The following is a 131,758-nucleotide window of genomic DNA, read 5'->3' on the forward strand; positions in this document are numbered from 1 at the left end:
AATCATGGACAAGTTGCACAGTCCCAGAAGAAGGGAATGGTAAGCCCCTTCTGAGTATTCTTTACCTGGAAAACCCTAGAAAGGGTTACCATAAGTCAGAATTGATGACACATTATTATTATTATTATTATTATTATTATTATTATTATTATTATTATTATTATTATTATTATTATTATTATTATTATTATTATTATTATTATTGTTGTTGTTGTTGTTGTTGTTGTTGTTGTTGTTGTTGATGATGATGATGATGATGATGATGATGATGATGATGATGATGATGATGATGATCCCCTACCCATGCTGTCTTTACAAAGACAGTGGGGGTGGGTGATTGCTTGGGTCTCCCTTCCTTCCTTTGGCCCTTGAAAATGTGTAAAATATATGATGTGGCCCTCACACTGAAAAGTTTGGAGACCCCTGTACTAAACAAATACCTGGAGAGCTCTCACTTTAAAATCCATTTTCCATCTCTCTTTCCTCCCTGAATTCCTACATGACTTGAATGTCAAGCTGAAATGGAAATTGTCATTATGTTGTAAAAGTGCACATTACATTTTACTGCAATAACTCAGTACTCAAAAGAAACACTGCATGACTGTGTTTCAGTTTCTTAGACCTCTTGAAAATGAGCAAAAGTTAAAGGGGGCTTAGATTCGGTTCCTCGATCCAAGGAATATAGATTCAGGACATGGAGTTGAATGAAAAAAGTTGTGAAAAAGTCCACAATGAATCCCTTGAGAATATGGCAGTAGAGAAGGTTCACACAGATTCAGATCTCCTCCTATCACAGCAGAGCCTTGTTGAGCACTTAATGCTTATTCCCTGCTCCAGAGAATTACAAAATAAATGGGCTTCCTGGATTTTAAAGCTCTTGGGCAACAATGGATGTGTAAAGCAGCAGGCTGTTTTCTATCCAATCTCTACAGGTCTAGAACCGGGGGCACATCTTGCCTCACATCTGGAGACTCTAACAGAAGCATTTCCATGATACTCTCTAAAAACTGCAGAAGCATCTAAGTATCTTAATATCTGAAACAAATTCATGTGGTCCAATGCTGTGGTTGTAAATGTATTACTGTGTAGGTAAACTTACTACCAACTGAGTCAAGGTGGGCAAAGTGCAGTCTTCCATATGTTGCTGGACTGCATCTCCCAGCATTTTTCACCATTAGCTCTGCCAGCTAGGGCTGAAGAGAGCTGCAGTCTAATAACATCATCATCATCTTAGAACTGCAGAACTAGAATGACCTCTATGGATCATCGAGTCCAGCCTGGAAAGATTGCACTTTGCCCACCTCTGCATTAAATCTGTTCATACAGTATTATTATGTTAAGAATGTGTGATGGCTCATTTTCTTTGTCACTTACTCTAAAGAAGTTAGAAATATCAAGTAAGAAGATATAATCTGCAACTTAAAGCCACCTGAGCATATGCCTCTCATTAAAGTTATTTTGCATAGGAGTTAACATTTTGCATGTACAGTTGGACCACTATATTTGTGGGATTGGTATCCACAGTTTCACTTATTTGCAGTCTGAAAATATTAACAGAAAACAAACACAGAAATACATATTTCCATGATGTAGCTGGCAGAATTTGTCACTAGAAGGAGCCAAAGACCATGTACAGTATAGGGTTCACTATTACCCAGTTTTCAGCATCCACAGGGAGGCTTGGAACTAATCACCCGTTGATATGGGGGGTGTTTTCCTACTGTATGTAGACAGTGAATAGTGAAGTGCAAAATTTCAATAAATAGTTGTTGCCATGAAATGTGTATTTTGATAGCATGTTGATTATTACAATAGTATTTGGATTGAGCTCATAAGTCAGCATTCAGCAGTTCTACCTTCATCATCATACAGATCCCCTTCTGAGTATTTTATCAATGTTCCACTTATATGAGTTGGTGTCTCTTTATAATGGCACTATTGTACAACTGTACTTTAAACCATTTCGCATTAGACAAGAGGCCTTACATGACTTCAGGGCTTCCTCACTCTCCATCCCTCCTCGAAGAGCATGGGAATCCTGTGCCCAACCTCCAACACCCATAAACTGAGCATAGATGTCTTACAGGGGGTGACATCTGTAGATACAGACCTCCGAACATGTGAGCTTCTGTGCAAGGAGAAAACCCATGAAGCCTCCTTCAAGTAATTAATACATGCAGGAAGGTTTTGAGTGATCACTTGCTTTTTACTTGTTCACAACATTGGTTCACAGATCAGTTTGCACACTTGCTGAACTGGGGCTTTGTTTTGTGTAGCAATAGTCTGTAATAAATTGCTGGTGTCAAAAGTGCTTTTCAGAATATTTTTCATCATCATGCATTTTTACCAATTATCTCTTTTCACTTCAGCTGTGTCTGTTAATCTTTCTGGCACTTTATGATCTAAATACAATTTTAGTGGAGATAGTGAGTTATCTCTTAGTTTTACTTTGCAAGGAAATCCAGACTGGAGTCCTGACTACTGTCAACAATCCAGAACTCAAGTGTCTAGGCATTACATCTTATTTGTCCAAATGACGCCTTTTTTTCCCCTGTGAAGACAGAACAAATGGAGAACAAAAACAGTTTCAGTGCACATAGTAACTCATTAGAAGGAAGCCTGGCACTAGTAGAAGACCTTCATAGTTTTCCCAACATTTTAATGAATTCTAACTTTAAGTGTATTTTAATCTTTGAAACTGTATTCTTATTTTTACTGTCTTGTTTACTGTTACTGAATTTTAAACATACTCCTTGTGTGAACTTAAAGCAGCCAATAAATGCTGCAAATTAGTATCACCTTCATATTATATCTGTTTTATTATTCAGTTTCTAATTTCTGTCTGTCTTCCAGTTTCAGACTCATCTCATGCTATATAAACCCAAATGAAATTTTTGCTTTCAGTTTTATAAAAAAGAAGTCAACAGTCTGGAAAGGCAGTATGGACCTGAAAGTACTAATAGTTAATAAGTTCACTGCTTCAAAGTGATGATGCTCACGTACAAAGCCCTAAACGGTTTAGGGCTTCGATACTTGGCGGAACGCCTACTCCCACCAAGATCTACCCATGTCATTCGTGCGAGCCAGGAGGTGAGGCTGAGGAGCCTAACGCCGAGGGAGGCCTGGAAGGAAAAGACAAGAAATCGGGCCTTCTCGGCGGTGGCTCCTCGCCTCTGGAACAACTTACCTCCTGAGATTCGCGTGGCCCCCTCGCTGGGTATCTTTAAGAATCAATTAAAAACATGGCTGTTTCGGCAGGCCTTCCCATCAGAAAATCCCTGATGCCCCCTGACACCCTTTTCCCTCTTATCGTTCCTCCCACCTTGTGTAATGTTTTATCATTTAATAATTGTTTATATATCAATTTTATTGTAGTATTTATGTTGTTAGCCGCCTAGAGTGGTCCTGACCCGACCAGATAGGCGGGATATAAATAAAACAAAATAAAATAAAACAAAATAAAACAAAACAAAACAAAATAAAACAAAATAAATAAATAAATAAATAAATAAATAAATAAATAAATAAATAATAATAATAATAATAATAATAATAATAATAATAATAATAATAATAATAATAATAATAATAATAATAATAATAATAATAATAATAATAATAGCATGGTAGTATCAGGACTTTAAGTTGTAGAAACCTGCCTCTTTACTCTCTGAGCATTACTGATGCACCTCCACCTTTTTAAAATTGCACCTCAGCCTTTTCCTTAGTCTGATAAATGTCTGTTGGCCTGCATCCAATTATAGGAGGAAGAAAAAAAAATCTCAACAGTTTGAACATTTTAAACCACTTTCTTTCCTGCACTTTTGGCATAAAAGGGAATTGCAAGAAGTTTCAACATTTCTGATGCCATTTCTGGCTGTTTCTATGGAAATGAATGTCAGGATAGCCAAAACAAAGCAAGTAGTTTAAAATAATTGCTATATGGTCCTTATTTAAAGCTAGGCCCCCCATGTTTGTAGACTCGGCTTCCGTTTCTATGGAAATGGGAATAAATAAAGCAATCCAACTATAGACGTTTTCGTGTATATTCCAAGCCTATTAACAAAGCCCTACAAACACTATTTTTCAGTCCATTGTAAGAATAAAAATGTCACAAGATGATGTTGTGCTACATGTTTTGAGCCAGATACTGAATGTTTTAATAAGCAGGAACTAATTTCCCTTTGGTCAGAACTTAGAATTAATATAGTGAAAAGGCAGGAGCTTGTTCCTTTTTAAATTATCCAGTGGGAAAAAGGGGCAAATAAAGATCTAAACGTGAAATTTTAATTAAATTAAATGCAATAACTGTGTTTTTAGTGATTTTCATAAGAGTGTCAGAATTTTAAAAATTAACTCTTTCCAAATTGCCATAGTTTCCAGATACTTTCCCAATTTTATTTTACTGTAGTAGCAAGAGGAAGCAGTTCACATTTGGTCAGATTTCATTTGACACAACTTTTTACATCAACTCTCTAGTGATCCAATTAAAACTACTTTCTTATAATGTTTACCGTATAAAGTATCTTGACTTGTTTGTTTTATGAATAAAAATATAGCTGAACATCTATTTCTGAATTTATTAGTCTCTTCATTTTTAAATATTTGTCATGTATGTATGAAATCTAGCATAGGTCATAGACTACCAAACCAGTGGCATAGCATGGGTTGCCAGCACCTGTGCCGGGGTGCATCTGCATGTGTCACCCCCACCCCCATTTAGCCATCAATGGGAAGGGCCAGGCAGGGGCTCAGGCCACGGCAGCCCCATCCACACCAGCATTCGGTGACCAATGGTCGTCAGCTGACTGCCCACCCAGATGAAGTCAGCTGGCCCATCATGCCTCTAGGGAGCAGGGGAGATGCTTGGCAGTATGCTCTCTCCATGTGATGGATGGAAGTGAGGTGGCTGCCTCAGGTGGCAGATGCTGGGCAGCAGCCGCTTGGTGACTGCAGCCAGGGCCATGTCTGTGTTGCCTTCAAGTGGGGTGGGGTTGGGGTGGGTGGAGGGTCAGCCCCAAGCCCCCCCTTCCACTGCCTGAGGTGGGGGAGTCTGTGTGCTTTTTTTTAATAACTTGGGATAGGGTATGGGATACAGAAGGTAAAAGGGAATGTAAGAATCTGTGTGCTGATGGGGACATGAGGCAGAGAGGGAAAAATTGTGCACCAGGTGGTGTGGAAGCCAGACATCAATATGGCCTTGGCAGGGGCACTGCTGGCTCCTCCCCTGGCTCGCTCTCATACCCTCATCCAGTGACCAAGCCCGGTGGCAACACCCCTAATGTTTTTTGTGCACAAGGTAACCACCTCTGTGCCCCGCCTCCACTACTCCATTGTGCCAAACTAAGAAACAAATCTCATTGATTTCAGCATTGATTGAAGCATGAACCTAAACTCTCCCATAAAAATCTATGGGACATATAAAAAGGGCTTGTCATTAGTTGGGTTATGCTACCTTAGCATTCAGTGAAGACTGTTGGTTTTTATTCTGATATTTAAGCTACTTTAATAAACATTATTACAGAAAACTGTGTTTTATACTTAGCATGACATTTGTGCAGATTTTAACCAAGTCCAGTAAAATAAAATAATATGTACAAAATACATGGGCTGAAATATTGCCTGCTTCCCAGACAGATGCTTCCAGCATTATCAAAAAAAATTATGCGGTTTTTGTGACAGGGTTATAAACGGAAGATTTCGATACCTGGACCCCGCATGAAATTCCATGAATGATGTGTTCGGCGCAATTGCACAATAAAAGTCCCATCCAGAAGCATTCTCACTTGCTACTACTAATAAAGTGGGGAAACAACTGATATTAAGAAGATTCACTACAAGTAATCAAATATATATTTTAATTGGTTTAGGATTTACCTCTGTCTTGTAGATTGCGATAAGGACAAACTGATTTAAGTGTTATGGATACAAAGACTCTGAGATATAATATGAAATTTGACTGAAGAATCACATTTACACATTAACCTGGACCCTAATGACAAAGAAGTATGCTTCTTAAATAAATAAATAAATATAAAATAAACTAATATAAATATAAATCCCTGTAGATTCATAGAAACAGTTCAGAAGGAAAGTGTTTTTAAAAAAGTATTTCAAAGTTTTTATGAGTTTGTTAGTGTCAAAATCACCGCCTCGTCGTCTCGTCGTTTAGTCGTGTCTGACTCTTCATGACCCCATGGACCAGAGCACGCCAGGCCCTCCTGTCGTCCACTGCCTCCCGTAGTTGTGTCAATTTCATGTTGGTTGCTTCACAGACACTGTCCAGCCATCTCATCCTCTGTTGTCCTCTTCTCCTCTTGCCGTCACACTTTCCTAGCATCAAGGTCTTTTCCAAGGAGTCTTCTCTTCTCATGAGACGGCCAAAGTACTGGAGCCTCAGCTTCAGGATCTGTCCTTCCAGTGAGCACTCAGGGTTGATTTCCTTTAGAATTGATCAGTTTGTTCTTCTTGCAGTCCAGGGAACTCTCAAGAGCCTCCTCCAGCACCACAATTCAAAGGCATCAATTCTTCGGCGGTCTGCTTTCTTTATTGTCCCGCTCTCACTTCCATACATCACGACAGGAAAAGCCATAGCTTTGACTATTTGGACTTTTGTTGTCAAGGTGATGTCTCTGCTTTTTAAGATGCTGTCAAGATTTGTCATCGCTTTCCTCCCAAGAAGCAGGTGTCTTTTAATTTCGGGGCTGCTGTCTCCATCTGCAGTGATCATGGAACCCAAGAAAGTAAAATCTGTCACTGCCTCCATATCTTCCCCTTCTATTTCCCAGGAGGTGATGGGACCAGTGGCCATGATCTTAGTTTTTTTGATGTTGAGTTTCAGACCGTTTTTTGCACTCTCGTCTTTCACCCTCATTACAAGGTTCTTTAGTTCCTCCTCACTTTCCGCCATCAGAGTGGTATCATCTGCATATCGGAGGTTGTTGATATTTCTTCTGGCAATCTTAATTCCAGTTTGGGATTCCTCCAGTCCAGCCTTCCGCATGATGTATTCTGTATATAAGTTATTTAAGTTAAAATCACCACAGTACAATTAATATATCATATTTTTCCAGCCAATAACAGACATCAAGAGCATTTTGGGCATCAGCTCTTCCATAATTTTTGTTGATGTGAAGTTCCCTGTCCTTCGCACTTGCAAAGGACTGTGTTGTATATGAAAATCCTGTTTTCTTAAATTTACTTTGGTTCTGTTAGCTCCGGTCCATAGCTTATTACTATAAATTGTTCATTGGGTTGCAATATTTTCCTTCTCCAACCTGGTCCCCTCCAGATACTGTATGTTATACTACACGTCCAGCCTAACTACTGGTGCATGTCACGAACGGGTAAATGATTGTTAGTCATTTATTTTGTTATGATTGTGTTTTTATTATCACAGAGATGGAGAGGCGGAGGTAGGATCTTCTCTTTCCGACGTCAGAATTCTGGGCGCTCTTTAGAAGGAAACATGACCAGGAATTGGGGAGGGCATATTTTGCAGTTCTGCTTCAGGCGTACAGTGTTTGTACTGGGCCAGCTCCACGGATATGCTGGCACTTGCCTGTGAGGGAGGTCTGGGGGAGGAAAATTACCTTGTGGGTTTGGCTGCCCTGGCTGTATATACGGTGGGAACTATAACTAAAGAAACCTGAATCTAATCTTCCGGCTTCGCTTGCGAATCCGAAGAAGTGTGTGAGGAAAAGGAAAAGAGCTGAGTAGCATCGGTTTGCCGAGGTGTTCAAAAAGAAAAGTCAGACCTTGCAGTCTTTTCTTCGTTTCCGGGCAGGATCGCGTTTCGGGTCTTTCCCAAGACGACCCCTTGCTCGGCTAGGAACCCTTCTCGGCTTGCAGTTTCCTGAGGAGGGAATAGGCAGCCGGACCACTTCCGGCTGCGACTGCACCAAGCGGGCGGGCGGGCGGGGAAGAGGACCGGCTTTTCTGTCTTCCGCTGCACGCGGCGGCCGGCTGTGATTGTCGGGGATCATGGGTGCCAAGCGCCCGAGCCCGGCTTCGGCCAAGCGGCAAGACCAACCGCCGCCTAAGCGGGCCTGCAATGCCGAGGCGGAGGAGTTCACAGGCGCCCGGTTCAAGGCTATGCTGCGGGACCCCAGCACGGCTATGAAGGGTGAGGCAGAAAGAGCAGGCGAGCGTTCCCACGTGCTCACCAGACTGCATTCCTCCCTTCCTTCTTTTTCCCCTTGCCGCTTCACTTTTCGATCCAGTTGTAGTCCCTTCTCTCACTCGTGGCCGAAATCGGCCCTGCTGCCCTCGTCGCAGGCACTGGGAACCTTCTTAAGCGGGCTGACCAGGGTCCCTCCCAAAGGGTCGTTTGCTCTTGCACGTTATGCTCGCCGTTGCCTCTTTTCCTCCTTCAGAGCACGATTGTGAAAAGAGGAAGACTCCAGGCTGGATGAGGGGTTTGTCGGGCACTGCTCTCTTGCCCTTGCCATCTTCCCTTGTCATTGGCAATGTTGAACTTGAGCCGTGGGAGTTACAGCCCAGTAACTTCTGGAGGGACCACATGTTCCTCCTCTGCCAGTGTGGTGGTTGTGAACTCTTGGAAGGGAGGGAGTTATTATGGGTTCATATTATTGTAACTTCACCCAATAATTGGTGTAGGTAGTCTGTGACATGGCAGAGAGAGGTGCCCTCCTGCCTGCTGCAGGCCTAGACCTGCCTGTGTAATGGCAGTACAGTAATGGTGATTCCGTTTTTGTAAATTGTCACCAAAGTGGTTCCAGATTAGTTTGTCCACGTGTGTGGCTAGCAAGGGCAAATTAGGTGCTGTATCTTCCAGTGTTCCTTGAAGTGGATGCAAAAGTGGCACCTCCGTGGGTAGTGAGCCTCTCAGGGTTCAACGACCCAGCAAAGGAAAGGCAAATTCCCTTGCTGTGAAGTGATACCAAGGAATTAGGGTCTGTGCAATTCAAGTGGCCACACTTAAATCAAATTGCTTGCAGTTCTTATAACTCTGCAGGTGTTGTTGTTCAAAGAACTTTATTAACAGGCAAAGAGACAGGCATTTTCCTGTCTCATCTGCCAGCTTCCTAATTAGAACTTTGGTAGTTAAGCTGTTAAAAATTAAATATTATGTAAATAAACAGGAGAGTTTCCAAGGAGGAGAAGCTGGGAAAAGAAAAGAAGAAACTTGGAGAGAAGCTTTGCTGGGGAAATGTATGCTGGTACTGCCCTGTGTATGTGTGCGTGCACACGCTCTTGAAGTAAAAGGGAAGATGCTTTGTGTATATGTGTTTGTGTGCACGCCTCATCCACCCTTTCTGTATCAGTTCAAAGCAATCAAATGCTTTTAACCAAATCAAAAGGATTCAACTTTTTTAAAGTACAGTAGAAGATTCTGTCATGGGGAGGGAAAGCTATGGATTGGGGACTCCAAGTTGATTTACTTTTCCTGTTGCATCATGTGATCAACAGCGAAAAATGTGAATCAGCCTGTTCCAAACCAGTAGCATTTCCCACATTTTTGGTTAATGTGGTCGCCCCTCACTTGTTCTTCCTGGTAGAAAAGCAGAGACTAATCAATCTGACTGAACCTCCAGTCCAAGGACCACTTCTTGAAGATAGCAGTTCAATCTGGATTCTCTCTCCCACCCTCTTCTCTGAGGGGTGTGGAAGCTTCAGGATGAGGCCTCTGTAGAAACCATGGCAAACTTGATGCAGAATTTAGCTTTCAGGATGGAATTTCTAACTTAGGTATTTTATTTAACCAGGCACCAATGCAAGGTTAAAGGTATTTATGATATTTAATTGTTCCAGGTCTACCTGCATGAATGTAAATGTACTCATTGATTTACTGTACAGGTAGTTATTTTTCAATTCAACTTCTATACTGGCCATCTGACCAATGGTCACTTTGGACAATTCACAACAGTGATAACGTTAAATAACATAAAATAATATAAACATAATTAAAACCAAATTGACATTACATTTAAAAACAGCTGGTAATTAAAATTAATGTGCTGAAACACTCAGTGGCCATTCAGATGGAGTGTTTTAAAAAGCCTGCTGAAATAAAATGGTTTTCAGAAATTTCTTAAAAGTCACCAGAGAGGGGGCCAGGCAAATTTCAGATGGTAGCTCATTATCACTGGAATAGCAAAATTCTACTGAGTGTATTTTGCTGCTCAACTGTTGCAGTGCACTGTTCTACATCCACTTTCTTCTTTGCATTACTGTAACCTTTGTTTGCCAACCTGTGCTTGTGTTCACATCATGTTTCTGAAAAATTGTATTGGTAACATTAATGTCAGGCAGGTACACTCTGCTGGATAGAATCTGGATATAGGTTCACATAACTGGATGACTTTTAATATATGAGTTATATAAAAATCAGCACATAAACCCTGGTGATGGTTTGAAAACCATAATTTGTTAACACAAAGATTAGAATTACCAGTATGTTTTAAATAAAAAAAATGCATTTTTATTTTGTTCTAGGTTTGAAAAAATTCATATCCCTAGCTAAATCTTTACCATCAACAGAGCAGTTTGATATTGTAGAAGGATACACAAAAGTTTCTGTAGAATGTGCAGAAATTTTAAAACTTCTGGATGGAGAAAAGCGACCTGAAAGTGAGGTCAGTATTTCTTCAGTTTAGCATTTGATAGTCAAGTATGTATTGGGAAGTGTATTAAGATAAGCACATATTTGCAGTATAAAGGAAAAAAGAAATCACAAAAAAATGCCTAGAACCTTGTACGTTTCTTAAAATTTATTGTACTTCTATGTATGAAACATAATTTTCACATGATAAGCATGTGAAGTAGTGTGTATTCCAATTTTACAGGGTACATGACTTGTTTAGTTATTACCTACCTGCTTTTGCAATCATGTACTGGTTGTGAGAATTTTGCATTTTCTTTCTGGTGGATAAGCTATGTTTCCTACCTGGAAAAATGCAGTTCTTTTCCTTGCATGATTACTGTTAAGGATGTGACTGATAAAACACTAGATCTAAACTGTAGCAATGCCAGTAGTTTGAGGCCAACAGAGGCTTATGTTCTGTCCTGTCCCCATGCCATATAAGGTATGTATGTGCTAAGTTAGTTAGTTTATTATTATATGGTCATAGACCCAAAAATACAAAAATAAACACATTATATAATATATACAGAATAAGTAAGTTGTTAGAACATATCAGCAGCATAAAACTTGAGTCATGTAATTGTCTTAATATAACATTTTACGAATTCTTAAAAATGTGAATAAAAACTTGGCCACCAACTGTGTTATTAATTGGTTCTCTCTGGACAGCAAAAACTTCAGGTAGTCTGTGGGAGGTATACTAGTGCATTTATAAATTTTGGTTAGAGGTAATGATTACGTTCAGACCTATATAAGCTAAATTCTGAAATGGTGTGTGCCAAGGACTCAACTGTTTGTTCCCTGTATGTGCTAAGACTCTGGTGATAGAAAACAAACAGTAACATAAAATGATGTTGGGAGGCACCTGCACACTTTGCGGGTCTGCCTGTCATCAAAATTTCATCCTTTTATTTGTACATAATCACAAAATTTTGCTTGTCAGCTCAGGGATATGGTTCTCCTTTATCTCTAGACCAGAAATAAGGACAGTTTTTTTCTATTTATGAGTAGAGATGGGGGTATTTGTATTTGTATACAACTACGAATATCCCCACACAACTGGAGTTAATGAGGGTCTGGCCCCTGGAGCTGGACCATCCACTCACATGTCCTCCGGCGGCCTCACTCATCCTTCCAATCACTTACGGAGCCCTGCTCTCTTCCTGATTGGCTAGCCAGTCCAGGCAAGGGGAGGGAGGATGAGTCTTCCTGCACAGCTGCCGAGTTGCTAGCCGAGCAGGAAGAGAGCGGAGCTCCGGGAGTGATTGGAAGGATGAGCAAGGCTGCCGGCTGATGCATGAGTGGGTAGTCTGGCCCCAGGAGCCAGACCCTCATTCACCCCAGTTGCACAGGGATATTAGTATTTGAATACGAATACCCCATCTCTATTTATGAGCCATTGACTTTTAGGAAATACAATCAAATGGAGGCCATACACATCAAAACAGGATTGCCTTTGTATGGATTGAGCAACTTACTGATTTAAAATTAGATTTCAGAGGTGAAGATGCAGAGTAAATTGTCTGGAAGGTAGTTCAATCCTCATCTTTAGATCTTTCTTTGGGTGGGAGACAATCTAGCACTGAGCAGCCTCTTATACGAAAAGGGTTACACTTCAAAAGGCACATCAAGACAATAAAAAACTGTCTTTAGGGAGAAAGCTGTCCAGTACTAAAGGTAGCTTTCAAAAGTCAGATGAAATCATGGAGAGAAGGATAGATTTGGCCCTCAAATTGTACACTGCCCAGTTCTATTTTTCTTTCTTGAGGCCAATACACAACGATATTGAAAGCTCTGGTTGTCTGGACTTCATAAAGCTACAGCCAACGGCTTTATCTCCAAAACAGCTAACTATAAGACTGGAGCTTTAAGTTCCACTTATTGGGCTAATATTTTATATACTGATTTAGAGCTGTTCTATGGCGATATCTTTGTACTTAATGTAGTATTGCAATTTTAAAAGGATTTTTTAAAGTAAGGTACTAAGTTTGATGACACTCACATTCTTTAAGAAACTTTGCTGCTTATTCCATTTTTATCTTAAAACTAAAAATTATCTAACATTTTAATCTTGCAGATGCTGTTAATCTTTCAAGCACTAGAAAGCATTTTGCTGCGAACAGCAAGTGATCTGTCTCATTTTCGTATAGTGGGGATGAACATAGTAAAGAAACTGATTAATAGCTACATGAGGTTAATATATGCTGCTCTATATTCTGAAGGTCACAGGTAAGCTTTCTGCAAGCGAAAACTCCATTCTGTGGTTATAACCTCACCTGGATTACTGAGAATCTTCATAGATACATTCTGTGGTTGCTAAATCTGAAACAGGTTTTGCCTATAAATTCGATAAAACAAAGTTTCTGTTATCCAGGATCATGGTTTTTTTTACTCCTAGGAAGACCTTGGCACTGTGCTCAAGACCTTTTTATATTTGCTTTAGCATCACTTACTCTTAAATATGCTGTACTTGTATCTTATCTAACAGATCACACAGTAATTCATGGAGAAACAGTTTACCTTGTGAAACTCATTTATTTATTATGTTTTATTTATCCATGCCTTTCTTCTTTCATCCTCACAGGCATATTGAGGCACGAGATAGGGCCTTCTCCATGCTATGAAACTTCCTCTGATAGAGATTCATTCCTGCTGGATTTTTTAAAAAACAACACTTTGCAAACTCTAATGGTTAGGGCAACCTTGAGACCAACATTCAATGGGGATTTAGCATGGGAGAATTGTTTGATAAAATATGTTGTTTGCCATTTTCAGTCATGCATCTTAAAAGGATAATACCAAAAATGTAAAACACTTTTCTTATATACTTGCTGTTTTAGTTGACATAGCTGAAAGCAGCGTGTTTTTAATTCATACATATCAGTTCTCACTTCTTTTTGTTCATTTGTTTGCTTATGCCTTGTTTAAACAATATCCTCTTTTGCTTTATGTGTACAGAATGTCTCGTATGTGTCTCACCTTGTTGTCAGCAATGGTGACACAGGGACCAGATGCTGCAAGGGATGTCTACAGCCATTTTGATTTCAATAATAAATTTCTACCTAGTTTAGTAAAGAAGAGAGATCATAAGGTAAGACAGAATCTCCAGTTAATAAAGGCATCAGCTAATTATGCTTCTTCTGTCTGATGTTCAGATAAAAGCTGGAATTAACAATAAAACTCATATATTTTAATCCATGAGATTATTATTTGTACCACTTAATATGCAATTTTTTGTGTACATGGCAATTTAAATAGCCTTCATGTAAAAAGTCAGATGTTTCTACACAAATATATAACATGTATTTTCATGTGGAGACTAGTTCACACACATGCCTTCATGGATAAATACAATGTATTAGTCTTACCATGTGAAAATTTTACACCCGTTGGCTGAAATCCAGTAAGTTGCAACTAGAGTAGAACCATTGAATTGGGGATTTGGTGAGTCATCTCCTCTGTAATTTCCATTGATTCAGTGGGCCTATTTTAGTTGTGACTTACTATTTGATTCCAGCCAAATATATATATGTGCACTCTTAACACTTACATATTGAGCCTATGCATTTATTCAAAAGAAGAAAACACAAGGTACAGCTGTACTGAATTTATGTCACTACACATTGCATTTGGATTCTTAGAGATGCTGCCAACTTGCAAGTCGCCCAGACCAGAAGGTGCTGGTTAAAAGATGTCACATCCAGGAGACTATCTTGCCATTTCCCCAGTATATTTGACATATATTTTGACGTATATTTGAGGGTGGTTTTCTTTACTGTATTTAAATATTTAAATTGATTCTTTGTTTCTTTACATGCCTTCGCTCACATAGTCTTTTTTCCATATTAATGAATTGCATAAGTGATGTCTAATCCTTTGGAGCTGTGTTGTTGCTATTTTATGCAAAGTGGCAAGCCACATCAGCTTTATGAACATTGAGAATATAACTGGCCTAATAAAAATCTAAGTTTCTGATAGATGATAAAACAGAAATGCCAGTGCACATAAATCTACACATAAATCATGTTGGCTAATAGACTGCTGGTGAATTGCAAACGTATTTAAAGCTGCATTTTAAAGCTTTTAGCATTTGTATTTATCATATATATTCATTGTCCTTAATATTTGTTTAGGGCAAACCTGATGTTCGTATGGCATATATCCAATTTGCCCTTTCCTTTTTAATTGCTGGTGACAACACAATCCTTTTACATGTTCTGGAGTTAAAAGGTATTTTTCATGTTTCTTAGAGGCCTAAATTACTCCCTTTTAGTGAACTGTGTGCCCATTTTTAAACATCTTGGGTAACTAAAATCATTAATAGAAGCTTTGGGAGGGAGCTGCCTGACTCATTAGCTTGTGTCTTGTTTTTGCAAGGTAGTTAGCTCTTGTGACATGTAGAAAATGCAAAGCCTCTATCACCATCTAAGTGGGCATCATTGGGCAAAAATCAGATGTCAAAAGAACACATACGGTACTTGTATTTTGGGTAATGTTTCCAAGTTGTTTAATGGTGGAAGGACTCTTGTGTGTGTATGAGAGAGGAGAGCCCTCTGTCTGTATCCCAGTTCAGTTAGAGCAGTGGTTCCCAACCTCGAGTCCCCTGATGTTCTTGGAGCACAACTGGTCAGCACAGCTAGTGGTAAAGGCTTCCGGGAGTTTTAGTTCAAGAACATCTGGGAACCCAAGGCTAGGAACCACTGAGTGAGAAGAAACTGATAGAGTCCATATGATCTTTGGAACAGAGCAGCCTTATCCAAAGAGGCGCTCTCTGTGTATTTCAGACTATAACTCCCATAGTTCCTGACCATGCTGTCTGGGAATGAGTATTTTTGTCTAGAACATCTGGTGAAGGGTAGAATAGGGGTTATGCTATGAGTGGATACCCACCCCAGCACTTGTGCAACTTTCTATATGTAATTCGTTATAAAATTAATTGATAATAACAACCAGTCTTTACCTTGGCATCTGTTCATAATTTATTTTGTGTTTATACATTTTTGGCTCACTGCAGGCTAAAATACACTCTTTTGCATCAGTGCCAATACTTTGTGCAATTGATACCATTTAAAAATGCTTGCTATCTTCCAATCATGGTTTTAACATTCTCAAATGGCTTATAGATTTCATTCCAGATATTTTTAGAACTGGACTAAAGGAAGATAGAATTTCTACAATTAGTCTTCTGCTTTCCACATTGGCAACTAAGGTACATCTTTGAAGCTGCTTTGTCCTTGATATTTTCTTTGACTTCTGAAAGTAGCTTTGCTCTGTTTCTTCAGAGAATTTCCAGTTCCCAATTGCTTGATGTTTTACTGCAGTTTTAGTTTCAACAGCATTTCTATTACAGTAAAATTTTGATAATAAAATGGACACTGAGGTAGAGATGGTCATTTGATTGGGCTGAGTTTTTAAGCAACAGAGAAATTGATGTTGAAAATCAGGTGTGGAGTATGTTTATACAGCAGGTATAAACATCCTTCACACAGGGAGGATAGTGTAGCAATGATGGCATTAGAATTGATAGTTTATAATGTCTTCTGAGTCTATTCTCATAGGACATTTGAATTATTCATATTCTAGAGAAGTAGCTTTGTTAGCCTCTTGTAATAGAAACACCAAAGGCTTGTGATGTCTTGAAAACTAACAACATCAGTTAATTTATCTTCCAGTATTGTACCTGCTGTCAGGGGGTCCTGCTATATTTACAGTCATGGCCAAAAATATTGGCACCCTTGCAATTCTGTCAGAAAATATAACCCTTCTCTCAGAAAATTGTTGCAGTTGCAGATGTTTTGATACTCACGTGTTCATTTCTTTGGTTGGAACAACACAAAAAAGCAAAGAGAAAAAGTCAAATCTGATGCAATCCCACACAGAAACCCCAAAATGCACTGGCCAAAATTATTGGCACCCTTAACTTAATGTTTAATAGCACCCCCTTTGGAAAAAAATAACTGAAATCAATCACTTCCTGTAACCATGATGCCTCGCTACTGGAATTTTGCACCACTCTTCTTTTGCAAACTGCTCCGGGGCCATCAGATTTGAAGGATGCCTTCTCCCAACTGCTGTTTGAGATCTCTCCACAGGAGTTCTATGAGATTCAGATCTGGACTCATTGCTGGCCATTCCAGAACTCTCCAGCACTTTGTTTGGAACTATTTCTGAGTGCTTTTTGAAGTGTGTTTCGGGTCATTGTCCTGCTGGAAGACCCATGACCTCTGGTGGAGACGCAGCTTTCTGACACTGGCCACTACATTGCCCTCCCCAAAATTCTTTGGTAATCATCAGATGTCATGATACTGTTCACACAGTCAAGGCATCTAGTGCCAGAACTAGCAAAGCAACCCCAAAACATCTTTGAATGTTTGACTGTATGGACAGTGATCTTTGAATGCCTAATTTCTTTTTCTGTAAACAGTGCCATGATGTCCTTTACCAAAAAGCTCTACTTCTGTTGTATCTGTCCACAGTACATTCTCCCAGAAGGATTGTTGTTTTGTCACATAAGTTTTGGCATACTCCAGTCTTGCTTTTTTATGCCTTTGTATCAGCAGTGGTGTCCTCCTGGGTCTCCTTCCATTGAGTCCCTTTTCATTCAGATGAATACCCGTTTGTTGTAATTTTTCAGTAATTTTGCTGTTCAGTCCACATCCATGGAGGTTAGCTACAATGCCATGGACTGTAAACCTCTTGATGACATTGCACACAGTGGACACAGGAACATTAAGATCTCTGGAGACCGACTTGTAGCCTTGAGATTGTCGATGTTTTTCCACAATTTTTTCTCTCAAATCCACAGACAACTCTTTACACTTCATTTTTTTCTCCATGCTCAGTGTCACACATAATACAAAGGTTGAGCCAACTTTTCTTCATCTTAACTGGTTGCAAGTGTGACTACTATATGGCCCACACCTCTTCCTTCCGACAGGTGTGTCTAAATACAAATTAAAGGAGCATCACATGCTTGAAAAGCAATTATTTCTTACAATTTAGACAGGGTGTCAGTAATTTTGGTCAGTGCATTTTAGGATTCTGGTGTGGGATTGTATCAGATTTTACTTCTCTGTTTTTGTGTTGTTCTAACACAAAGCAAAGAAATGAACATGTGAGTACCAAAACATTTGCAACTGCAACAGTTTTCTGAGAGAAGGGTTGCATTTTTCTGACAGAATTGCAAGGGTGCCAATATTTTTGGCCATGGCTGTATATACCTACTTTTATAGGATAACAGTCCATGGATTTGATGAAAACTGTGAAAGCTAATGCCATAATAAACATGTTAGTCTTTAATATGTTATGATATTTCTGTGATTTTTAAAGCATTGAACCATTTTAATGTTGGGGCAGCTGAATGCCTTTTGAGATTGCAAGCTACAACATTAGTAGAATTTTTTGCCGGGATTGAGGAAATATTCAAGACTGTAGTGCTGATATCACTGCAGTAATTAAAGGGACTATATTTATTGATATTTACAGAAGTTATACTTATTTATGGAACTGATAAGCTACTCTGATTTATGCTAATTTTAGGAGGACAGTGTAACTAAAAATGTACAAATATTTATTAATCTGAACTGTTTATGGCAAGAGCCCGCAATACATTTTAGATAGTCAAAATATGAATAAAATCAAGGGCTGAATGCCTTCTGGGATTATTTGAAATAAATAATAAATTCTTCACTTTGAGTAGAGAAATAGCTGATGAAAAGCTTGCAAAGCAAAGGAAAGTATGTTGCCTATATACCTCGCCATAGTGCTTAAAACACTCTCTGGGCAGTCTACAGTTTAATTACAAAGGCTACACATTGCCCCGCACCCCAACAAGCTGGGTGCTCATTTTACTGACCTCAGACGGCTGAGTCCACCTTGACCAGGCTACCCAAGCCTGTTGGGATCAAGCTTGTAATGAGCAGAGCTTGACTGTAGTTTAATCACCACGCAGTGAAGCTCCTTGTGATCACACAAAGTGAGCTTTATATTGACTTACAGACAAGGATGTGCATTCTTTGTGTCTGGCTACATTTTCTTTTGCACTTGTGTGGTGTGCTCTTAGACATTGGCATGCCTTAATTTATCCATCAGAGGCCAACCTACGTAGCTGCTCAGCTGACCAGTATATTTGAGGGTACCACGCTCTAAAATGGTTGTAAAAACATAAATCTTCCACATCTACACTAGAGGGACCAATAAGTAGTTTGAGCACAGTGACTGCAATGGTTCTACCTTTGTTTGTTTGTTTGTTTTAGTCACAATATTTATGACCTTAATGATTGCCTATTTTCTCTTCTGATATATATTTTTAAAAAACAGAGTTTTTAAAAAATATATATCAGAAGAGAATATAAAAGATGGATTTGTCATATTTTTCTTCATGGTTTTCAGAGTAGAAATGTTGTGACAAGTATAAACCTCACTTCTCAAGTAATGGTTTGTTTATTTTTGCTACTGCAGCCAAACCAGAGTATACTGATCTTAAGAAATATCTGTTTGGCTTTCTTAGCAGAGGCAGATTATCAAAAAGGAAAAAAGAAATATTGCTTTTTTCTCCTCTACTCTTGAAATATGACAATGTGTTTCTTGCTATTTGTAGGTGGTTCAAAATAAAAATATCAGTAAGACCCAGAAAGTGCATTTTTTTACTGCAGAAGTATTAACCCATATTGCTTCACTTTACCGCTGGAATGGAATCACGGATGTCAGCACTGAAGATGTCAAGGTACAGCAATTCCTTTTCACCTTCTCCTGCTGTGTTCGTGTTCTTTTTAGACGGGAGAAAAAGTTATCACTCATAATAGTCATCATATATGCCATCAAGTCAATTCTGATTTATGGCAAACCTTTTCAGGATTTTCCAATTAGACAATACTCAGAAGTGGTTTACTATTCTCTTCTTATGGGGGCGCTCTGGGGCTATGCAGCTTGCTCAAGGCTACACAGGCTGGCTCTACTTGCAGGAAGCACAGTGGGGAATTGAACTCCCAGCCTCTGGCTGTGGAGCCATCTCTCTCTCTCTGTCCCACCATACTTCTAAGCTATACAGCCAGCTATTGAAGTAGTTATTTGAATGTATAAGAAGTAGTTATAATCAGTTGAAGGAAAATGATGCCCAGTTTAGTCCAATGTAAACATTTAGTATTCATCTTTTTCCATTCTCTCTTCTAAAACCGGCATGCTTGCATTTTAGAAAGAACTTCTCCAATCTTACAGTGTTAACGTCACTCCTTTTTTCTTTCTCTTACTGGTATGGAATCAGGTGTGCATTTTCCATGTCTCTTAAAAGTTGTCCAGATGTGGGATGGTCTTAGAGCTCTATTGGTGTTGACACTAATGATATATGTGGAGGCTTCTCACTGCATCCCTTCCACCCAATTTCATATCTAGAGAGATCAAGTCTGGTCTGAAGTCCTCCATTAGGAACACAGGGGATATCTGTATGCCAGGTCAGACTATTTTTCCATCCAGCCTAGATTTGTCTGTGCTTCACAGGACCTGAGAGAGAGGTTTTTTTTGTATAAGGTGCTACTAGTTCTTTTTAAATGGAAAGACCAGAAATAGAACTGAGGCCTTCTCCATTTAAGGCATATGCTGTGCTGCTGTTTTATGGTCCATTTCATTTGAGTGTACTAACTAGTGAACACTAATATTTTATTCAATTTTTCTCTTCTGTGCAGGCTTCCCAGGATCAAGAAGAGGCAGGAAAAGTCCTAGTGAGAGAGCTGGTTCATAATTTTTTAATTGATCTCTGCTGTTCTCGCAAGCATGGCATTAATTTTTATGATCCAAGTCTTGGCACATCTGGCAGGTAAAATATTTCAGTTAATCAGATACTTGCAATCCGTTTATTATTGCATTCAGCTCTTTTTAGTCTCCAAGTGAAATTATTTGAAGTATTATTTTCAGCCTTGCTTTTTTCTTCAGTTAACCATGGACTGTTGTGCACTCTGTGGCTGCTAGATTGTGTGTGTGTGGGGGGGGGGGGGGAGATGAGGTAGGATTCCATGACTTGGACTCAGTAAGAAGCGCAGCTCCAGGGGTTGGCTACAGTCACACACTCCATATCTAATACCTTGATGCAGTCAGTGTATGTGACAGCTTCCTGGCTATCCAGATTCCATCTTTCTTCATTCCTTAAACTCTCTAGCAAGTTCTTACTCCACATCAGGAGATGGCCAACATCCATAGGGTTGTTCCACTGAATTTTGTCCGTGGAACTGAGAACAGGTGATACCCTTTTTTCTCTTCAGCCTTCCACCATGCATCCTGTTATACAAGAGATTGGGGACTGATGGGTCTAGGCCAGCATCTGTAATTTGTACATTCAGATAAAAATACATTTGTGTTTTATTTTTTTTGTTACAACTATGAGAATCTCTGCTTTGATATAAAAATAGGATAGATTAATTGGATTCTGTTTCACCTGTAATATCTGCAACTAGCCTGCTTAGTTTAAGGCTTTTCAGGATGCTGACTTCTACTTGTGGTAGATTTGTGTGTGTGTGTGTGTGTGTGCATTAGTTGCTCTTTGTGGCAGAGTCGTTACCAGCCATCAGCTCCTTGTTACTGAATGGTTGTGTGCAGAGCACTGGGTCCTAATAAGATTTTTTTTTAAAAAAGAACAACCTTAAACCTCTTATCTCTGGATTGTAAAAACACTGGCACTTGAGGAGCTACCTTGTATATGCATAATCATTTCTCAGAATTCAGTTTTTGAGCTGTAACTCCTCTGGTTTAAAATTCTTCTTGTGAATAATATTCTGATAGTGTTTCTTGAAAATGAAATGGATATGAACATGCCATATGCCTAAATTAGAATGAAAATCTATGATTTCAGTGGCTTTTGAGGTATACGTTCTCTCTTTGTCAAAAGGGAACGGAGACAAATGTAGTCCCTTGTTCTGCTTCCAAAGAGCTGTCTCACTTCCACATCACTGGTACATTGCAACCAAAAACATGTTTCTCAGACTGCAGTTTGCCTTGGTTTGTAACAAGGTTCAAAACGTTGAAACTGGAGTTAAGTTTGAAAAGCAGTATGTGAAACTGATGGGAACCTGATCTTCAAAGGAAAAGTCAAAAATCCCAGCAGGAATGCTGAAGCTCTATGTATTTTTTTCTGTAGCTGTAGCTCTTTGGATCGCAACCACTTTTAAGAATGTGCATTATGAGAGTAACCTAACAAATACTGCCATAGTGATTTGTTCATTTGAATTCTGACTTAATTAGAGGAGGAAACTTGATACTTCTGCGCTTTCTCCTGAGTCTGAAGACTGCAGTAGAAGATGAGATGGTTGCTGATCTTATGGTGAACATTTTTAAAGTGTGCCCAGATTTGCTGAACAGATACTTTAAGGAATCCCAATATTCTTTTGTTCCAAGACTAAAATCTACTTGGTTGGACAATATGAAATTGCTCAGGAAGGTAAGAACACTGCTTATTATACAATTGAACGTGAAAATGACCCTTACCAACATTTGTATTCTTAATAAGATCCCAGAAATTGCTTCCACATGAACACTTACATTTTCCCTGATGGCAGGCATGAAAAACAAAAAAATCTTTGAAATATTGTTAGACTGCATTTCCCATCAGTGATAGTCTGCATAGGCAATAATGGGGGATGATGGGAATTGAAGTTCTGACAACAGCTCTAGGAAACACAATAAAGAATGCTAAAGAGGCTGACATCAATCCAAATATACTTAATTGTGGAGAAGTCTTTGCCCAGGGATACCTTTGGACTTTTGTTCTTCCTCTGTATCTTCTGTGCTGCAGTTCATCTGAACATGGTGCATGTCTCTTATTCTCTCTCTGCCTTTGAATCTGTTCTTGAAATTGCAAGCATATGGTTATTGTCATAGCATCTGGAAGACAGCTGCAGACAGGCCAGAAGTTGGGAAAAGAATGCTTTGGGGACTGTAACTCCCAGTGGCTATGCTGCCTGGAATATTCTGGGGAATGTGATTACAAAAGAGAAAAATTTGGAAGCTATGAGTCAGATAAGGGCAATACGGACTTTAAGAGTCATTACTGTGTAGACAGTAGACTGTATGAGGGAGTGTGAGATTCCTGCTAAATTGAGATGATAATATTTGAACAAGCGCCAAGCTTGAATGCTTTTTGTGGAGAAATTAATCATTGTCCCATCTACTAGTTGTCATTTTATGCTGTGTATATGGAATACTGCAAAAGTGCTTGTATGTCATGGAATTATATGTTTGTTATATACCCTGTTTCCGTGAAAATAAGACCTAACCTGAAAATAAGATCTAGTATGATTTTTCAGGATGCTCGTAATATAAGCCCTACTCCCAAAATAAGCCCCAGTTAAGTGAAACCCCACCCTTCACCATTGTGCAGCAGCCAGAAGAAGATGACATAACAGTACAGTATTCGAATAAATGTAAATTGCTGTAAATGAAAAAATAAAACATCCCCTGAAAATAAGCCCTACTGCATTTTTTGGAGCAAAAATTAATGTAAGACCCTGTCTTATTTTGGGGGAAATACAGTAAGTTCATATTTGATTCTTTTATTTAAATTAATATTATGCATATGTAAAAATGCACATATTTCCTAATGCTTTGGAATTATTTATACTGCAGTCTTGTGTAAGTCTACTCCGAAGTCTTACTGATGTCAATGTCACTATTGATGCCACGTAGTCCAGTAGCTTAGCCCTGTCCAGCAGCAAGACACCCACATTTTGCACAAGTTGAAAATTCTGAACTTCCTTTGCAGCCAGTCTCAAATAAAATATGTTAGGGTAGTCAAGATGTCAATACAGCCTGGATAACTGAGGCCACGTCCGTTCTCTCCAGAACAGCTTGCAGTCAATATATGCACCACCCTAGGTGGGTACTTATGTAGAAGGTAAACAGGACGCAAAGTGATATTGTGGGCAGCTAAGTTTGGCTTGTTTGTTTGTTTTTCCCCTTTTTGGATTTAATTGCTGTTCTGTACTCTTGAGTCTTTCAGAAAGAATACAGTATTAACTCAAAACAGGTACTTAAATAGCAGGCAATACATCTTTATGTTCCTGTCTTTCTGGAATTCCTGCATCATAGTCTGTTCAGTGTTATTCTGTGTAGGTTGCTGAAGAAACAGTTATGTGACTGGTAGGCCCTAGACTGAAGAAATTTTGCTTATAAGCTGATTAAGCACTAGATATTAACTAGTGTGGAAAAGCAATGATGTTTCATTTTGTTCTAAGTTAAGCCAAAATGCACTTACTTCACATCGATACATACCGTATCTTTTGTTCTTGATTTGCCATCTCAAGTGCTTGTAAGAAAGCAGGTTGTAATTGTACAGACAGAACTTTTTTTTAACAGAAGTGTTTAAATGGAGTTTCATTATGATGTTTAAAAGTAGGATTATTTTTGTTAGATACCCGGATTGACTTACTTAATTATCATAAACAAGAGGTACTGTTAATATTGTAATAGTGACAAAAACAATATGCTGTGAAAAGAAGACTAAAGGGTAAATTGGTCCCAACTGTCTCTTTCATTTGAGAATCTGGCATAAATATTTATCTAGATTTGGAAAAAAAGCAGGGGTTGATTTCTGATAGTGAGGAACAAAAAAAAGCCTTCAGGGAATCTTTTGTCTTTCTGTATGCTTCTTCTTTGCTTAAAATAATTGAGCAAGATACTGAGTGTATTCAGCGTGGAAGTTGCAACAAAATGTTGGTCCAACTTCTTTCTTTATCATATTGACTAATTCTCTGCTATTTTGACCAGAATAGGTCTTCAATGTGGCTTGTGATAAAATGTATGGAAATGTAATTTAAAAGGTCAGCAGTCAAGTGAGAAGCATGAAATCCCAACATAAATCAAGTGGAAGAAAGAAAGAAAAACTAGTATCAGCCATGTTTCTCATCTGTGTTTATCTAGTACTGTATCTCCAACACTAAAGCAGCAGCACAACTATCATTCATGTTCAGTAGCTTGTTGGAGATTTCACATTCAAGCAAAATGTGCCATTTTGTGAAGTATTCTGCTTGTCTCATCAGCTTAGTCCAGTTTTCTCTAACTGGCAATTGCCTTTATAAGCAGGCAGAAATATCAGCCTCAGCAACTGCATTATGTCTTCCAAAATGAGGCACAAATTTTAGTTTGTGTGTGTATGTGTGTGCATGTGTTTGTGCTTGCTTTGGAAACACAATGTGATTATTCCTTTCTCTTCCAACCATGTTTTACCATTCTACCACAGACAGCCTTTTTTTTCCTAGGGCAGTCAACTAATGACTGAAGTTGGTCTAAGGGTCTAGGTGGGCTTCTAGTGCCAATTCAAGGCAAACAAAGTTCCCTTGCAATTTAGCATCTGAATACTATTTGCTATCAAGAAGAGTGATTTTTTTAAATGCTGTATAATGACTGGTTTTAGAGCCAACTGATGCTTTCCTAATTATAATAAAACAAGCATCTTTTCTTTTTAAGACATCAACAATGTATATTGTTATTTCTGAATTCTCTTCTTTGCATGTGGAATTGGGCATTTAGAATTGTTCTGTCATCATGGGTCCATATGAATATATCATAAGTACCATGGTCTCATTAGTACCATCTGATAATATATATGGCTTTCTTTAAAATTTTAGATCTATGCAGCTCAGCCAGAAGTTTCCAATGCTTTTAAAATCCCAGAGTTCATTCCACTTCCAAGACTTCTTTCAGTAGTGATGGTGACAACCATTCCAGCAGTGTGTAATAAAGCCATGTTCACCCAAGGATTGAATGTAAGAATTTTTTCATTATAAGATGGGGGTGTTTCGTTAAGTTTTCCATCTGCAGTAGCTTCAGCAGCTTCATTAGCTCCATTTGTGTGGTACAATGTTAAAAAAACAAGTATGTACAAGCCTTTCACTCAATGTATTCTTCCTTTCTCTGGTGCAACCAACACAAAGCACTTTGGAAACTTTCATTTCTGACTAACCACAGCTTAGTGTTACATCTGAACCAAGATAAACTGTGGTTAGTCTTAACTTACTAAAAACAAGGGAACTTAAGCCTATGGTTTCACAAGTTTGTTTTAGTTAACCATAGTTAAAAGCAACCACTGCTTAGGATTTGGACTTAAAGCAGTGCTATGATAAATCAAAAGCAAAAGGGAAACCTACCTATCTCCATCTTGCAGCCATGTCAGTGGCAGAGAGGGAAGTGGGAAGGCATGTAAGCCTGAGTATTGACATGGAAGAGCCAACAAGTTATCCTCCAAACATATGAGAAGGAAGACAGTGGTAGTTTCTAATATGAATGAGAGCCCTGCTTTCCTGTAAGGCCAGTTCAAAAGCAAAATGAGAATAAGGACTTTTTCATAAGATACTGCTGGCTGATAAAGCGACTCACAGATGGTAAAAATAAAATGATTTATTGGCGACATCACTCTTCTGTAGAATATCCTCTCAGCCAGTAAGTAAGACATCATCTAGCGTCCTTGGGAAAGGCAGTTTGTGGGAATACTTTGGATCTATTTTATCTTAATATCTTTTTATATCTTTTATGGCACTGAATCCTATAGCTTGCAATCAGTTTGATGCCTTCCCCCCACCTCATATTTTTTTCTTGTCTGTCTGCAAATACTGCTAATCCCCTTCAGAAATTTGTTATAATTCTTTTCTTCTTTTATTTTAGATAGCCAGCAAAACAGTGAAACATACAATCCTTTCACTTATATCAACTATTCTGAAAAGAGCACTGAAGAACATTGAGTATTGTCTGAATGAGAAAATATGGGAGAAATCAGAAATCTATACACCATCGTTCATGCAGGACTTTGTACAGCAATACAGGGAAGCACTTAGCAAGGTATGAAGTCACAAAAAGGAATTGTGTAAAATTGCAATTGGTGGAGCAAAAGAAAAAATTAACTCTCTTTTTTGTATCTTGGCTGTTTCTTTACTAGCTTGAAAAAATCTTTTAAATATATTGATTCACCTGTTATTAGATTTTGAATTAGGAGATTGAAAAATTTTATAACTGAAAGGTGAGATGTAGACAATGGTTTACACATTCCTTGGAGCCTCCAGAAGCAATGGTTGTGCCATAAAATGCAGTAGAGAGCCTCTCAAGTCCCCCCAAAAAACTTAAAAAGCAAACTGGAAGGAAGTTGTCATGGGGTTTTGGGCATTGGCGTCACCAGTACATCAACAGCTGGATTACTGTAATGTACTGTAATGTGTAATGTGGGGCTGCCTCTGGAAAATGTCAGGAAACTTCAATGGCTACGAAACGCAACAGCCAGATTGCTAACTGGGGCTGGTCATAGAGATTACATAACTCCCCTCCCTTGGCTGCTGATCCAGTTTCGGGCACAATAAAGTGCTGGTTCTAACCTGTAAAGCCCTAAATGGCTTGGGTCCAAGCTATCTTCAAGGACCGCATCTCTCTTTATGAACCCGCTCAGATGTTAAGATCATCCAGAGAAGCCTTTCTTTCTCTCTGTCCCATCATCTTCTCTCAGTTACTGGCTACATGGGTGGCTACATGAGTGATTTTTCAGATGGGTTGTTATGCATTACCGCTCTGACTGGGTCTTTAGTGCTACTTATGTTTACTATCTCTCAGACTGGTATTTCTTTGTTCCTTTTAAACATTTACATACTTATTTTATTTAGCTTTTATACTGTCTTTTAATGGTGTAAACTGCCTCTTTATACACCGTTGTATACTCATTGTTTTCAGCTTTAAATATCTTTCATGATGTAAGCCACCTTGGGTCCTTTTTAAAGAAAGAGAAAGGTGGGATAAATATATTTTAAATAAATAAATGTGGTGGGTACATGGGAGAGGGCCTTCCCTGATGGACCTCTGTGCGTGAGCACCTTAGAAGGGACATTGCTTGTGTCCTTTTCAGGGAGAAAAGCAGGGTAACATATTTTAAATAAAACAAACCAATAAAGTAGAAGTACAGTTTTCAAGCTCTCCCAGGATTAAGAAAATTAGAGCTACTCTACAAAAGTATAATTTATAATTTGGGGGGGCTGCCCTAATTTTAGAATTTCCTTGTAGAATTTTGATTTGCTCTGCTGCATAATAACATAATTGCAGCATTCTGCAGCTATAATAGCTCATATGTGTGCTAGGTGTATGTGTTTGCATGATATATTCAAGTCAGCCACTGCTGTGTAACAAATACAAAGATAAACAGAAAAACCGTCAGCATCATTTAACCTTACTGAGGTGACTTATAAGAGAAATCAATTAAAATAGCCTTTCAGCAACAAACATTCATTTATATTATTGAAAATAATTATTACTTCATAAATCAGACTTTCACAAAAGCTGGTGATTAGTAACTTATATGAATTTGTAGCTGTTCTGTTTTTTCTCATATGATTCTGGATTGTGAGTAATTCTTATAAACATATTTCAATGTCAGAATAATGTTATAACAGTATTTGTTAGCTTATACCCCTATCTTTTCAAAACCTAGCTTTTACCAGATATGACTAATGTAATAGCAGTCTGGCAGTCCCTTCTAAAACAAGAGAAGGTGCAAGATGGACAGAAGGAAACAGAGGAAGATGCTGCTTCTATTGTAGAAGAAATGTCTGAGGTTAAAGAAACAAAGGGAGAGCACGGTAGGAAAATTTTAGTCATCTTATCCAATGTTCATCAGAACAGCAGCTATTAATGATTCATGTCTGATGATTCATAGTGGCTCTGTTTGGTTCTTTGAGACAAACACTGTTAATGACCTCTTGTAGGAGTGATGCTTTTAACAGTGTCTAATAAAATTCTAAAATTGGAAGTCTTGTTTCAGGAAAGCTCTTGTGCATATTTGACTGGTTCCAAATTCATGTTGCATATAAAGTTCAGCATTCACATTGCTACTGAAGAAGTTTTTCAAGCTAAGCTACAGCTCCATTTGGTGATTGGCTTCACCTCTTGCTGTACAAACAAAAGCATGGAGCAAAGCACCTAAAGGCATTTCCTGAGAGAGGCAAGTGTTTTCCCCCCAGTTAAGTTGGTTTCCTAAGGGAAGCAAGTAGAGTTGTTGACTTGCTCCCAACACATGTACTTCGTACAGCCGTCCATTCTGAGATTTTTACCGGGCATCCAGCTGAGAGAGCCAGTGTGTTATGCTAGTTTGATTGTCAGGCTGGAATTGTCAGGCTGAAAGAGCCTCGTGGCGCAGTGGTTAAAAAGCTGTACTGCAGCTAAAACTGTGCTCACGACCTGGGGTTCAAATCCCAGGTAGCCGGCTCAAGGTTGACTCAGCCTTCCATCCTTCCGAGGTCGGTAAAATGAGTACCCAGCTTGCTGGGTGGGGGGCAATGTGTAGCCTGTATAATTAAAAAAATTGTAAACCGCCCGGAGAGTGCTTGTAGCGCTATGGGGCGGTATATAAGTCTAATAAATAATAATAATAATAATAATAATAATAATAATAATAATAATAATAATAATAATAATAATAATAATAATAATAATAATAATAATAATAATAATAATAATTATTGTAGGACAAATGTAATAGATAATGTGAGTGCTCTTACAGTTGGATGTGGGATATAAATATAACAAATTATGTGTATGTTCGTATAAATAATCCTGTCATCTTCCTTTCCCTTTTCAACTACAGTATGTACCCTACTCTTTATGTTTCAGTACTTCACTGTGTAAGGTTTTCTACCCAGTACACACCATATTACTGATTTAATTGTTTTAATGAATGATTGTGATGTTTTATTATATTTTATGATTTTTTACATTTGTAAGCCGCCCCGAGTAGACGCTGTTTAGGGGGGTGGGGTAAAAATCTAATAAATAAATAAATAAAAATAAACAATGCAAATTGTGGTTGTTGTCCCAGAACAGAGGGGACAGAGCATATGGGCAGGATTAGACTGCACTGATAGTTTATCTTTAGAATAAACTACAGTTAAAAACATGTATTCATATTTTTAGGGAGACATTGCATTCTTTGGACTTCATCATTTTAAATCGTGTTAATATTTTGTATGTTTTTTCTAGGCTCAGACGATGCAGAAACTACTCTTTTGAAAGCTGTCTTACTTCAGGTTACATGCCTTTATCAGCAAGCTGTTCCCCACTTAGTAGCACAGAGCAACTTCGACTTTAGCAAATTAATAAAAGGTAATCTATGTGTGCTTGAAATGGTGAGCTGGGAGATGCATCGGAAATCATATGTATGGAAGAGAGTTTACTTTTGCATACAAAAGGTCCCAGAATTGTGAGCTAGATTGAAGAACAGGAGGCTACCTGGTATAGAGTAGCTGCCTGTGCTTTATAATGAAAAGAAAAGGGTGTTCTTGTGATAACATCTTATGGATTTTTGATCATGTCATCTTAGGAGTATCATTTTACAGAATCCCAACGTAAGCTTATAGTTGCAAAGCTTTGATTAGAATAAATGCAGTATCTTACCCTTATATTAAAATGTAATTTTAATCTGCTATGGAAATGCCTTTGAAATCCTTCAGTTTTGTGACATTGATAAAATAGGATTTTTAAGAACCCATACATTTTATCTTGCAATGTTGAAGAGGAATGTCTAGTACAGCTATTCTCAGTGGGCACCATATAGGGCCCCATGCGGGGCCCTGGCACATTTGAAGGGGGCCAAAGACTGGAAGCAGATCATCACGCACTACCTTCTAAGGTTCATTATATGACATACAATCCTGATTTGGCCTACCTTTCTTTCATATTGTGTTTATAGCCGTGGAGAGAGAGAGAGAGATGTCTAGAACATATCTTGCTGAGGTCTAAAAATATCTAAGGACACCCAGATCATTTCTAAGATGATACTTGCTTTTGAAGCCTAGATGGCTTGAGACCTGGTTACTTGAAGGAAAGGTTGGCCCCATACACTTCCCTATGGGCATAATATCATATCACTTACATATGACACATGTGGAAGCTCTCCTTCAGGTACCCACTGTGACACCAGGATTGGCCAGCTAGGAAAAGGATATAGTACTCTACATTTGGAAGGCTCTCCCCTGGAAGCTTTCTTTCATCTCTTTTTGGTGTTGGTAAAGAACAGTTTATATTCCTAGGTTTAAAAATCCTTGTTACATGTCACGGAGCTTAAAAAACAAAACAAAAAAGCTCTATGATGTTCTGTGCTCTGGGATTTTTGCTGCACTGGTTAATTCTGTTCTCTGTCTTTTATTGTGCTTGTTAAAGCCATACATTGTGCTTATTATATTTTTTACCCTGAAAATACAATGAAAAGAAGAAAATAAATAACTGAAATTAAAACCAAGGTTATTTTTAAAATCTTAGGTATTGTTACTGAAAAAGGTTTGCGACAGGAGATCCCACCCATTCTGCAACATCACATACTCAACGTAGCTCTGGAATTGCCTGCAAACAAGTTTTCCTGGTTTAAAATGCAGGTAGGAAGGAATGTGGGGCTTGTTTTTGTCTCATCTTGTCAAACAAGTGGTGTGTGTGTATTGTTTTCTTCACTTGCTAGACCTACTGTGACTTTGCATTATGTTATGTGACTGGAAATAACAACAAAAATTTCCTGTATACCACTTTCCCCATGAATTGGGAGGGAGAATACAGCAGAAAACTGGCTGATCTCAGCTAGTGTTTTCACTAGCTGAGAGTACTTCACTCCTGCTTTTCCTCTGCTGTATGACCTGAGGAAGATTCTTCTTACTCTTTGGCTGCGGATCCATATATATTTTTAAAAGCATTGAGTTCATGTGTTGCCACCTCCTGTTATGAGGCATGTGTGCAGAGATGTTTTGAAATGTTCACTTCCAGTTTTAGATAACCACAGCTTACTATGTTGTCTGGACCTGGAATTGCAGCTACTGTTAACCATGGTTTGATAATGAGTTCTTGTAAAGTAACCATAACTATTGTTAACCGTAATGCAACAAATTATTGTTAATAAAAAGCAAATACTTGTACACTCTTCCTCCAGGTGCAGGGGCTACTATTTCCCAAGGCTCACTGTCTTGCTTATGCACCTGGTGGGAAACGGCTCTCTGCGTGTTTTAGAGCAGAGGTCCCCAACCCCCGGTCCGCAGCCCGGTGCCAGTCTGTGGCCTGAGCCCGACTGGGCCATAGAGAGAGACCTCCCCCGCACGCACTCCCCGTTTGCACAGCCTGTTTGCGCCTGTGTGCAAGCGCCTGCACAAGCACCACACTGCCCTTTGCGCATGCACACAAGTGCATGCCGGCACAAGCACTCTGCTGCCATTCGCGCATGCGCAAAAGCGCGCACACCTTTGTGCATGCACACAAGCGCATGGGGGTGCCCCGCATTCCCCAGCCAGTCTGCGGGGCAAAAAAGGTTGGGAACTGTTATTTTAGAGTATAGCTGCCAGGAATTTCTTATATTTGGCCTTGGTAGAAGGCGTTGCAAGTTGAAGTCTGACGTCTGGCCTTCCTCAACTTTGGTATGCTCTCTCTCTCTCTCTCTCTCTCTCTCTCTCTCTCTCTCTCTCTCTCTGTGTGTGTGTGTGTGTGTGTGTGTGTGTGTGTACACACACACACACACACACACAGAGAGAGAGAGAGCTGTATAATGATTTTTACCTAACTAGGGATTTGGGGATGATTTTTTAGGTATTTGCTGCTGCTAAGGCATAATTAGTACAGTTTTCTTTGCTCTTTTGTAAGAGTAATATTATATGAATAGACCTTATGCTTTCATACCCTGTTTCCCTGAAAATAAGACCTAACCTGAAAATAAGCCCTAGTATGATTTTTCAAGATGCTCGTAATATAAGCCTTACCCCCAAAATAAGACCCAGTTAAGTGAAACCCCACCCTCCACCATTGTGCAGCAACCAGAAGAATATATGACTGTATTTGAATAAATGTAGATTGTTGCACATGAAAAAAACATTAAAGCCCTAATGCATTTTTGGAGCAAAAATTAATATAAGACCCTGTCTTATTTTCAGGGAAACATGGTAATTTTTTCCCATTGTTCCTCATTCTGTTACATCTCTCTGAATGCAATGTATTGCTCCACTAAATTATAAATTAATATAGAGAGATCCTAAACCATTTTTATCTGTGATAACCAATAAAAATATGCTCTTTTAGGATGAAACTGAGCGGAATTGTGGTGAGAGATCAGTATTTTATTTACTGATGAAAATGTTTGTAACAAGCAATCATTCACAGCTCAAAGCATCAACAAAGAAACTAATTATTAAGGTAATTTCCCCCTTCCTTCTTTTTATTAAAATATTTTTGTGTCCAAGAAAAGATGCTTACCTTGAATATGCCTTAGCGGGTTGGATTTAGGGTAAGCAATATAAATGAACACCCTTTTCTGTGTTTAATATGCCATTTGTAGCCTGCTTGCCCTATAAATGCATTAAAGCTCTCCTATGTTATTATGTTGGATATGATTGTAGATTGTGAAGTCGAATACACTGCTGTTAGAGTTAAGGAATATAAAGCACATTATTTCTGAAAATCAAGCTTTGATTAAAATGTTTGTTTTGTGGACTAATTCTGTGGGAGTCATATATATTTGACCAGATAGGCGGGGTAAAAATAGAATAAATAAATGGTCCGGTGGGCCAGATAGGCGGGGTATAAATTAAATAAATAAATAAATAAATAAATAAATTCCTTGTGGTAAAACTAGTGCCATTGGGTAAAACTCCAGCTGTTGCCTGAGGTCTTACTGTTGACAGTGAATTCTGCTACTGGGGAAATTTTTAGGCTCCGGTATATGGTTGCTAAGTAATCTCCAGTTTACTTCATTACTATATTTCAGTTCCCCAGCACCAGTTGGACAAAAGTGCACAATAATTACATTATTCCCTCTATGTTTCCATGGTTCTGTTTCCCGTCAGTGCAACAAGATTGTTGTTTCTGAAGTTCAGTTTAGCTGAAAATAAAAAAATTAGAATGGTAACATATTGTTGCTGGATTCCTCTTCCTGTTATCCTGAACAAAAAGAAGAAAAAAAACATGTTACCTCTTGCCTGTACTGGATGTTCAAACCTGGCAAAATTCAAATACCCTATTTTTAAGCTGTACAGACCGTCTTCGAAATTGTCAGACTAACGTGGGGGTCAATTATATTATTCAAATGCAAATTCCTGAAAAGTAATTAAGTAACAGTTCACTTTTTTTAAAAACAACAAAAAGTTTCTTTCTGCAAGGACCTGTGGCGTGCCCATTTACAGTGGTGCCTCGCACAACGATTGCTTCATACAATGATGAATTCACACAGCGATGGGTTTCTTTGAGGAATTTCCCCCATCGTTTAACGATGTTCTCTATGGGGGAATTTCACTTAACGATGTCCCTTTTTTGCTCCTGTAAAAGTGTCTTAAACTGTTAGAAACCTGTTTTAAATGCTTGCAATCATTATCCCACCTCCTGAACCCTATGCAAACTTAATTTGGTGTTGTTCTGAGTCGTTGGTAATTTTTGGTGATTTTTTAAATTCTCCATTGAAAGCCTTTGAATGGTCCGTTCAAAGGCTTTCAATGGAGAATTAAAAAAATCACCAAAAATTAACGACGACTCAGAACAACACCAAATTAAGGTTGCATAGGGTTCAGGAGGTGGGCTAACAATTGCAAGCATTTAAAACAGGTTCCAAACATTGTAAGACACTTAAAAATGAGCAAAAACGGACATCGGAAAGGACTTCAAAAGCACTGAAGCCGGCTTGGATGAGTAGTGAAATGTTTCAACCTAACAAGAAAGAAGTCCATTTGCCACAACTCAACTTTCCAGATTTCTTCCTGATGATCAGTGAGACCATAAGTAACTTCTGCTTTGATAAACCACAACTAACTTTAGTATCTAGCAGCACAAGCAGGGATATTTTGTCTGTATTTATATTTCACTATCAAAGAGTACTGCAGAGATAGTGGGGGCTATCAACTTTTGTGTCCAGAATAAGGACAAGCAGATCTTCTCTTGGGTATTACACACAAAGAGAGCAAATCAAAAAGAAAAGAGAGAAGACTTCCTCTTCATTGGCTGTGCTAATGTTGAATCATGTTTCATTATACAGTATTTATTAGTAGTCATTGCTTACATTGCTGGAAGTGGTTATGAATGGCTTCCTTATTTTACAAAGGGTAAGGTCAAGTGGCTAGTGGTAGCAGGATTGTCTGACAAACCTAAATGTAAGATTTACAAAGCTGTCATCAGGTTAAGCTTCAGTATCTTGAAGAAAACAGCATCACTAAGGCGGAATTTGGAGGAAGGATTATAGGAACTTTTTTTGGCCTTGCTTCCTGGTAGGTCTTTACTTCTCATAGATGAGTGCTGCAGAAGAAAGTTACTTTCTTGGTATAATTGCATTCACAGGTGGATCATGCCCTGCTATACCTAGCATTGAAGTGTGTTAGTTGCCCTTTAACATAAGCTGCAGTCCTGTTTGATTAGTTGTTCCAAATGAGTTGGTTCATTTCCAGTCCTTTGCTACCCTTCCTGATGCAACAGCTGCTTATACAAGGCTATGCATACAGAGCCTGGTCTGTGGGATTGGGATGGGGAAAGTGCATGCACAACAGTTCTGCTCATGCATAGGGATGTGTACGAATGCATGGAAGGTTTGTGCTTGTGTAAATGTGTTCTCTGGCTAGATTGGGATGAATAACAGCTATTGAAGCAGTTGCAACAATTTATTTTTATTATAGTATTGATAGATGGAATCAGTATGAAAGTATATTGTCTTGGATGATGGTTCTTCTGAACTGATATATGTCAAGTGCAGGGAAATGTGTGGCCCTTGAGATGTTGTTGGATTGCATCTCCTGTCAGCCTTAGGCACACCAATGGTGCAGAGGGCTGAAAGTTGAAGTCCAGCAATATTTAGAGAGCCATGTTTTCCCCAGTCCTGGTATAGTGAGGAGAAAACAATGAGGCCGCAAGAGAAATGGAAAAGGCTTCTGCACTTTGAATAGCTGTTTACATAATTTGTATTTGTAACCTGTTTTTAAACAGAAGGGTTTTAGTGAACAAGTAAACTCTATCTTCCCTCTACTGTTGTTGTTTCCTTAAAATAAGCAGCCATAATGAGAATTATACAGAAATAGCAGCTGAAAGCTTTATATGATTGTTATTGTGGTTTTTTAAAACAGGTTCTACATGACAGTGGAGTATTTGAGTACACCTGGAAGGAACTTGAACTGTGGCTTGAACATTTAGACAACACAGTAGAATTCAAAAAGGAACCAGTGATTCAGTTTTTGGAAAGGGTAATGAAAGTGCAAATTAGTCATAATGACTATGCCAGGAATAGCATTCTTGGAAGCCTATTACCATGTTGTTGTTGTAGAGCAAGATGTTTTCAAAAACTCATGAATGAATTCTGAGAATTTGCATCTGCTAGGCATGGGAAGGAGAACAAAAGGAAATGAGACGAGATAGGAAAAAGCTTTTGTTAGAGATTTCCACTTCAGAGGGTGGTGTTGACAAAAAGATGAGGCTGTCGTTCACCACTTTTATATAACTGTGTTATAATACAAAAATTAACAAGAACATAGAAAGGAAAAGTATCTTATGCACACCTTACTTACCAAGTGACATTTTTGGTGTGTATGCTGCTTCCTTTCTCTTATAAAAACAGTACTTAAGCTTTGCCTTCAAGAAAAACACATTGTGCTCTAGAAAGATGAATTTGGAACCTGACTGATTTAAAGTGGAGAAGGGTCTTATTGTTAATAATACTAATCCTTGTTTTTCAGAATTCTTGTTCATTCCTGTCAGAATCAGAATAAATGAAAACAGTCAGACAAATCAGATGTTATCTTCATTCACAATACAAGATATTCTAGAATATATTGTTGTGGAAGGAGATGTGAGAATTGCTTTTCATTCTGTTGTGTATACATTTTAATAAAATTTAGAACCAATAGGACAAAGGGCAATGATTATTTTGCCTGTCTAATGATTAGAATTGATGGAGTTTTGGCCAGATAGGTGGGAGAAAATCAAGACCTTATCAAATACTATATGGGCAATTAGAATGTTGAGATGCTAAAGTATTTTTTGTTGTCACTTGTACTAATTTTTATAGAAATGTATCCTGCTGTTAACTGCAAAATCACTCAAAGCATTTATTGGTCTATTGTTGTCAGAACTACCAATTGTACTAGCTCAGAAGAGTCCAAAAAAATGTGGAAATTTCCAGAAGGATAGCTGTCTCAAGTGATTTTAAAATATGTGCTGTGTGGTGAATGAGAGGTAGAATGTGCGATGTAATGGAAACAGGAAAAAAACAGCAACATAGCAGCCTGGTGTTAATCTTAAGAGTGGTTTTGGGAATCATTTAATAATCCTTAGGGAGATGACAAGTACAGGTCTTAACAGTTGCAGTTTTCATAACGAAATGGTTTTCCAGAAAGCTGATACACTTTTTGATACTTCCATTAAAGGATTATATATGGGCCGTGCATGCATACAGCGTTCTAGAGGATTTGATCCCATAGCTGTAATGTTGAGAAAGTATATGTAGAAGCTGGGGAAAATACTGCATGCACTTCTTGAGCTTTAGTATGCCATCACAGCCAGCCGTTCTCCTTAGCAGCAAAATTTTCTGTAGTAAGTGCAGATCAGATTCAACACTGCATTCAGCATTGCACTCTTGCATGGCCTTGTTGTCCAGTTTTGACACTTACTGCTACTTCTCTCTTCATTACATTTGCTCACTTGTGATGAATGTTATTTTCTTTTCCAGGTCTTGGTAAAACTGGTGACCAACCCCTATCCGTTCACAGACAAGGCAGCAGATCTTGTTCAGGAAGCTAGCATTCTCCAGGTCAACTTGTCTAAACAAGATCTTGATAATATCAGCATTCCAGTCTCTCACATTGATGGTATGCTCTGTGGTTTAGAAGCTGTTGTGCAGATATTTCACTGGAGTATTTGAACTCCCTTGAACCAGGAAAACTGGCCACTAGCATGTTCTAAAAACATGTGGTGGTTATTAATTAGTTCACTTCCTGATAGCAAATCAGAGTTTTGCTGTAGTCATTGAAATAAAGGGTAGCGGTCCAAACAAAATAAAATAGTTTTGCATTTGCTGTAGTCAGTTAACATACCATATGACCAGGGTCCGTGATCTTTGTTGTGACATCTGCATGGAGCCAGTGAGTCTGCCTATCAGTTGCCAACGCTGTTATTTAGAAATTGTAGACCACCATCAAATAATTACTACAGGAAACATTACCATTTTATAGATCCCAGGTATAGTACTTTTTTTAATGAAAAAGAGATACCTCAAAATATACCTTTCATGTTTTCACCTTGCTGTAATGCTGCTTGATGTTTTTAAATGACAGCTTAAATGACCTGGTTTTTCAGGATAAGCCATAAAGCACAAATAACAGAGTAAGCAACGTTTTATTGCAAAATGTTGCAAGGAAAAATTATTCACTTGTTTTTAAGAGCTTTGCATTATTGACTGGCAAACAGTCCATCATCGTTTGGAAAAAGTTTTCTTTATACTACAATTCCCAGTAACTTTTTTAAAGCTTTATGTCTGGTGGCCATGTTTGCTATAGAAGTGTATGAATGGACACTGCAAACTATTTTAGTATTTTCTCTTACATAAACTTAAAGTTTGAAAACTTTATCTTATATATGTCTTGGTGGTTCTTTTTTTGAGAAGAGGGTCTCTAGAAACAATCATCTTCCTAGGCTGAGCCTTCCTCTCTTTAAACTAGATGTTCTGGATATGATTGATGTCCTTGTGGAAGGTAATGAAAGCTTAAATGAAGAAATTGGACCTGCCTTGAATGAAGACATGATTGGGAGCATTTTTCCATTCAGTCCTGTCATCCCAGCTTCTTTAGAAGCCAGGAATAAGCTGCTGCTTGAGGATAATGACAACGTGGATGGTATTTTCTTCCTATAGTTATTGTTTAATGTTTTAATTCTTAATAATATTGGTAAAGCTTCTCTGTGTGTCTTAGTGGGGAAAACAAGTTGTACTCAATTATGGAAAAAGATTTTTATGCATCAGGTTGAAATGTTCTTATGCTGATTTTTTGCCTATTCACTTTTCAAAAATTACTTGCACTTTTGAAAACTCTCTCTCTCTCTCTTTGTATGTACAGTATATAAATAGATATGCAATATATATTCACCAAAATTCTGATGCTTAACATAGTAAATCACACTAGAGTACAATCAATAGAGATTTGGTGAGTCACCTCCTCTGTAAATTCCATTGATTCAAATGGGTCCACTCTAACTGCAACTTACTTTAGCATAATAAGTCACAGTTAGAGTAGGCCCATTTGAATTAATGGAACTTACAGAGTTGACTCACTAAATCCCATTGGCTGTAAGTCAGCCAGTGAGTTTTATGGCCCACAATTTTGTTATAAAAATCATACATCAATGATAGGTCAATATGTTTATTATGCAGTAAGACAGTGGAACTAGTTATCTCAAGAGATGGTGAGTGCTCCAACACTGGAGGCATTAAAGAGAAACTTAGATAATTACCTGCCATATATCCTTTGATTTATATTCCTGCATCGAGCAGGGGGTTGGACTTGATGGCTTCATAAACCCCTTCCAAGTTTACTGTTCTATGACCCTCCAAAATATTACAAAATAGTGAGCTAGGTTCTCAGTTTTCCAAAAAAGTTAAGCAAAACCAGGGGAGGGGAGGTAACTAGCATGACGTTAAAACAATAACATCTCTTGTCCATTATTTTATATATTTACTTGAATTGGTGGCATAACAGTTGCCCGGGGAAAATAGGAAGCTGCCTTATGATGCATCAGACCTAGAGTCTATAAAACTCAGGCAATCCAAGGTTTCAGACAGAGGTCTTTCCCAGGGTTATGTGGAAATTCTAGGGATTGAACCTGGGACCATATAAATGCAAAGCATTCCATTATCTTATTGAGCTGCCTCGGCTTTCTCCATTTTCCTTGCTCTGTCTGTAATATCTGCTTATAAAGTGATACTTGACAGTTTGGTTCTGTTCTTACAGTTCTTACACCGACAAGATAGCTTTAAATTTTTGCCTGAAGTGGTACAGTGCAACTTTCACCATTGCTTGGTTTGATTACACCAACTTTTCAAGAGCTGCTGCTGCAGTCAATCTAGTTGAAAGCAATGCTGTGCAAGTACCTTTCTAGCTGGGTCAGTTATGTAGGAAAAAACGAAGTAGGATTAAAAATTGGACTTTAAGATTTTAGCTATGTGGATTCTGTACATGATCCTGTTATCAAGGGCCTCCATGTCTTGACGTGAAGATGTGCATAACTCCCTCACACTCTTCACCTAAATTGAACACTGTATTTTTTCCTGTAAGAACATGAATGATAAAAAATAATATGCTATGGATAAAGGGACAGCTGAAGTATTAGAGAATATACCTCTTAGCAGCATGGGTACTAGATGGCTTCCATGTGCCATCTTATCATTTGGCAGCAACGCTGGGAGAGATTTCTGAAGTGCTGATGAGTTGGGGGGGCCCCTCAGAATTAAAGAGTACTTACATTTGTCAAAATGTTTGTGCCCAGTTTAACGTTCCTCCCTTGCTGTTCCTGCTCATTTCCAGTTACAGTACATATAGCACACTAGATTTATTTCAATAGGAAATTGTTATCCTCCAAGAAAGGAGATAATCTGTTCTATACCTGAGTAGGGGTTTAATACTTTGCTTTGAAGACTTCTTTGAATAAGAAGTTACAAGGGCTGGCCTTTTTAAGAGTGTCTTTTTATTTTTACAGGAGAAACCATAGTGGAATATCTCATCGCTGTTTTCACAGACATCTTGCATTCCCAAAGAGACCCATTAGCCCTCTGTTTGATGTTTCAGCTCTATGATAAAGAACTCCATTTGGTCTGTCCACAGCTTTGTGAGTTCAATCAGTATTACTGTCTTTGGATACCAAAGCAAGCTAAGGAAGTATTGGTAAGTGAGACAACAAGGACACCACACTGCAAAATGAAGCATGAGTTAATGTTAATTCACATTTTAATATAACATACCAGGGAACAGCACAAAGTCAACTATATTGCCTACTTGCTTGGATATATTATTATTCAGGAGAAGTCAGGTACCCAAGTACTCCAGGTCTGTTGTAATTTCTCTGATTACCAAATTGTCTAATGTTAGGACTGTGTCTCCCTCAGTGGACCAGTTACTGGTCAGTGTACTCAGTGGAATGCTGCTATATGCAAAGCCCATACATGTTATGTCTTTTCAGGAATCCTAATAGGCTTTTTGAGGTATGTGATGTGTTTGTGGAGTGGTTTGCCATTCCTGGCCCCCTGTGGGTTTCCATGACTAAGTGGGAATTTGAACCCATCTCTCCAGAGTCCTAGTCGGACACTGTACCAGCTACCATGAAGTACTTACATATTATAGCACAAAAAGCTGGCTAGATTGAATCAACTTTTCTTTTAAAAACTTCCTGCAACTGGACTCTCTGATTGTGGAATCTTCAGCTTATTTTAGTATTTATACCCTCATTTAAAATAATACTCAAAAGTTACTTTAAAAACATGAAATACAATATAAACCAGAAAACTTATATTTATAATTCTTCTCAAAAAGAAAAAAATAATTTCCATCTAAAGGTAAAAGTTATGGTTAAAGTCAAATTGCACAAGGCACAGAAAGTAGGAGCAGAGACAATTTCCCCTACTCAAAACATGACCATCCTTAACTTCCACATCAAGTAAACACAACAACCTAATCTCTCTAGCCACCTATTGCTTGTACATCTTTTATTATTTATTTTATTTATTTAAAATATTTAAAATATTCATTAAAAGACAATGTTTAAAGCTACGAACAATAAATACAGAATTTTCTTTTAAATGCCACTCTGAGAAATGGAAAACACAAAAATGGAAAACACTAGTAGTACTAAAAATCCAGTCAAAGCAGTAATGGGTAACAATCCATCTAAAAATCACACACAGGTAGCTAGTTACTGAGGGAAGGCTTGCTTGAAGAGAAAGGTCTTTACCTGCTTGTACGAAGACAGCAAAGATGGAGCAGTCTGGCCTCCTGTGGTAGGGAGTTCCAAAGTCTTGGAGCAGCAACAAAGAAAGTCCTCTCCTGTGTCCCCATCAGAGTACCTATGAAAGTAGCAGGACTGAGAGAAAGGCCTCTCCTGACGATCTTAACACCTGAGCCAGCTCATAATGGGAGATACAGTCTTTGAGGTAGCTTGGACCCAGGTCATTGTATTTATTTATTTATTATTTGATTTGATTTGATTTGATTTGATTTATACCCCACCCATCTAGACCGAAGTCTACTCTGGGCAGCTAACAATAAAAAATGGAATAAAAACAATATAATAAAGCAAAAAACAACAATAGTAATGTGGCACAAGATGGGGAAAATAAAAAAAATTCAAGTGATGACAGGAGGGAAAGCCATGTAGGGCTTTTGTGATGTGGAAGAGCTGGAATGAAACATGGATTTTGATAATATCTTTAATTTATAAACAGCATATTTGCAGCACCTTTTAGTTACATAACCTTTATTAGTCCTGTTATTTTATATTTGAAGATAGGGTTTGGGTTTAATGGGCTTTGTCCATAGTAAGTAAAAGGTTCTACCTCCCCTTTAGGATATGAAAAACTGGAGTACATGCCTTGTGTTTATTTGGAATGGAAATTAAGTTACAAGGAGGATGGATTCTTATTCCCACCTTATGAATGAAGGTGTTGTGGGGGGGTTGGTTAGTCTGTGGTCTGGATTTCCTCATTTTTGGGAGTAGGTTTCATCTATAGTTTTACTCTTTAAAATAAAATATTTTGCTTTTCTCTTTGGAGCATTTTCCTGCTTTTTAAAATATACTGATATGTTGGGAATATCAATTCTGTCCTACTCTTTTAAGTAAGAGTTTTTTAAAAGGCACTTTATAAATAAAAAAGCAAAGTAGCAACATAGCATTTTATATTCGTTATACATTCGTTTTACAAAGCAAAGCTGTCCCCAACCAGTTCTAGCTGGATTGTTAAGGAAACTGCACCCACTCACAAAGGAGAGGGAATTACCATGTGAACCTGTCCTTTAAAAAAATAGTTCCTGCATACTGAGAGATATTACTCATAAATCGGCACCTGTAGAATGCTGGTGTGCTGCTCAAAGTGCCCCCTGTCCTGAATACACATTTAGGATCCAGAAGTGTTCCATCAAAAGCTGATCCTGTGGAGTGTAGAAAAGCATATTTTTCATACCATTGCATGCATTCTTAATTATCTATTTCGTTGAAGGACACAAATAGAGCTTTCAAGCTTTCAGGTGGTAGAAGGACTGAAAAGTATAACTACACCATTTGCGACTAAAAGCCATAATACAAACGTTGCCAAAAACACACAAAAATACTGTGTTCTTCCCCATTAGTTTCTCTATGGAAATCTGTCATCAGCCATAACTATGCAGTGGCTACTAGAACCATTATATAAATTCCTTATGATTACAATAATGATTAAACAGCAAGAAGTGAAAGGAACAGAAGTCTCAAGAAAAGAACAGAGAATTCTTTAAGGGCAACCTTTAGAATAAATGTTTTTACTTCATGGCAAATTGTGGCAGAGAGATTTTGAATGTCCTCAGGGGAGGGTGTTCCATAATTTTGGAACCACCACTGAGGTGAATTCACTAGGAGCCAGCATTGGAAGGCTAGTACCTTGACTTCATGCCTTGTTGCCTTTCTGGTCTTAATTAGTTCTCTCATTAATTCATAGGTGCATCATGATTCTTCCTTAATTATTTATAATGGCGTGTTGTTTCTTAAACAGTTCCCTCCGGGCAGAAGAAAGTGTGTAGAGGAATTCCCATCTTTGGATTCCTCGTTTTCCTGCCTGCTGAAGAATGCTTATCAGAAAGGTGTTGCTGTTCTGTTGGAAAAGAGTGTTAAAGAGAAGCTAGACGAAGCCATTTATCAGCTCCAGCCTCAGCCACTCTTGTTAGCTGCAAAGCAAGTTCTGCTATACTTAAAAACCACAGTGGAAAATTTCAGCAGTGTAAGACATTTTTCCCTCTCTTTCCATCTTTTTCTAGCTAATCTGTATTTATTCCTAGCAAAACTAGCCAGATTCATAGAGGCTGGAATGTCATTGAGTTCAACACATAGAAGCCTTCAAGCATAGTTATATACCTATCAGAGTTGTATTGTGTGTCCCTGTTCTGAGCACAGGAACAGGCATCAGGTCCATGAGGCATGCCATGGCCATTAGGCACTGTTTCAGCACCTCTGATGTCTTCCCATTCCATGTAGGCAATGCAGGCTCGCTCATGTAAGGGAAGGATAATTCTATAAATTTGTCCCTCTGCCCTGGTATCTTATTGCATTGATAAAGGATGTTCTCTTTTGGCTTTTTTTGGGGGGGGGGAGTCCAATTCCCTGAATTCTCTAAAATACCCTAGACAGAGATCCAGCCCACAAGCACATATCTACAGATACCTCCATTTTACTCATCTAGAGCAGGTCCTACCTTGAGACTGCATGAGCTTCTGAGGCTTTGACTTCCTGTTAATAGGGAAGGAAAGAAGGAAGGAAAGGAATTGCCATGCTTGCTTATATGGGAAACTACTAGAGAATTGTAGGAGTGGGAATGCTAATCTGGTATTGATTGGAAAGCTGTGTACTGATATTAATTGTAAAGTTATGTACTGGGTAGAGAAGCCTGCTACCTGTTGGTTGAAAATGGTATTGTAGGTTTCAAACAAGTTCATGTTAAAATTAATTAACATATTTTGAAGGAACAAATGATCCTCAAATCCATAGTTTTACAGTCTTCTTAATATTCAACTCAAGTATCAATTTTTACAGGTTCATGGTCTTGGATCTATGGCTTAAATTCTCATTCTTTTTTGATGTGGGAGACAGAATTCATAGGGAAATAAATCTTACAGGTGCCACAGCTCTTTTGCTGTTGTGCAACTCCATGAATGGTGATTATATCACCATTAATCTTTATTTTATTTAAATTTTAAATTTTCTAAACTCCCCTTCAGGTTCTGAGATTCCCTAGGGATCCCTTTTGCCCTGGGGAAAGCTTTAGGAACCTCAGGACAGAATGTGCCTTTAATATCAGATAAGGGGAAGCCTTTAATACTGGAAAATCATGATAGATTGCTGCTGGCAGTCATGATCCAATGACAGAACTGCTGCTGTCAGTTGTCTGATATTAAATGTCCACCTCACCCCATCCTAGGGCTCCAAGAGCCTTCTCTAGGGCAAAAGGCTTCCTAGGAAGTGTCAGAAGTTGAAGCGAGGGATAGGATGTTTTCAATTAAATAACATTTCATTGCATTAAAGATTAACATTGTGAGATGATAGTGTTATCCGATATACATAGCAGAGTTGCACCTATGGAATTGAGCCTTTTGTTTTCAGTTTTGTTATAAGTTCTCTTTTATTGTTTTATTGGTACATGCACCTGAAAATTGTGCCTAGTCCTCCATCAACAGCATGATAAACAGTATTGGAATCACACATTTATTCTATTTATATATATTGCCATTTTAAGTATATGAACAAAATATCAAGTGGGTACTTGTAAAACAATGGCTAGTATTCATGAGCACATATCTCCAGTTATAGTATTTCTTGCAGTGATCTAACAAGGTGCTGGTCATCTGCCTGGTGGCATGCAAGTAGCATCTCGTCTGATTGCTACTGCAGCTTCTAGCATTTGAATTCCACACCTGTATAGATCCTGAGCTGCTGTATACTGGCCAGTATAGTGGAAAGATATTGTTTCCCTGCTCATTTTTTTCCTTAGTATTTTTCTTCTCCTAAAATGTGCGTCCTTTTTCAACAGTTTGCTCAAAACACTGGTCTTTCCCTTGTCGCCCTCTTTGTCGATTTGTTGAAGAGCCTGTTGCGCAAAGGTGATGATACAGAATCATGTGAGCAGCAGGAACAGAAACATGCCCAAAGTGAATCTGATCTTTTTGTGGATGCAGTAGCTGTGAGCACAGCAGGAGCTGGAAATGACAAGGTATTTTAATACTTCTGTCTGGTTAATTGGCCCCTGGGGAGAGCAACATATTTCAGCGACTTCGCATAAGTGTTTTCATATACAAATACAGTATTTGGGTCCATTTTTAAAGAGAAAGGAAAGGTAAAAATATTTTCAATAAATGTCTATGATGCAACTGGTTGCACAACTGATTGTGCAGTCATGTGCTGCGGGTTTCTCTCCTTTTCCTCCAAAATGCAGAATAACACCATCGGACACTGGCCGTTGCTTCCATGCTCTGCAGAGTCTCCAAGGTTCCTGATTAGACACTGTGTGAAAGTGTATTCTCAGCTACATGTGGATCTCTTGTCTGATCCAGCAGGGCTCCTCTTAAATTATAGAATGGTGTCTTACTATAATCATCTCCATTTTCTAGGTAGCACAAGAGTTACTGTCTTTGGTTTTCAAACACCCTGTGCTGGAGAACTGGTTCCTAGCCATAGAACAACATTCTCTTCCCCCTCATAATTTAAGCCCACTTAAAGTCAAACTGCTCTCGGCTCACCTAAATCGTGGCATTCTTGAATTGCTGAAGATGAGCTGCCCATTGCTGCAAGTCAAGAACCAACTGGAGATGCTCTCCCGATATTTCAGAGCAATCACTAACACTGTCCTACAAGAACTACAAGCTGATACTGAAGAAGGAAACAAGAAGATACCTTTTGAAAGGTCACAGCCGATGGAGGCCCTGCAAGAACTGCACATTTACATGGATGCCCTACAGCTAAAAGAAGTCACGTTGGCTATGCTGCAACATCCCAAGGCCAACCTGGCTGCCAAGAAATCGGAAGCACTTTCTGGGAAAGAAACTTGCCTCAGTGTTTATGGGGAGACTTTGATGCAACTTCTCACAGAAAGCTACCAAAGAGGATCCTTGAAGGGAGACCTCTTCCTTTCAAGAGAGCACATTCAAGGGATGGGTATTCTTTTGTGCACAGCAGACACAGAGGAACTGGAAAAGGTTTTCATGCACATAATACAGAAGGACCCTGTCTTTGCCCAGGCAGTGGGAGTGGACGTGCAGGTCTTCTGCCTTAATCGCTCCACAGCAGCTTCCCTCTCCATAGTCACTTGGTTGATTCAGAATTCACAGACTCACTTGCTCCAGTTTGAGCTCTGGTGTTTGAAGCACAGAGCTGGGAAGTTCCTGACAAAGACGGCTGGCCTTTTTCTGCCACTTGTCAATACATACTTGGACTGTCGAGAGCAGCACAGTTTCACACGCCTTTCAAAAGGTAAAAATAGCCAACTTATTCAGTACATGTCATGTTACGCTCTTGCTCTTCGCCCCCCCAACCTGGAAATTTTGACTATTTTTGTCTAGCAACTAAGAATATGCATTTCTAATTTTGCAAAGTAAAGTTATGAATGCTAGTAAATTAATGTGTGGAACAGTTAATGCTAACATTTCGTGTGGTGTTAAACAAGCATAGCAGTTGATATCTCAGGTGTCTTTCGCCCCAGCAAGCCATTTTTACTTTTTTATAAAAAAAATTCTCTAAATCATCTTTATGAGATATCCTGCCATTTTAGGCTGGTGTGCAAGGCATTTTTAACCACAATCGCTTTTCAGAGTTACTTAGTGTGAATGCTTATTTGATCACCCTTTCCTGGCAGCTTCTATAAATATCTCATGTGAGTCCCATATGTGCGTTTTGGCTGGTAGTTTGACTCTTGTGTGGAGTATGAATTCGGTGTGTTATTATAAATTCTTTAGATTCCTGGTATGTGTTTCCTCATACTGGAGTATAGACCTATGAAATGATGACATGACAAAACTATCTCTTTGTCTGATTTACATTATTATTTACTGCAGTTTCTTTAGATGTGACAACTATCCTAAGAAAAGCACTATGTCCAGAACTTTTGGAATGTCTTCTGAATACAAGTTCATTGCAGCCTTTGACTATGGAGTGCCAAATTCTCTCCAAGTTACTGCCACCTTTAGAAACAGAGATGTTCATGAATCTCATAGAAAAATTACCTGTACTTCTTGAGAGAGAAGGAGGTCATGAATGGTAAGCCTACTTATTTTCTGAGTGCAAAGGAATGGAACTATTGTTGTTCCCCCCACCACCCCTTTAGAAGCAGCAGTAGAATACCTTTTCTGAATTTCAAAATATAAAAAAAAGTATCTGTTGGTTTCATCACCCCAATCACTCTCCTATTCTCCCTATGTTAATGAACTGGGTGGAATAATGAAAAAAAAATCCATAAAATACTGCAGAATTGCAAAGGATAAAAGGACAGAAAAGATATTCCTTGTTTTTCTTGGAGAAAGGGAAGTCATGGAAAAGAGATATATTGTCTCTAGACCAAAACAAGCCAGAACTCTCATTAGAAGCAGAAATGATTAAACCAAGGCTATCATACTTTAGACATGTTATGACAAGACAAGACTTACTGGAAAAGACAATAAGACTAGGAAAAGTGGATGAGGATAGGAAAGTAGAAGGCAGTAGGAAAAGAAGAAAATCAAACATAATGTGGATTGACTCAGTAAAGCAAGCCACAGCCTTTAGTTTGCAAACCCTAAGCAAGGCTGTTAATAGCAGGACCTTATGGTGGACTCATTGATTCATAGGATTGTCATGTCAGGTAAATAATTACAAAATCAGTAAAAATGAAATGTTGTTTGTGGCAAAGGTGGGGACAACAGGGAGGGCTAAGTTAATCAGTTTGCTCACTTCTCTTCCTGCTTGTGGCATAATTTGCAGGCTGTGCCATGACAGTCAGCTTACACTTTTACCAATGAACCTTATTCTCTGAACACTCTTGCCACTAGCAAACACAAAGAATATGATATCCATTAACAAGTGTATGCTGTCAGCTTTGAAGTATTTTTAATATATCTGATCTCTAGAATTTTACCAGTGTACTATCTCTCTCCAAGTAGCATCACAGAAGTAGTGCTACTTTAAATTAGAACACTGTTTGGTAACTGAGTATGCAAAATTTAGTAAAAGTGAGTTAAGCTTCAGAATTAACAGTTGCAGTCTGCTTTCTTGAGCACTGTTCTCTGTTATTGGTAAGAGTGTCAGCTCAAACAAAGTGAATGAACTCATATCAGTGAATTCTTGCTTGCCACTTACCAACTCCCTATCTTGTTTAACAGCAAGCTATTGTAGATACCTTGTGTGGTATACTGGATAGAGATCTGAGTTTGAATGCCCACTTAACCATGGAAACTCACAAGAGTGGGGCTGGAACTAATAAAATCACTCTTCAAATGTCTCACTTCAAAAGCACTATTAGGGTTGCTATAAATCAGTTCTGACTTGACAGCACATGATATACACATATGTCATGTGCTACCATTTCTGATCTGCATATATCTTACTTTGCTAGCAAAACATAGTTGGTCTTCAAACTAGGATTGCAGACCATGATTTGAACTTGGGTTTCTACTGTATTCTAATTTGTGGACAAACAATATTTTGTGCTAATCATCATTTCCTTGATTTGGATATACAGTAGTTGTCAAACCGCTTTTAGCTGAAATCCAGAGTGTGTCAGAGAAGCAGGGAGAAGTTTTTTGGAGGTATTAAAACAATGCAACAAAAACTGTACCAAACGTGAGACTTAGACCTTATCAAAAGATACTCTGACAGAATGGAGGGCTTTTTCTTTAAAGAAAAAAATGTAAAAGAAATTAAGAGAATAACTAATCCCTTTCTGATGAATATGACAGAGTGATGGAATAATTACAGATATATATTCAGTCCACCTATTTCACCATTGCTATAAGTAGTGGAGGTCCAGAGTTTCCCCAAAACTCTTAAAAGTAAATTTAAAGAAGTATTAATGGAGAAAGAGATAAACACAATAAAGAGTTGGATGAAAAAGATAAAATATAAAAATACTATAAAGGAAACTTGTGGAAGAAGAGGGAATATCCTGGTTAAGCATACTCCAAATGGAAAGTTGGACTAGAGACTGGACCAGAAAAGGAGAGATTAGAAAATTGACACAATTTGAGGAGATTATTGAACGAAGACAAGATCAAGAAGAAGGAAGCAAAAGAAAGGGAACAGCGTACTTTATAAAGTTTTAGTACGTGCAGGATTGGAACACATGGCAAACCAGTGGCAGGAGGGCTTTGATGAAAAGATTAAAGGAGAGGATTGGAACAAGATATGGTCACAAAAAATAATGAAGAATATGTCTATAAGGGTAAAAGAAAATTGTTAATAAGGTAGCATGGAGATGGTATTTAACTCCAGCAAGATTGAACATAATAAAAGCATACAATCTCAATGCTGGAGTTGCACAAAGGCAAAAAGGATCTGTATGCATATGTGGTGGACATGTGAAATAAGAAAGAAAGAATTGGCAGTGTTTTTTAAAGAAATTAGAAAAATTATTGGATGCAATATTCAGATATCGCTAATTATTACCCTCCTGAACATAATTAATAATGCCCTTTTGAAAGGAGATCAGAAAGAATTAGTTGTTATAATGGTTACAGTAGCAAGATTAATAGTTGCAAAGAATTGGAAAAGCGACAAATCAATCTTGACATTTGGTATAAAGAAATGTGGAGTTTAGCAATTAACAACGAGTTAATATCTGAAATGAAAATAAGAGGAGGAATGGTAAAGTCTAATGATTTCAAAGATGTATGGAATTTATACTTGGGAGTATGTATTTTCAAAGGGGAAAGGCTATATGCCAGCAAAAGAATCAGTGTATTTTTGAAGAGAAATGGTGTGAAAACGGCTCCAAACTGATATTATTGGTCACAGTCCCAAGGGTGAAGATGGTATGGGTGGGAAAAGTTTAATGTGTATTGTGTGTCAGCACCACTGAGTTTGTATTTTAGTTTTAATTTTGTTATTCATAATTTCCTTTTATTAATTAAAAAAAACTTACCAAAAGAGTGATGAACCGGAGGAATCATCTGTGGTGGTCATGACTCCTGTGCCATTTGGCCTTCTTAGCTGGAAATTATATACAGTGTCCACAGCACCCTCTGTGGTGCAAAGCATATGAGACTGATACTATATCATTGTACACTAGATGAATTATTTTGGAGGTAAAATGAGTAGTTAAGTATTTTCAGAGGTGAAATATGGCTCTCAGAGCTTGAAGATAACCTACATTGTCCCCTGATTTGGCTGATCTTCCAACTCCTTAAATTAAACCAGAAATGTTTCCTTTTCCTTTGGTTCAAGCTTAATTGTGGGTGCTGGCATTGATTCAACAGAACACACCAGTTCATCTTCATTGCTCTTTTCAAACAGCTGGGTGATTGCTGATGCTATATCGAAAGCTCTGGAGAGCTCAAAAGAGATGTTGCATTCATGGAAGAAATGCCTGCTAGCTGCCTGCATGAAATGGCTGATCCTTGCTTATAGCAGTAGCAGAGAACCGGAAACACACTCTGAAATTGAGAGCGCCATGCTGTCAAGACTAGAAAAATTACTAGTAAGGATTGCAGTATCTTAACCCCGCTACAGTTTGTTGCGTGTCAGTCTGTATTAGAGAGTGATGTGTCAAGTACAGCAGATGCTGATGGCTACCAGTAATTTTTCCACAAAGGGAGGTGTATCTGCACAAGCTCTTCCTCCAAAAGAAAATCTTGTCGCAACTTAAAACGGGAAATTCTGTTTGGAGTATATTTTTATGCATTGTAGCCCACTTCTTCAGATTCATTTAGTAGCTCAGGATATTTGCCAAATAAAATTTTTCAATGTTAATGGTGCCACAAAGCTATTGTTTTTGCCACAATGGACTGCAGACTAAAATTACCCTCTTCTCTATATGTATTCTATTCTACAGTGTTCTTACAATTGAATTTTCATAGAATCATGTGGAGTCTCAGTGGTATCAGTGGTATTTGAGATCATTTTTGAAAATGTTTTTCCCCCATTGCCCACTCACAACTGCTTGTTCCTGCCGCCATTGCACACCACTGTCCTCAGAAGCAAGCAGAAGGTTCAGCTTCCCTTTCAGGAGCAAGGCCTGCTACTTCTGGGTATGCCCAAAAGCAGGAGCCAAGTCTGCCACTTTTGGGAACACTTGGAAGTCTGGGCATGCCCAGAAGCAGGAGCCAGGCCTGCCGCTTCTGGGCATATTTATAATTCTGAGCATGCCCCAAAGCAGCAGACCTGGCTCCTGGAAAGGAAACCAAGCCTGAAGCTTGCTTCTGAGGACAGAGGCATGAGGCAGTGGCAGCAGGACCAGGTAAGCACCAGGAGAAAGTGGAGAGACTTGACAAGGAAAAATAGTTCCAAGTCACAATTCAAGTGCAAGTCATTGTGCGTGGGGGGGGGGGAGTTGAATCCAAGTCAAGTTGCTGGTGCAACTTAAGTGAGACTCAACAATGAGTTTCAAGTCACAAGTCCCCATCCCTGCTTGTAAGAAAGTCCTTTGGATTTAATAGAATTTTGTTCTAAGAAAAAAAAGTGCTTTGCATGTATTGGAAGATGCATTCAGTGCTACAGTTGGCATAGCACACATTTTGGGGAAATGCCAAACCATTTATGAAATTCAGTTTTCTTTATCCATGTTGGGGAGTTTTTAAGTTGTTGTCTTTTATCAAATAGAAAAGGTGCAGAAGTTCTCAAAGCTTTATTTACCCCACCTCATCCTTACTCTGTGCTTGGTAGGGCTAGCGAGGGTTGCAGTCCAACGCCATCTGAACGGCCACACTTTCCTTGCCTCGGCTGCCATGTAATGGGGTGTTGTGTTGCTGTTTCCTATCTAGAACTCAGGAACTGAAGTAGCTCCAGAAGACTGGCAGGCTTTTGTGAAGGCAGGACTCAAGTAAGCACATTTATGTACACCTGTGATGCCTCAGATAATTTTCTCTTATAAACAGGGATGTATTAGGGCACAATTCTGCCACTTTCTAAATGCTCCCTCTTCGTACCGAAATCAGAATATTTGTTACAATGCAAGATATCTTCCTAAAGTACCTGGTATGTATTTAAGGTTCTTTCCTGCTTGGTATTACATGTGCAACAAGAGTGAGTTGTTGCATGGGTGAGGACACTGGAGTGCTGGTAAACTGTCACAGACAAAAATGGTCCATTTTCAGCCATCGAAACAAACAGCTTGTACTGTATTTCTTCCCCAAGAGTGGACCTTGCCAGGCTTTGGGATGTTTCAAGGAATCTCTTTAACTAAAGCTTTGTGGTATTAGCTTAAATGACATGTTGTTTGAATGTGAAATTGTTGCACAACCAAAGTTCTTCTAACCTAATGGAGAATCTTAAGTTCAATATTTGTATTTTATGTAATCTTTATGGTGCCAGTCTCTTCGAGAGGCCTCATGTTACCTACCTTTCACCTCGGAAAGGGAATTCCTATTGCCTCTGTTTAACAATTTAAAAAAAAGAGGTTTCCCTTACCTATTCTCAGCCAGTACCTCTGGTGCTAGCTTCTGGAAGCACCCTCTGAGAGCACTTCAATCTTCAACCCCTTTCCCTGCACAAGGAAGAGGAGAGAGCAGTGAAGCTTGATTTTGAGAAAAGTTCTACCTGCTGCTTTGGGCAGGAATCAGTGATTTCAGGGAGTACAGCCTTTGCTCCAACACTGTCTGGTCTACAAAGGACCAGAATCCCATTGTAGTTCCCTGTTCTCTTCCCTTATATCTTGGCTGCCGGGAAAAGTTTAAAAGTGACTGGGAAACACCCAATAACATCTTCGATCTGGGAGTTTCACAAGTGAGCACTGTGCTGCTATTTGTCTCTTCCTCTGGTTTATCCTTCCTTTCTAGCTGAGGAACCAGCCTTGTTTATGTTTGATTCTTGGCAGTATACTCCATAGGGCAATGTGCAAATTTACATTTAATGTGGTCACATACAGTAGTTTGATTTTGTTGTCCTTATCCAGTGTTAAACATGTTGGAAATAATGTGGAATAGTCATATCTTTTACTTATTGTCAATTGGCAGGGAAAAGGGTGTCATGCATATATATGTGTGTGTGTCTATGTGTGTGTATACAGTGGTGCCTCGCTTAGCGATGTTAATCGGTGCAGCAAAAATCACTGATAAGCAATTTCATCGCTAAGCGATTTTAAAAAGCCCATAGAAACGCATTAAAACGTGTTTAATGCATTCCTATGGGCTTACAAACTAGCCTTATGCGAAAATCCTCCATCGTGGCGGCCATTTTCAGTGCCTCTAAAGCGAGGCAAAACAGCGGGCGGCCATTTTGGAACCGCCGATCAGCTGGCCGAAAATGGGGGCTTTGCAATGATCGCTTCCCTGTGATCATTGCAAAGCGAAATTTACCCATTGGGGCCATCGCAAAGCGATCGCTCTTACGATGGAAAAAAGTCCATCGCAAAGCGATTTCATCGCTATACGGAGCAATCGCTATGCGAGGCACCACTGTATATATGTATGTATATATGTGTGTGTGTATGTGTGTGTGTGCGTGCACACACACACACACACACACACACATTCAGTTGTGTTGGACTACATCTCCCATCAGTAGAAGCAAGCAAGAAGTTTGACTCTGCTGGATGGAGATTGTGGAGGGTATAGTCTAGTATATCTGGAAGGCCTCTGGTTGAGGAAAGCTGACCTAAACTGCTTTTTGAACAATATGCTTAGCTACCACACAGGCCAAACCAACAGCTGAGGTATATATTTCCTTTTTTTATTACTAGTTTTACTTGCATGGTGCATAATTTGTATATGTCTTTTTAAATCTCTGTCATGCAGGTATCGTTACGGACACCAGGATTTCCTGAAAACTCTGAATGCAGCCATAAATCTGTTGTACCACAAAGAATCCTCTCTTAGTCAGAGATTAGTCAAACTTTCAGTTCTTTACATGATGATCACGCAGCACTCTTTATTTCTTTCAACAATGCTGAGGTCGCATGAAGACTGCGACACGAATATTCAAGCAAAAGGTTTTGCTTCCTTTCTCTTTTTCTCGTTTCCTTTAATGTCTATGTATAACTCAGATGCCTTTCAAATATTGTTTATCATGGTTCCAGTTAACAAACCCACCTACACTTTTTCTGAGCTGCAGTATCTGGAAGACTATTATTTTACACTATATTTTCAAAATGTACATTATGCTTTTCTCTGAATGTTCTTTTTTTCTAGCTCAGAAGCTATCTTTTAGTATAGATGTGAATGCCGGCTAAAATGCAGTACTTTGTCACAGCTAGAGGATGCCCATAGAATCTGTGGTGATTTGATGAGTCAAGACTTATGTCAAGAGTTGTCTTCCTGGTTGAGTTGGAGTGGCTAAATTAGGTCACTAGGAGGTCCACTACACCATTTGGTGTGATCCTCATATCTAGATTATATGTAGATGTCAAGGAACCATATTTGGTCTGCACCAGCCGCCTGTCAATTTGCCAGTATTGTGAAGTGGTTTAAGAAGAGAGCCACTTGAGGATATTGGCAAATTAAACACTTCCTTTGATCTATAGGGCTGAGGAAGTGAAAAAAATTAAGTGTATTAGATATGTGTATTACAAGTTAGGTACATGTATTAGGTAGGTGTATATCTAATAGACACATCTAATACACTTCACTTAAAGGTTTGATTGGGAGCCTGCCCACAACCTAGTACACATACTTAATATACACTTTTCTCTTAAAAGTATGGTTGACACCCTACCTACAACCAAACTGGGCATCAGATTCAGCTGCAGGCAGTTTCTTGATTAGCCCTTTAAGACAAGGGAAAGAAAAGATTTAAAATATTTTATAAGTGATGCAGCACATTTTTGCTGCCCTAATGGAGTCTTAAAAGTTCACTTATTCTGCTCTTCTGCAAAAGAAGTGTTTAATTAGCCAGTGTCCTGAAGCGGATCTCTTATTAAGCTACTTCACTATATTGGCAAATTAAAAGAGAAAGGATTTTGGTTCATTCCCTCCAATTGCATGCACTGGAAATAAACCAAAAGAGAGCAATCCTACTTGCACCAAAAAAAGTAGAAGCCCCTGACAAGGACCAGAAAGGTATGGGTAGGCCTGCCCTGTGGGTGGGCTGTTGGCTCCAGCAAAGACATTGTCTGATTGCCATCTTTACAAGTGAACCAGTCCATCTTTGCAGTGGACCATACAGCAGGCTAAATGCACATGTAGTCACCCTTAAGTTCCATTGATTCTAGTGGCAACTTGCTACTGGATTTCAGCCACTGTGTTTCTTTATTTATATAAACAATTTGTATATATCCATTTCTGCTTTGTATTTTAACAGACCTAAAATAATCCACACATTTTGAATGACTTGAAGTGATAATGCAGTGACAGTAATGCTTGACAATCTCAGCTTTTGCCCTTCTTTTAAGTGAATAGCTAGTATTGGCTATAACAGAACTTCACTCTTATCCCAGCTAGAGCATGAGGCCAGCTGGTGCACATTGTTAGAAAGAGGTGACGTGGCAGAATTTAAGAAATATCAGAGTTGCCTAATTGGCCTCTAGAAGCATTAGCACAAGAACAAACACCCGTAGCTTACAGCTTTAACTGACTAGAAAGAGGAAGATCAACCCGGTTAACTTCTTCACAAAAGCTGAACAAGTGAAGTGTCATAAAATGTCTCAGTGCACTAATAATGTCCCTTTTCATTTTCTTATCAAAGTTCTATATGAACTAGAGGAAGTTTTGTGAATTGAAAGTATCTGCTACTGTTGCTCCTTAAAATATCTCAGTGAAAATTATGGGTTATGGAATGTTAGTTGTAGTGTATTTTCTATTTTATTTTCAAAGATCTCTGTCCACTGAGTAGTTCCCCTGCATGGTTCGGCTGAAATTAATGGGACTTGTGCAGGAGAGCACAGCTGTGCTCCGGTGGTGCTTCGTTAGCCTCAGAAGGCCTCCTGCTGAAGAACTTTGTCATAGTTTGCGTCCAGCATGGCAGTTGTAAGGATGTTCTGAAACAGCCTTAGTATTTTCAAATTACCACAGAGCAGAGAATATGTTTCTTTCTTTCTGCTTCAGAAGCGCTAGTGGATGTCCTGTTGACTCTGGTGAAATGCTGCCCTGCCATTTGTGAAAGCAGCCATTTTGCTGTATTGCTTGGAGCTTATGGTGCAACACTGAGTATTTCTGGTAAATGTATTTGCAAATGAATGTCTATAAATCATTTTTTAAAAAATCTTAGATACAGGAAGGTTAAGCACATTTGCCATATATAGTTCATGAAAATTTAGCTGCAGTTCCTGAAAATATCTAGAAACTGAAGTGAAAGAAGTGTGCATTGGTGTTGCATGCACACTTGGGGATTTAAGTGCACCCTAAGTGCTTTTTGTTTTCATTCTCAGAACTAGAATTCTCAGAGGGAAAAGAAACACTCTCTTAGGAGAAAGGTGTAATTTGAAGCAAAGCATAGCAGTAATAGTAACCAAAGGGCTCCACATTGAGTGCCCTAGAGGGCGGGGGGGGGGGGGTATGAGGATTGTAACTGAATCAGGGAAAGGAGGAGCAAGAAAAGTATCCTGCCATTCATAATTGGCAGGATCCTGTTGCTATTCAGTGTTCAAAAGCGTTCTGCCTGTTTCTTAAGTAATGATTGCAGCTGCACAGAAGCCACTTGCTGTGTTCTTAGGCAGTGGCTTTCTTCAAAATGGGTGAATTTCCACTGAAGGTGTTCCAGGTGATAAAAGAAGCTGTGTTGAGTTTAAATTACAATAACTCTTTCAAAGATAAAAGTCCCCGTGCTTAATGTTGCAGTGATCAAGTGAAGGCATATGCTTATGTGAACTCCTCCTGAAGCTTAGAAATGTTGCCATGTTTATCTTTCTCTTTTCTTTCTTTTTTTTTTTTTTAAGATCAGAAGATATTGCTGCTGCTTAAATTGTATGAGAAGAATGGGCTAAGCCTTGTAAACTTCAGGTTAGTTGTTCATTAACAAGGCCAATGTCTCAGGCAGTTCACGTGTTTAATTTATCAATCTTCCCTTTACTGGATTATTGGCCTCGAGTCTTTTCACTTCACATTTGCTTACCTTTTACACAAAGGGAAGTTGCATAGGAATTGATATTCCTTAAGGAAGCTAGTGGTGCTAAGCAAAGGACGGTCATTTGACCTTTCTTCATATCCTCTTATGTATCCTTGTCATGCAGCAGTAGGAGATAGTTCCTGGGTTTGTTCATGTATCTGATACCTCATTCCAGGCTGCATTATACTGAAGGCACAGCAGTAGTTTACTGCATTAGTACCTTTCTTAATTCTACTGCTGCCACACAGGATGCTTAGTCCTTCCAAAATCCTCTGCTGCTGTCACTTCTGGTCAGGTCCACCAGCTGAAGATGCAGGGTACAAAGTGCACTAGGCTGCTGTCTCCCAACAACTTGGCAGTGATGGTAAATAATAGGCTTCCCCTGGCCTCCAAAACCGGCGCAAGAACAAACTAAGTAATATTGCTCCTTGGCTGCCAGGAGGTGTGCTTGCCTTCTACTAGCCATGAAAGCAATCACTATTGGTTCCAGCATTTGTTTCCTTCTGGGAGCAGTCATGTTCTGTAGCTGATCCATGGCCTGATGTCACCCCATCTGTTTCACTGCTTAAGAGGCAGAATCCCTGAATACAACTGCCCTGCTGGGAGGAAGGGCTGGATTCAATGCTTTTCATGTTTTCAAGTCACAAGGCAGCCAAGAAAGTTGCACTGCTTGAATATTTTGGTTGCTTTACAGCTAGAGCAAGTGTGATGACAAAAGCTCAAAGACACTTGAGGGACATATCCTTAGACTTGGATATTTGCCCCAGTTGGTGGAATAAGGAACCAGAATCTTTGTTGTTATTGTTGTTTAGTTGTTTAGTCGTGTCCGACTCTTCGTGACCCCATGGACCAGAGCACGCCAGGCCCTCCTGTCTTTCACTGCCTCTCAGAGTTTGGTCCAACTCTGTTGGTCGCATCAGTGACGCTGTCCAGCCATCTCATTCTCTGTTGTCCCCTTCTCTTCTTGCCCTCACACTTTCCCAACATCAGGGTCTTTTCCAGGGAGTCTTCTCTTCTCATGAGATGGCCAAAGTATTGGAGCCTCAGCTTCAGGATCTGTCCTTCCAGTGAGCACTCAGGGTTGATTTCCTTCAGAATGGATAGTTTTGGTCTCCTTGCAGTCCAGGGGACTCTCAAGAGTCTCCTCCACCACCACAATTCAAAAGCATCAATTATTTGGCAGTCGGCCTTCTTTATAGTCCAGCTCTCACTTCCATACATCGCGACACGAAAAACCATAGCTTTGACTATGCAGACCTTTGTCGGCAAGATGATGTCGCTGCTTTTTAAGATGCTGTCTAGCTTTGTCATCGCTTTCCTGCAAAGAAGCAGGCGTCTTTTAATTTCGTGGCTGCTGTCACCATCTGCAGGGATCATGGAGCCCAAGAAAGTAAAATCTGTCACTGCCTCCTTATCTTCCCCTTCTGTTTGCCAGGAGGTGATGGGACCAGTGGCCATGATCTTAGTTTTTTTGATGTTGAGCTTCAGACTATTGTTTGTGCTCTCCTCTTTCGCCCTCATTAAGAGGTTCTTTAATTCCTCCTCACTTTCTGCCATCAGAGTGGTATCATCTGCATATCTGAGGTTGCTGATATTTCTTCCGGCAATCTTAATTCTGGCTTGGGATTCATCCAGTCCTGCCTTTTGCATGATGCATTCTGCATATAAGTTAAATAAGCATGGAGACAATATACAGCCTTGTCATACTCCTTTCCCAATTTTGAACCAATCAGTTGTTCCATATCCAGTTCTAACTGTTACTTCCTGTCCCACATACCGTATAGATTTCTCAGGAGATAGATAAGTTGATCAGGTACTCCCATTTCTTTAAGGACTTGTCATAGTTTATTGTGGTCCACACAGTCAAAGGCTTTTGCATAGTCAATGAAGCAGAAATAGATGTTTTTCTGGAACTCTCTGGCTTTCTCCATAATCCAGCGCATGTTAGCAATATGGTCTCTGGTTCCTCTGCCCCTTCAACATCCAGCTTGTACTTCTGGGAGTTCTTGATCCACATACTGCTGAAGCCTACCTTGGAGGATTTTGAGCATAACCTTGCAAGCGTGTGAAATGAGTGCAATTGTAAGGTAGTTGGAGCATTCTTTGGCACTGCCCTTCTTTGGGATTGGGATGTAGACTGATCTTTTCCAGTCCTCTGGCCACTGTTGAGTTTTCCAAACTTGCTGGCATATTGAGTGTAGCACCTTAACAGCGTCATATTTTAAGATTTTAAATAGTTCAACTGGAATGCCATCACCTCCACTGGCCTTGTTGTTAGCCATGCTTTTTAAGGCCCACTTGACTTCACTCTCCAGGATGTCTGGCTCAAGGTCAGCAACCACATTATCTGGGTTGTCCGGGAAATCCAGATCTTTCTGGTATAATTCCTCTGTGTATTCTTCCCTCCTCTTCTTGATATCTTCTGCTTCTGTGAGGTCCCTCCCATTTTTGTTCTTTATCATGTCCATCTTTGCACAAAATGTTTTAAGAGTTCAAATTTTCTTGAACAGATCTTTTGTTTTTCCCTTTCTATTATTTTCCTCTATACCTTTGCACTGTTCATTTAAGAAGGCCTTCTTGTCTCTCCTTGCTATTCCTTGGAAATCCACATTCAATTTTCTGTAGCTTTCCCACTCTCCCTTACATTTTGTTTCCTTTCTCTACTCTGTTGTAACGCCTTGTTGGACAGCCACTTTGCTTTTTTGCATTTATTTTTCATTGGGATGGTTTTTGTTGCTGCCTCCTGTACAATGTTACGAGCCTCTATCCAAAGTTCTTCAGGCACTCTGTGCACCAAATCTAGTTCCTTATATTGTTCTTCACTTCCACTGTGTATTCATAAAGGATTTGGTTTAGATTATACCTGAGTAGCCCAGTGGTTTTTCTACTTTATTCAGTTTAACCTTTAAATTTTGCTATAAGAAGCTGATGGTCAGATCCACCATCAGCTCCAGGTCTTGTTTTTGCTGATTGTATAGAACTTCTCCATCTCTGGCTGCAGAAAACAATAATTTGATCTTGGTATTGCCCATCTGGTGATGTCCATGTGTAGAGTCGCCTCTTGTGTTGTTGGAAAAGAGTGTTTGTGATGACCAGCTTCTTGCCAAACAGATATTTCATTTTGTTTTTCCATCTTTCAGATCAGCCCAATCCATATATATGGGTTTTAAGAAACATTTTCTTTTTTAAAATGCCTTCTTTTGTTTTAATAACCAAGCTTTGTGATAGTTACAAAAAACAACTGCATGTTGCCATTTATTTCACTAATATGTTATGCAAGTAATCAAAATTCTGCATAGAAGGCAATGTTGCAGTCTTTCTCTTAAAGTAAGACTACAAAAGAAAACCCATCAACAGTGAATATAGCTTTCTCCTTTCTGTTTCAAAATGCTTTGGAAGGAAAATGAGGGTTGTCAAGGAAACACAGTCCAACTTTTGGTTCTCAGGTAACAAAGAATGGAAGGAAAAAAACCAACATTGTTCTGCTATTTAGAAGTCAAGTTCGTTTCTATAATTGTAATTCTTCTCATCTGTTTGTTTGGGAAACGTGACATTTGTCTTGATATAATTGCAGAATCCTGCTTTGGGGTCCAGCTGCTGTGGAACATCACAAGACATGCAAGAGTTTGGGGAAGTCATTGTGGCAGCTGCCAAGCATGGAAGAAATTCTGTGTCTGCTAGACCGAGAAATGATGATGAGGACCATTCTCCATTTCCCCCAGCGTCGGCACCTTTTGTTCATAGAGGTGCCCTGGCTTGATTGCAGACTTTTTCTCTGCAGTAGAACTGTTTACTGTTAATAATGCAGTTGCATGTCTTTCAAGAGGCATCTTAAGGCTTGACACTGATAGTAGTGAAATGTGATGAACGTTATTTGAGGACTTCTTTCATGCAGGTTTTCTTTTTTAATGTGATGTCCAGATAGAGTTGTGAAAGCGCAAACCCTCTGACCTCATTGAGACAAATAACCTGATTTGATATCTAGGGATTGACCTGGCTACTGAGGAAGCATTTTAAACAAATTCCTCTGCAAAAGAAAGAGATCTCAATAAAGACAACAAATACCCACCCGCTCCTTACGTTTCTCAATGGTATTTACATAGCAGATGTTCCAAAGAAGCTATCACAGCAACTAAAACCAGCGTGTTCAAAATCCAGTAAAGCATCACTTTATCTTCTCTGTTCCAGGAAGAACCACATCTCCTAAGCAAAGGCAGGATGGAAGTGGCTCTGAAGGATCTCTATGACCCTTGTTTCCTCCTTCAGCTCTTCAGTGAATTGTTGAGACCAGGTATAGGAAATCTTGCAAACAATTCATAGACTCTGTAGAAACCCAAGTAATAATGTTTTTGGATTCTAAACTGATAAATCATGCTGAAACTGTGCTAAAGTTTTATATCTTACACTTACCACTTGCTTGCCAACAGGGCCTCTGTTCTTAGCTTCTAGTCTGATAATATGGCTAACTATACAAGTGATTTAAGTCTAGACCACATATCAGGGTCACCCCTCAATCATTATAACACTGTTGTGGTTTCATGTGCTATCTTTCCTGGCTTAAAAAAAAACTAAATTAGGGCAGAATTGCAGTCATGGGCATTATCCAAGGAGTGAGAGAGAAAAGGCACCCCTCTCTGAAATGAGGTGACCTAGATGGCCTTAGTTCTTGAAGAAAAGCTAGCCAGTCATCATAGGTCTTTACAGCCTATGGGAGAACACCGAGGGAAAAGAAATCTGTGCCCACCAACAGTCAAAGAGCAGGAGCATTCTGTTCTTCTCTGAGTTAGTTGCCATTTTCCAAATACTTGTGACTAGTAGCCCCTTCACCTAAATCTATATTTTAGTCCTGCATCTCTGGATTGCTGCTGGTCTTTTTAAGAGAAGCTTATGTGGTCATTCTCGGTCATCATTCTTATAGTGCTCCTGGATTTTTCAGAGCAGGGTCACATACATGTTTGTGTCTGGAATCTCAGGGAGTTATCATAGTTAGAATGGGGTGCTCCCAGGACTAAGGGTGTGGGAGAGAGATAAAATGCTGTGTCGTTTTTTTAAAGACTATTAGATGTATTTAGCACCAGCTTTCACAGATCCAGGTCCACTTCTTCAGAAACAAGGAATGCAAATATATGCCCTTGTATTTATACATATTTCCATGAAGGTGAGAATCAAGACCAGGTGAAAGTATGCATAATAAAATACAAAGAACCCGACTACTTTGGAGCAATGTTGTCCCCCTGAACAGCTCACAACAGGGGAAGACATAATCTGGAGTTCTGCTTTTTGAGCAATGGATACAAGTTTTCGTATAAGAAATTCAATACTTTGTGTATTTTTTAAAATTATTGTTTTCTTGTGTTCACGGCTTGTGGAAGGTACCTAGTTGTGGATTCTTTATACTCATCCGCCGAACTGCACAGGGCACCTGATATCTGCCCGTGGCTGTTCGTGAAGTGCTTGAAAACAAGTGCCCTGTTTTATCATGAACAAGGTTTCCAGCTGCCCTCTTATATTGCTCTCTGGACAAACTCTGCATTGTGGCATCTGATTTGTATTTGCCCAGTAGTGACAGGCATCTTTTGAAAGAGATGGATAGTTGGATAAGGCAATTGCTTTGAAAGAAAGAGTAAATAGTCTTAATGAGCAAAGATCAACTATAACATTGACCCAGGTAAACACCCTTTGTACTGTAATTGAAACATAAATGTCTGAACAGAGCAGTCTGAACAATTTTTCAACCATCCAAACTGCCAAAGGGGTCTAAGCTCCTTATGAGCAGGGGTAGCAGGCTTTCTGAGCGGAGTGAACAACCATCTGAGGCCCAGTCCCAACCCTCTGAAACTCTACCTGGATGTGAAAACACATCATGGAGCACAGTTGTTTTAACTCCCAGTTGTGGGTAGGGTGGAAAGGTGGGCTTGGCAGCAGGGTCTGAGAAAGCCCTTCCTGTCCGCTGCCATCTGATTGTTTAACTGGAGATGCTAGGGAATGAAGACAGGCATAGAGGGAAATGGATGTGGCTGTGACGTGAAGATACATCAGACAAGCAGCGTTTTGAAAAAGATGGGCAAGTAGGAAGGCCTGGCCAACTGGAATGAGAAGAATTGAGAAATTCTCTAAACAATGCTGATGTTGTAGGGGGCGTGATTGTAGAATTAAGTAGGTTGGTAAGTAGGTCCATGGGGAAGAGACACATTTCCATCTTTGGAATTTTGGTATCCTCTCACCCATAGAAGAACTGTTTTGAAGAGAATGATTTCTTTTGACTCTCTGTTTTCATGTATGAGTAACTATCTCTCCTGTTCATTGATTCTATTCTCTTTTCCTTCTCAAGATGGTGGAGACATTTTCATTGCTGTATAACTTCTCTTAGCATATAAGATATCTGTATCCCACCTGCCCCATTTCCCCTGGTCAGTAGCAGTAGGGCATTTTTTAGATGTAAAAACAGACTTTTTTTCCTTGCTTGAGATACAGGAGAAATTGTTGCAAGATTGTTCATCCCATTAATAGCCCAAGTAAGATATTCACCATATGAACTTTCTTGCATGTTTGTCTTTTTCAGTAATGCTGTTCAAGGTACAGATCCTGCTTTAATTCTTCTTTGCCTCGGTCATTTTCCTCACTTTGAACTTGTCAAGTTGTGAGGGCTCACTCCCACTAACTACATGGCACAATGTTTCCTTTTATCCCACAAAGAATTTTAAAGCAACCCACTGCCTCTGTGGAATCTTTTGATTGCAGTACAACTGCCCTCCTCTGAACATACCCTGTAGAACAATCCTGCACATGCTGAGCTGTTTCAGCAGGTGGCACAAATGGCTTTTGTTATGTTCTCATTTCCTGTATGTATTATATCAACACACTATGGGCAAATGTTCCATAACTACTTCTCACTGGGTGTAAAAAGCCCCAAATTATATAAAAAGGCAGGGGGGAGGCACCTCTGACAGTGTCTAGAATGGATCATTATCCCAGCAGCCATTTTGCTTGGAACTTTCCAAGGTTCTGTAAACAAACTGCGTGTCCAACATAGATCAAATGTATTATTTTGCACATCAGCTGTCAAGTTCATATTCCAAGGTCGGGTCCTGTTGTAAATGTTTCCTTCCATGACCTATGTTCAGATTTCGGGATTAATGTTCAGACAGTAGATTTAAGTCTTATCTATAAATAAATAAATAAACTTGAATCTTTGTTCCTTGACAGAATGTCTCACTTGGTAAGGCAGAGGAGAAACAGGACAGCAGGGAATTAATTTGGTATCACTCTGCCTTCTGGCTCTATACTCACAACCACTAACTTGGATTACAACCATTGCTTCACAGATACACATGAATTGGTGCAAAAGAACATTTTCAGTGATTTTGACAGTACACCCTGGTATACTAAGACAGAGTGAGAAGGAAAAGAAAGATGTACAAAATATGGTGTTGGTGGAACCAGAATCTGAGTGCAAGAAGGATCATGGCCTTTTTTAAAGAGACAGTGCTCTTTTCAGCAGGAGCAATTCAGTGGGATTTTGCTTTCAATTCAGCTTTGTTACAGAACAGTACAACTACGAGGACCATTGCAGCAGTCAGTGAAACTGACAAGAGCGGGACTATAGTTTTAGTTTGCATGTCCATAACTTGCTCTTTCTAAACATAACCCTTTGAGATTCCTTTAGCAAACACTGTTAAATTATTCTTTCCTATAGAATATGTTGTAGCGTGCCATAAGTTTGTGGATGTCCATGGTTTGGGTCTGGCAGTAGCTGCCCTTAGCAGCTATGATCACAACATGCGAGCAGCAGCGTATCATATCTTAAGCTCCTTTCGCTCTCATTTGGAAGGGGCTCGATTTCGAGAACAGAAGCAGGTAAGAATGAGTTGATTTTTTAGCAGTTCAAACCCTAATGAGATAAAGACGAATCCTGCAAATGTCTCATCCATACTGACCACATATTACAAAATATGTACTGAAAGCTCTCAGGATATTTTCTTGCTCATTTACCTCCAGCTGGTATATAACACCAAAACATTTCACAGGACTAAACACATGAATGAATTAATGTATGAAGTTTATTTTATAGCGTATAACCTTTAATATTTGCACTAGTGATAGATTCTTTGTCTTTCCAAAGTATTTTGAAGTACTAGGTTATGCTTCCGTTTTAGTTGTGTTGGAGTTACAATTTTGTTTTAGTTCTTCAAAGCATTTGAAAGGCATCAGCTTGTGGAAGGCTGTTCTAGACCAGTGGTTGTTAACCTTTGTTACTCGGATGCTTTTGAACTGCAACTCCCAGAAATCCCAGTCAGGACAGCTGGTGGTGAAGGCTTCTGGGAGTTGCAGTCCAAAACTCCTGAGTAACCCAAGGTTAAGAACCAGTGTTCTAGACTATGGTTTCTGCCTGCTTGCCTGCAGTCCCTCTTTAAAAAATAGTCTTATAGGCATTAATCTTATGGGGGCAATTTAGCCCTTCCCAATGCAAGCATGTAAACTGTTTTCCTGTTGTTTCTCTTCTTTTCTCTTGTGTTGCAGTTGCTTTACCTTATGGATGTTGTGCAGAATGGAATCAGACAACTGAATCTCAGGGTTGCTTTCCCTTTGACACTGTATATATCTAGAGTAGCCCAGCAAATGCTCAAGCCAGGTACTGTAGAAAATGTTAGATTTTCTCTCTAAAATTTATTTCTCCAAGGAAGAACAGGTCATTTATTTACCTAAGAGTGACTGGTGGTTTAAAGAGGAACTAACTGAACTGGTATAGCCAACAAATTTGACTTTGTATTCACGAAGGCCTTCACGGCCAGGATCTAATGGTTGTTGTGGGTTTTTCGGGCTCTTTGGCCGTGTTCTGAAGGTTATTCTTCCTAAAATATCTCACAGCCATAAATACTGCACTCCAAAGCCAACTACACCAGAAAACAGAGTGCTGTCCTCTGAAGATGCCGGCCACAGAGACTGGTGAAACGTTAGGAAGAACAACCTTCAGAACATGGTCAAAGAGCCCGAAAAACCCACAACAACCAAATTTGATTTTATTTCAATTTAAAATTACCCAGTGTGTTTTGGGCTGAATTTATGGCGCCTTCGAAGCTGTACAAATTAAAAAAAAAAAAAAAAGGTTGGGAGACAACACATTACAATTTTTTCATTTTTTAACATTGCTCTCCCTCTCTCTATATATAACAGTCTAAAACTTTATATATTGTTCACAATGAGAATATTCATCCCCCATGTTATTACATTTAACTGACACACATAACTATTATATTGTATACCTACCATTGATTTTTGGTATGTATAAAATAAATATTTTTCCAAATAAAATAAGCAAATCTAATATAGACTGTATTTTTTACAGACACACACACACACACACACACACACACACACACACACACACACACACACACACACACACACACACACAGAGCCCCTTTTTGTATGAATTTTAGATCTGTATCAGTGAACTGCTCTACTGATTGTATTGTTATGAGAGGTTCTGTGAGTTTCTATGTTTTAATCTGTAAGCTGCCCAGAGTAGTGTTCCAGTAAAGAGGCAATATATAAATCAAATAAATAAGTAAATAAATAAATGAAAACAAAAAAGGTTGTTTCTTCACTGTGTTTAATTATGGACACGATTAACATGCACACTTCATTTTTTCTCCATATGATAATAACCATTCTTTGTTTTTACAGAGGAACACATGTACACAAAGTTAAACAGGTTCCTTCTGTCTCATCAATACTTGGATTTGAAGAAAGTGCCAGGATTTTTTCACCTCTTCTATAGTTTTGATACAGAGGTAATGGGGAAACTAAGTTGTGTGAATAGACATTTCTAAATAGAGATGTTTTGCCTTTGACTCACTGCAGACAACATTTAATGCAAAACCTTGTACCTGCCAAATTCTCTCCAAAGTTCAGCTTTTATACTTTGTTTCTTTTCATGCAACCATGACTCTGATTGGGTCATCTGTATGATTGAATGCAGTGTGCAGGATCTTAATTCCAGGACACTGAGGAGTGCAAACGTTTTTAAATTAATTGTTCAAACATACAGATTTTATACTGCCTTGTTTGGACATTACCATTAAGCTTACCTTGCCAGTGTACAGCTTATTTCAAAACAGTTCTATATTGTTGTTGTGGGGTTTTCGGCCGTGAAAGCCTTCACGAGTATATTTCTATATTGTACTGCTTATTTCAAAACATTCTGCAAATGATCCACATGGAGAAATCCTACAAATAGAGTCTTCTTATGTAATATAAGAAATGTGCACTAATATGAAATCAGACATTTCTGGGTACAGAATATGTAAAGTCCTCCCATATGCTGAGTGCAGATGCATTGGAGATAGATGGAGTTTTGTAAATGAGTTGAGTGGTTGCTAAGTTGGGTTATTCTAGATGAATCTTCTGTGTCATTCAATTCTGACCAGACTACAAAGGTCTAACAAACACAGAATTCAAGTTTTTGAGACTCAAGGTGTTCTCGAAGGCTTTCACAGCCAGGATCTGATGGTTGTTGTGGGCTGTTCAGGCTCTTTGGCCGTGTTCTGAAGGTTGTTCTTCCTAACGTTTCACCAGTCTCTGTGGCCGGCATCTTCAGAGGACAGGAGTCAGAACTTTGTCTGACTCCTGTCCTACTTTTTAAGACTCAGTTTGCAGGGTATGTTTTTCCCGTTTGTTCTGCATCTGTAGTTTGAGACATCTCAACCCTATGAAGAGGAAATACAATGGAAAAGACCTATGATGTACTTAGTTTCCCTTTTGCTTCTTTACTTAATACTACCTTATGTTTCCTTTGGTTTTCCAGAACAAAATAGAACGTGAATGGGCCTTAGCCTTAATTGGGGAAGGACTCAGAGACAAGCACTGCTATGAACTGTATGATTATCAGAGAATTTTTCAGATCATTCTATCTTTCTTCCACAGTCCACTCTGTGATGAGGCCACCCAGGTAATGTAGACTTTTTTTGTTATTAAAATTATTCCCATCCAGTCATTTATTATGCAGAAACAATCCAGATCATTCTGATGGGGCAGCTATGTTTTCTCTTATTTACCATGCTTTATCATTAATTTAAAATCTGATGCCATGATAAATTGGAAATATATCTGGTCATATTCATGCTGGTAATACTAGGAGTCTGTAAGCCCTACGTTTAAGCTCTTTTGAATATAGCTGGGCTTATTTCAGAGTAGATATAGAATCTCTGTGTAACTTAAGATGACACATATACCAGCTAAAACCCCTCATATTTGCTAGTTAGATTGTAGCTATTATAGTGATTATGCATTAATAAAAAACAGAAAAGCTGAAAATAATATTCTATCTCCCACTACTTTAAAAAAAAAGCCTTGTTAAAATAAAGGCTTTGTGAACATTGAAAATAATAGACATTGGTACTTTTACATAAACAAATCAAATTAAACATACAGTGGTGCCTCGCATAGCGAGTTTAATCCGTTCCGGATTAACCCTCGCTATGTGAAAACATCGCTAAACGGAACATAAAAACCTATTGGGCCCTAAACTTGCCATTCAGCGAAGTTTCCTCCATAGCGGCAGCCATTTCCGCGCTCTCGGTAAGCCCATTTCGGGCGTCCGGCGGCCATTTTAGAACCGCTGAACAGCTGATCCGCGGGCATCGCAAAGCGAAGATCGGTAAGCGAAACGCTTACCGATCGTCACTATGCGAGTTTTGCCCATTGCAACGATCGGTATGCCTCCGCATTAGCGATCCCAAAAAGGGGATCGCTATGCGGATTCGTCGTTGTACGGTGCGCTCGTTAAGCGAGGCACCACTGTATAGGTACTATCTCAAGGGTCCCTAAAACTCTTGTCTGTTATGACACAGAGGTGCCGTATTACTGCTTGAGTTGCATACATTTGAAGGAAAGCTTTTGAAGATAATGTTATTAAAAACAGTGAAACAATTCTAGAGGAACTGTAGTTTAAGCAACACTCTTCATATCTATTGGTCTATTTATCCAAGATGCGGTATTTTATCCTAATAATTCACATGATTAGATCAGGTTCATTTCTCCAGGACATGATCCAAGCAAGAATTTGAATAGCATTTAGTTCTGAAGTCAGTAATAGCAATCTCAGTCGTGGTGATGCAACACCTAAAAGTCCTGTGTATTGGATCAAAAATTGCTCTACAAAATCAGAATTATTCACGTACAGCAAAAGCCTTTATTATATAGCTTTAAGAAGTCAATACATGAAAATAATTTACTTTATCATGAATTGAATAGTTATTAGCTCCTGCTTCAGAATGGCTATAGCTCTAATTATGATATGAACCAGACTGACTGAAATCTTATTGCTTAACATAGTAAGTTGCTCTAGAGTTGGCCTATTGAATCAGTGGGAAATTTGGTAAGGTACATCAGTTTCCCTGTAAGTTCCATTGATACAAAATGGCTTATTCTAGTTGCAACTCGCTAGGCTAGGGTTAGTTGCAATGAGAACAGTCCCACTTGAATTAATGGAACTTACAAAGGAGATGACTCACTACTCCCCCATTGAGTCAGTGGGCCTGATCCAGTGTGACTTACTACACTAAGCAACAGGATTTTAGTTACTGTAATTAAAAATAGGAAATGTATGCAATATAAAATATAACTGATAACACTTAAAGCAAAAATCTATTTTGCCAAGTATTGTGGGTTTGCACAATGTTATGGGTTGTATTTGAGTTTCTTAGATCCCTCTTCCTTCTGTGCCTCCCCATCTGCTGGGATGGGTTGATTGATTATTCAGAACAATGTGAGAGATAATATAGGAGATACAGGCAAAAGAGGGAATTTGCAAAAATTGTGTCCTTCTGCCTGCTGTTCTTGGAGCAAGGAGCATTCTATGAGAGCTACAGTTAGGTACAGTCTTCCCACTTCAGAAGCTTAAGTAAAAATGTGAAGACATTGCACTGACATTTAACTTGTATTTTTCTGATGGTGGAGAAAAGTTTTATGAATCACTTATTTTATATATAATGTGCGGCAAACATGGAATGGCCTCTCAATCACAGTAAGAACGGGCTGAACAACATCTGTACCCAGTGCATGCTCAGTGATGCCAACCTATCTCCGTCTGGAATGCAAATAAAAACACACACAGCATGCCTTCCATCTGGGCACTCAGCAATACTGTCCCCTTGTGAATAGGTTGGCCTTACCTGTGCTCAGCCTGGGAAATTAAAAAAAAACACACAGTTAAGACTGGCACATTGTAGACCTATTGTATTTCTGACATAGACTGTGATGGTACAGAATCAAGCACATGGCCAACTGATTATACCCATTTGATGATTAATTCCATAGTGGTTACTATTTTCATCTTTTGCAGGAAAAAAATTTCATCAGCCTTTTAATTGTCAGCAAATTGTTTTATTGTATCTTAAACAGCAATATGTTTTATTTTGTCTTTCAGTATCAGATTCTGGAAATACTTCAAAATGCTTCATATATCACTAAAGCTGCCTATGAGTTAATAAGAGACCACAGCCTATTAACTTGGATATTATCAGTTCTGGAGAAAAGGTACAAAAATCACATTTCACAGCTTAGTGCTAAATACATGATTCCTTTCTTGTACATTTAAAAGCAAATAATTTTGTGAATTGTTAGGTGTTTACAGAAGAACATTGTAGGACATTAAAACAGTCTAAACATTTCTTTAACATCTCCACAATGTTAGGAAACCAGTATTTCAAATCAGATTTCAAACCTTGTATCAGATCGTTATGGGTTTTTTCGGGCTCTTTGGCCGTGTTCTGAAGGTTGTTCTTCCTGACGTTTTGCCAGTCTCTGTAGCCGGCATCTTCAGAGGACGGGAGTAGGAACTCAGTCCATGCTCTGTTGCTGTTTGTTGGATAGTTGAGTATTTATAGCTGTGGGAACAGGTTTTGTCCTTTTCAAGAGATAGGGTGATCAGCATGTTTTTGTTGTGGATGTATTGTTGTGATAAGTGGGAGAGATTATCTGTCACTGTGGTTGATGGGTGTCTTTAGCTGGTCTTTTTTGTCCAATGATCCCTGGTCCTTGTGGCTGGGTAGAGTTCGTTGACCTTCTGCAGGCTGTATTTTCCGATGCTGGAAGCCAGGCCTTGTTCAGTTTCCTCTTTTTTGTTGAAGCTATGCTGATGTTTATGAATTTCAATGGCTTCCCTGTGCAGTCTAACATAATGATTGCTGGTGTTGTCCAGTAATTCCGTATTTTGAAATAGATTTTCATGTCCAGCTTGTTTTAGGGCATGTTCAGCTACTGCTCATTTTTCTGGTTGTTTTAGTCTGCAGTGTCTCTCATGTTCTTTGATTTTGGTGTGAATGCTGCGTTATGTGGTTCCAAAATAAACCTGTCCACAACTGCAAGGTATCCGGTATACTTCTGCAGTGGTGAGGGGGTCCCTTTTGTCCTTGGTAACATTTGTTGTATTTTTGTGGTGGGTCTGAATACTGTTTGTAGGTTGTGTTTTCTCAAAAGTTTTCCCATGCGGTCCGTGACCCCTTTGATGTATGGCAGAAATACTTTATTTGTGGGTGGCTATTTTTCCTCTTCAGTTTGGTGTTGTTTTCTTGGTTTGATAGCTCTTTTGATTTCATACTTGGAATAGCCATTCGACTATAGGGCCCAATTCAGATGGTTGAGTTCAGTGCTGAGAAACTGAGCTTCACATTTCCGATTTGCACGGTCTACCAGTGTTTTGATTATGCCTCTTTTTTGTCATGGGTGGTGGTTGGAGTTTTTGTGTTCTGTGATCCTGATACAGTAGTTCTCTACTTTGTGCCCCTTGTATGTTTTGGAAAGCACTTTTTATTACATGTGTGCCCTACCTATTGTTTTATGTTTAAGAGGATAGAGTGACATTTGATAAGTTTATGAAATGCAGCGATAATCAGGATTAAAGTTAGTATGGATTCATTAAAAGCCTAATCAGTTACTGAGAAAAGTGAAAGTCCAAGCTTGTCTTCTCTTTGAGAAAAAAATGCAAATTCTTCAAAAGGCTAATTTCCTTATATAAAGGTTGCACACAATGAAGATACTTTATGGAATATTTTATACTTCTATGAAAAGAAATGTAAATAACCATGTGTCTACTATTTTATTGTGAAACACTGCCGCTGAAGAGTGTTTTATTGCTTAGTTACACCAACAATCTTTATAGCACATATTATCCCTGTACAAAATAAAGAAAAAAGTTTCATTTTTCCCTTGAAGTTTTAATTCCTAAAATCTAGTTGAAGAAAGATGCTTTTTCCACACCATTTTTTCAAATGACCAGAAAAAAAGGGGGGGTAGCCTCTTGTTTCTTTCTCCGCATGAGGGTTACCATGGGTGGGTGGGGGGCATAGCTGGCCGCACAGAAGGGTAGCAGATCTCCTGCTGGAGGGGAGAGCTTATTGAGCCCTGCTTTCATAGCAGTGAAAGACAGGTTTAGGATTTTGTGAAGTTAGCTTCTTGAGATTGGCAGTACTGCAAGAAAATGAGAGGAAGTTTAAAAGATTTCCTTCGCTGTGCAGGAAACCAAGATTTCCCCCCCTCCTTTTGTTTACTGTACTTATATACTGATGTATAAATGAAATGAAATGCTTTTTGCAAGCAAAATAATGTTTAAATAAAAATTTGTTTCCCTTTTTGTTTATACTTCCTAGGTTTCTAGAAAACAAGATATTAAACCATGTGATTTCCTTAGTCCACACTCTTTGGGTAACCAATTTAGGAGATAAGCAAAAGTCACTTGGAATGATTAGCAAGGAGTTACAGAAGGACCAGAAATTCCTTCCTCTCCAGCTTATCAGTGAATTTCTCCACATTTTGATCATGCTTCTTAAACACATTCGGTGAGTATCTTCTCCTTTTTTCATGTAGATGTAATACCATTTTACATAGTGTTTTCATAGTGCTCTGAGTTTTTGTAACCCTTGAAAATGAACCCTTTGCTTTTAATTGCAGCTAACTACTTCTTTTACTCTCCCCCAATTAGTTGTTTCATCTGAGCAAGAATTGCATTGGTTATCACTTGCTTCCTGAAAAATATTCTTTAAAACAGTGTCTAGAATCCCGTTGGTACAACGTATGTTATGGAAGGCTAATGATGTCACCAGCAACTACAGTTTTTTTGAAATTAAACTTTTCTAACTTCTGTCCCAAAGCTCTTGTGTAATCCCTTTCATCCTTGAGAAACTATGGGGGAAGATGCAAGCTAAAAGGGCAGTCTTTTAATTCTAAAAACTGCTACTGCTGCTAAAGCCACCCTGGCAGTGGCTGTTTTTTTTATAATTAAAGACTTCCCTCTCCTTTCCCATGGACCCCAAGGCTTCCCAAGGATGAAAGGAATAACATGGGAGCCTCAAGAGTTTTGGGGCAGAAATCAGAAATGTGTAATTTCTGAAAATTATCACTGCTGCTGATGCCATCAGTAGCATAAGTTAAACTAAAAGGATTTCAGCAATTAATTTTAGCCATTATTTGTATTAAATAAATAATCTTAGCTAACACTGTTTTTTTTAAATCTTTGAATCTACAAAACAGGGCCAGCTTGGATACTGCTAAATTGATTCAGTTTTTCAGCACATTACGTTCTGTGTTAGACTACCGCCTTGTAGTTATTGAAGCCTTCAAAGACATGGGCAGATTCACCGTGAATGAGCATGTCCTTTCAAACAGAGATGTTCTGCTTATCTTACACAAGTGGAGCATAATTGGGAAAGATGTGGAACTCCAAGATGATCTGCAAGCAATTGCAAAACAGTATCAAATCAAAGAATTGCTTAGTAAGTTTTAAGCTCACTGTTGGTTTAAGGTAGATCATTTGCTTTCTCTTTGAATTCTATCAAGGCAAATATTCTTGAGAAACTCTAGGAGCCAGAATCAAAAGTAAAATTAATATATTTTAAATGGTGTTTTTATTTTTTGTGTTCTTTATTTCATCAGTCATGTCCCAGCCAATAGAATTTTAGGTCTCAGTGGCTGAAGCCCAGTAGTATGTTGCTATTAGAGTAGGCCCAATTAATCTGTAGGGATTTGGTGAGTCAAGACTTAAATAAATTCAGTTGATTCAATGGGCTTACTCTAATTGTGACTTACTGTTGGATTTCAGCCATTATTTTAGGTACAATCATTTGCATAATTGTAAGGCTTTTCTGTTGAAAATAAGTTGAAGTGTTTAATTGTGCTAACCTACATACTAATTCTGTCCATGGGTACAGTATTACCACATTTGTGAATTCTGATGTAGCTTGTTCCTAAACCTTTTAAGTATTTAGATTTCACTGCTACTGGAAAAAAAAGTCAAAGCTCAAAAAAGACACTTGCACTTAGAAATAAGTGTCCCAAATCAATATTCCATTCACTTGTTGAGAAACAATATAACAGAATAATTAGAATTACTCTGTATTTTATTTCTAGTACCTATCTGACTCCTTTTAGATATACTCATATTGTATAAAATGGTAATCCCTAATAATTATTATTCACATGTCCTTTTTAAAAAATGAAAACAAGTGGTAATTGCAACTTTGGGTTACTGCTGATCTCATATGCCAGTGTGGCATAGAAAATAGAGCCTCTATAGATTAATCTTCTTCCTGCCAAAATCTTCATGGGGAAGGGATAACTAAAGAAGGCATGCGTGTGGCATCAGATTCTATATTAAAGTTTGGGAACATGGAAAGCTGTCATATACTGAGTTTTACCATTAGACCATTTAGCCTGGTATTGCGAATTGCCAGAGTCTCCCTAGGATTTGAGGCATGCTTCTTTCCCTTCCTGTCAGGAGACTCCTGGTAGCTTCCCATCCACATACATCAGTGAAGACCTTTCTCTTCAGCCAAGCTTTCCCTCAATGACTGGCTGCCTGAGTGTGATTTTTTTTTAGATGCATCACTGCTTTGACTGTGTTTTTAGTATTGTGTTTCCTAGTCCTAGGAGGGGTATTTTGTTTGTTCCTTTTAAATATTTCTATACTTAGCATGTTTAACTTTAAATACTGACTTTTAATTGTGTACACCACCTTGTATACTCATAGTTTTTTCCTTAAATATTGTCCTTTTCTAAAGAGAAAGGTGGGGTATTAATTAATTAATTAATTAATTAATTAATTAATTAATTAATTAATTAATTAATTAATAAAGACTCTCCAGTCCCAACCATACTTAATTTTACAAGATCAGATAAACTCAGGGTTGGTATAGCATTTCTTGTCCCTCTCCTTTTTTAAAAAAGAAGCGCTTGAAGAATATCAAATAAATTGCTTCTATTAACACTGATTTTAAAAGCAAGATAGTATAATAATGTTTCATTTGAATTATATTATTAGCTATAATTGATGTAAAATTTGTGGAATTCAAGTTTTCACAAGGTAACTGTTAGTATACGTTTGGACTTTTCAGTGACAGGATATTTATCTTGTTGCAATTTATTTGAATGTTTAACATTAAGTTATAAATACAGTCTAAGAGTAGCTGATTCTGTCCAGCGGCATCACTAAAATCTATTCTTCTCTAAATCTATGCCTCATTAATAGTTTTTTAATTATTAATCTTTTTCCCATCCCCCTAGAAACTACTATTTTGTTTCGTTATTATATTATTGTAAATGTTGTTTGTTTGCTTGCTTCTATCACAGAAAATATTAAAGAAAAAAACAAATCAGAGATACTGTTTCAAACATCAGCCCAACACTTTCAGAAGACAAAGGAAACTGAAAGAGAGAAAGAAACCGCTGCTGATTGGAAACAGTTTCATTTAGAAGAATGCAAATCTACTCTAAGATTTGTTCTTATCCACTGGGAACCTGTATTTCTGGATAAGGCTTTAAAACATCAAAAAGAGCAGAATGGATATGACAATCCTAGTCTTACATATAAGACTGCTTATATAGTATTGAAATGGCTTGTTAAGTCCCACATTGGCAGCACATTCAACATACAGCATGCACTTTTTATATTTAGATGGTTTAAAAATAATGTTTTACAAAACAGCACAGTGGTAGAGGAGATTCTTAGAGATGGAGCATTGAAAAGTGGCATGTTTAAGATTTATAGCAGCATCTGGAATGCGTATGAAGAGAAGGCTGTGGAACTAAGTGATCTCATTCTGCTTAATGGGATTATGTTTGACCTGCTAAATTCTCAGGATGTCACAAAAAATGACTTTCATGAAACTATGAAAATTTTTTGGTGTTCTGCCATGACAGAGGAAGACACAATGAGGAAAGGTAACTTCTTTTATTTTCATAAAGCAGCAACAATATCTGTATCAATCTACAGTGGTGCCCCGCATAGCGAGGTTAATCCGTTCCGGATTAACCTTCGCTATGTGAAAACTTCGCTAAACGGAACGGGGAAGCCCATTGGAACGTTCCAAATGGGCACAAAACACACCGTTTAGCGAAGTTTCCAGGGTCCGGCAGCCATTTTCGCGCCCTCGGTAAGCGAGGGGAGGGTGGGAAAATGCTGCGTGCGGCCATTTTGGGCATCTGGCGGCCATTTTGAAACCACCGAACAGCTGATCTGCGGGTGTTGCAAAGCGAAGATCAGTAAGCGAAACGCTTTCTGATCTTCGCTATGCGAGTTTTGCCCAATGGGGCTGACGCTATGCCTCGTCGTTATACGGTGTGCTCGTTAAGCGAGGCACCACTGTATTTATCTGCTACTCCACAATACTACTTGACCTCTAGAATAAATCAACGGATAACCAGTAGTGTAGAACACGGTCTTCAAAATTAATTGAAAAATTAAATAAGCTCAATATGCTTAAGTATAAATTAACAACAGAAACAAAGGTTTCAGCCTCTGCTATAGCATTCTTTCTCCTATTTTAAGTGGGTACTTCTTGGTCATCTATTAATGAAATATGGATCGGTATTGGGAGTAAAGGGGGTTATCATAGTGAATGATCAAATGCTTCAGAAGAGGCATAGTGGAAACTTGTTTAAAATATGTAGAATACACAGAGGGTGGAAATTAACTTTTTAGAATTTGACTTTAATTATCTTTTTTTCTTCTTTTAATTTACAAGCTGCAAGTACGTTCCTCACCTCTATTTATATTGGAGACATCTGGCTGGGAGCAAAGCAACCACATTTGTTTTTAACTCATGTTAAACTGATATGTGAAGCAACAGATATGAAGCCAAAGTATGACTGGAAAATGTGGGACTGTGAAAAAGCTATGGTTCTTCTGTGCAAAGAGATTTACTCATTGTTAGTTCTTCACCCTACTTTTAAATCCTAACTGTCAAGTATATGCCATGCTTTTCTAATCTCTAGTTTTAAAAACATATTATGTAAAGTGTCTATAGGAAATTATTTTGATACCTGTATTTTCTATTTCTGTATAAGAAACATTAAAGTGCTGTAATTTTGAAGCTATTTTTTAAAATATACATATATATTCTATTCTTCCAGAATTTGTCATAGCTTGGTTTTACTATGTTCCTAAATAGGTATCTACGTCAAAGGAAAGACAAAAAGGACTTGACATTAGACTGGTTGGTTGTAAGTTAAATTATTTTACACTAAAAAACAAGCATAGGATAGAATAGTGCTAACATATTGTGCTGCAGTACCCCATTCCATTTATTCATAAATTACTATCAGAGAATGACAGGTTGATAAACAATAACTATAACAAAAACGGCAATGCAACCACAAAACAGTATTAAAAGGCAATAAACAATATAACGCAAGTGAACTGACTGAACAGAAATGTCTAAGCAAACACAGAAGTGTTGATGTGATACCAATTGATAGTAAAATTAGCAGTGACCTGAGTTCTGTGGGGAGGGTATTCTATTAACAGCTTTTCCAAATTGTCACTTATCAAGAAGAAGATGTTTGTAAAAACAGTCTCCTTGGTTGATCTTAAGACCAAGCAAGTTGCTATAGAGGGAAGCATTCTTTCAGCTATGGGATGCTGCTGGATCTCTCAGGGTTTTGTTGTTCAGCAGCAGCACTTTGAATTGGGATCAGAAGCAAACAGGCAACCAGTGCAGCTCTCTTTAAATCTACAGAATTTGATTTTTTAATTTCATTTATTTTTATTCTTATATATTTTTTATTTTTTTATTTTAATTTTTTTTCTCTGAATGAAATTTGGTAGTAGATTACAGCTAGAGAAAGCCCATGGAATCAGTGGGGATTTCTTAATTCAGCATCTTTACAATTTCCAGTAATTCAGTGGGCCTACTTCTAACTTGTTACTGGATTTCATTCTCCTTTTTCATATATTGTAACGATCACATTCTACTCCACTTGAAGATATTAAAGGATGAATGTCATGAATAGACTGTCCCTAGCCAGAAATGATCACGGCTGATAAAAGATCCTCTGAGGCTGGAAACTGATGGGCTGGAAACTCACCGTCCAGCGAAGATCCTCCATAGGACGGCCATTTTCGCTGCCTGTGCAGCGAGGAATCTGTCCCAGAAAACAGTGGGGGCCATTTTGTTTACCCGGCAGCCATTTCGAAACTGCTGATCAGCTGTCCCAAAATTCATCGTTTTGCGAAGAATCGGTTCCCGAAGCAGGGAACCAATCATCGCAAAGCGAAATTCCCCAATAGGCAACATTGTAAAGCGATCGCAAAAGCGACTGCATAAAGTTCGTCATAATGTGGTTTCGTCGTTAAACGGAGCGATCGTAAAGCAAGGCACCACTGTATTTCTTTTTAGTATAGGTATAAGTACACTGTAATAATAATAATAATAATAATATACCGTATTTTTCGCACCATAAGACACACTTTTTCCCCACAAAACAGGGGGGTGAAAAGTCTGTGCGTCTTATGGAGCGAAGAAAACAGATTATATTTTCCTGTTTTCTTCTCCTAAAAAATTGGTGCGTCTTGTGGAAAGGTGTGTCTTATGGAGCGAAAAATACGGTAATTTATTGTCATTGTAAGTATATACACAGTATACCATACAACGAAATTCACAGACACCCAGAGACCAGACACATGCACACACATAACATTCCCCAAACACTCCCCACCCACTAGAAATCCCCCACTAAAAATACAAACATCTACACCTCAGGCCAAGTAACACAGTCCAACTAATTATTCACTACTGGTGGTCTTTAAGCTCATTATTAATTGCAATTATAGCTCTAGGATAAAAACTATTTAGAAAACGTGTGGTCCGAGTCTTAATTGTTCTATATCTTCTGCCAGACGGTAACAGTTCAAAAAAGTTATAAGCAGGATGGGAAGAGTCTCTCAGGATGCTGTGTGACTTCCTCAGACAGCGGGATGTGAAGATGTCATCCAGGGTTGGTAGCTGGAGCCCGATGATATTCTGGGCAATTTTAATGGTTCTCTGTAGAGCTTTTTTGTCCGCTACAGAGCTACTCCCAAACCATGCCAGAATGCCATAAGTTAGGACACTCTCAATGGTGCTACGGTAGTAGGACAGAAGTAAATGCTGTGATAAATTTAACTTCCCAAGCATTCTCAGGAAATACAGCCTCTTCTGTGCCTTCTTTATTAGCATGTTGGCATTTATAGTCCATGAGAGGTCCTCTGAGATGTAAGTACCCAGAAATTTAAAACTACCAACTCTCTCCACTTCCTCACCGTTTATGTACAGTGGTAAATGTACATTTCTCTTCCTCCTAAAATCAATTATGAGTTCTTTAGTTTTTTTGATGTTAAGTGTGAGATGATTTTCTTTACACCATAGTATCAATCTTTGTACTTCCTTTCTATAAGCAGACTCATTGTTCTTATTTATGAGTCCCACCACTGTTGTATCATCCGCAAATTTTATAATTGCATTGGTGTTATATAGTGGGGTGCAATCATGTGTGTACAGGGAATAGAAGAAGGGACTTAGCACGCAGCCCTGGGGAGCTCCTGTACTTAGTACCAGGGTAGAAGAATGGTGGGATCCCATCCTTACTGACTGTGGCCTATCTGTCAGAAAATCCTTTATCCACATGCAGATCTCCTGAGGTAATCCCACTGTATTACTGAATATTGAATTCCCAGAGTGCTAAAATGCTTCAAAGGGCTTCATTCTAAATCCTACATTGCTGGAAGAAATACCAAAATAGTATACATGGGAAAAATTGTTTTTATGGAGTTTTTAATATCAGCTTCAGCAAATCAGCACACCCAATTTGCCTTAGCAGATTGCAAAGATAATTCTTCCTTTAAAACTAGGAATTCAATTATTTAAAAAATGTCAGACATACAACCCAATGAAATATTTCCAGGTTAGTTTGCAGTTTCTACTTACATTACAGAAAACACTATAGAAAATAATCTACAGTTACATTACTAAAGGATTAGTGAAGACCACATTTTGGCCATGCCCATATTTGTTTTAAGATTTAAATTCAACTCTGAAATGCTCATTTTCTATATTACACCTGAAGTAACTACTACTTGATTTTATTTATTTAATAACTTCTATCTGTAAGCAAGTGCTCTGAACTGATTATGTACTTTCAAGAAGATGCTTCCAATCCTGTATCCTTCTGTGATCATGTTAAAGTACAATCCACATTTCAACTTTTAAACTTAAATAAAACAAAAGTACAGTGCACATTTCAACTGTGATGATTCAAACCGTATTTCTCAAATTATGATACTGTACAATGACCTACTATTTGAACAGATCCCCTCTATTTTTTCCACTTGATCATCTACAGAAGTTGATCTGGCATGATTAAAGTATTTTGACAAATTCTGAATCCTTTTCTATGCTCTTCCATTCCTGTGAATAAATTAAATTAAATTACAGAATACTACATTGCCATAAATATAACTATGCAAGTGACACAGACTTTCAGTAACAGCATATACCCAACACAGAAGGCAGTTTATTTCTTTATTTTGATTTATGCATTACACTTGGACCCCAACTTTGCTTCCAAGAGTTCAAAACAGCATAATGGACCACTCTTCTTTTTTTTCACAACTACCATGTGAAGTTGGTATGTCTGAAAATTATTTGAAGGCAGTGAAGGGAGCTTCATGCCTGAGTAGTGACTTGAATAGTCACTAATTTGCAACTTCATCACTCTTAACTCCAGAAAGTTGAAGTCCAATGATGCTGGAGAACCACAACCAAGCTGCCCCTTTCTGTTCTACACCCTCCCTGCCAACGTGCACCTGAAAAGGAACATTGTTCATCTATATAGTTTATTGAAGTGGAATGGCAAATCAGACCAAAGCCCTCTGAAAACAATGGCTTTTCACACCTGTCTCATGTACAGGAATTCCACAGTTCTACTCTGTGCACGTGTGTCATGTCCCAATAGCTATAACCACTTTACGGTAATTCTAAGAGCCTTCAAGGTAACTGAGGTATTTAAGAAATGGTTTTACCAGTTCCACTCCCCCTTCCCAAATTTTCATGGCCAAGCATCAATTCAAATCCAAGTCTCCCGAGTCCCAGTCCATCACTCTATCCACTACACCACACTGGGTATCCTATTTAAATAGAACTAATTCTACATTTAACTAATAACATTTCTTAGCCATATTTTCATGTTACAGAGAATATGCATCTTTATACATTTCCTTGAAAGATCCAAGTAAAGGCTTTATAATATGCAGAAATCGGGGGGGGGGGAGTTATGCCAATTACCACCTGAAATCTCTCAGAGAAAGTGTGAGTGAAAGGTGTTACAGAAGGCAAAAGGCTAACTCAGACAATGGTTTCAGGCATCATAAAGCACCACAGAACAGAAAAGCACCTTACTTCTTTGGTGTATGATCCAGCCGAGATATGTAGAACAAAATGAAGAAAAGAAATGCCACAAAAGAAATTAGTCCAATCCAAAAAGCAATGACAATTGAATCTGTTGAAAGAAACGTTATAATAACAAATCTGACAGAACTTATGAACATTTAATATATGTTTTTCTTACTAAATAGTTTTACATTCAATGCTGCTTTTTCTGTGGGGAATTGAGACATGGTGATTGGAATTATACAGCTTTTATTCATTTGTAAAAATGCAAACTATATATATATATTTCTAAATTGGTGTATTACAGCCTTCTCTATTAGTTTTCTAACGTCACTGAGCCAGTTGTTGTTCTCTATCTACAAAAATTAAATCTTATCCTGGCTGTTCTAATCTATTTTAATCCATGCTATATTCCTTCCAATTAAATAAATAGTTTAATTCTACATTGAAAAAGTAAAATGTAGGACTATTCAGATTAATAACAAACCACTGCCTAATCAGCATACTATTTAGATGTGTATTTGAAAGAGGGGGGCTGTTTAAATGTGTAACATTGCACAAGTCTGTCACTTAATACAAAGAATAAAATCTGTTCAAGTATTTGAATAGATACTCTAACAAAACCTGAAATATTCAGTTGGGTCTAAACGTGCCATGCTAAAAACAGACCAGATGAAATCAATGGGATTTACCGTATATTAGTCTGGAAGAAATTAAAACTCACTGATTTCAAAAGTTTTACTGTTAAAAGCCTAGACTGTTAATTTTTTACCTACTCAACCTGGAAGCAATTCTCATTTAATTCTGAGTAAATGTGCAAACTTTTGCACTACAGTTCTAGATCCAAGCTAATTAAAATTTAAAAGAAACAGTTTAATAATGTTTAGAGTCCATTCATGTGCATACATATTTGGGAATAAAGTTTACTGAATTCACCAGAGCCCCTAAGCAGATATGCATAGGACTAAATACTTAATTTGGTACTGACTCTCAGCAAATTATTAGGTAAGAAAAAAATAAAACCCTAAAATCTAAAGGAACTATTTTCAGGCAGAAAACAGGTCTCCACGTAGATGAACAGATGGTACAGCCATAAAAATCTACTGTGGAAGAAGGGATGTCTGCAATTTCCTGCACTGGGCCCACCTTAGTGTGTGAATACCATGTTCTGTAATAAAAACATTTTACATCTGAAAGGTTTACACTTTTATTTTAGTTTCCCCTTTTGTATAAAGGTAAAATAGCAGTACTTACATCTGTTTGCCTCCAGCTTATTGGCATCAACAGGAAGAATGTCCAAATAATCCATGTAATATTCAAAAGACCAAATATAATCAGATATATTTGTCTGGTTAGCCATAGTGGTAGTACCTCACAGGCAGCTCAGAATTCTAACCCTGACGCACAATTATGTTAAATGGTCCTTAGCTGTTCACTACAAAAGGTTGTATAACTGAGTAAATTGCATTTATTTGACTGGTTCTCACAGAATGCCTAGATACGGGACTGACCTTCATTTCTGCTTTGAGGATTGCTGCCTCATGTCAAAATGACACACGATCATTCCTTGTGAGGCTGTAGTTCAGTCTTGTTATCTGCAATGTATACAAAGGAGAGAGCATAGCAGTCAAATTAATTAGTTCATCATCATTCTCTGTGTACTTTCTGCATTTCAGTTTCCTTTTATTCATTTAAAGCTAACCTTCCCCAACTGTATGCACATTCATTAGCTGCTAGGGAAAGCACTTGATAGATTTGAAGAAATGCATTGTAGTCTGTGAATGCTTATGCATAGTACAATTGTCTGTCTTTATGGCGCATGGGACTATTCTGCTGCAGTGCTGCAACTGCGTAATGTGGTTTGGCATTACTGTGGGAGAAAATAATGCCAGTGAAGGATTCTTAAGACACATTGTTGCCCCAGTTAAAGAAAAGACCAAGACAGCACCCACCACCTTAAATTGCAATACGTAAACAGAAGTAAACTGGACTGGATTGAATTTTACTTCAGTACTAGTGATAGAAAGAAAGTGAGGAGGAACTAAAGAACCTCTTAATGAGGGTGAAAGAGGAGAGTGCAAAAAATGGTCTGAAGCTCAACATCAAGAAAACTAAGATCATGGCCAAAGGTTCCCTTAACCTCCTTGCAAATAGAATTGGAAGATATGGAGGCAGTGACAGATTTTACCTTCTTGGGTGAGGTAACCACTGCAGATGGTGACAGCAGCCACAAAATTAAAAGATGCCTGCTTCTTGGGAGGAAAGCGATGAAAAACCTAGACAGCATCTTTAAAAGCAGAGACATCACCTTGCCAACAAAGATCTGCATAGTCAAACCTATCTATGGTTTTTCCAGTAGTGATGTATGGAAGTGAGAGCTGGACCATAAAGATGGCCGACCACTGAAGAATTGATGCTTTTGAATTGTGGTGCTGGAGGAGGCTCTTGAGAGTCCCCTGGACTGCAAAGAGAACAAACCTATCAATTCTGAAGGAAATCAACCCCGAGTGCTCACTGGAAGGACAGATCCTGAAGTTGAGGTTCCATTACTTTGCCCATCTCATGAGAAGACTTCCTGGAAAAGACCCTGATGTTGGGAAAGTGTGAAGGCAGGAGGAGAAGGGAACGACAGAGGACGAGATGGTTGGACACTGTCATTGAAGCCACCAACATGACTTTGACCCAACTCCGGGAGGCAGTGGAAGACAGGAGGGCCTGGCGTGCTGTGGTCCATGGGGTCACGAAGAGTCTGACATGACTAAACTCAACTAGTGACAGGACACAATACCTGAGAAATAACAAGTCATTTTAGGACTCCACAGAAGGGAATAGCTGGGAAGCTCAGAAGCTGTCACTTATGATGGAAATCTCTATGCCAACCCTGCTGCTAACAGGTGGCTGGGCAACAGTAAATAACACTGCTGTGACAGTGCTTTTAAGGATTACTAAACTATAGTAACAACATTCTTGCTTTTTGTCATCTACATACTGCTGCCATCTCGGTTCATAAAATCCTTCAGAATACTGTACTCCCTTTGTTAGAGAAGGCTGGATACATAATTCAGCAACAAACACAAAAGCCAAAAAATGTTTTCTTTTGTTTCTTGCTGACTTGCTTACACAGACTAACATCGCTACAGCTTGGATACATAATAGAAATCAAGCAACCCTGCCCTAGATTTACCGACTCTTTTAGAGACAACCAAATTTTTAGAAAAAGTACTGTGGCATCGTTGAGACAAGTACACCAATTCCTGAGCGAGCTTGGATGGAGTGCAACCCGCTTTTTCAGGTCTTTAAGGAAATGGAGCTCAATTCAAGAAAAGAACAAAACACTGAACTAGTTCCCCGCAGTTGATTAAATATGTGGAGTAGGAAGAAGGGCTTTTTTTACATCCAGTCTTTTTTTATTCCCCCCCCCCCGCCGCCCGTTCTTTGTATTTTACAATGTGCTTTTATTATTTTTGCTTTACTTTCTGTACACCACCCAGAGCAGCAATTTGCTGGATGGGCGGTATAAAAACTAAATACATAAATAAACAAACTATATGAACCAAGTCTCAAAACTGTCACCTTATTGAAAGCAAAAAAAAAATGGTTACTTTTCTATCAGATTCTATTCAGCTTTGCTCGGAAGGAAATTCCACTGAATTCTCGTCCCTCGAGACAGAAAACAGTCACAAGGCGGCGAGGACAACCTCATTAATAGACTCGGCGGTCTTTTCCCCAAGCGCCCCTGCGAGGAATCGCCCCCCCGCCTCAGAAGAAGAGCAGGCGCAGGCGCAGAAAAGTTAGGAACAATCGGGACTCCTTTCTCTTTTCAGAAAGGGAAACGAGAAGGAGCAATTTTTTTGTGCTAGAGCGTCACCGTATAGACGGGCTATTTCCGGGATTGGTGCAAAAAAGAGGGGAGGCGAGTGGCGCGGGCGGCTTGAACGAGAATGGCGGCCGTTCCAATGGAAGAGAGCTCGTTGTCCTTCGCGGTGTCCCCCGCGAGTCCCCCTGGGGTCGGGAAGAAGGAAGGGCCGGGCGCGGAAGAGCTGCCCATGGTGTTCCTGTGTGCCGGGTGCAAACGCCCCGTCGGAGATACGCTCAGCTGGGAGACCAACGACGACGACACCGACTGCATCTTGCTGAACAGTGGGTGTCGACGCGCGCGCCCGGGTCTGTGGCGCTCGCGCGCTTCTCCCGCTGTTTTTGGGGCGCGGGGGGAAGGGAGGGGGTTCCCTTCCTCTCTGCCCCCAAGCGGGAGGCGCTCGCGGCTTGTCTTCCTTCAGGCAGGACGTTAATGGTCAGGGCTGACCCAAGACTTTTTGCCGCTTGAGGCGGAAAAGCCTTAGACTGGAAGTGTGGAGTCCGCGAATTTTTTTAAAAAAAGTAAAAAAAAAACTCATTTCATCTCCTTGGTAAATAAAAAGAAAGGAGGCTGAAATAGACGCAGCACCTGAAACATTAACATATGCAGGAGCTTTTGTGGCTTCTTCAGATGTAAATATGTAACAGGAGAGAAATGCTTTAATTGAGAAATAGAAAAATTTAGATATGTTAAAGTGAGATCAGTTTTCATTCTACATGTCTCTGATCGACGGTGTAGACTCTTGCCAGGTATTGTTCATCTTGTAAAACTAGAGCTGAAATATTTAGATCTCACCAAGTGATGTTGTGTCACTAGAAGAGTAGCTCATATATTTTAATAAATTTGTACCATGTCCTTCCCCCCCCCTCCCAGCAGAACTATATCAACCTATTTTTGCCTTACCTGTGGATGGTGTAAAGGAGCTGGGAGTATTGTGTTCTGCATTCTCCACTGAGTTTTCTATTCTGCTCACTCTACTTACTATTAAGTAAGGAGATAAGAGGGAGGGCTTGTAGAGAAAGGGCCTTTTCGGCAGCTGCCCCGAGACTATGGAATGCCCTCCCGACTGAGATTCGTCTGGCGCCAACACTGATTACATTTCGGCGCCAGGTCAAAACCTTCCTGTTCCAAATGGCTTTAACTGAAATAATATCAGCTGTAGGTCTGATGGCAATTTTTAGAATATATATTTTAATTGCATTTTAATTATTTTGCCCTTTTATTTTGCCTTTTTATTGTATTTTAAATGCTGTAAGCCACCCAGAGACCTTTGGGTAGTGTGGGCGGCATATAAATTAAATAATTAAATAAATAAATAAATATTAATATCTTTCAATTTTCAGGTGTGACTCTCAATGTATCAGTGGACAAGGAGCAAAAACTTTCAACCCAAGCAGGTGAATATGGCTGGTAAGTAAACCCTGAAAGTCTCCCAAATGAACCTTGAAATTATCTTGTAGTAGAATTTTATGTTGGAGTGGTGAACACGCCATTTTGAGGAAGCTAACTTGCACTGTTAACTTACAATGCCTGTGAAGGCTAATATGCAACATGCTTGCCCTCTTTAATAAACAGAGTAGGGAGTATTCCTGATTGTATTTAATACAGTGGTGCCTCGCTTAACGAGCGCTTCGGTTAACGTCGAGTTAATGAATGTCTTATCCCAATATTTATAGCTCTTACTACTTGTTTTCCTTTCCTCTTACCTATAAAGAAATCTTATCTGCAGTCTTGGAAGTCCAGATACTTAAAAATCCAAGAATACTTTTTTCCCCAGTGGGAAGTTGGGTTGTTGTTGCATATATATTGTAACTCTGTAATCTACAAGCTACTGAGCTGCCATTATACTGATAACGATTTTTGTTTTGACAAACCATTTTTGCAGAATTTATATGAACATAGATAGTCCTGTGGATTAAAAAACCTAGAATCTTGGAAAAGCTGAATGTTCTAATACAGTGCATTAGAATACAAAAAATGCAAACCATAAGACATGCATACATCATATCTGTGTTGAAACAAAACCATCATTCAGTTGCTAGGATTGTTTATGATTTATTGACCTTGCTTAGATGGAGCTAACTAATTGTTGTGGTACATTAATTTGAAAAACAATAGTAAACTATTTCCAAGCCTCACTTTTAAATATCATTTTATTTTCAGGGCACCTTTTTTCTGCATTCTCTTAACTGTATTTTAACAGCTTATACATACAAATTTCAAATATTGACAAGCTTAACTTACTTCATATGTTTAATGGAAATATATCCTCTCTTTAAAATGTGTAACGAGGCATTAGTTTTTTCGGTCTGAAAATGTTTGGCACAATTTGCTTCACTGGTACAGGAAATTCTAAATAAGATAATTATGTCTAAAATGGTAAACTGAACGTTTTGCTCTACAGCCTGCTTGAAACCTTGTTTTGTTCTGGGTGCAACAAAATACTTGGAAGCATTTACAGATGTACCCCAAGACATCTTGACTATAAACGAGATTTGTTTTGCTTAAATGTTGACTCTCTAGAAAGGTAAGAAGGAAAAGATCTTGTTTGCCAATATATTATCTTCGTTATCCTTTATATAATGAGCTCTTAAGAATGCTCTTAAAGCTTGGCAGCTTTTTCAATAATTCTCATATTAGACAAATTTGCTGGTAATTACTTGATCCACTTTTCTGTTCTGTAAACTAATGGAACATTGTTTGGCAGCTCTTCCTCCCCCAAAGAGCATCCTCCCCCCCCCCCCAATTTCTCTGGCCAGTCTGATGTCAGAATTGGCCTTGCTTGCATTCAAGGAGGTATCTGAAGGAAAATTCTGTTCATTCTTCTTCACTTCTCCCCTCTTTCCCATCTTCTTGGTGTAAAACAGCCATCTCTGCTAAGATAAGATTTTAAAGGTCTATCTATTGCAGCTAGCAAAAAATTAAGAGAGAAATTAGTATGCATTGCTGAAATCTAGTAGAAAGTATGGTAACTAGATTTGGTCCATTGAATTGTGACTCAACTCCTACTTAGGTTCCATTGATTCAGCAGGTTACTCTAGTTGTGGCTTATTACGCTGTATAGTTGTGTGTGAGGCAATTATAGTTACCATGCATTTTTTTTTTACCAGCCATTGAAATTAACACTTAATCCTTTAATTTTATGAGGATATAAGAAGTTTGCAGCTGTTTACATTTAAAAAAACAGATTAAATATTTTCATTAACCCTGGCTTTAATTTTCCTAATATCCATTGCTCCAAATTCAAGTGTTTCTTCACATTATACAGAGTAATACAACCATGATGAGACAAAAGGTGCTGCATGCCATTTTTTATGATATATGCTATTGCACTCCATTTGTTATTTCTGTTGGTGTTCATAGTCCAAGAACTATGATGGGTTTGTATACAAATGCATACCTAATCATAGGTATAATGTTTGCAAATTTCTAATCATCATCCCTTCTAGTTCTAATACTGGACTTTGTGGTCCAAGGTTTTTCAATTCAGCAGAAAAACAAGGCTGCCTACAGGTGAAAAACATGGTTTCTGTATACATGGGTATTGATGGGGATGGGGAGAACTCTGAAAATTTGTTGGTGGTTGAGCTGGAAGCCATATTTTAACCTTAACCATTCAGTACTATATTAAACAAGAGGAGATCTTTTTCCTCCTGCAACCAAGCAGTATGTGTATTTAAATTCCTGGAAACTTTGTTATAGTACATTTGGGGGACCCGTAGCCCTCCAAAAGGTTATACTACAGTTTCCCATAATCCTGGACAATTGATTATATTGGCTAGTATTGATGGGAGTTAAAATCCAGCCAACTATAGGGTCATGTCTCTGTGCTGTAAATGTAACTGCTCTGACTGGTAAATGGCTCTTCAGCTGAGACACTTTCAAGGTTTTATTGATGCTACTTATTACTGTCCAATGTCCAAGTTATACTCTAGGGTCTTCTGAACAGAAAGCTGAAACTGATGAAGAACCTCTTACACTTGAAAGTCGGGCTAGCTTAGAAGAATCACTAGAAAGGGTAAGATGATGGTTCTATTTTCAAATTCTGCTTCCCTCTCCCACCCAGCAAAGGGAAAGATTATTATGTAGAGACCATTATTTCCAAAAATCCCACTTATTTATTCAGAACTAAGGTAATCAGGTCAGAAACCCTAGCAAAAATTAGCTATGACTAGAAAATACTGTCATATTCAGGTTGTGCATGAAATTACTAATCTCTTCACATGGCATTAGTTGGTGGTATTTATATTAGTTCCTGACCAGTTACTCATTACAAAATGCTAAAGAGGTTCTTTAGATTCTACTGATGGCGTCTTGATGTGGCAGGAGCAACAATAGGTATATTGTCATGGTGCAGTGGTTAAACTGCTATATCGCAGCCAAAACTGTGCTCACGACCTGGGGTTCAATCCCAGGTAACCGGCTCAAGGGTGACTCAGCCTTCTATCCTTCCGAGGTGGTAAAATGAGTACCCAGCTTGCTGAGGGGAGGGGAGGCAATGTGTAGCTTGCATAATTAACTTGTAAACTGCCCAGAGAGTACTTGAAGCTCTAGGGGGTGGTATATAAGCAGCACACTTTGCTTTTTTGCTTTATATATTTTCATGGATTTGGTATCTGTCTTTTTAAATGAATATTAATGTAAACTGATTAGAAATCTGACAGGGAAGAAATCACTTTATTCACTTTATTCAAAATATGGTGTTGGAGGAGAGCTTTGCACGTACTGTGGATCATTAGGTAAAAAAAAAGAGGGAATGTAGTCCCAGGATATTAAAAATTTAATGCTCTTTATTCCAGTATAAAATGTAGACTAATAGTCTTTTTATTTTATTTAACAGGCAGAAACAATATTAAAAGCATTGGAGCAACGATTGTCTGTTGTTGAATCAAGTTTTGCATCTCTTCACCACATTGGCTGAAAAATATTATGAGCATTACCAACATTAATACTGAAATATAGTCTTGCCATACTTATTAGGAAGTCTGTTAATTTACAGAAGGATTGTACATTTAAAAACATGAAGCATGCTTGGTGTCAGGCTTCTCAGGAAGCAAAACACTTCAGGGTAATTGATAACATTCTTCAGAAATTCTATTCAGAAGAAATGTTCATCCTACCTTCTGCTTCTATATTTGTATAGGACAAAATCCTATTACTTAGCCTAATAAATCACAGTAGTCTAATTAAATTAGTGGGGATTTGATGAGTTAGCAACTCCATTAAGCTCTGTTGATTCCAATGGGCCTATTCTGTGATTTACTATGCTAAAGTAAGTTGCAGTTGGAGTAGGCCCATTTGAATCAGTGGAACTTATGGAAGACTGTTTCACTGAATCCACATTGTGTTAATGAAACTACTCTAATGTAATTTACTACGCTAAGCAACAGGATTTGGGCCACTATGGCTGACTTTGTTTTGTCACATTAGGGAGGAGTGTAGCTAACTTGTTTTTTCCAGAGAATGTGGTATCTGGAATGACTAGATGCCCAATAAGTCAATGGAATGGTACCTGAACCTTCCATAAATGTTTGGAGCTATTCAGTCTTCTGCTAGTGGGTCATTTTTGTATAGTGTACAGAGTAATTGCTGAAGCCTGTATTTGTGCAGTTTTTCATACTTTAGCTGAACATGTTTAAATGTTATATCCTATGATACTTAATGTTTGAAAATAAGGTTTAGACCTTCCTGAAATTCTGGACAATTTTTTTAAGTGCAACCTTATTTTTGCCAGTAAAATAACTTGAAAATATTGCAGAGCTTGAACATTTTGAAATTGTATATGCATTAATTTGAAGGAACTGTTTTCTAATATCTTAAGAATGCAATTTAGTTAAGATACATGAATAAATGTAAATAAACAGTGATGTAAATATTTCAATAAGCACAGGGATTTGTAATTGATCTGGAATGTATAACTCAGTTGAACTGTTGTAGCTGTACTTTTTCATAGTCACCTCATTCCCTACAATTGAAGCTTCATGCTGGCTGCCAAATATCAATGCCTTTCATGTTCCAAATAACCTAGGTAGCATTAGTCATCATAATTCTCATAATGTTGTAGGACATTCTGTTCATATAATTGGGGCACATTATGTAGCTTTATCCTTATTTACTCTTTCTTCAAAATTTAAAAAGAAGAACCTTTCATCAACAAAAAGTTTGCAGAGCAGGTACTTATATATAGTTATAACTTTAGCTGTTGTCAAGCAAACATAGTTTCATCTACAGAAAAGCAGAAGAGTCTATGATATCTTAAAGGAGAACAATTTTATTATCAGGTTTTGTTCCTGAGTTGTTTTGAAAAGATAGTATATTGGCAGGTTTAATACCAATGAAAATAATTAATTATTATTTAAATACTATATAGTATTTATTTAGTATTGTTTTCTGGATCACTTATATAAAATAATATCTGAACAATATACAATGAAACGTATATCATCCAAAAAGTATAAAATCCAGAACTAGGAAAGTCTAAGCAAACCAGGTCATTCTTAGAAGACTTTGCCTCCTGGATGTCAGTAGCAATTTGACTTGCATTAAAAGGGCAAAATATGGCACTCCAGATGTTGAGAGATTGTGACTTTGAATGTGCACCACTGGCTACAATACCCAGAGCTGATGGGAGTCCTCCAGGGCTGAAAGACTGCATTTCCTCACCTCTGGCTTAGATTCTAAAACAACATGTTAAGGTTAAGGTTCCCCTTGACAATTTTTGTCCAGTCGTGTTCGACTCTAGGGGGCGGTACTCATCCCCGTTTCCAAGCCATAGAGCCAGCGTTTTGTCCGAAGACAATCTTCCATGGTCACATGGCCAGTGCGACTTAGACACGGAACGCTGTTACCTTCCCACCAAGGTGGTCCCTATTTATCTACTTGCATTTGCATGCTTTCGAACCGCTAGGTTGGCGGGAGCTGGGACAAGCAACGGGAGCTCACTCCGTTGCGTGGATTCGATCTTACGACTGCTTGGTCTTCTGACCCTGCAGCACAGGCTTCTGCGGTTTAACCCGCAACGCTACCACGTCCCCTGCTAAGTGGCACATGAAAGTTTGTGAAAAGTTTTCTCCTGGCCCCTGCATTGTTTCATATAAAATCATTCTGTGAAAAGGAAAGGATCTTAGAGCAGGTTTCTTGCAATATCTTCCAATAAAATGTCTGCACTCCACTGAGCCTTTTAGCATAGGGGATGAAGTCATTAAGATCTGGACCTCTTAATTTGAGCAGAGACCAACTGCAGAAGAAACAGCCTACCTCATTTTATCAAGAGAATGCTAGTATTTTTATATGAGAGAGGTGGCGAGGGGTGCAAATAAAATTAAGGAAGGGCAAACCACACTGTGATCAGAAGTAGCAGATTTGAAATCTTCAGTTGTTCAAATTGCAGTTGCAATTAATGATGGTGTCACAGTTGTCCGAGTTCTGTTACACCCACTCTGCCATGCTACCCCTTTCTTCCTGGAGTATGAATCCAGGTAGGGTAACCTGTAGTACTGACTACAGATCCTGCCTGAAAACTGAGCTTCCAACACATCAGTCTAGCTATGACTCAGCTGTGCTTACCAGAAAGCAAAAAATCCACCAAGCTGTGCACTCCCAAGCCCACCAGCCCAGCATGATAGTACTGCCATCATACTCACTTAACTCCCAAATTATTCCACCAGTAAGTAGTTGAGAAGCAAGGATGGATTAAGCGCCTGGGGTGCTTAAGGGAGATAAGATAGGATCACCTATTTAGTAAAACTACAACAGTAAGTACAAATATCAAAAAAGCAACATTTAAATTTGGAGAAAAGCAGGAAACAATAAAGCTGACGGGATAGCAGCTTAGCATGCTGTCAACTAGGACAAGTGATGTAACTTCTAAACCCCTTTTGTTCATTAAAGTCCATGACCAGACTTCCACGCTTTCAGCCAACCAGTTCTCATCCTTCAGTGATTCAGGAAGGCAGGTGGTGTTCTTACATCAGCCTGGTTGAAACCAGTTCTCTACCTAGCAATATACCAAGCTGTCCTTGGGATGACTGTTCTCAGGAGATGAGACATGGATGTTTTCCTTTCAGTTGTTGGGCAGATACCGAGCCACCACAACAAAGAGCCATTTTCCCACAAACTCAACCTGACATACAGTAATAGGCAGAAGATCTTGTGGGCTTGGTTGTTAGCATGCAAGGGACAATTATTAAATATTGGCATACAGTACTGTATTTGGTCTGCTTTCTTGGAACTGTAATTAACCTAGCACTGTGAGGGAATATGAAAACTGACCTAGAAATAATTATCTCTCTTCAGTTTCTTTCCCTTTTGCTATCCCTCCTCCCTCATATTTTTCATCTTTTGTGTACAGTATTTCATTTGGATGTTTCTTTTATGCCTTTCAGTGTGGCTGAATTACATATTAGATCCATCTCAATTACTGTTACACACATATGGAGTAGTCAGACATTGTACGGATGCAGTCTCCATGCATTGAACAGTGGGCCTAATCTCTCCCCTCTCCATCAATGTTTTCTACACATGGAAGCAACATGTCTGCAGCAGTGGCATTCCTGTTCTTTATTAGCATTATTCATATATTGAGCCTGCATGTAAGAAGGAACGTCTCTGCTGTATATGTGTCACTTTCTATGTATAGAAAGCAATGGCTGAGAAGGGAGAGCTAGGCGTTCCTCTCAAAGCACGGAGATAATCCATGGAAGTAACATCTAAATACTCCCATAGCATTACAGCTGGAGGTAGAGAAGCGTAATACTGTATAAGAGAGGTGAAGGCAGATTGTGGATAATGGTTTTATTATTTTACCACACTAATACTAATGGAAAAGTGTAAATAGAGAAAGAAGTAACCTGTGACTTTACTGTGATCATTATAAGAATAGTTCAGATTAGCTTTTACTGTACAAAGTACTTTTATATGTCCCATAAATATATGAAATTAATTTTAAGCATTTTGGTATATTTGTTCTCACTGCTACCACATGGTGGTGTATTCTGCCCTCTAAACTCTTGACTTTGGCTTAGTGCTACATTATTTTCTTCTTTGTTTCAGATTGAATACTGGTCCTGTTTCTAAATTTTTAATATCAATTCCTTAGGACTACAGGCAAATTCAAAGATAACAGTAAATGCTCTATCTCTCTTTCTTTTGTGACAAATTTCTTTTCAGTTTAATGAAATTAAATAATATTTGTTCATTCTCATGAAATTATCCAGTTTTTCATAATGGCTTCATTCTATAGCCTCTTTTTTATTCTTTAATGATGCTCACTGGCTTTTATGTGGTTTACCAAATGCAGGCAAAGCTTGGAAAAATACTTTTGGGTACTGTAACTTTTTGGGACCTTTCTGAATTCCCAAAGTCCCTCAAATAGTAGACTGGAAGATCCTGGGACTGTATATTAAAAAGTAACTTTTCAAAGTTCTACTGGACTTCAGACCTAGCTGTCACAAAGAACAGATGAAGATGAATAAACTTGGATTTCTGACTATTAGTTTCAGCTTCATCTTACAAACAAATGGTTCTGCAGAGTAGGTTTTCTACAAATAAGACTTGCAATTAACCAATCAAGCTGGCTGGATAGCTCAGTGAGTTAAGTATCTGTCTGGGGAGCTAGAAGTTTGGAGTTCGATTCCTCAGTGCATCTCAGAAGAATCAGCCTCTGTAGCCATGGGCAAGCTGCACAATCCCAGGATACCCCAAGAAGAAGGAAATGGTAAACAACTTCTGAGTACTTTCTACCTAAAAAACTCTGAAAAGGATCACTGTGAGTCAGAATTGACTTGATGGCATACAGTGGTGCCTCGCTTTACAATTGCCCTGCATTACAGCGAATCTGCTTTACGCCGATCTTTTTGCGATTGCAATTGTGATGGTCTAAGTGGGGGAATTTTGCTTTGCGATGATCGGTTCCCTGCTTCAGGAACCGATTCTTCACAAAATGATGATTTTTTCAACAGCTGATCGGCAGTTTCAAAATGGCCACCGGGTAAATAAAATGGCTCCCCACTGTATTTAGGGACGGATTACTCACTATACAGGCAGCGAAAATGGCCACCGTATGGAGGATCTTCACTGGATGGTGAGTTTTAAGCCCATTGGAACACATTGAAAGGTTTTCAATGTGTTTCAATGGGCTTTTTATTTTCGCTTTACGATGTTTTCGCTTAACAGTGCTTTTTCTGGAACTGATTATCGCCATTAAGTGAGGCACCACTACTATAAACTGAATGGATAGCTCAGAGGTTTACGTAAGAGGCTATGGAGTCAAAGGATTGATTCCCCACTGTGCCATTTGGGAGAAGAGACTGTCTTTGTAATCATGGGCAAACTGCACAGGCTCAGGGTGCCTCTGGAAAAAGAAAACAGTAATCCACTTCTGAGTATTCTCTACCTAGAAAACCTGGAAAGAATTGACTTGATGGCACACAATTATTAACCAATCACATGTGGCATAACCTGCAGCCATCATTCAGTAGTGCCAGTGTGGCATTCCAGTTGACATTTCAGAAGAGTATTAGAAATGTAAAGCAACTTTAGTAATTTGCAAAAAAAAAAAAAAAAGAACTAATTGCTTGAAATATTTTCTTGTTTTAGTACTACTTCACTTTCACAAATTAGCTAGAAACAGGATGTTAGCTTTTTGGACTACTGGTGTCCATGCTGTTTGTAGATTTTGGGGAATAACGGTAAAAAAAGGTCACTATTCCAGGCTCTGATCACAAGTATATTTTATGGAGACATTCAAGAGAACATTGCTCAACCATCTGTTAAATCTGCTTTGATTTAGATTCCTGCATTGAGTAGGGGGTTGGACCCTATCGCCTCCTAACTCCATTATTCTACGATTCCATCATTTGTGTTGTATGAGTAGCCCTGTCCATTGGAAATTACTGTTAGGATGTTTGTCGGATGCTCTTCTTTTGTTGTAGCCACCTAATTTTGGGGACAAAGGATACTGCTTGAGTGGAAGGTGAATGAGAAGACTATAAGACTGTCCCCGTTTCTAAAATTAGCTATGTGTGGATGAGGTGGGGTGGTAGATATGTCTGAGGAGTTGCCAGAGTTTGTGAAGGGAACCTTTTCTGCCAGTGCAAAAAAAAAAAAAAGGCTCCTCTTTTTTTGCATTAATGCAAAGATGCACTGTGTACTCTTAAAACAGTAATTTCCACAAGGACGTGGGTACCATTTTAAAAGAATGTTAGGAATTTGCAACAACCAAAGGTTACCAGCTTGCTAGCAACTTAACATTAACATCCGTACTGTGTACCATTGCTGCTACTATTTAATGTGAGATGGTGTGAGGCCTAATATTACTCAATCCAGCACATTTGTCTAATAAGGGACCAGTGTCTCCAACACCTGCTTGATCAGCAGAAACCCAACAGATGCTGCTTTCCTGTCTACATCTCCACTCCCACACTTGTTGGATTCCCGTGATGGCTGCTTCCAAGTTTCTTACCACTTACGGAAATTGCTACTAATCACTCAGTCATTACGTTTTCAACGGCCCTTCTTACCTACTTCCCATGAGCCTCCATACTCTATCCCCGATCCAGAGAGTTTTGGAGAACCCCTTAATCCTAAGGAGCAGCTTTTTTTGGCAATTACAGGAAGACACAATGTAGCTGTGGACAAAGGGATTCTATGTGGGCTACAAAGCTGCTTCTATATATCCCTAGTCCCCAGATATTTTTGAATGGAGATCCTCAGCCCACCACTATTCCAAAAACTGCAATTGTTCTTTTAAACTGACCCTCCACCATTGAACAATCTCCAATACCCATTTATGAAAACTGCAAGTGGGCTTCCAACAACTCATGGTTCTGTTCTTTTGGGGTTTAAATATTTTTGGTAGTCCATGAAGCACCTGGTGAATCCAGAGGGGAAAAAATAGGCCCTCTGGCCTGCCCACCACAGGTCTAGCAGACAATGGGGATCAGAGAAATTGGGTGTCTTGGATTCAACTAGTAAAGGGGATTTTGAGCTAGCATTTACCCATCATTCTTTGCACTTAAACAGGAATTCCATAGGTTGTTATACAATGTCCTAGTTCTGTGCATTTGCACTGTTCATATGACCTTCATCTTAAAAATATATGAAAAGCAAAGTGTGCTGCTTATATACTATCCCATAGCACTTAAAGCACTCTCAGGGTGGTTTACAATTTAATTATGCAGGCTACGCATTGCAGGGAATTTAATTTATCAACTTCAGAATGATGGAAGGTTGAGCTAACCTCAATCTGGCTATCTGAGCCTAGGATCAAACTCAGGTTATGAGCAGAGTCTTGACTGCAGTACTGCAGTTTAACCACTGCACTGAGGATTGTACAAGTTGTTCCATTGTAGCTGTAAATAGTATTGTGCAGCTATTTTAGGGCTGCAGCTACTGCTTCCAAATTAACAGTTTCAGTGGTGCCCCACTAGACGACGACCTCGCAAAACGATGAATCCGCATGACGATGAGGTTTTGTGATCGCTATAGCAATTCGCAAAACAGTGTTTCCAATGGGCAATTTTCACTGGATGATGTTTGGGTCTGTGCCTCGCAAACTGTTTCTCGCAAGACGATTTTGGCACTGATCGGCGTTTTGCAAAACAGGTGTTTTCTGGACTGATGCTTCGCAGGGCAGCCATTTTAACAGCTGATCAGCGCTTCGCAAAATGGCTTCCCTATGGGCAATCTTCGCAAAACGATGACGATTTTTCCCCATTGGAACGCATTAAATGGGTTTCAATGCATTCCAATGGGGAAACAGTTTTCGCAAGACAATGTTTTCACAAGACAGCAATTTCATGCGGGGCACCGCTGTTCTTTGAATCCTTTAAAAATGTCTTACAAGCTTTTTGTAAGTTCCTGCACATAAGGGCAGTACATTATCCTTCCAAGCCATCTCAAAGCAGCATAACTGAGAAGCATTAATCTTTTAAATTGCAGGTAAAGAGAGTAATTAGTAAATCTTGGTTTCCGTTTCTTTATGAGATTTATATACTTTGAAGATTCATCCCTTTAAAATAATTCTTAAGAGCCTTGACATGTGCAATTTTGTTTTTCTGCCTAAATAACTCCCTTTTTAATACTGCAACTCCAAAATCCATATTGAGGCGATGCTTTTCTAGGCCAATGAATAATGTACAAAAAGTGTGCAGAGGCACACAAAAATGCATAAGCATTCAGGAACACTTTCCCCTCATCAGATGAAATGTTAAAAGCAAGCAGTATGGAGAGGCAGGGACTTGCAACATGGAGGAGAAAGAAAAGACGATCTTCTGGGAAAAAAGGATCTTTTTTCTACATGAAGCTCAGAAATTTGAGAGGCTACAGGAGTTTTTTTGTTCCCCTCTTCTGCAGAATTTTGATTTCTTCTACCAGTCAGATAGCCCCTCAGTCTTCTGATGACTGGAGCCTTTTTAATGTAAGAGCCTTCAATCAGGATTCCAAACTAATCAGTTATGTTGATTCACTTCAAAGTTACAGCAGTCCATAAGAAAAGAACCAGCATTCTTTCAAAAGGCTTAGATCAGCCCCAAGTGACCAATGTTGAGCGATCTTGTGGAACAGGGTCACCAGATATCCTTAGTAGAATAAATGTATGTAACAATTACTTTTAAAAAAAGACTAGTAAATTCTTCTGTCATTTGCTCAGGGTTTCCACTGATCTTGCTAGTTGTTAGAGCAAACACTGGCTGAAATTCTGTTGCTTAGCATCAGGGATGGGACTTGCTGTCAAGTCGGACTTAAGTTGCACTAGCAACTTGACCCTTTTTTTCCCAATGACTCAGGACTCGAACTTGGTACCAGAAACTCAGACTCGGATTTGGGACTTGGACCTAGAGACTTGCCAACATTCCTACTTAGCATAGTAATTTGCACTAGAGTAGGCTCATTTAATGAATGGGGATTTGTTGAGTCAGTTCCTCCATAAGTTCCATTGAGTCAAATGGGCCTACTCTAGAACGGCTTACTACACTAAGCAACAGGATTTCAATCACTGTATCAAAAGTCTAATCTTTTAAAAAAATATTGTGCATAATCAATTTCTTTATTTGTTGTTAAGCATGACTTTGTTACTAAGTGTATCTATTCAATATAGTCTTCTTTGAAATGGGGTTCTTCATTTGTTTTGGGCTACAAGTCCCATTATTTCTAGTTAGCAACAGCCATGGCAGCTAAGGTTCCTGATGAAATTGTCCCACACAAAATGAGAATGCTGGTGTGGAGGGCTTTCAAAGAACAAGTTTAAAACAAAGATTCTAGGGAGCTGTTTTGGTAAATCAGCAAGGAGTACCATATATAGTATTAAAGGGCACTGCCTTCCTTGCTATTATTACACAACCACTGAGACCTGGCATGAAAAACAGGTACTGGCAATGATGAAACCTGGCTCCAGGTGTCCTGATCTAAACATTCCACAATCCACAGGCTTTGCTTACAGTATAAATTGACAACCGAGGTGGATTCAGAAAGCAACATACAACCTAAGTATGAATGACTGTTGGGGACCATGGTATTTAATACCACACAGTAGGTATTAAACAGTTGTGGAAGCTCCTTTTTTGAACATGACCTTGACAATATGGAAGCAATTTCAAAGAGAGAAATAGATCAGGAGGAAAACCAGAAGGATGCGGTTAGGTTTATGGTTATACTATGGTTATACATATATTGTGAGCCACCCTAAGTAGACTCCTGTCTAGAAGGGTGGGATTTAAAAAATCCAATAATAAATAAGTAAATAAGTAAATAAGTAAATAAGTAAATAAGTAAATAAGTAAGTAAGTAAGTAAATAAATAAATACATACATACATACATACATACATACATACATACATACATACATACATACATACATACATACATACATACATACATACTATGTAGGACATTGAAGATCTGATTGGATCCCCTGCCATTTCTGCTTTTATTCAAAAGCACCTTCAAGCATGTAGGTACTACTGACTGTGGCTTCACTACTGGGAAAAAGAGGGATTAAACCCAGCAGGCCAATTGGCGGGCAAGCAGCTTGTCAATATTATTTGAAAAGCTTACCAAAATGGGGGAGAGAACAGCCATAGTCTGAGGACAGAACCAGAAATAGGGCAGAAGAAGGGGAGGATAAATTGTGACAATAGAAAGCGACCTGGGACCCTCTGGATGTTTTGGAGTAGAAATCCCATAACCTCTGGCCATTGGGCATGCTGGCCAGGGTGTTGTGAAATGGATTAAAGTAAAACGTAAGATTAACATTTGGATTAAACATGAGAAATAGTTTCTAATCATAAGTGTGATATGCCTGTAACACTAGCTGAGAGTATTGCAACTCAGCTTACACTAAAGATTTATGTCTTAATGGGGGTGGGATTGGGGAAGGCCCTCATCATGATAGACTGTCCTTAATCTGCTCTGACCTATGTTGACATTCCTTCAACCTAGACTAATATTTTGGGGTTGCTGATACCACTTTCATGTTTTTCACATGACTCTATCTCAGAGAGCACAGAGAAGGCATCATCATCTTATAATAATAGTCTTAGAACTGCAGAACTGGAAGGGACCCTATGGAACATCAAGTCCAGCCCCTGTCAAGGAGGCTCAGTGGGGAACTGAACTCCCAACCTCTGGCTCCACAGTCAGAGACCTAAACCACTGAGCTATCCAGCAGTTCTTGCCTTTGTTCTCAAGTAATGATAGGCTAGTCCGGAATTCCTGCATCTTTGCCCTATTAAATTAAAACTAGAATTCATTTTATCTTTCTGATACCAATGTATTTACCGAATAAATACTAATGTTCATTTTTTCCCTGAATAATAACTATGAATATTGCACTGCAATATTCAGGGGCTGAACTCACAAGTCAACTCAGGGTGTGATCACACACAGAAATCGTGCACATGGAGTGATCCAGTGGAATCTCTTTCCTGGCCATCACATGGGGAAATGAGCTCCATCCTGAACCCAAACTGTGCCTGAACATTGTCATTTCTGGTCTAGCTTTAGGGCTTTTACTTTCAGGGGCTGGGCTGGAAAGATTTCCTGGCAGAGAGAAAGCATTTAACAGAGATCGCTCCAGTTAAAGCAACTCTTTCCAGTGTAATCAGGTGTGCTTTGAAGGTATCTGATCTCACCCATAGCTGTTATTTGGTGCTGTTTGTTCTGCTATCCACACATTCTGTTTGCTTCTGTTTAATAATGGGGATAGCTGCCCACTGATTTAGGTTAGTTTAACATATCTATATGACATTATTGAAATCTTGAATCAATCCTTCCCTCTTGCCTTCCATTTCAGGATTAATTCCTTCCACTTAGGAACCGTTGGTTTGGTTTGGTTTTTGCAGCCTAGCTGCTTCCAGATCTGTTACTCCCATCTGTTCCTTTGTCTCAAACAAGCAGAGGTCCTATAGGGACATGTTCAGTTAGAACTCCCTTGATATCAGTTGTGTTTCAGCTGTGGTAGTGTTCTCAGTATGGAGGAGGACTGCCTTTCACTATCTTTCTAAATGAGGGAGGGAAAGAGGGGTTTCTCCCCAGCATAGCTGCCACTTGCCCTCTGCTTCATGTCTGGCAGGATCAATGTAACATGCAGTTTAAAAGAAGAAAAAAAGCTAATGGCTCAAAGCTCTCCTTCAAACTATATATGGGTGTGACTAGATGTGATCCAGTCAAACTTCCACTGCTGTTCTAATCACAGTAGGAACACTCCTCTAGTTACCTAGTTTGGGGCATGGAGGTTATGACACAGAAACCCAATCAGAACTTCTTGTGAACAAAGCCACACTGTGCTGTAAAAGCTTCTGTTTGAACTTTCCAACTGAAAGAAAAAGGCGACTACTAGTACTTCAAGAAGAGCAGCTGTTAGGAAAAAAATAATTGCAACCCCTGGAGAAGCCACAGAGGGTCATAAAAATGGTTTACTGGATCAAGGCAATTAAGTTGAAACTATTAAATTGTGACTGAAAGGCAAAGAAAAGCAAACAAATATCCTCCCAAACATTAGAGCATCTGAAATGTAATTAAATCTCTTTGCAAATTAACATAATCTTTGAGCATTGTAACTCTCTGGTAAATGTATCTCTTTTATTGCTAAATGGAAAAGCCCTGTCTGTGAGACGGCTTTCCATGGCATAGCTATCTTCCGTATGGCAAAGGAAAGATATAGGAGTAACCCATGAGATTGCAGATATTTCTTTTTTTCCATAGGTTACAAGAGGAAATGTGTGCATTTCTGTTCTCTACAGTGAAACCATTGCTCCACTCGTTGTCTTATTTGAGTGCCCCCCAGAAACAACATAATGGCTGCTCTGGTTTTTCTTTTGTGTGTGTTTAATTTCCCCATAGTGTGTGATGCGGCTTCTTTGAGCTGTTTTCACAACAAAAGTCTTCTGTGGTACACCAACTGTGGTAGTCCCATTTTCTCCACCAGGCGCATTGTGATCTCCAAGTCAATCCACGGTGGACTGGTGGAATGATACATTTGACTTCTAAATGGCTTTTGGGTCCTTCCAAACTCATGATAGGTTTCTAGATAACTAATGCATCCATCTCTTTGTACATGGGCTACAATTATCACACCGCCTAGTTGGCTGGGTTTTAGCTGTATTTTAGACATTGTGCTCTGTGCTTGTTTAGCCAATTCAGTGGCTCAGATTCCCAACTTTCTTTCCCCCCCCCCCAAAGAGTTATGTTTATAGCACATACAGTCCCAAAAATATAAGCAAAACACATAGTCACTGTTTTGGCCAACTGTTTTGCAAGAGACATGTGTTTCAATGTGTTTACTTATTAGCCAATGAGTAAAATGAGCTACAGTTTGACAGGACTCCATAAATGTATAAACTAAAGACTCATCTGCTAATGGATAAATGTTGCTGTTGTAGTAATACGTCATCTTAGTCAGTTTGCAAATAGCTGAAAGCTGTTGCTGAGCTGCCTATAAACAATGCATGGAAAGCATTGAAGTGATAGGATTGAATGCTGGCTGGGGGATTATGGGAGGTCTATTCCATTTTTTCCTAGCCTCTGATAATATGCATCTCAGAAACCAGCAGCTAAGGTGGGATGATGTTTAGGAAGGATCCACACTAAGAAGTGGAAACAAACTATGGAAATTGCCACAATGGATTGGCACGACGTAAACCTAAATTTGGTGGTTTTCTAGTTATAATAAAATATGTGATATATAACCTCCGCTTCCCTTCTGTTTTCCACTGCAAATCAGATGTCATTGTGTCACTTGTAGGTAGGATTTCAGGGGTTTTGCCATTAGTAAAGAAGGATAGCAAAAAATTATGGCCAACAGCTTCCTGTGTGAGTGGGAAGCTGTTGGCCTGTGCCAAGGGTCAACCTCAGTGCCCTCCATAACCCCTTCAAGCACCAGCCTACAAGAGGGTTATATGTGGTACCCCTTGCCCAGGCACTACCCAAGAGAGGATGAGCCCTCTCCACTGTCAGCTAGAGCAGAATCCAGTGTAAGTGGACCCCACAACACCAGAAGAGCTGGAGGGAAGAAAAGCCAAAAATCCCAGTGTCTTATTGGACTGAGGCCATTAGATATTACTGGTGGTGATTATTTTCTAAAACTACTTTTTATTCTTGAATGAAATTAGTTCAGTTGAAATATCCCATACACCAGCTAATTTCTCCACTATTAGCCTTCTCATCCCGGACAAGAAAGAAAAGGACATAATTCTATGTTTAAAAGAAAGTATCCCACATAAATCCCTTACTTTCATTTCCTCGTCAGATGCCTGTTTCTGTGGCTGCATAATCCCAATGTAAAGCAAGTTAGCCCTTTTCACAAAGAGTGTTTTATGTTTTCTGGGAAGGGGAGGGAAGCCTCCCCCTCTAGCCTGACTTTAAAAGTTCATATCACTAAGCTGAAGCAGCTGGTTTAGTCAATAATAAATAGCACTCGTATGGAAAGAATTAGACATCCCTGTCAAGCCATGGTGGGTGGGGGAGGTATCTGAAGGGATCTCCAATTGCAGTACTGTGTGAACTGGGGGGGGGTCTTAAGAAGTCTCCTTAAGACATTGTCCACTGCAGTTGAACACACAGACTCCTGTTGTTTGTCTTACTTCATGTCAGCCTGAAGCGCTTGAAATAAAATGACTGCTCTTCCTCCTGTATCAATGTACATCAATGTATGGGCAGGCCATACCCATTTGACCCACCACCTGCAAATTTTTAGTAGTATAATCACCATTCAAAAACAAAAAAGAACTACTCACAAGTGACCTGCAATAGAATGTTGCAGCATGGAGTGCTGTTTAGGATACTCTGTTTTGCCCATTCCTCTCCCCGCACCAGCTTACTGACTCCCTCTGACGCTCATTCAACATGCAGTGGCCATTTAGTACACTTTATTCGGCTGTTTGGAAGTCTGTCTCAAGGTCGCTTTTTTTCCTAAAATGTAGGGCACGTTTTTGTTGTTGTTGTTTGTTTGTTTGTTTGTTTTGAAATTTGGGGGTTGTTGCAAACCTGTACTGTATGAAGATGTGTGGGTCTGTGGGTGTGCCAGTTTAGCAGTATAATGACCAACAGAGAATTGAATACAGACAAAAATGCCTTTATATTTTACACATGGAAATACTGTTGTTGCGCATCCCCAGTGTCCCCTGTTTCTTTTCCTACTCACACAGGTTCAGCTTTGGGCATGACTTGTTCTTTTCACCCTTTTTCGCTGCCACCAGAGGATATTACCCTCACTGTACCAAATATGACTCTCAGGCTATTGCTGCCAAATATAACAAGGTTTATTAATGGTTTGGTAGGTAAATCACAGAAGAAAAATCATTGATGTTCTTTTATTATTCATTCCATAAATGTGGATTTGACTGTCTATGTATTTCTTATTACTTTTCTCTCTTATATTCTCTAACACACCAACTTTCCAATCTCTTGTCTAAACACTTAACAATCGTATCCCTAACTACTTCTCTGTCTCTTCCAGTTCTCTTGACTCCGCCCCTCCTCTCTTGTCATAGGCTCCTGCACTAGGAGTGACGTGTGGGCTGTCTGCCACATACCTCCCCCCTTGGAAAGTGTGCGTCATGGGATAACACCTACAGTAGGTTACCCTCATGAACAACGTATGAGATAATTTACCAATATTGAAAATATCTTCTTTAAAACATTTCTCAGTTAAACATATGCCATATATACTCACTCAATTACACAGTTTAAAGCATATTACTATTATTACTTTATATTTAAATTACATTTATCAACATTTTTATTACTTATAATACAAACCTTACTTACCATTAATTCATATATAACTTACATTTTAATTAATTTTCAAAGTAATATACACTTAGAACTTTTAATTAGAATAGTTTTTATAACATTAAAGTTACATATTACGTTAGTCCCTTTTGTCAGTCTTCTGGTCTGTAGAGAGAAGGTCTCCCAAGAAGACCTCAAGGTCAAGGGGCTGTGGCAAGATATCAAGAAATACCAAGATCTGCCCTGCACTCTCCATGCTTAATTACTGAGAAGAAAATGGAAAATACAACAATATTACCATACAGCATTCTTGGATGTATTGCTGGTGGATGGGAGGTAGACAGGAAGAAATTATGTGCTGGTGAGAGAATGGTTTTAACAAGAAAGAGTTATAAATCTCTTAGTCTTTCACCCCCAGGTGAGTTCCCTTTTATGATGGCGGGGAGTACAAACAAAAATCATGCAATTCTTCCCTGAAGGGAAGAATAAAGTGGTGGGTGAAAACAGGGAGTTAGCTCCAATCCTGTTTAATTTATGTGTGAATGATATTGTTGAGCATTTGTCATCCCCATTATTTTACGCCACTAAATTGGCAGCTAAATCCATTTCAGTCCTACTATGTGCAGATGATACAGTATTCCTATCTCAAACAAAAGTGGGTCTGAGAAAACAATTAAGGGCATTTTCCAGTGGCTGCCAAAAGAAACACTTAGAGGTGAATTACAAGATCAAAGTAATGGTATTTTCAAACTGTTTCAGTCTCTGTAAATGGTCCTTGGATAGACCAATCAAACAGGTTAGAGTCTTCAAATATTAGACCTAACCTGAAAATAAGCCCTAATATGATTTTTCAGGATGTTCAGAATATAAACCCTACTCCAAAAATAAGCCCCAGTTAAGTGAAACCCCATCCTCCACTGACATGACTGTATCTGAATAAATGTAGATTGTTGTACACAAATGCCTCGACTTACTACCATAATATGTTCCAGAAGATGGATGTAACTCGAAGTCGTTGTAAGTCGAAGCACCGTTTCCCATGGGAATGCATTGAAACCCCATTAATCTGTTCTATCCGAAGAAAAAAAAGCATCAAAAAAAAAAAGGCACTGCAAGACTCATTGGAAACGCGATTAATCCCTTCTGGCTGAAGGAGGAAAAACGAAAAGAAAAGCAATCAAGCGTGCAAGACCCATAAGAAATGCACAGAAAATAACGGAGCAGGTTGGAAATGCACAGAAAACATAGCAGATCGGAAATGCACAGGGAAAAAAGGGAGCAGGTCGGAAATGCAAAGAAAACAAACGGAGCAGATTGGAAATGCACAGAGAACAAAGGGAACAGGTTGGAAGTGCACAGAAAACAAATGGAGCAGATCGGAAATGCACAGAGAACAAAGGGAGCAGGTCAGAAATGCAAAGAAAACAAACAGAGCAGATAGGAAATGCACAGAGAACAAAGGGAGCAGGTCGGAAATGCAAAGAAAGGAAACAAAGAAAACAAAGGATAAAGCAAGGAAAGCATGCAAGACCCATCGGAAATGGGGGAAAGTCCCAAAAAGCAACCAAACCCCCCAAGACTCACCGGACAAAAACACTCCAAAAAGCAACCAACCCCCCAAGACCCATCAGAAATGGGGGAAACCCCAATAACCAACCAAACTCCCCAAGACCCATCCTCCACTATTGTGCAGCATCCAGAAGAATTGAATAAATGTAGATTGTTGTACATGAATAAATAAAACATCCCCTGAAAATAAGCCCTAATGAGGTTTTTTGGAGCAAAAATTAATATAAGACCCTGTCTTATTTTCGGGAAAACATGGTATAAAAATTCTGAGACAGTTTTTCTACAATAAAGGTCATAATTTCATACCAGCAATACTGGAAGTTTACAGAGCCAAGCCGCTAGGTCAGATGCTGTAAGGCATTCCAATCTAGCTCAATACAAATTTAAAATCATTAGAAATTGTGCAGTCTAAGTTTCTCAGGCAAATATTGGCCGTACCTGGCTGCATTCTAAATGCCTCTCTGAGGCTGGAAAGTGACCTTTCCTCAGTGCATACACAGACCTGGGTCAGGATGTTTAATTTTTGATTGAGGCTGAATCTACTTCCCTCTGGTTTGCTCTCCCTTGTTATGGAGGACTCTTGTGAAAGATATCAAGTCCAAAGTACATACACTTGGATTGTCACCTGATCTCTTATTGACCTCTGGGTACAGCAAAGCGAAAAATCTATTAGAGTAGTGCTTATATGATAGTAAACATCAAAATAATTTGACTGCCATGACAAGTTGTCTAAAAACAATGGCACAATATCTGCATCTGCTAACAACTTCAAAACACAGAAGGGCCTTTTCATGTGCACATCGTAATGTCATGCCTTCGGCACTACTCAAGGGTCATTTCAAAGGGATTCCATTACAAAATCACACACGTCCATGTGACGAATGGGTTTAAACACTTGGCCATGTGCTATTGTTTTGCTCTTTCCATAGAGAGGGGCACAAAGAGTTAATTTACCACTTGTTAGCTAAGAAGCCAGGTTGTTCAACCCATTTCTATGTATCTTTTCTCCTTGTAGACCGAGTTAAACAAATGATAGTATAGTCAGCTAAATTTTTAGCAGCAGCAAATAAATAAATAAATAAATTATTTGGCTGAAGTCATGGCGGAAATGTTCATTAAATTTGCAGATGACACCAAAGATAGATGGATTGCTAATAAATGAAATCACAAGAGCCATCAAACCAAGAAAACAACACCGAACTGAAGAAGAAAACAGCCACCCACAAATAAAGTATTTCTGCCATACATCAAAGGGGTCACGGACCGCATGGGGAAACTTTCGAAAAACCACAACCTACAAACAGTATTCAGACCCACTACAAAAATACAACAAATGTTACGGTCAGCAAAGGACAAAAGGGATCCCCTCACCACTGCAGGAGTATACTGGATACCTTGCACTAGTTGTGGCCAGGTATATATTTGAACCACAAAACATAGCATCCACACCAGAATCAAAGAACATGAAAGACACTGCAGACTAAAACAACCGGAAAAATCAGGAATAGCTGAACATGCCCTGAAACAAACTCGACATGATATCCTATTTCAAAACACAGACCTACTGGACAACACCAGCAATCATTATGTTAGACTACATAGGGAAGCCATTGAAATCCACAAACATCAACAAAGCTTCAACAAAAAAGAAGAAAATCCAAAACTCAACAAAACCTGGCTCCCAGCACTGAAAAATACAGTCTGCAAAAAGGTCAACGAACCCTACCCAGACACAAGAGAATCACTGCACACAAAAGACTAGCTAACAACACCCATCAATCACAGTGACAGATCATCTCCCCTTATCACAACAATACACCCATAACAAAAAACACCTTGATCACCATAATCACCCAATTTCCTGAAAAGAACAAAAAGCTGATTCCACAGCTACAAATACTCAACTATCCCACACACTACACCAGAACACAGACAGACTTCTAACTCATGTCCTCTGAAGATGCCAGCCACAGAGACTGGTGAAACATTAGGAAGAAAACCTCCAGAACAAGTTGAAACAGCCTGAAAAATGTACAACAATCATCGGATCCCAGCCGTGAAAGCCTTCGAGAATACATTGGATTGCTAATATATCAGATGACAGAATCAGGAATCAGAATGACCATAACAAATTAGAGAACTGGGTTAATACAAACAAAATAAGTTTCAAAAAAAGAAAAAAAACCAAGAAAGATGTCATAACTAAAGAAACAACATTTTCCACATACAAGTGGAAAATAGAGGGTGAAAAAGAGAAAAAGACAGTGGAGGGCGAGGGGGGGGGGGAGAATGCCAGAAAGATAGGACTTTTTGTTCTCAGTATCTTTAAGAACATGATAAATAATTAGCTTCTCCCAGTGAGCAAATTCTTTGGAAATATTGTCCTTTCAGTTAGAAAGTCTGCAGTGGGTGATGAAAATAGTCCAATCCTGGTGAGTTCTTGGGGTGGGGGTGTCTCTGAGATCCTTGCCCCCCTGTAAATCAAGAATGACAGTTACTGATCACTTAATTTTTTCCTGTTTAAATGCATTGTAATAAATAGTGTGTGAAAAGTCTTCTGCATAGTCTGAATTCAGTCCAGCGTTTATATAAGAGAAAATTATAAAGTCAACTTTCCTGCAGGGATCAGCACACCTCGAGTGCAATGGATGAGCCTCACCCAGGAAAAATGTCCTTCATGATCAAGGTATCTCCTCTGCCAGATACCTCCGATACCCTGCTTAAATTAGAAACTGGAATGGGCCTGATTGAAGCAAGCGGCTGGCTTCAAATCTGGCTGAAGTTAAAACTTAATACTTCTGATTTTAATAGATAACCACCCCTCAGGCTGGACAAGAGAAATGGAGGGAAAATTGATGTCTTATGGGATGTCCCCTCTGGCATTGTTATATATTTGGGATTTATGAAAGCCAAAGAGAACATTAGGAAGTGCATCTGGGATACAGCCCTCCAACTAAACAGAGCACAGGTCCCGTATTAGTCAGTGGCTGGGAATCACGGTAAGGTCTTCATCTGAGCAGATTACCTTTACAATTTAGAACTTGTGAGTCATCAGAGAGCTTTCACCTTGACCCATTTCAATGCTCTGCCTTCAGCCATTCTAGAGGAAAGATGCTCATGTATCCCTTATGATCAACATCTTTGCTCTTTCCAGTCTGGTATGGTGGAAACTGTGGAACACATCCTTCTGTACTGAATATTTTGCAATGATTTACACAATTTGCAAATCTTTTCTTTTGTCCTCTCAGATTCCTCAAGTTAAATTACAGTTAAGGCTGGAAAATTATGTGCAGCAGGTTGTACAATAAGAAAACAGATGACTAAATCACTGAAGTAATCAGATTAGAAATTTACACTTAATTGCAATTTGGATTTCGGTCTGCTTTGTATCTCTTGTAAATATTATATGATTTGTTATTGTATTTTAGATTTGTATATCTGACACAGTTGACATTATGGTTATAATAACAATGTAGATATAAGTATAAAATACACTTTCTATATCATATTTTGCAGTGGCATACATCATCCTCAGATTTTATTGCCCCTCAGGTTTATTTTTTCCTCCTCTGTCACATCACATCTGCATCAGGCTGTGAAGAAAAAGTCTCTGCTAAACCAGCAGCTGATAAATTTATTTAAAAATTGTAAGATATCATGAATAATTGTGACACTGTGTTAAGGACATGTGGTAAAGAAACAGACATGTTAATTCAGTTGACCGAATAAGGACACCATATGTTTCTTCAAGATGGTATCCACTCTTCAGTGTATTTCTTCCCCTCAGGATTTCCAGATAAACATCTCAGTATGGAATATAGCCTTTGCTGGGAATTAGAGTTGTTCTTGTTTCCTGTTGGACATAGTGATCCTTTTGTGTTGTTCCGCATCACTAAGGCATTTTATTGAAATAAGAAGTTGGGATACTTCAAATAACTCCAGTCACAGGACAGTGGGAGTGGGTAAGCTAATGAACCAGAGCTACCCAGTTGGAAAAACAATTACTGTGACGTTCCCCAGACTAAGAAACATATATGAGCTCAATTTACAATTGTCCTTCATAGAAGTAAGTGTTCCACACTTTGCCTACAACCTCATTTTAATCAGAAGTGAAAACTTGAACATTTTCTAAAACCACATGTTGGTTGCAAGCATAGTAAGAACTATATGAAAGTGTTTCAAAAACTGAATGTCTCCCACAGGTTTGGAACATGCCATCAGTTGACTTCAGAATCCCTACCATCTCTGTAGTTCTTTGTTTATCACTTTTGAGGCTGTTCTCCAGGTGCCACCACCATCTGATATGAGATGGCTGGCCAATAGGAGTGGAAGATTCTTGGCTTGGGGCACCCAATTATGGCATGCTTTCCCCAGAAAGGCTCCTCTGATTCTGACTTTGATGTTTCTGAACAAAGATTTTTTTTATTTTTCATTGTTTGCCTCTTAAAATGTTTTCAGTTGTTGCTTTCATCCTCTTGCTTCCTTACTGTTGGAGTATATTAGTTCCTCTCGTCTTTTTAGTTTAATTTCTAACCTAAAACATTTTTTTTGCTCTGATGGTACAAATCAGTAAAATTCAATTTTATTAATGCATGCTGATATTGTGAATCATGGAATTGACTGTGCAAAGCAGAGCAACTGACTCCAGAGTTAGGATGCAGAGATGACAGGTGGAAATATCTTTTTAATAAGAGCCTTGGAAACCAGTTTCTTTGTCATTCCCTGATTGCCTCTATCCAAGGAGACCTACCTTGCCCAAAGAGCAGTGCTTCTTAATAGACAGCTGTATGCTAGCATTTCAGTTATTTCATTCCTCACTTGCTAAGTCATGTGATTTAGAGTTTGCCATGAATACTATGCATAACTGATAATAATAGTTCCTTCTTATTAATAGCACATCATTAAAGTGTTCCACCCAGCTGTTATCAGCCAGAATGAATGTATTTGCCTGAACTTTTTCTCATATTTTATAGCTTGCTTGAAAAATAAATAGTTTTAAGGATACGAAATGGGCCATGAAGACACGTCAAAATATATGAAGTGATATCTCTGAAAACCAGGCCAGCCTAATTCAGTTGCATGCTTGAGTGAAGCCAGTGTAAAAGTAAGGAAGCAGGGAGGCAGATCCACAATTTATCATACAAGAGATTTCTTTGTTCCTTGTCCTCAGTGATTTGTTCCTTTTGTAATTTGTGGATTGTAGCCCAAACTTTGGTTTTTGCTCTTCCCAGAATCCCCCAGGCAGCATAGCCCAGGGATTCTTGGAGTTGTAGGCCAGACAGCAGAGTGCCAGTGTGATGTAATGGATAGAATATTGGGTTAGGATGCAAGGGTCTTGGATTCAAATCTCTGCTTCACCATGAAAACTTACTGAGGGTTGGAATGTGTGACTCTCATTTTTCTCCAAACAAAAGCATTTGTACGGGCCATTTTTTTACATTAAAATATTTATTTACTCCTCTTCCGAAACAATGAAGAGTTCTTATAATATGAATGAACTCTCTGTGGGTCTGAGAAAACCAGTCCTTAAACATTTCACATACCTTTAAAAAAAAAACCCTGTTTATGGCTGCCACAACTCAGAAACAACCTGATGGCACTCAGCAGCAGTAGTCCACAGTTTCAAAGTTGTCGTGATATCTTCACTCACAGTGTCACATTTAGATCCCTACAGTGTCATATTTAGATCCCTTTTCAGATACTTTCCATAAGGTTCAATTGACTTTGTCATGTACTCTTTCATTAATAACCCTCAACTTCAGCTACAGTGGGGCCCCGCAAGACAATTACCCCGCAAAATGGGTAATCCGCAGGATGATGACTTTTTGTGATCACTATAGCGATTCGCAAAACAGTTTTTCCTATGGCGGATTTCGCTGGACGATGATTTGGTCCATGCTTCACAGACCATTTTTCACAAGGTGACCATTTTTACAGCTGATCGGTGCTTCCGTTTTTCGCAAGACAGCGATTTTACAGCTGATCGGCACTTTGCAAAATGGCTTCTCTATGGGCGATTTTCGCTGGACAAAGACGATTTTTCCTCATTGGAACGCATTAAACAGATTTCAATGCATTCCAATGGAGAAACACTTTTCGCAAGATGTTTTCGCAAAACAGTTATTTCAATGGAATGAATTAATATCGTCTTGCGGGGCACCACTGTACTTGTGTGTGGGGAGAGGAGACAGCAGCTAAGATTGTGGCTTATTCAAACTCATTCTTCTAATGGAAACCTGGGTTACATTCACAGCACACCACTGCAAACTGGCAGTTTGTGCCAATTTGTTTCTTGGCCAAATGGGTGTTCAGCAGCTTCCAGTTCTTCTGGCAGGCACCCACTCAGAGACAGTGCCTGGAGGAGGCGAGACAGGGAAACTGCTTTGAGTGGGTACCTGCTGGAGGAGGTGGGGCTGAAAAGCACCAAACAGCTGTTTGATCGAGAAACGAATTTGTGGTTTGTGCCCATTTCTAGTTTAAATCCATGCCCATGCTATAACTGAAAACATTTCAAGCAAACTACAACTTAGAATCCTTGCTATATATTTTTACAAAATAACATTATGTTCCAAAATAGCCTGCCACTCCCATCAGCTCACCCCTTCAGGACTAATGATAATAAGTTACGGGCAATGTTCCCTCTAATTTTCTGTCCCACTCTGCGGGAGCCTCACTCTGTGCGTATGAAGGTGGGCGGGGTTTCATTCAAAATGGGGAGTAAACAAACCGGCTGCTGGCTGCCCTTGCACAGCCCTGATGGAACTTTGGGTGAGCACGTAGCTTAGAGAGAACATTGGCTATAGCAGCTGTAATCCAAAACAACTTGGGGGGGGGGGCTAAAGGTTTTCCATTCTTACTCAGGTTGTCCTGTTATAGCTGATCTCATGTTGAGCTAGAGAAGCTATAATTTCTAAGTCAAGTGGGTTTGTTTTAAGAAGTCACAGATGGATTCATGGAGGCAAAGGAGGCAAATGGATTGAACTAGCTGACCTGACCTTTTCAAGAAGGCAACAAGGACAACTGCTCTGGAACTAGTTAATGTATGGCCTACTCAAAAGAGTCATTTCTCTCTAGTCAGTAAAGTGCACACAGTAAATGTATCAATGCGTCAGATCTCAAAACTGAAATGATATTTGTTTTGTTGTTTTATTCTGAGTAAGAAGCATGCTTTCAGAAATCAAACATGTTATTATAGTGAACAGAGGCTGCAATATATTTATTTCAAAAGGGCTTAATTTTGAAAGGACTCTGCAAGCAATTAGCTTAGACTTCTGGCAAGAACAATCCATCTTCCCCTAATAGTTTACTGAGGGAGAAACTGGAGAGAGTTGGGCTAAAGCTGCCAAACCATGTCAGCCAGCATGGCCACAGGATTTTAATCCAACCATATAAGAACCCTTAAAATGCAATACAAAGGGCATAAGGGAGTAGAGATTCCCTCCAAATTAAAAGCAAATTAAATGCTGCTTATATAGCGCCCCATAGCTCTTTAAGCACTCTCTGGGCGGTTTACAAGTTAATGATGCAGGCTACACATTGCACACACACACACCCCCCAAAAGGCTGGGTACACATTTTACTGATCTCGGAAGGATAGAAAACTGAGTCAACCTTGAGCCGGCTACCTAGAACTGAACCCCAGGTCGTGAGCACAGTTTTGGCTGCAGTACAGCAGTTTAACCACTGCGCCACAAGGGATCTTTCATGGGTGGAGTCTTTTTCTGGGGGATCTAACTCTGTCCTCAAACTGAACACAAGGATTTCAAGACCCCATTCTCTCTTTCCCTCCCTCCCTTTTTCTCTGCCTCCCTTTAGCTTTTGATTAATCTGGCACAAATCGGGCATTGCAGTCAGATAAGAGCTTATCTCATCAGGGTATACAACCATGTAAACAAGTTCACATCTGAGTCATGAGCACATCAATATGAATATTTCTTAAGCTGTAGACAATAATCTTTGGTCTCATGGCTTGCCTCACTGACCTCAAGACCTTCTGTTCTAACTTCACACTGTGGCAACTCAAGATTATTCACTGCAACTCCTGCTGTTTCGGCACCAAAGGAGTTTTCTCTGAACTGCAACCAGCTTCTCAAACTTCTTTCCAGAGTCTCTAACAACATCACTTATTTACCAGCCACCATTCTGCATCACTTTCAAAGCTGAAGATTCAGGGGCAAGGTTGTATTAACTAGATTAAGCAAGGCGTAGGACGATTATGATTTGATTGCACAAGTCATTTCCATGCTTAATTCAATAAACCCCTTGCCCCTCTTTTATTAATTTATAGGAGTGACTTCCAAATTTCCTGTTTGCTGCTCCAGGGTGCGACAAAATGTAGGTCACATCTGCTACAGCTTCAGCTAGGCGAGATGAGGAGGTTGCTTCCAAGCAGACAAGTACAGTCATCGAAACTGGCATCTGCATTAGCAGATGAGTGCAGACACCAGGGATGGAATGAGGAGATTCTTGTGCCCCTGGAAACAATGTTCTCATCAGGTTGGAAGTTAGGAGCTCAGAGTTGGGAAAGGTTGGGCTTTGGGGGCGATGACTCTTGCAATCCCTCAGCCATGCCACCTGTGAGATTCTGGGAGCTGTAGTCCAAAATTCTCCACACCTTTCTCATCTCTGAAGTAGGTCTCACAGGTTGTATTTGAGTGTGAATAAGCCACAGTGAGCTTCAGGTTGATGCGTTCTTCCTGCAAGGCTATGGAGGGGAGTTTGGAAGCTTCTGGTGATACTTCTGCTTAAACACAGTTTGTTGTATCATCCCTATTGACAAATTGTGATGAATGTTTATTATGGTTTGCTTATTATTTGACCCTCATTAAAGAAATGCAAAATTGTCTTTGGTTAGGCATCCTTCAGTCTCGAAAGACTATGGTAGCGTGCTCTGTATGGAGGGCTTGGAACAGCGTCTAGTGTGGCTGAGGAGGCCAATTCGAGAGTGACAGTCCCTTCCACACCGAAGACAAATCCAGTCTGTCCCCTGTCCGGCTCCCTGGTTTTGCTGCTTTTGTGACTTCCTCTTTGCCTCGGCCTGCTGGGCAAGGGTCTCTTCAAATTGGGAGAGGCCGTGATGCACCGCCTGCCTCCAGGCTGAACGCTCAGATGTCAGGTTTTCCCATCTGTTGAGGTCTATTCCTAAGGCCTTCAGATCTCGCTTGCAGATGTCCTTGTATCGCAGTTGTGGTCTCCCTCTGGGGCGCTTTCCCTGCACTAATTCTCCATAGAGGAGATCCTTTGGAATCCGACCATCAGCCATTCTCATGACGTGCCCGAGCCAACGTAGACGTCGCTGTTTCAGTAATGTGTTCATGCTGAAAATTCCAGCTCGTTCTAGGACTGCTCTGTTTGGAACTTTGTCCTGCCAGGTGATGCCAAAAATCCGTCGGAGGCAACGCATATGGAAGGTGTTCAGCTTCCTCTCCTGCCGTGCACAAAGAGTCCATGACCCACTGCAGTACAGGAGTGTGCTTAGAACACAGGCTCTATAAACCTGGATCTTCGTATGTGTCGTCAGCTTCTTATTGAGCCATACTCTCTTTGTGAGTCTAGAGAACATGGTGGCTGCTTTGCCAATGCGTTTATCCAGCTCGACATCTAGAGACAGGGTGTCAGAGATGGTTGAGCCGAGGTACACAAAGTCATGAACAACCTCCAGTTCTTGTGTGGAGATGGTAATAGAGGGAGGTGAGTCCACGCCCTGGCCCATGACTTGTGTTTTCTTCAGGCTGATTGTTAGTCCAAAGTCTTGGCAGGCCTTGCTGAAACGATTCATGAGTTGTTGGAGGTCTTCAGCAGAGTGGGCAACAATGGCTGCATCATCTGCGAAGAGGAAGTCCCGCATGCATTTCAGTTGGACTTTGGTCTTTGCTCTCAATCTAGAGAGATTAAAGAGCTTTCCGTCTGATCTAGTCCGGAGATAGATGCCCTCGGTTGCAGCTCCAAAGGCATGCTTCAGCATGACAGCAAAAAAGATCCCAAAAAGTGTTGGTGCGAGGACACAGCCCTGTTTCACTCCACTTTGGATGTCAAAGGGGTCTGATGTTGAGCCGTCAAAAACTACAGTGCCTTTCATTCCCTCATGGAAAGATCTGATGATGTTAAGGAGACGAGGTGGACATCCAATCTTGGGAAGTATTTTAAAAAGGCCATCCCTGCTAACCAGATCAAATGCTTTTGTAAGGTCTATGAAGGCCACAAAATTGTCTTTGATGGCCCTTTGATGTAACTATCTCTTTGCAAAAGGAAAGCCTCTTTTGTGTTTGGTCCTGCATTTACAGTGCAGATGAACCATTACTTTTTTGACTGCATGCTTAAACTTTGCCAAAAATCCTATTTACACATTTTCAGATAACCACGTACGATTCTTCAAATTAGCATAAACAATGTATTTGTTCTTCATATCATCAAGGACTGAGCAGGTGGTAGAAATACAGTACTGGCAAGGCCATTGAGGGTGGGGCCAGCATACATAGTCCCACCTGCATACTCACAGCCTCACATGTTTAGGCAAACATTCCAATGGAGAGGGAGAAGAAAGAGTGTTAAACATTTCCCTCTTCACAAGTTTGCCCCCAAATTGCTTCCACCAGATGCTTTCTTCCTGCCAGTGGCAAATCACATCTAGTCTCAGAGGTCCAAAGGTAAAAAATAAATGCCCGAGGTCCAAAGAAAGCACAGTTTCAAGAGAGTAAGCTGATGATTGTGCATGGCTATCACGACTGTTCTTGCACTTGACTCCAAAATCATAAAACATTTAAAACATACAATGCATCTATAACATGGTTTACTAAATGTCAACTTTATTTTTCCCTCTTTTGACGTACAAGCTGCCCTTCCATACTCAGCTGCTCATCTTCACTATGCCACAGGCAAAAAGGTTCTTCAGTCAGTGTGTATGCTGTTTGTTTGTTTTTGAGGTTTCTCTTGCTTTGATCAGATTGGATCTGAAATGTTTTTGTTTTCTAATATTATTTTGCATCACGTTCAAAACATAGACTTCTATGCAGCGTGATTCAACCAGACAATGGAATTTCGAATCCTGTTTCTTTTGAAGGGGAGGAAGGAAATGGGACCTGCCACCGGGGTACAGAAGAACAATCAAGGTTGCTGAGGTCCTTGCTGTGAGCCCAGTTTGCTGTAAAAAATGGTTGGGAAGCCCAAACCATATGAGATTTTTGCTCAATACAAACTGGTGATCTTACCTGAACTGAGTGTACCTTGTCAGCTATAGAAGCAAACAGAATGGCTGCTTTGATTGACTCCCACAGATATTAGCACAATGAACAGTGTGACTAATCCAGTGCAGTTCAGTGCTTCAGGCAAACCTGCTGGGTGCCAGGAGGCCTCATCGCAATGGGGCACCACACTGTTGTGTTGTAAGTTAAGCCCCACATTGAAAAGAGGACCAAATGAGGACAACTCAACATTTGTTGAAGTATAATGAGCCACACGTCTGAGATACAGCATGACTTGGGCCCACAGCCATGGGCTGGGGTGAAGTGTGGCATTTGTGCATCATCAGAAAAAGAAGATATGTACTGTAAAACAAAAAAAGAGAGGGCAGAAATTTGCATGAAACTCTATTATGCTTATTTGCATAAACTACATATGCTCATAAAAAAGATATGTAATGAGAAAAGAGGGAAGCAAGTAGCTTCAAACTGCATATGCTCATTTATACTGTATGCTCAGATGTAAAATGAGAAATGATGTATATAATTTAAATAGAATTACAGAAAATCTCATCTAACTGGGAATGATTATGGCCAGACAACCTGTGTGCCTGCTGAGGCAGCTGTCCAGGTGCTGTTAACTGTGGATAGGTCAGTTCAGGGTCCATGATCTCCCTCTTTATGGTCTTTGATCTTTAAATAAGACTTGCACTAGACAGCTCTTCACATTGAGGAGAACGTCAAGAAGAATGCTGCACACTGGCAGCCCTTTAAATACAGCATTGTTCTCTGGAAAAGAAGGCACAAAACCACACTGTATGTAGTCTCAGCTACATCCCTTTTGTCTCTCCGTGCAAGAAGCATCTGGTCATTGAGCTTGTCAGGCTCCACATGCCACTCCTGAGTGCATATTTATTTTCTGGTTGATATGCCACCTATTCAATACTTTCTTAGATGCAATGTATGATTCTTCTCAAAATTGTTGCCATAAACAGCCATTTGCCTGCCAACATGTAGCACAATTCTAGGTACTGGGATGTTGGCGCCTGTGGGGATTTTGTAGTCTAAAGTTCCATCTTAATAGCCACAAGATGGAACTTTAGACTACAAAATCCCCACAGGCGCCCACATATGCGCTTGTCCCTAAACATCCTTGTGTGTCTTGCGCCATTCCAGACCTTTGTGCACTGAGCACAAAGATCAATGGAAAGCTCCCAAGATCAACACAGCTACTGTACCTCCCCTGACAATAAAAATGCAGTGTCAAGATCCAACAGGAGAAAAACCATGTCTGTAAAGGCACTTGTCCAATGGTTTATATTTTCCTGTTATTCACCTTAATATGATTGGTCACATGGCAGGGTGTGCACCAAATTTTGCAATCAGTGAAAGATCCAGAGCATAACAGTAAGCCTGCAGGAGAAGAAGGAAATGCCTATGCAATCACCCTTATATGGTTGCATATGTGAGCAGCATTCTGATAAGTTAAATAAGTAATCATGATGTGCCCTATAATTTGCATCCTGGAACATGCACTTCACTCTGCTGTGTGGTAGGGCTGGCCTTATCGCTCCTATACAGCTATCTCTTTGAAAATTTAAAGATACATGCAACATTGTGTTGGTAATCCATTACCCTTGCAAGGCACATTAGTTATAAAAAATAATGGGGTCTTTCTTGGTTGTTAATCAGCAACATATTTGCATAATCCCCCCCCCTTGGTCCAGGATTATAATAACTAGAACAGTCTTCCTTAATATGCTGCTCTCAGATGTTTTGATCTCAGCCACTAACCTCAACTAAAATAGCTAATGGTTGGGTATGATGGGAGTTACAGTTTAAAGCAAGCATAAGGCACCCAGCTAAGGAAGGCTGCACTAGAGATAGAAAGGCTAACATTGTAATTATTGCTGTTTCACTAGCAACATTATAATGTATTATACACGAGCAAAGAGTGAAATTAATACTGTTTCTCCTTAGCAAATGGAGATATTTATTTGTCATTATCTGTGACTCAGTTTCCTGTAGTGCAGACCAGATGGTGTGGCTAAAACAGTCATGCTGGGAATATGGTTAGTATCTGCCTAGTATGGTAAACAGAGTACATGAACAGGAAATTGTGTGTACTGGCTGATTAAGGGATGGATGTCCTGGCATCACACATGTTCCTCTCTGGTCTGCCTGCTGGTGTGGGTTGGATATAATCAAGCTCTGGAACTTCTCACAGCTCATGGACAAGCATGTGGTAGGTGATCTGTCAGCTTCCCAAGTTTATGGGTCTCGGGAGAGAAGATAATGTTTTTCCATAATCCCCCCTTGAAGATTCCTTCCCTTCTCCATTAAGCCACAATGATTGATATTCCTGCCTAATTTAAGGTTCATTATGTGAATATGCTTCTAACAGGCTTGGAATTAATGGTCAGTAAGTGTAACACAGTAACATTTTATAAGTTAGATAGCCTTTTTGATTGAATTCAGTATCTACGGTGAATTATATTAATGAAACTATAATGATTTTGAAACTCAGTGTGGGAAGCTCACATAAAGCTTTCCCTTACCCCCCTTGACTATAATATATTATCCATTTTTTAAAAAATGCATAAATATATTGGATGTTCCTTAGACAATTCTGTTTTTACCTGGTATTCATAGTGTGCAGGCAATTCTGCCTAAGCAGAATTCATTTTTAAAATTCCCTGTCTCCTCAAAAACCACTTTGTGGAGCATAAAAAACAAAACAAGATTCAGATTGCATCCATCTAGCTCCCCCCCCCCCTCATAAGTTTTGAACTATACTGTAACTCCCATCAGCCCACATTGTATGGACAAGGGTGATGGGTGTTGTAGTCAAATAATCTAGAGATTCCAAGTTGGAAGGAGTGTTCTAAAATTTGAAGACAATTCCTTTGTAAAGCTGGAGCATGGAGGAGTTAAATTTTTAGATTCCAACTCTCAGAATCATCCTGCCAGAACTGAAGCCAACAGAATTTTGGGAACTGTCACTTAAAAAAACACCCTTCTCAAGTTGAGCAAAAGATGATCAAACAGAGAATCTTATGCATGCTTATTTGGAAGCAAGTCCTTCTATGTTCAGTGCCTATTACTCCCTACTAAGTTTACAGAAGAGTTCTAGCCTATCAGTGCAATTCTACACAAGTCTACTCAAAAATAAATGATTTCAGTAAAGTTTCTATAGACAGGTGAGTGGGTATGGGATTCACTTCAGTTCTCTTGTATTTCTGCCATGAATCCATACATTACATTTCCTTCTGCTACAAGACAGGAAAATCCTCACAGCAATTGCCACTCAAAAATGTTTATTTCTTTGTGTTTGCTGGGACAAACATTACATTCCACCACCAGAGTCAACACATTCATTCAGTGGGAAAAAGAAATTTGCTCAAATGTTAATCTTTGTAGGTCTGAGGGAAAATGCATTCGATTGGACTTGAACATCTACCAACTTCAGTGCATTCTGCAGAAGCAGAGCACAGTATTCATAGCTGGGCACAAGACTGCTGGCACAATTGTTCATTGCTGCAAAGTCTTTTGAGCACAATACCCCGTCCCCCTGCTTTTTGACGTTGATGAGAGCAAGCATCTCTCTAGAAGAATGCAAATGTCACAAAGAGAGGTACAAACACGCTTGTGGGTATAATAAATTGCCTTTTTTTCACTTCTGTTTAAGTGAATCATTTCTGTTAGCACCAATAGCTATTGTGGTAGTATAATACTTTGAATAATGGGTGTTTTTGTACTCTTCAAATAAGAGCATTTAAATCTGAGTGTATGTTTTGGCTCTATCTAGCTGTCTTGCTACATTTTGTATGCAAGTATTAAAAATAAAGGAAGATTAAGATGAATTTTGTGTGTGTGTGATCACTGAGTATGTGAAAACAATAATGCTAAAAAACCCTTTTAAATTTAATAATATATCCCAAAAGTGATATATTATTAAATTTAAATTTTCAGTTCTCTCACTCTCCAAAAAACAATGCTGTACAGCACTAGGCAAAAAGAAAGATTTCTGGTACCATACTATGTTTATACTTTTCCCAGGCTTTATCCCTGTATATTGCTTCACTCACACATTCATTTTTGACAGCTTAAATAATTCAAACTTGATGATTAGTCATCACTGCCAGTTCTAACTAAGATGTAGTGCCTTTAAATTCTTGATAAAATTCTATTGGCGCCCAAGAATAATATTTGAAATTAGGGATTGCCACTGTCTACATCTAAATTTTCTTTGCCACTGTGCCTGCGACTTGTAAATTAAATTTTGAAGTTTACTAAAGTACTTATTTGAAGACATTTTGTGATATCGCGAGAAAGAAAGAAAGAAAGAAAGTTTTTTTTTATTTTTATGGACTTATCACAGCTGTGAAACTGGCAATTCAACCTACTTCGTTGTATTTTGTCTTGGTTTCGACAGAGCTCTAATAGAAATGCATTGTCTGGGGAGGAAATACCATTATCTCTTGTTTTATAATTCAGTATTCACTTCCTGTGAGATCTCTTTATTTCTATATAGGGTTTCTGATTTGCTTGAATTCATTTTATAATTAGATATTTTGCCTAATAATTTATTATTTATTATTTAAAGAATGTAAATGATAGTACAAGATTACACTGTGAACCCATAACCTGCAATTCTGCATAAAATGAAAAGTTATTACATTACTAACTCTAGAATGTATGTGCTGTATGATCTTCTGTGCCATAATTTCAATACAATACAGTGGTGCCTCGCTAGACAGTTACCCCGCATGACATTTTTTTCGCTAGACATTGACTTTTTGCGATCGCTATAGCGATTCGCAAAACAGTGATTCCTATGGGGGAATTTCGCTGGACAATGTTTGGTTCCTGCTCCGCTAACCAATTTTTGCTAGACGACGATTTTGACAGCTCCCTCCGCATTCGCAAAACAGGTGTTTTCGGGACCTAAGCTTCGCAAGACAGCGATTTAAACAGCTGATCAGCGGTTCGCAAAGCAGCTTTCCTATGGCCAATCTTCGCTAGACAACAACAATTCTTCCCCATTGGAACACATTAAACAGGTTTCAATGCATGGGAAAATGCTTTTCGCTAGACAATGATTTCGCTAAACAGCGATTTCAGTGAAACAGATTATCATCGCCTAGCGAGGCACCACTGTACCTTTATTAGACGTAATGGAAACAGAAGACATCCTTGTCTCACAAGTGCTTGCAATTTAATTATGGCACACATAATAGTGAAGCATAATTTTTTTTTAATATTTTATTTTTAACAAAGGGTGACAAAAAGGAAAAGGGGGATTGAGGTTAAGGGGGAAAAGGAGAAACAATGACATATTAACATCCATTCTGTACATATTGCCATGTCAAAATTCCAAATTACTCCTTTTACTATTTTCTGCCTTCCAAATTTAAGTTCTCATTTCAATGTATGGTCTTTATATGATGTCTGTTGACTCAATCCATTTATAGAATAAGTCCCATCTTTCAGTTGCTTTTGTAAAGGACAGTCCTTCATCACTTCTGATAAAATGTCCATTTCTGCTGTTTCCCAAATCTTCTCTATAAGATCTTCTTGTTTCGGTACAGTCGGACTTTTCCAATTTTTGGCATATAGAATTCTGGCTGCAGTGACTGTATATTCCTTTGTCTTATCTATGTTATCAGGTATCATACTCAATAAAAACAGTTCTGGGGTTAATGGCACCTTACAGAGCAATATTTGTTGCGACACAGCATGTACTCTTTTCCAATACTGTTTCACTACTCTACATGACCACCACATATGATAATAGCTTCCCACATGTGCTTCACATTTCCAACACACATTTGATACATCTGTATACATCTTCGACAATTTTTCTGGAGTCATATGCCACCTGTAAAACATCTTCTATATATTCTCCTTAAAATTAACCGATCTTGTAAGCTTTATATTATTTTGCCATATTTTCAATCATTGATCAATATCAATATTATGCCCTATGTTTTGTGCCCACTTAATTATACATTCTTCAACCATTTCATCTTGCATTTTGATTTCTAACAGATAGTTATACATTTTCTTAACTATTTTATCGTTTGAACCTAGTAAAAGCTTATCAAAAATCATTTGTTTTTAGTAGAAACCTTCTATTTTGTCCTTTATATATCTAGATTCCAGCTGTGCTCTGAACCACCAGTCTATACAAATATTCTGTGTCTCTAGCTCTTCTTTGGACCTTAATTCACCATCCTTTTAAAATAAATCTTGGTATCTTAAAAGTTTTGCTTTTGTCATGAGATTAGGTTGTGTAAAGGCCTCTATAGGTGATACCCATACAGGTGTTTTTTGATAAATTTGTTGTATAATCTTTCTCCACGTTCCCAATAAAGCTCTTCTTATCATATGTAAAATTAAAATGCTTTTGCTCTTTATCCTTTTTATACCATAAATAAGCATGCCAACCTAGCTGTAAATCATGTCCTTCCATGTTGAGTACGCTTTTTCCAAAGTTATCCATTCTTTTATCCAATCTAAAATACAGGATCTATAATACAGAACCCAATCTGGAAGACCAAAGCCAGCCCTCTGTTTGGCATCTTGCATTGCTTTAATTTTAATTCTTGGTTTTTTGCCTTGCCATACAAATCTCATGATTATCAAGTTCTTGGAAAAAGGTCTGTTTTAATATGATAGGAATGGTCTGAAATAAGAATAAAATTTTTGGCAAGACACTCATTTTAATCGTCGCAATCCTTCCCAACAGCGATAATTGTAATTTATCCCATTTCTCCAAATTGTTCTGTAACTCCTTCATCAGTTTCATATAATTGTCTTTAAATAGTGTACTCGTCTTCTTTGTAATTTGGATCCCTAAATATCGAATTCTCTTTTCCTCTTGGAAGTTCGTCTTCTCTACTAACTTCTGCCGTTCTTGTTCTCTTATATTTTTAGTAAGTATTTTTGTTTTCTTTTGGTTTATTCTCTTTCCTGCCATATCACCAAAGTTTTTCAACATCGCCATCAGGTCATCTATTGAATGCACTGGATCTTCCAGTATAATGACTAAGTCGTCTGCAAAAGCCTGAAGTTTGTAGTTCTGTAGTAGCCTTTTATTTTCAATCCTTTCAATTCCTTTTTATCTTTAATTTGTTCGGTTAATATTTCTAGAGTCAAAATAAATAGTAGTGGAGCGAGTGGACACCCCTGTCTGGTACCTTTCTGTATTTGCATTTATTTCGACAACTCGCCGTTAATTCTCACTTTTGCCTTTTGTTGAGTATATACTGCTTTGATTAGCTTCAAAAATCTTTCTCCAACTTGCAATGTTTCCAGCAAGTGCAACATAAAATTCCAATTGAGATTATCGAAGGCTTTCTCCGCATCCAAGAATATCATGGCCATCTGTTTCTCTGGATGTGCTTCATAATATTCCAGGGATTTTAGGACTATCCTTATATTATTTTTCATCTGCCTTTTTGGAAGAAACCCAGACTGATCTTGATGCATTAACTGAATTAAAATTCTTTTCATTCTGGTTGCCAGGATGGTCGCATATATTTTATAGTCCACATTCAACAAAGAAATCGGTCTGTAATTTTGAATTTCTTTACCCTCCGTATTTTCCTTGTGGATAAGGCAGATTATCGCTTCAGTCCATGTTGTTGGTATTTTCCCCTCTTCGACACATTCTAAAAGCTTCTTAAATGGCTTAAGTAATATCTCTTCCAATATTCCGCTGGTAACCCATCTGGGCCTGGTGCTTTCCCAATTTTTGGAGAGCTTCTGTAATTTCTGCATATGTTAAGGGCTCATTTAGGGACTGAACTTGTTCTTTAGTCAATTTCATTTTGTTGTGTTTCCATATATATTCTTTCTGAGCTTCTTTGTCAACTTCTTTTTTCTTATATAGCTTCCGATAGACGTCCTCAGCAATCTTTTTTATTTCTTCCTGTTTAAATTTGTCCACTCCTTTTTCATCTTTCAAAGTTCATATTATTGTCTTCTCCTTCTCTTTCCTTAATTTATATGCTAGCCATCTTCCCGGTTTATTGGCGTTCTCAAAAAAAAAATTGTTTTACAAAACTGCAGTTTCCTTGCAGTTTCTTCGGTGAGTAATATATTTATCTGGTGTTGTACAACTTTTATCCTCTCTTTCAATTCTGTATTTGTTGGGTTTTGTTTCAACTGCCTCTCCTCTGAAGCTAATCTGTTTTCCAAAATCTCATATTTTTTCTGTCTTTCTACTTTTTGTTTTGCTGCAAATCTTATAGCTATTCCTCTAAAGAATGCCTTACTTGCCTTCCAGACCATAAACATTGAGGTATCTGGTCTCATATTCTGTTTAAAAAAGAAATCCATTTCTTCTTTTGCTTGTTTCTTGAAATCTTCATTTTTTTAAGTGAAATGTATTAAGCTTCCAATTAAATTCTCTTGGTCAGCTACCTACTTGTAATGAGACTGGGTTATGGTCTGCAAATGTATTAGGTAAAATGTCTATTTGTTCCAATTCTTTCATTAAGCTTGTTGATATCCAGCGTGTATCAATTCTTGACCATGATTTGTGTCTGTTAGAGTAAAAGGTATAATCTCTTGTCCTTGGATAACATGTTCTCCACGCATCTATAATATTTATTTCTTCTGCCAATTGTAAAAAAATTCTTGAAATTGTGCTTCTCTTCTTTTTACTTATTTTTTCTGATTTTATGTCAAGTTCTTTATCAAAGATGGCATTAAAATCTCCAATTACACAGTAGTGATCATAATCTTTATTTGCCAATTCCAGTTGCAGTTGCTTAAAAAAGTTTTTCTGATTTCCATATGGTGCGTAAATATTAACAATTAGCAGTTTCTTTGATTCTCTTTGGATTTCCACCATTAATATCCTTCCGTTGTCTGAGGCAAAAATCAGGTTTGGTTCTAATTCTTTCTTAATATAAATAGATACATCTTTCTTCTTTTTACTTACGTCCGAAGCTGCAAATAATTTTCCTAACCTTGGCCATTCTAACAGTTTCAAGTCTTTTCTTTTCACATGAGTTTCTTGGATGCATATAATGTCAGATACCTGTTTCTGCAATTGTAGAAAGATCTTTTTCCACTTTTGGGGTGAGTTTAGGCCATTTACTTTTACTGAAAAAAAATCTTCATTTGTTTTCTAGACATCTTGTTGTGGATTACTATCCTTTTGTTTTTTCTTCATCATGCTTCTAGTACATCTTGGCTCGGTTGCTTCATATTCACCTGATTCAGTGTCTGATTCTGGTTGCGGTAATTCCGTTGGCTTCTCTTGAGGTCTTTCTTCTGGTTTCTTCTCCTTCTCTCCATCGCCGGGTATTTTCAAATTCTTGTCATTTTTTCCATAAAATCTCGTGCTTTCATCAGGGATGTTATATTATATCTCTGTGTGTCAATCCGAAAAAATAAACCTTCTGGTGTTAGCCATCTATATGAGATTCCATCTCTGTGCCAGAGAGGAATATTCCTTTCTTCTCTGTCTCACTTGCCATGGAATTTGTTTTAAGACATTAATTTTCTTATCTCCTATTATCAATTGTTTATCTTGTGATGCTCTTAAAATCTTATCTCTGATTGCCTCCTTCGTGAATCTCAGATGAACTTCTTTGGGTAACTTATTTTTTCTACCATATGCTGTACTCACTCTGAAGGATGCTTCCAGACATTCTGCTACATCCATCTCTATTTCTGGCACCAAGGCTTCACTCATTAATGTTTCTAAGTCTTCACCTTCCTTTTCTGGTACATTTTGAAATCTTCATGGCCCTCTCCATCTCTAGCATTATTAGCCGGTCTTCATATTGCCTTTGGTTTCTCTGTGTCAGCTGTACTGTTTCTTCAGCTCTGTCCAGTCTGGCATCTGTACTTTTCACTTTTTCTTCTATGTCTTGTGTTTTCGTTTTAATTTCTGTTACCTGTTGCTTTGTTTCTGTTAATTCTGCCTTCATGTCCTTCATCTAGTCCAGGGGTCTCAAACATGCGGCCCGGGGGCCATTTGCAGCCCCCCAGATGATAGTTTGTGGCCCTCACCTTGCCTGCCCCCCAAAGCGCCCACACATCCTCTGCTGTCAAGAGTAAAAAAAAAGCCTTGCCTCACTCGTGGGCTCTCTCCCAAGACAGCACCTCTTGCACCCTCCATCCAGAACTGCAGCCTGCCAGCTGGCCCACCTGTCTGTCGGCTAAGAAAACTCCTGGGCGGCTTCCTCAGGCTCTTGCTCCGCTTCGCAGAAAATCTGATGCGGCCCAGCCTCACCCAGACTCAGCCTCTAGTGGCCCCCAGGTAAATTGAGTTTAAAACCCCTGATCTAGTCTGTTATTTGAGTGAGACACTCATTTATTTGTTGGAATCCTGCAGTTAATAGGTTTTGCATAGTGCTTTGCCACTCTTTATCTGATTTTTCTGATTCCAGAGAAGTTAGTTTCCCTAGGGCTGATGTTTGAGCAGGGGAGGTTCCAGGTGTTTGGGGTTTAGGTTTCTTTGCAGCCACTATGGTTCACTATGCAACCAAAATACAAGCCCACTATCAGCCACCTCACCTAGACCTTCCTCAGATCTTTACCCAAAATTACAGTATATGAGTCAGTTTTTAAACTAGTATTTTAAATTACAACCTTAATACATGTTCCTTCTTATTAAGAATCTTAACATCATTGCTAGACCCCCAACCACTGCTTTTAAGTTGCCCACTTAGTCCATCCAGAGAAATCCAGGCTAGGTAGAATCCCGAAGACACAAGAGTCACTATTCCATGATTCCCAGTATTATTCCAGAAGGCAGGTTGAAGCTAGAAAAAAAATCCCAGCCTTTGCCATCGATATTTTCACGTTTCCATTCTTAATATAAAGTTCTAAAGTCCCAAAGGCTTTTAAACAGTTAAATGTACTAGTAAAAAATCCAAGCCAGATACAATCCCACAGGCATAAGAATCAATGTTCCACAATTCCCAGTACTATTTCAAAAGCCAAGTTGAGGCTAGAAAAAAAAGGAGAAAAAACCTTGCCTTTCCCACCTCAGTGTTTTCACAGTTTCATTCTTAATACAAAGCTCTGAAGTCCCAAGGGCTTTTTTTTAAAAAAAAAGTCAATTAAATGTACTAAGGTTGGCGTTCCGCTTTCTTCCAGCAGGTGTCACTATAGTCCATTACAAAATCTGTCCTTTCCACTGTAAATCCAGTCAACAACTCCAGTCCTGCTTTGCAATTGCTCCCTCCAGTCTACAGCCATAGCCTCCAAAAGAGGGGGGGGGGGGTTCTCTCCCACCAGAATAGAATATAGTCCCAAAGTCCCAAAAGCTGGTACTCAATCTGCTGTTAAAAACTCTGTCAGATTCTTTATAACATCAACACAAGCTCTGTCCGTAAATGCTTGTTTCACCAAGCTGTTTTCCAGGGAGTGCTTTATTTTCTTTTCTGTTGTTGCTGACCTTGGCCGGTCCGCGGTCTGCCAGAAGTTTAGTTTCGCTTTGAGATAGTACTACAGTGGAGCCGGTAAGCAAAGATTCGCCGCTTCTATACTGCTTTTGGCTCTTATTTTTTTACCAGTCCATTTTTAAGTTAAGGGCTTCAATTTTATTTATTATTATCAGTTTTTAACTTTAATTCTCTGTTCTCGTTTTCCCTGGGGATGAATCGGATTACTCACTGCTAGCCACCAAGATGGCGTCCCGTTCCAGTCTGTGCTTCGTGATTCTCTTCAGAGGGAGAAAAAGACGAGCCGCCACCCCTCATTTCTTCCTCTGACACTCACTTGTAGCCCAGAAGAGCCTCTCCTGGCCCCTCCTGACCCTTGTTGTCACTAAAGGTCTCCAGACTGGTCGGTTTTCAGCTTTCCCCTGGGAGCTCTCGCCCCTGGGTGCAACTGAATAGCACAGTGCCAAGCTCCGCCTCCTCAAGCATAATTTTCCATTCTATGGAATCAAGTGCTTTTTCAGCATCTGCTATGTAAAATAGTGTAAATTGTTTCTGTTTCTAAGTCAAATCTATCAAATCTATTACAGTGGTGCCTCGCTTAAGATTTCATTTACTCTCTCAGCTACACTGTTGACTCATATTGAGCTTTTGATCTACAACAATTCCAAGGATCCTTCTCATTGGTAGTGTTGCTGAGCAAAGTATCCCTCATCTTTTAACTGTACATTTAGCCCCCCCCCGGCATAGAACTTCACACTTATCCCTGTTAAATTTCATTCTGTTGTTTGCATCGCAGTGCTCAAGCCTATCAAGATCTTTTTGGATTTTGTTCCTGTCTTCTAAGGTATTAGCTATTCCAACCAATCTTGTGTCATCTGCAAACTTGGTGAGTATTCTCTGCACTCCCACATTGAAGTTATTAATAAAAGATATTGAAGAGCACGGGGGCCAGGACTAAGCCTTGGTATATCCCACTTGTTTGAAAAGGAACCATTGATAAGCACTGAGTACTTCAACAGCATCAACAGCATCTTTTAGAAAATAACATTTAAAATTTCCCATGCCATTATCTTGTAACTTTTCTAAAGTCAGTGATATAGTGCTGACGGTTGCTATTGAACCTTCCTTACCTTAGGCAAAAGATTTTAGGTGTCATAAAAAGATAGCCATTTATTTATTTAACTTGCTAATGTTGATAATTTTATATTTGTAATTTTTGATGCTACAGATGAGAGAAGAAGCTTGTGAGATTTTCCTGGCAAGAGCTGGATAGCATTTTCCTTTTGAAACAATGCAATTGGCACACATTAGCACTAGCATGTTAATAAAGAAGAACATG

General features: G+C 38.9%; 2 protein-coding genes and 1 long non-coding RNA gene across 4 annotated transcripts; 2 read left to right on the top strand and 1 right to left on the bottom strand.

Moving 5' to 3' along the window:
* The first annotated feature begins 7,905 nt into the window (after positions 1–7,905).
* On the top strand, positions 7,906–77,889 carry URB1 (URB1 ribosome biogenesis factor). The gene is made up of 39 exons (XM_020796189.3): positions 7,906–8,125; positions 10,459–10,598; positions 12,684–12,835; positions 13,565–13,697; positions 14,740–14,836; positions 15,730–15,815; positions 19,206–19,331; positions 20,287–20,417; positions 21,836–22,031; positions 25,216–25,353; positions 26,249–26,422; positions 28,050–28,197; positions 29,594–29,716; positions 30,872–30,984; positions 32,660–32,773; positions 35,677–35,793; positions 37,275–37,413; positions 38,263–38,436; positions 40,292–40,476; positions 43,329–43,553; positions 45,357–45,536; positions 45,934–46,792; positions 47,374–47,575; positions 50,801–50,984; positions 52,267–52,325; positions 54,238–54,431; positions 56,482–56,592; positions 57,312–57,375; positions 61,056–61,227; positions 61,670–61,772; positions 65,178–65,338; positions 66,002–66,113; positions 67,169–67,275; positions 68,289–68,432; positions 70,911–71,020; positions 73,132–73,320; positions 74,012–74,253; positions 76,106–76,696; positions 77,500–77,889. The coding sequence occupies exons 1-39, from the start codon at positions 7,984–7,986 to the stop codon at positions 77,712–77,714; spliced, it is 6,852 nt and encodes a 2,283-aa protein (XP_020651848.3). The 5' UTR covers positions 7,906–7,983; the 3' UTR covers positions 77,715–77,889.
* Positions 77,890–80,535: 2,646 nt separating this feature from the next.
* LOC110080360 (uncharacterized) lies at positions 80,536–85,900 on the bottom strand. Of its 2 annotated transcripts, XR_002300773.3 has the most exons (4): positions 85,782–85,900; positions 83,691–83,774; positions 82,189–82,288; positions 80,536–81,198 (listed from the first exon to the last, which is right to left on the bottom strand). It is a non-coding gene; the product is annotated as an uncharacterized LOC110080360 (long non-coding RNA). The 2 variants fall into 2 exon arrangements; XR_012085113.2 differs by lacking the exons at positions 83,691–83,774; positions 85,782–85,900 and adding an exon at positions 83,434–83,599.
* A 105-nt stretch (positions 85,901–86,005) lies between these two features.
* MIS18A (MIS18 kinetochore protein A) lies at positions 86,006–91,919 on the top strand. Its single transcript, XM_078388936.1, has 5 exons — positions 86,006–86,319; positions 87,379–87,445; positions 88,440–88,562; positions 89,960–90,053; positions 90,876–91,919. Exons 1-5 carry the CDS (start codon positions 86,121–86,123, stop codon positions 90,954–90,956), a joined length of 564 nt encoding a protein of 187 aa, XP_078245062.1. The 5' UTR covers positions 86,006–86,120; the 3' UTR covers positions 90,957–91,919.
* Positions 91,920–131,758: the final 39,839 nt, after the last annotated feature.

Source organism: Pogona vitticeps, chromosome 3 (genome assembly GCF_051106095.1).
Source record: "Pogona vitticeps strain Pit_001003342236 chromosome 3, PviZW2.1, whole genome shotgun sequence".
Taxonomy (NCBI): domain Eukaryota; kingdom Metazoa; phylum Chordata; class Lepidosauria; order Squamata; family Agamidae; genus Pogona; species Pogona vitticeps.

Bases quoted from the DNA above. Each gene is read 5' to 3' on its own strand.
- URB1 (XM_020796189.3), top strand. From the start codon at position 7,984: ATGGGTGCCAAGCGCCCGAGCCCGGCTTCGGCCAAGCGGCAAGACCAA. The intron at 19,332-20,286 runs GTACAGCAATTC...TCTTCTGTGCAG, and splicing joins TCAGCACTGAAGATGTCAAG to GCTTCCCAGGATCAAGAAGA. The intron at 25,354-26,248 runs GTAAGAATTTTT...CTTTTATTTTAG, and splicing joins TGTTCACCCAAGGATTGAAT to ATAGCCAGCAAAACAGTGAA.
- MIS18A (XM_078388936.1), top strand. From the start codon at position 86,121: ATGGCGGCCGTTCCAATGGAAGAGAGCTCGTTGTCCTTCGCGGTGTCC. The intron at 88,563-89,959 runs GTAAGAAGGAAA...CCAATGTCCAAG, and splicing joins AATGTTGACTCTCTAGAAAG to TTATACTCTAGGGTCTTCTG. The intron at 90,054-90,875 runs GTAAGATGATGG...TTTATTTAACAG, and splicing joins TAGAAGAATCACTAGAAAGG to GCAGAAACAATATTAAAAGC.